Below are 144,179 nucleotides of genomic sequence, written 5' to 3'. Positions count from 1 at the left end.
AGGATGGAGGAGGATGAAGAGGAGATCTGAGGGGTGGGGAGACACTTGGAAGGCATTTGGCACAAACACCTAACATAAGAAGGGCTGCAGGTGAGCCCCACATGCCTATGTGTTGACCTAACCTGGGTTCCATCATCCCAGTCCTCTCCCAGACAGCTCCAGGTTAAAAGTCCATCAAGACACAAGAACACACTTCCAAAGTGTTGGCGTGATCTGCTTCAACTTCCTTCATCTGACCCAGGACTTCTTTGCAAATCACCTGCTCCGTGACTTCCTTCCATCTTTTCCAACCATCACACGTTCATTATTTCTATGACGGAACAAAACCTCTTGCACTGAGAGCTGAAACAACCCTTTCTGCCAAAACGCTGTGGGCCATAAAACCACAGTGGGACTCCGAGACAGTCAAGAGACATAAGCTTCAGATCACAGGACACTCAGAGCCAAGAAGCAAAGCACAGCCGTAAACCATGTGAGCCATTTGCCACTTCCACGAGCTACTGTCTGTAGGCATTTTTCTGAGAATATTAGAGGAACACAAACTCGCTTTAAAACATAATTCAGCAAAAGTCTGGACTGAAAATATGAAGACTGTTAAACAATTGCAGATGGAGAGACAGAATTCTTTGAAACGACAGAAGTACAAAGCTTTTTAATACAGCAAAACAACTCTTATCTGATAGACTATCATGAAATGTAGAAACAGCAGTGAAAAACACTAACCCACCATTCATTAACTCAATGTTCCACAAATATTTATCAAGCGTTGACTGTGTTCTAGGCACTGAGCTAGGATTCTAAAACAAGACCAAAAGAACTCTGACCGAATGTCTGCCCTCAGCTATATTGAGCTGAGCCTTTCACCACATCCCTAAGGAAGAGGGACTGGAAGCTGCAGCAGCAACCATTGGTGGCACTTGCAAGTGCCGGGCTCTGCACTGCGCATTTCCTGTGAACACCTTTCTGAAGCCGCAAGAGGTAGGCAGGTACTATTCTTATCCTCACTTCACAGATAGGTCCAGTAGTTTGCAACAAGTCACACAGAAAGAGATGAGGCGGAAAAATTATACCAGAGCCATGCCACTGACCGTGTTAACACTTTATGTAATAAGAGGTGTACAAGGGGGTGTTCTGGGGACATGGCTCGAAGCGGGGATGGAGGGAAGGAATACATGCTACCCATGGACATTTTTTCAAGGGGTTCAACTAAAATTTCAGTCTAATTAATTTCGCCTTCTGCTGTCATTCTCCATTAACCCGTTCTCTGCCATGAGCCGGTGCACAGACGTGTTCTGTCAGAGAACGTGGATGCGAAGTAGGGCAGCAAAATCTGCCACCCCAAGATGGCTCTTTGTCATGTGGACTACTTTGAATTGTAAACAATCATGGCCCAAAAGACTCAGGAAGAAATTTTACCTTCCCCTTAACTGCCTAAAAGCAAATAGACAGAAGACCTGTCTCAGGAAGGGAGCTGTCCCTATACGTAACTATAGTTAACTACAGTAGGAACTATGCGTGTAGACAGGGAGGAACCTAGCAAGCTCTGTCAAAATTCCTCTCTATGTCCCACTGTCTCTGCAGGACCCAGCAAACACTTGTTTACTAAACACATGCTCTTCCACCTTCATGTGAAGTGCCTTCCTTCCCTCTGAAGTCCCAAACCACTACCCCCAACATCCTCTTTTGTCTTTAGCTGAAGAAGGTTTTTAAGGCAAGGGTTTCAGCCATTTTGGTGAGTTACTCAATTTTCTGGGGTCTCTCCCAGGTACATGCTATTAAACTTTAATTTTCTCCTGTTAATCTGTCTCATGTCAATGTAAGTCTTAGACCAGCCAAAAGAATCTAGGAAGGCAGAGGAAACACTTCTTCCTCCCAACCCTGCTTAGACATTTAAATCAATTAATGCACCCGTTTCAGTTGCCTGGTCTCTTAGGAACACCAAGTTCCATTGCCAAAGTTAAGTACAGATGTCGGGGGAAATGCAGGAAGAATAGTACTTGGGGAAGTATTTAAAGTTTGCAGACATAAAATGATCGATTATCGACAATTTTTTTTACTGAAAAAAACACAATCAAAGGAGTGTCGTAGGGGCTCTGGATTCAGACTGCCTGGGTCTGCATCACAGCTCCTAGTTATGGGAATTTGAGATGGGCCTCAACCCTTCTAAACCTCATAGAGGCAATAATAACATGGGGTGAAAGACTCAACTGTTTGCCATTGAACTGACATTCTCTGTTTTCCCTGTAAAACACAGTGAAGGTGGCCCAAGGCACAAGAATGTTCAGGGCTAAGTACGCTGCTCCGTGACACACCCATTCACTTCTGCATCTAATAGCTGAGTCGTTTTCTTCAGCACTGGTTCCAAGCCAGCTTAGACCAGTTATACTTGTGACTATAATTACAGACTTTATTATATATGTCAATGAGTCTATGAAAGCTGAGTCTGAATACTTCACACAAGACAAATCATTTTTTTTTAATTCTATAGAATTAGGAGCTTGAGAAAAATAAAATTGTAGAAGGATTCTGCCTTAAGATTTCTTCTCACCCTAAATTTTCCCACTCCAAAGAAAGCCAAACTAAGTATCCTGAAAGATAGGGAAGCTTAAAGTCAGAAAGAAAGAAAGAAAAGAAAGAAAGAAAAGAAAGAAAAGAAAGAAAAGAAAGAAAGAAAGAAAGAAAGAAAGAAAGAAAGAAAGAAAGAAAGAAAGAAAGAAAGAAGGAAAGAAAGAAGGAAAGAAAGGAAGAAAGACACTCAAGGAAAAGACATTGACCCCTCCTACATCAACAGACTGATAAATATAAATACATTTACATGTTTAGGTTGAATTAAGTGTTTAGGGTGTGTGTATTTTGTATGATTTCCTGCCTTAATTGACCCTTTCAGTTGTCTAGCCGGAAGGTCATTCTAAAGAAGAGGATTTCTCCTGCACTTACCTCTACTCAGCTCAAAAGGGATATGGTGAGAATTAAATGGGAAAATCCAGGGGGCAATTCTGGGCACACAGAAAGCCCTCTTTAGAGCATATTAACAGTGAGGCAGGCACGCAGGCAACAGCAGCCCCAAGGGAATAACCTCAATGAGCACAAAGTAAATATTAGTTATTAAAATGAGTAGGAATAATAGTCTGGTTCTGTTAGTAATTAGTGGGACATCCACCAAGTCATTCTGCTTCTTATCAATAGTCAGTGGAGACATTTGGACTCGAACAAGTGATACTCAAGCTAATTTAGCGTGTATGCACATCACCTAGGATCTCGTGTAAACACAGGCTCTGATTGAGAGGTCTGGGTGTAGCCGGAGATGCTGTCTTAGTAACAGGCTCCCAGATGCTGTTCATGCTGCTTGCTGATCTGCAGTCCACACTTGAGTATAAAGGATCTGGAACGCAATTCTCAAACTTCAGCATGCATCAGACTCACCTGGGGGGCGTATTCAAAGACGGGCTGCTGGTGAAAACACAGAAACCCCGAGGGTTTCTGATACAACAGGTCTGGGTGGGGTGCCAGAATTTGCATTTTTCTGACAAGTCCTCAAGGGATGCTGATGCTGCTGGTCCAGAGACCAGGCTTTGAGAATTAATGCCGGAGATGATCTCTAAGCACTCTTACAGCTTGAGACAGAGATGAGAAAAGGCACTCGACCATTCAAACCAAGCAAAGTGCTATTGCTGTGTTACAGAAGAAGGAGACCAGGCAAGCTCTTGACTTCCCTAGTTACCAGAGGCCATATGTGGGATCAGAAAGATAAGGTTGCAAATCTCAGCCGCCACCGTCCCTGTGCACCTGACTCCACCTCTGAAACTGTAATTTCCCCTTCAGTCAAATGGAGGTTCTCTCTCCCACTTCCTTTTGCCTTGTTCCCATCTCCTCGCCTTCTCATCAAGAAGCCCACCAGAAAATCTTGTGATGGGGGTGGACCAGAACTTCAGCTCTCATCCCAGTGTCTTGACAAGCTCAAAGATGCAAACATCACTTAACGTGACAAGCAAACCATAACTGCTGTGCGAAAACACAGTTAGTCAGGTAAGGAGATAACGTGCGCAGAACATGCGGAGCAAATAACAGCTCTTTGTGAATCGGCATTAGCATAATTACTGAACATCGGTAATTGCGAAATTATGTTCAGTAGGATCGTTTATAATTCTGAGAGGTTTCTCCCCTGTGTTCTCCCAGCGGGGAGGTGAAGCTGGCTCACCTTGTTGGTGTTAGACACTCAAAAAAGCATCCCAAGCATAGACTTTGAATGGACTGTCATCATCAGCCAGATTCTGCCTGAAACTGCCTACCTCCACACCGTGATTTCTGCTATGTTTCTCTTTAGAATCTCATCCCCTTTTAGTTTAATGTGTCTGAAGTTGTTTGGTCAGTAAGACATGGTTATATAAGAAAAATGTAGAAGGAAGTGTCTGGATGATGGCCTACAGAAAGTGCAGTGGAAACGGGCTCACCTGTCCAGGTGGGACCTTTTTAAAATCAGGTTCAACTTGGAAGCCGCCCTGTGCTACCCAATGTAGGACACAGTATTGTTACCAAGGCTGTCGCCCCAGAATCATACCCCTGCCCCTCCCTCTAATAGAAACCAAATATTAAGTTTCAGTAGGAAGCAGCAAAGAGAAAAAAAAAAACAAGAACTGGTTGGCACCAACTAGACCCAAGACGGCAGAAGATTTGACTCCCAGCAGACCTTGAGCCTCATTATACGCTCACTGTGGTGCACCAGCATGCCAAATGACACACCCACCAGCGCCATGAGTGTTGACGACGGCCATGCCAACAACCAGAAAAGCCCGCACAAGGACTGACAGGGAGAGTTGCTTCAGTTCTAGGTCCAAACCACACTCCTGTTCTCAGATAACTCATGAATATTCCTCCCACTCCCAATTCCCCCCCTTTTCCCTCCACCTTCCTATATGTTTGGTGTTCTCTGCTCGAATTTTGAGAAGTTGATTTAAGAACTAGGTTCCCCCTTGTCCATTCTTTGGCCACTGAATAAAGCTTGTGCTGTTCCAGGCTCAGCATCATTTTTGTTACTGGCTGCTCAAATCCAATCAGAAAAAGAACCTTCCTTCCAGAGACTAGAGGTCTGGCCTGGGGCTAGGATCCCAGCACGAGTCCAATCGACCAATTCGGTAACAGTATGAGGCCCCCCATGGCTGCAAAAGGGCTAAGAGGTGAACTGGTCTTGAACAGCACCTTGCAGAGTATCACAGTGGGGGAGGGACCTTCTTAAACCCCACCCCACCCAGATGTGCATCGCGGTTGGAACCATACAAGCTGAGTGGGGAGAGTCTGTGAGGAGTGACCTTTGAGCACATTAACAGACACGAGATGTCACTCTCCTTAGCCACACTAGCCCCTGGCACTAGGACACAGGGTGGAGGAACAGAAAGCATGAGACACCCGGGAGAGGCTCCCGAGCCTCTCAAAGGAAGAGAGGAGGTGGAGCAGTCAAGGCGAGCCAGTGCTCTCAGCAGTCGGAGACTAAGTTCCTCAAATTCACAGTAGGAAGCAAACAGCAGCACACCATCCCCTCAGGCAGGAAGCCAGGAATCTCCCTCCATCTGCCTTCTCCTTCCTCTGGTTTCACCTCCCACCAGGACTTAAGCAGTATCAGCATATTTTTGCTTGCTTTGTATGCTGCTACATCCCCAGAGCCAAGAATACCTGAATTAATGAACTCAATGACTAAATCGGCAAGTCCTGACAGCTCTACCTCCAGAAAGACTTCGTGTCTGTCTGCTTTTCTCCGTTGCCAATGCGCACGCCCCAGCCCGTCATCGGCCTTTCTCACCTGGCCAACAGGATGCGCCCCCGTCTTGTGTTCCTGCCCCGACGCTTGTCATCTTTCAGCCACCTCTGTGCAGAAGCCACGTCGTTACTGACCCCCAGATCAGAGGACACACCTAACTTTAACGATCTAGACTCTTCCCAAAGTGTAGAAAATCGTGCCAGAATTCCCGTTACTGCCCCAAAGCCTCTACTAAGCTCGGCCCTGTGCTCACCAGGCAGTCTTCTTTGGACTTGACCCAGGCAAAGCCCAGTTCAATCCCACCCATTCTGGTAGACCCTTTATGACAATCTCTGCCCTAAATGTCTGTCTCGACACTGAACCTTTCTCCATCCTACACATTTCGCAGGTAGCATTTCCCACACGGTAACATAAAATGAGCTTTTCGGGGCTATCATAAAATCACGAACCCAGGCACCGTGCCCTTCTAGTCTCAAAGCAGTTGTGAAACTAGACACATATAACAAGCCTGCTTGTCAATCACTATGATTGTCAACCCCATGTTACAGGTTAAACTCACTTCTAGGGAAACGGCTTATAATGAATGGCTGAAATTCAAACCGCGGACTTCAGACTCCAGGCTCTGTCAACTTTCCATGGATCAGTTGCCCCCTTTGCCTTGTGTATGTCTTGCCTCCCCCAACAAGTCTTATTTAAACCCCTCAATGTCTAGCGAAGTGGCACATAACTAACAAAAAGTGGTTAATATTTATTATGAGCTTATAACATTCTCTACCTTTTATAAGTGGTTTACATGGGTTAGCACCTAATTCTCACAGCCAAAGATGTATATCCAATTACCATCCTAAGGTGTAAGATGGGATCTCTGAGGTTCAGGGAAATTAAATAACTTTCCCAATGTCACACAGCAGTTAAAGCAGTCTGGCTCCCGACCCTACGCATTTAGCCACTGTGCTATGCCACTTCTCTTTCTAATAGGCCCCGGGAGAATATTTGAGGGTTGATTTGCGGCCTGACACCCCAGACTGTCAGCCGAGAGAAGAGCCTTGGTGAAATCAAACATTTACACCATCCATAAAATACCTGCCTCGGAGTGACAGTTGGCAGTTGATAAGGTTTGACATTTTCAAATCAATTTCTATCGATTTCTCTCTCCTGAAAAAAAAAGGACACGAGTTTGATGGATAAAGCCAGCCCTCAGTGTGCTGGGGGATGGCGGGGAAAGTAGGCCATGAGTGGCTCAGCGGAGGATGAAGGCAGCAGGAGGGGAAAGCAGTAGCAGCTGCATGCTGTCTGCGAGAAAAAGTCTTTCTTGGCAGAGTCCAGCTCCGAGGTGTCCCAACACTGTGTCGGGTAAATAATGCAAACTCCATTTGCTGCCACGTGATGTTTTCTGTTGACAAGGCGGCGGGGGGAGCAGAAGCAATGGTATGTGCTTGGGCACAGCCATGAAGTGATGAATATGTATGTGGTCAACCCATAAAATCCCATTTTAACAAATACCATTTTGATGGATTTAACAAGTTAATCTAAGCCATTTCCACATCTCCAGTTAATGCCTGCAGGAGATGAACAGGTGGTGTTTTCTGTAAATTTTGATGAGTGGGGGAACCTCTGAAACAGATGGGTGCATAAGCCCTTGTTCCTTGGTAAACGTTATGTTGTGTCTGGGTGTCATCAACACACGCCGAGCCTGCACCACGTGTCCGGCATCGTGCTATTGCTTCCCGGGGTGGGACCCACACAGCCACACTAGGGGTGGTCCTGTCCTCACTGGGTGTTGTACGTTTGGGTGACAGCCAGGATCAGAGATGGCGGTGGGCACCTCGATGTGGCAGAGCTCAGAAGTGTGTGAGGACATGGCCTATAGAGCTGAGCCCCACGCTGGCTGGGGATGGAGAAACTGACACCTCCAGGCAGGCCGGCTGCCCTCTGCGGCCACAATTCTCTCTCACCTTCTCTGCTTTGCTGACCACTGGGGACAGCTGCTCCCATTGGCTTCTTCTCCAACTTGGGCTCTTGACACAGGTCTTACACTTCAGCTAGCAAAGTGTTTTAACCTGTTTGATTGCAATTTATCCTCCCAATAAGGAATTGTACTTTTGTCTCCGCTTTGTGACTAAGGAAAACGAAGTTCAGAGAGTTTAAGGGGTTTAATCACAAGCACATGGTTAAGAAATTCCAGACTGGTCCAGGATCTGTATGGGGTTTGCACAAGATTTGATGGGTAATGGGGAGCCACAGAACATATGAGAGTGAGGGAGCACTATGAAGGAGGGGGGTGATTTGTGCGTTCGCAGATCAATATGTCTGAGTGCTGGATGGCAGGATCGAGGGGTTCTAGACTGGACCTGACCACACCAGATAAAAGCCAGTTACAGCTGTCCAGCTTGGGAAGTCAAGTAACTGAGAACAGACCACCGGGCACACTAGCAACAACCTGGCATCTGACTGAGTACCACAGGCAGGGCTGCAGCAGGAACGTCCAGTTCACTGTGATATACACCTGTCCCCTTTCCCAGCTCAGTGTCTCCATGTCCCTGAGCTGTTCCTGTTTCCCTTTTTCCTCTTTTTCTAATCTTGCAGGGTTACTCCTGCCACGCATTCTATCACTCCAGTAAAGCATTAGCAAAAGCCATCCATCCATCCGCTGACTCCACAGAAATCAGTGAGCACCAGATTCCGGGACAGAGGAGGAGGGAAGGAGGGAGGGGACACTCTCCTGATTACAATATTTTATCCTCCAGCACTTGCCACCATCCGTCAAACTTGCTAACACGGCAAAAACCCAGGAACTGAACTGTGGGGAGAGGAGAGGAGGCTCTTGTCTCCCTCGTGACCTCCTAAAGCTCCCCCAGCGGTCTGGGATTTAGGGAGAGGTGGGATGGCAGGACGGCAGAGGCTGGAGGAGCCAGACGTAGGGGTCTGGGTCTCTGGGGTGCAGTGGGGAAGATGTGTAGGAAGGGAGTTGGGAAGCTTGCACCTGGGAAGGGATTCCAGTTTTGCTTTATTTTAATAATCACTCAGAGACACAATATATATTTTAAAGGGAGAGATTTAGAACCAGTCACGCACCGGCTTGCCATTCCAGTGAACTTTTCTCCTCACTCCAAGCAAGGGGGCAGCCTCTGTCCTGTGTGCCCCACCCAGTCCTAGGAATCGGCCTCTGCCCTTCCCCTCCAACATTCCCTGTCTTTCTCCATTCCTGTTTCCCCCGACCCACCTGGCACCCCTGACATCTCATTCCTCATATTTATTTTCTGTGATGTCAGGCCCCCCTGTGATTGGTCTCAGTATCTTCAGCATCTCATGCCTGGTAAATGCGTAAATGCTAATAAATGCTTGTCAGTATTGGCCAACAAAGGCACGCACCACAAGCTTTCTTCCCAGAGGCTGCCCTTTGAGCCAGCCGACAGGCTGCTTAGAAGGGAGACGCCAGCACCCCCTAGCCTGTGGCGTTGTATTGGGCAACGTCTAACAGGTTTCCGGCTCTCTATCCTGACCTCCCACTCTGATTCTGCTTTGAGCTTCTGGATTATGAGGCTCCAAGCAGCATCTTGACCAGAGACCTTGACTCATGGGTGCCTTTCAGGTCATTTCCTACTCAAATGGCTCTGAGCAGCACTTGTCTCCACATTTCTCGGACCTCAGGACCCACATATGTGTATACGCAACATGTATCTGCCCCATGCATACATCTAAGTGTATATACACCATGGGCACCTGCACCCACCAAATACATGTACACACACGTAGGCTAGACATGGCACACACGTATACACACTATGTATACCACATACCCACACATACACCAATGTTTACACACATCGCACACATATACATGCTATGTATACTCCACACAAGCACACCACGCATGTATATACACATACATGCATATGCATGCCATGTGCACACATGTGTGAATGTGCACCACGTACCCCACCCCACATGCATGTGTACACACCATGCACACATGCAACATGTGTGTATACACCATGTACAGGTCACGCATCCATGCCACATATATGGATACACATCATATATGCACCCACACATGGGTTTACATGGCGTGTACACTACAGACATGCAGACTCACACATATGGGCACACACACAGCATTCAATGTGACTCTAGTCCCTCCAGAGTGGGCAGTTCCGAACCAGCCCAACCAGAGGTGACTGTTTCCTTGGAAGGCCACCAGAAACCTAATTTCGGCAGTTATGTTTAAAATAAAACCCCAAACTTTCCCATTTTTTAAAGTTTTTTTTTAAACATTTTTTATTGAGTTATAGTCATTTAACAATGTTGTGTCAAACTCCAGTGTAGAGCACAATTTTTCAGTTATACATGAACATACATATATTCATTGTCACATTTTTTTTTTCACTGTGAGCTACCTCAAGATCTTGTATATATTTCCCTGTGCTATACAGGATAATCTTGCTTATCTATTCTGCATATGCCTGTCAGTATCTACAAATTTTGAACTCCCAGTCTGTCCCTTCCCACCCCCCTCCCCCTTGGCAATCACAACTTTGTATTCTATGTCTACGAGTCTGTTTCTGTTTTGTATTTATGTTCTTTTTTTTTTTTAGATTCCACATATGAGCGATCTCATATGGCATTTTTCTTTCTCTTTCTGGCTTACTTCAATTAGAATGACATTCTCCAGGGACATCCATGTCGCTGCAAATGGCATTATGTAGTCATTTTTTACGGCTGAATAGTATTCCATTGTATAAATATACCACATCTTCTTTATCCAGTCATCTGTCGATGGACATTTAAGAATATTTTTTCCCATTTTTTAAGATATAGCTGACAAGTAAAATTGTAATATATTTAAAGTGTACAATTTGAAGATTTGATATATGCATACACTGTGAAATGATATCCACGGTCAAGTTTATTAATACATCCAGCACCTCACATAGTTACTTTTTTCTTTTTCTTTTCTTTTCTTTTTTTTTTTGGTCACAGTACTTAAGATCTACCCTCTTAACAAATGGCAAGTACACAAAGCAATATTATTGCCATGCTGCACTCTAGAGCCTCGGGATTTACTCATCTTAGAACCAAAACCTTACACACTTTGGCCAACATGTCCCCGTTTCCTCCCTCCTCCAACCCTTAGCAACCACTATTTTACTCTGTTTCTATGACTTTGACTTTTCTTTTAGATTTCACATGTACATGACATCATATAGTATTTGTCTTTCTCTGTCTAGCTTATTTCACTTAGCATAATACCTCCAGGTTCATCCATGTGGTTGCAAATGAAAGGATTTCCTTCTTTTTTGTGGCTGAATAATATTCTATTGTATACAGAGGCCATACTTCCTTTATCCATTCATTCATCGACAGACACATTAGGGTGTTTCCGTATTTTGGCTATTGTGAATAATGCTGCAATGAACATGGGAGTGAGATATCTCTTCAACATAGTGATTTCATTTCCTTTGGATATATACCCAGAAATGGAATTCCTGGATCATATGGTAGGTCTATTTTTAATTTTTTGAGGCACCTCCATACTGATTTCCATAGCGGCTGCACCAATTTACATTCCCACCAGCAGCGCACAAGGGTTCCCTTTCCTTCACATCCTCACCAACACTTGTTATCTCTTGTCTTTTTGACAATAGGCATCTTAACAAGTATGATATCTCACTGTGGTTTTGATTTGCATTTCCCTGATGACTAGTGATTTTGAATATCATATATCTATTGGCCATTTGTATGTCTTCTTTGCAAAAGATAACATATTTAAGTCCTTTGCCCGTCAATGGGTTATTTGGTTTTTTGTTATTGAATTGTAAAAGTTCCTTATCTATTTCAAAATTAATCCCTTACCGGGAATATGGTTTACAAATATGCATTCTCATTCTGTAGGTTGCCTTTTCATTTTGCTGGGGGTGGGTTTTTTTTGTTGTTTTGTTTGTTTGTTTGTTTTGGACGTTCAAAAACTTTTTTGGGTTTGATGTAGTCCCACTTGTTTATTTCTGCTTTTGTTGCTTTTGCTTTTGGAGTCAGGTCCAAAAACTCATTGCAAAGGCCAATGTCAAAGAGCTTTTCCCATATGCTTTCTTCTAGGAGTTTCACCATTTCAGGTCTTACATTTAAGTCTTTAATCCATTTTGAGTTGACTTTTTTTATGGCATAAGATAAGGGTCCAATTTCATTCTTTGCATGTGCACCTAGTTTCTTCAGCACCATTTACTGAAGAGACTATCCTTTCCCCACTGTGTGTTCTTAGAGCCCTTGTTCAAAATTAGTTGACCCTATATACGTGGGTGTATTTCTGGGTTCTCTGCTTTGTTCTTCTGATCTGTCTATTTTTTATGCTAACATCATACTAAAAAATTCATTACTTATATAAATGTGGAGCTTTTTAACCCTCAGATGAAGAGGAGGGCCATATTAGGCCCCAGGGAAACAGAGGGTCTGAGTTTGGCCCACTCTGACATCTTAAATATGGCAGTGGGCAGCGGCCATAAATGGAAGGTATTCTGGGGAGGGGCACTGGGTCAGCCATTACAAGAGAGATGATCTGCTTCTCACTAGGGCTGGGGCTGAACTGCCCAAGGACCTACCAAGAAGCCAACAGAGATAACGGTTTCCACAGCACTATAGCCAGAATGATGCACAGTGGGAACACAGGGGCAGACCAAGCCCATGGACACAGGTAGGCCAAGGGCTAGATGCCAAGCAACACAAATGGATAAAATCCAGGACCCAGGGCTGGAGGCAGGATCCAGATTCTCATCCCAGAGACACTCCAGAGCCTGAGCAATTCTAGAGCAAACAGATAGGGAAGATGGGGTGGACGGAAGCTGGGGTTCATGCTCCTGGACCAGCAAGGCTAGAGGACAGAATGGCAGCCTAGCATAAAGGATCAGGGGGGAGTAGAAGGAAAGCAGCTGTGAAAAGCAGAGGCAGAAAGCACGTTCTCCACTGGTCATTCATCTATAAAACAAATATTTATTGAGCTACGACAGTCCAGGCAGTATACAATGGCAATAAACAAGCTCTTGTTGTTACGGAATCGACCAAATTATTATACTTAAAAACTGAAAGAAGGGCTATGAAAGAGAGTTGAGTTCTGCCAAGCGGCCTCTCAGGCAAGAGTTCATTTCTGAACCTGAAGTCCTCTGACTTGAATTTTTAGGGGCACCGTGTATACACCCCCATGTTTCCCTCTCACATACACCCCTGCCCAGACTTACTTTTTCCCACAGGCATACCAATCTTGTTCCTAATTTAGCCCTTAGAATAAGGCAGGTTGACAGTTCGCTATGTCAGTTCCCTAATCCCTTTTCACCACAGCAATTGAAACGGATGATTGCAATATAGCCGAGTTCCCTGTTCCACAATCTATTGTTCTCAGAGTCAGGGTAATCACTGCACAGACGGCTTAGGGGAGCTCACAGAGCCCATGCCAAGTAAACAATACTCGCTTGTCCCCACCCTGGTCTGTTCTGTTTCAACAAGCACCTATGGAGTACCGATGACAGAAGAGACCCCTGCTCCCCAGGGATGCATAGTCCAGTGGGCAAGGCAGACCCTGAGGAGCCACCTGAAGTGGGTGGGAGGTAGGGGGTGAGCCAGGGGCAGCTTCCTGGAGAAGGGGCTGCCTTAACTGAATCTTGAAGAGAGAGCAGGAGGAAGTGAATGCCTGCAGATGTGGGAGGGGAAATCATGGAACAAGGCGGGAGGCAGCAACAGCATAGTGAGCCAGGAGACGATAGGAGATGAGGTCTCCTATCATAAGGGACCTTGGGGCTAGCTTCGGGAGGACATTAGCAGCCAGGCTAAAGATCCTCAGCTGATTCAGAACATGAAGGAAAGTCACGGACGGACGTTTTGCAGGGGAGGAGGCCGTTACACGGCTGCTGCAACAGTTCCAGGAGAACTGAGGGAAGGGGTTACTTAACCCAGGGCACACTGAGTCAGGGTACCTGATGACACACCCCACAAATGTACCTTTTTAACAAGCTGTCCTTGCCACTGAGTAAGATAAAACAACCCTTCTAAAGGTGCGAGCCAATGTGCCACCTGACTGCTAACGTAGGGCTTTATCCATGCCCATAGCCAATGTGGGGCTACTCTTAAGGAAGTCCTTAAAAAGAAAGACATCAAAAATTGAAACCCCAAGCATCATAGCAAAGAACACACCTCTCTTGCAAAGCTTTCTGTATCCTGTTAAACCCCGTTACAGTGATTACTGCCACTTCAGGGCACCCAATCCACTCACTTGTACACGTTTTGTCAGCCCAACGAGAGTTTAAACAGAAAGGGGTGCAGGAAAGAACATGGGTACTAGGGTAGCTGACCCGCATTGGGCTCTGACCCTGCTACTAACCAGCCGTGGCGGTTTGGGAAAATTGTTCAACCTTGGACTTAGGTTTGGCATGACAGCTCACGTTAGTTTGCCTGAAATGTTTCAAGGTTTAGCACTGAACGTCCTGTGTCCCAGGAAACCCCTCGTCCTGGGCCCACCAGGATGGCTGATCATCCTACTGCAGTCTCCTCTTCTGTATCCTAAGTGTGTCAGTGCCTGCCTGCAGGGGTGCTGGGAGGACCTGAGGAGCTTTTGCTGTCTTCTACAGCATCAGAAACATAGAAAGTGGCCCAAACACGCCAATTCCTGTTCTGCCTTCCTTCTGTCACTCAAGTGTCCTCCCCGAGGTTGCAAATAAAAGCATCGTGTCCCATTTGGTTGGAGTAAGTGATTCTTGCTTACCAAGCACTTCCGCGGAGGTGATTCCATTTGATTCTCACAATAACCCTGCCTAGAGACAGGGGAGAAATTTTGTGCCCATTTGATAGATGGAGAAATGGAAAGTCAGATGAGTTAAATGGCTCAGTGATGGAGGCATCCCTTCCCACAACTCCTCAAGTCCCTCCCTAGGCCTTAAGGAAGGAAATTGCTACCTATGGCCCTCAGCTCCCTCGGGAGAAACAATGGCTAATGGGATGGTCAGGCTCTGGCTCTTACTGGGCCACGTCTTGCTGGTGGGTGAGGCACCATACGCCTTCCCTTCTGCCAAGTTGTTCATTGTCTCTAGAGAGTTATAGGTTTGTTTGGTGAAAACTAACTCAGATTTAAGCACAGTGACTAGGAAACAGGAAACCTAGTTAAGCCTAGTGGCTGGGCCAAACTTTTCCAGCTTCACAGCCCCCAGAGGACCCTGAACTGGGGTTCTGGGCACTTGCTCAGTCATCTCTAAGGCTGGGAATTTGTTTCTCATCTAGCTATTGATCCTTCGCCAGAGGACCCAGGCGCAGGGGGAGAGGGAGAAGTACTTGCATTCAGCCCTGACAACTGGACCCCAAAGCCGCTCAACAACAGACCCGATGACTCAGCTCCTACACAGGAGTTGAACCCACGGCAGCTGCTTCCCTTTACCCGGTGTAGCTGCAGTCTGGAAACCACAACTTGTAGGAACTCTACCAATTCTTGTTTAATCTCTCAACCCAGATAAGCAGCTTCAGAAAAAGAAAAAAACTGTTTTAGGCAACACGATCAGCCCTTTGCTGTTGTTCATTAAGGGTTTAGTACTTCTGAATTGATTTTCTTGCCGCTGCCTCTGAACACTAATTCTTGCAGCAGAAAAACAAGGCTTTGTCTGTGACATTTCCTGTCCAAGTGGCGGGTAACAACCATTCCTGGGATGCCGGTTCCCCCAGGGATGCTGCAAACCACAGGATGCCTGCAATGAGTCCTTTGTCTAGTCTAAAGAGTGATTTCTAGAGCTGCAGGAGGTCACTTCAAACAGGAGCTGCAGCTCCACCTCTCTCCTAAGTCAGCAACGCCTTCACATTCCTGCCCTGGGAAATCCAATGATCACTCCCTTTTCCTCACACTGACTTGCAGCCACAGGCTTGAAGAAGGTGCTGGTTTGTGTTTATATCACATTTGTTGCATCCAGTTTTCTCTCAAATGTTAATTCCCCAGGATTAGAAAGGACCTTAATAATCTCTTGCATTTTATGTCCTCTACAACATCCCCACCAAGTGGCCATTCTGGCTTTGTCTGAGCACCTCTGAGGACAGAAAACTCACCCTTTCCATAGAAAAGTCACAAGTCTCACAGGAAAGCTCTGAGAGGCAGAAAGCTATTCATTGCAAGGAATCAAAATCTGCCTTCCTGAAGCATCACTCTTTCAACTAGACCTTCAGTACCTCCCAGCATCTAGAAAAGATGAGATCTCTTTGTTCACAACTGAGTATCTCCACATTATCTGCACAGAGTAAACGTTCAGTGCTAAATTAATCAACAAGTTAAGTCAACAACTGAGTATCTAAGCAGGGCCATGCATTATGCTGGTATGACGCAGCACCCTCAGACAGAAATAAGTCCTGTCGATGTGGACTCTGGTAAGGGAACAGCTTACCTGGTTGTGCTCACTCTTAGTTACAGACTCGAGTCTATATAAAGCATGGCCCACCTCATCCAGGTGAGGCTGGAGGGGCCGTTTGACATTACAAAGCCAACAGAGGGACTTGTTGAGTATCTAAACCAGTGGTGGGATGAGGGCCGACCAGAGTCAGTGTTGTGAAGAGGCAGCGGTCCATCATGGTTAATGCAGACCCCGGGGCCACAAAAGCTGAGCGACACTGAGTAACTCACTCAGCACCCCTGCATTTCAGCTTCCTTATGTGTCGAGTGAGATGAGAATAATATTTTCTACCTCCTGGTGTTGTTGTGAGGATTGAGTTAACATAGAAAAGGTGCTTGGGATAAACATCAGTTGCTATTCACACTAGGGACTGCTTCAAAGACAGCTGTGAAGAATAGGCAGTGGCTTTTCCTGCTGGATTCCTGCTTCTCATCACTGAAGACCTGGGTCAGACCCACGAATTGTGTGGGTGAGGACGGCACCTTTATGGTGGGGCTCCCCAGAGTCCCCCATGGGATGTGACCGAAATAACTTGGGTTTGTGTTCCATTGTGCTATATGTGACTATTTTCTCATGTTTATTCATGAGGTAGGCCTTGCTATGCCCATTTTACAGACCAAGAAGCTGAGGCTCAAAGAGGTTAAGTATCATCCCCAGATACACGCAGCTCATCAGTGGCAGAGCTGGGATCCAGTCTTAGAGTTGCCTGCTCCAGAGCCTATGTTCTCTCTCCTATTCTGAGCTTGAAAAAAAAAATAAGGCAAGTCCTTTAAATTGCAAAGGGATAGTCCAATCAGGCACAGGCGCTCATTTCTCAGAGTCACTAAGGAGGATTTCAGGGAGCCCAGCGCCCAGCGTATACCTTCTCTCTCTGCATGTAGAAAGCATGGGAGTGATGCCCAGGGCAATGGCTCATTAGACTGGAGTGAACTGAGCGGCCCCTGCAGCCTGCCTGGGTGCCCAGCCCTGGTTCCAGGCACAGCCACACGAATGGCATTCTGAGAACGGAGGCTGGGTTCCCACAGTCACCAGCCTAAGCTCCTCGTCTACTAAATCACCACATTCAGAGCCCTGCACTTTGGCCTTGATTTGAAATAGGAGCCAGAATCCTTAGGCTCCTCGCATAAAAGTTTGGACCCTCCTTGCTCTGGCCAGTCCTCCCCCTTATCATCCTAGAACAATCTCGGGGGCTCGTTATTTACCTGGACTGTAAGCATTCTGAAAATAGAGCAATGTTCCCCCTCTTCTAACAGATGGGTCCAAAACCAGACTCACTGCTCACCACGCACCACTTGCCACCCATCCTTGCCTCATCTGCGAGGCCAGAAACATGACACAGGTAGGAGAAAAAAGACAGAGGCATGAAAACCAGCTGGGAGACCTGTGGATCGTCCAGGTGAACGATCACAATGTACCAGGAAAGGGGCAGTAGAGCTGGAGAGGAAGAAATAGCCAAGCTACTATGGCTGTGAGAATGGAAGGCAATGGCCAGCAGCATGTAGGTCACAGTCATTTTAGGGGATACTGTTGCTAGCAGCTTCTAAGATGCCCAAAAGGAGTCTAGACGCCTGGTGTTCATGCATTTGGTATTCATGTGCTCTCCCAACTCCAACATGGTCTGGACCTAGTGACTCATTTGTAAAGAATACAACGAAAGTGATGGAGTGTCATTTCTGAAATTAGTTTATAAAGACTTCCTCTTCCATCTTCCTTGCTTTTGCTCACTCACTCACCCTGATGGAAGGCAGGTACCATATTATTAGCTGGAGAGGCCCACGTGGCAAGGAACTGAGGACGGCCTCCACCTCCAGCCAGCACCCAGCAAGGAACTGAATCCCACCAACAACCATGGGAGTGAACTTGGAAGTGGATTTCCCTCCAGTGAAGAACACCAGCTGACTCTTTGACCGACGTTCCGTGGGAGACCCCGACTTGGAGGCTCCAGCTCAGCTGCTCCTCAATCCCTCTCCCCCAGAAAATGAGTCAATAGATGTTTGCTGTTTTAAGCTACTAAGTTTTGAAGTGAATTATTACACAGCTATAAACAACCAATACAGACAGAAATGAGCAAGGTATGATTTTTCAACACACAGGGAGTATGGAGTGACCAGTTAGACGTCCAGAGTGAAGGAGAGGGAAGAGCTCATGTTTTATCATGAGAAATTACATCAATGTCAATGCCATTTACTGAGTCTGAAAACCCAAATGGTGGAATAAGTTTTGAAGACAAGAAACCAAAACAAGCTTTAGCCGTGTTAAGTCTGAAATGCCTATGAGGCATGTAAGTGTACGAGTCCAGGAAGTAGTTAGATTTATGGCGTTGGAGCTCAGAAGAAAAATTTTGCCAGGAGATAACAATTTGGAAGTCATCAACCTCCTCCCTCTGAAGTCATTTGGAATAACTTTATTTTCTCACCCCCGTGGCAATTCCTGAAATATTTTAAAAGGGTTCTGCCTCCCAGGCATCTGGCTTACGCATGTCCACTTTCCTCTACTTCTTCTCAGATAATTTGGTTCTGAGTGCCCAGCCTGCCTCTGAACATCTTAGATACAATTTTTTTACCTGCTCTACTTATAATTGAATGACTGTGGGCAAGTTACCTAATTTTCAATTTCTTGTAGATTTCCTTAATTTTCTGTAAAACAGGATTATTTTGAGGGATAAACAAATAAGCCATGAAAGACGTTCAACAATGTGCCCAGCACATGATAAGTATTTCAATAAAAGTTAGTTATCTTGCATAACCACAGCAGCTAGAGCAGCGCTGTCCCTATTTGTAACATATGGCATTTTAAATTCTCTAGTAGCCAGGTTTTTAAAAGTAAAATAAACTGAAGAAATTGATTTTAATAGTCTATTTTATTTAACCCAATATGTCAAAAATAATATTTTAATATGTAATCAATATAAAAAAGTGTTAACAAAATATCTTTACATCCGTTTTTCATTCTAAATCTTTGAAACCCAGTGTGTATTTTACACTTAAAGCACATCTCATTTCAGATACAAATTTTCATCAAAAAGACTTGATCTGTGTTTTGAGCTCATGAAATGTAGTTACCAAAAAAAAAAAAAAAAAAAAAAAGATTCACATACCCAAATTGTTCCAAACACCTTTGGAAACCAATAAAGCCTTAAAGTAAAGCAAGTTCTAGATCTACGCTGTCCAGTAGGATAAATCCCTAACAACATGTTGCTATTGAAATGTGGCTAGTCCAAAATAAGAAAATGAATTTTTCATTCTACTTAATTTAAATTTAAAAAAGGATACTCAATTCAGTTTTTAGAAAACTGAAAAGGTGTCAATGGTGCTGTGTTCCTTTCTGCAGAGGAGAATCTATTTCTTTTCCTTTTCCAGATACTAGAGACCACCTTCATTCCTTGGTCCATGGTCCCTTCCTCCATTTTCAAAGCCAGCAGTAAAAGGTCAAGTCTTTTTCACATCCTATTGTTCTGACCCTTTTTCCATCCTTGCATCTCCCTCTTTGACCACAACTGGGAAAGTTCTCTGCTTTTAAGGAGTCATGTAATTCAATTCAGCTCATCTGGATAATTCCCCACTATGTTCCCCATTTCAAGATCAACTGATTAGCAACCTTAATTCCCTTTTTCCATGTGAGGTGACACAGTCACAGGTTCCTGAGATTAGGAAGTGGAAATATTTGGGAGGGGGCCTTATTATACCTGCCACAGTAGTCCTGGAGCCAAAACTGCTCATTAGAGGAGTCCCACCTCTTGCAAGAATAGGCCTGCTTTAGACCCCTGATGTGCTCAGTCATCAGCTGGGAGCAGCTCACAGGGAGGACAACCATGGCAATCTGTGAGGGACACAGATGGAGCAGGTGGAGCCTTTGGTTAGTTGCAGTCCCCGAAGCTGGAGATCTGGAAAGGTGCATCCTTGTGGCCACCACACTCTTCTGCTTTTTATTAAATTAACAAAATGATTATAATAATAATAACCCCTCCCTTTTGTAGCTCCTTCAGAAAGCTTACCAAAATTTGAAAGAAAATTCTTAGAAAGCTGGTAGAAGGGAATAAGAAAGTCCCATCAAAATGGATGGGCAGAGAAGCCCTGAAAACCCTGCCTGACCCTGAAATGACTAAGATGCCGTGCTAAACCTGAGCAGAAGGTGCAAGACAACTTTTAACACAGATAATCACAGGCAATTAAAACCACCCCTCCGAAAAAAAAAAAAAGCGAACTTAGAGATTTCAGAGATCAATAAAACACACAACAAAAGCTGGACTGTTCTCCCAAGGATCTGGTATTGATGTTGGACATCCTGCTGGAGATGATTCCAGCCACGAACATCTGGGGGCACTGTCTGTTCTCAATGACAATGTTTTAGTGGTTTCCAGTCAAGGTAGGACCAGGTGGGCAATTGTTCCCTAAGTGTTATCTCTTAGTCCTTCGAAGAGCTAAAATGATAGTAAGAGAGACTGAGCATGTGCCCAAAAGGTCCCATGGGGTGGTGGAGAGAACGAGAATCTGCAGTCACAGTCCTCAGTTCAAATCTCAACTCTGATTCTAACTCGCCGAGGGATCTTTTTTTGGCAAATGACTTTCTCTCTCTGCGCTTCCATTCTCCTCTCTGCAAGATGGAGTAAGAATATTCCCTGCATACTGGCTGGTGTGGGGTTAAATGAATCTGAGAAAACAACTAGCACAGTGCCTGACACACAGCGGTCGGTGTCTGACCAAGTCAGAGTGCAGTTACAAAGGAAGGAGGAACGTGACTAAGGAGTAAGGGCAGAGACGGAAAGACATACAGATACAACTGTGATCCCACGGTCCACTCTTGCGGTAGCCACCCTCCAAGATGCCCTCTTTGATTCCCCACCCTCCCACCTTTACCAACACTGAGCTGTGTGACCAATGGAATTCAGCAGAAATGATGATATGAGATTTCTGAAACTAGGTTATAAAAAGCTGTGTCTTCTGTCTCAGGCTCTCTCCCTTTGATCACTTGCCCTGGAGGAAGCCAGGGGCTGTATGTAAGACATTCAGGTAGCCTGTGGACAGGTCTGCATGGTAAGGAACTGAAGCCCCCTACCAACAACCGTGTGAGTGAGTTTGGAAGATGATTCTCCAGCCCCAGTCTAGTCTCAAGATGACTGCAATCTCTTGTGAGACTCTGAGTTAGAACTGCCCAGCTAAGTCATTCCCAGAGTCCTGGGGCACAGGAAATATGAATGGGATAATTTGTTACGTGGCAGATGGCCTCGTGGACTATCTAATGGCCCAGTCAAGAAGAGAAGGAAACAAGAGAGGCAGCAAAATATAGTGCACTGTGAGCATCGATCCTGATTCTAGCCCTTACCAGCCAAGCACCCTGAGGGCTCAGAGTTAGTCTCTACAAAATGATAAAGATAAGAAATCCATTTGCCATACGTTACAAGGGCCATGAAAATATTTATACCTCATTATTCTGGGATTTCAAGGTAAGAAAATAACCTGAAATGTGTGAAAGGCATTATGCATAAAGATGTTCATTTCAGCATTGTCTAATGGTTTAAAAATGAAATAATATGATTGTCCCACACTAGAGAAACAGTCAATAGCATCTCGAGTTACACACTGTATGTATTACACTGTATCTTATTTAATTGCTACAATGTCCACTTTATCCCCATAAGTAGAGATGAGGAATTAGGACTAAGAGAAGTTGAATCATTTGCCCTAGATTGTATAACTCTAGATGGTGAATCAAATAATCATTATTATGATTAGACCTCACACTTACACAAAACTTACTATGTGCTAGGCATTGTTCTGTGTTTTGCATATAATAAGTCACCTAAATTCTGATTTGTCTGTCTCCACCGTGCTCAAAATTTCATTAAAAACAACTCTGTGGGCCAGGAACTGTACTATAGATTTTAGCTGCAATACTTTATTTCTTACAATCCTAAAAGGGATGCACAATTATCTGATTCATTTAGGGATGAGGAAACTGAGGTTCAGAGAGTAAGTAAATTGGCCATTATACATATAATTCTGCCCCACTGGAGGAAAGATTTTAGTAGAATGTACATCTATGTCATCAGGGAAGAGCGTAACAAAGAGTTGGCAAGGAGGAAAATGTATGTTTATTAAGCATGAACTGATATGCCAGATGCCATTCTAAACGCTATGGGCACAGAGACAAAGTTCTTCATCTTGTGGCATAGGATTCAGAGTCTAGCAGGAGGGTGGATAATTAACACGTATGTATGTACAGATGTACATATATGTATACGTGTTTATATACGTATACATATACACACATAAATACATATATAATTAACAAACATATATACATAGAAATACGTATGTGTGTATATATATGTATACACAAATAAATATATATGTAGTCAGCTGGTGATTAGTGCAATTAAAGAAAAATGAACAGAAAGACTAAAACATGCTAGGCAGGAGACAGAGCTGTTTTGGTGCACGGGGTGACCAGAGATGGCCCCTTTTTTCACATGACATTTGAGCACAGACTGGAAGAAACTGAGGGACTGAGCCGCGCAACATGGGAAACAGCATTCCAGGCAGAGAAACAACGAATGCCGAAGCCCCGAGACAGGAGTGTGCTGGTATATCTGAGGAACAATAAGGATGCTAGTGGCACTAAAATGAAGTGAACAGGAGGGAGAAGAATGGGAGATGAGGTCAGTGGCCCAAATTATATGGGCTTCTGTAGCCCACAGCAAGATTCTAACATTTGCTATGAAGGATATGGGAGTCAATGGAAGGTCTAGGGCAGAGGAGTGACATGTTGTGACTTGGGTTGTAATAGAAAAAAAAATCACTCTGGCTGGCATGCCGAGAAAAGACTGCAGAGGAACAAGGGCGGAAGAGAGGAGACCAGGTAAGACACCATTTCAGTAAGCCAGTGACAGATTACTAAAGGCTTAGATGGAGATGATACCAGCTGAAGTAGTATGGAGTGGTGGGACTCAGATATATTTGACATGTTTTGAAGGAGAGACAACCAGATTTGTGGATGGACTGGAGCCAGGGTATAGAATAAAGACAGTCAAGGTAACCCCAAAGCAACTGAACATATCACTCACTAAAACGGAGAGAACTACGGGAAGAACAGGTTGGGAGAGGAGGAAACTACGACTTGGATTTTGGGCAAGAATGTCTGAGATGCTTATTAGGCATCCATGTGGAAATGTTGAATAGTCAATTGAATATTTGAAGCTGGAGTTCAGAAAAGGGGTCCAAGTTGGACTGATAAATTGAGAGTCATCAGCCTATAGGTGGTATTTAAAGCCACAAGACTGGGTGAGATCACTAAGTAAGAGTGTTGATAAAGAAGATGTCTAACCTTCAGAGGCAGTCTAATCTCTAGACATCAAGGAGATGAAGAAGAACCAGCCAAGGGGGCTGAGAAGGAGCTACCAGGAGGGTTGTGTCCTGGAAGTTAAGTGAAGAAAGCACTTGGAGGAGGAAAAAGTGATCAGCTGTGTCAAATGTTGCTGATAAGTAAAAGAATGGCTGGTCATGGGACTTGGAAACATGGAGGTCACTGGTGACCTTCACAAGAGTTGTATTGGTGGAGTGATGGAAATGAAGGTGTGATAGGTTCCACTTTAAGAGAGAATAAAAGGAGAGAAAGTGGGGGCACAAGGATATCCCTCAATCTCAGGCACCCACTACAGGCACAAATAGATCCACCGATGTGATTCAGGTGGGCACTTTCCCCTTCACTGTGGTGGGACAGAGGAGTGGCTTCTCATCAGCAGACACACAGAGAGGATTTCCAGAGTCAACAAGAAACTGAAGAGGAAAATGTCATAGGTACCAGGTAGGGTTCCATGCCTGCAGTGGCAGAGAGGACATGGCAGAGACAGGGAATCTATGAGACCATTCTTACGAAGGGTCCCAGTATTTCATACAGAACCAGAACGGTGGTATTTGGGACCAGGACTGAGCCAGAAATATGTCAACTCTTAATACGTTAATTCTCCATCCCCAAGGATGTGACTCAAGAAAGGGTTTCTATGGGAATGTAAATAATTTAACTTAAAGAGAAAAAATCAGTACCATGATACATGCAGCATGATTGCTCTGTGGAAAAATAAAATAAAATTCCAGGAATGGACACCAAGGAAATTGAACAAATGTGAAACAAGGTCAGTGTTAAAGCAGGTGAATCATGAGTGAGTTCTTAATTTTCTCTATTTTGTAACTTGTACTAAAGTACTTAAATTGCTCTTAAAATACAAAAAAAAAAAAAGATTTAAAGGTATGATAATCCAAGCTTTTCTCCCAGAGTTTTTATGAAGATTATAATAATGACTAATATTTGAATAGCTCACAGAGTGCTTTTCATACAACTAATCTCATTTAATCTTCACAACTAACATGCCATTTTGCAAAAGCCATTATTACTACATTTAGGAAACTGTGTTGCAATGATCTGTTTACATATCTTTTTCCAACCATAGACTGCAGTACCCCAAAGACAAGGAGCATGTCTTTTCATCCTTCTCCTTGGCAAGTAACACAGCCCATGGCATGTGACAGGAGCTCAGTAAATGTCTGAGATAATGGCTGGATGGATGGGTAGGAGGATGGATGGATAGATAATGGATGGATGGTTGGATGGATAGATAGATGGATGGATGGATGGATCAATGGATCAATGGACAGGCATCAAGGGATCAATGAGATTACCGCGTTGAACATAAGCATTTAACTGTCCCAAGATCACACAGGTAACCACCATTCCCTTCCCACAAACTAAGTATTTTTAAAACCTCATGGCTAGTGAACCCTCCTATAGCTCACACTTCTGGTGACCTCAACTCTCAGCTGTCTTCTCCGATACATATTCCCTTGAGGCTGAGTGCTTCCTCTCCCCTGCCCTAATCCCACATCACTCTCCTTTTACCTGAAACTTTTCACCCAATAAATCAGAGCCCTTTAACCCATTAAAAATGTTTCTACATTCTCAAATTCTCATGTTCTGCACTAAGTAAACTTAGTTCTCATCTGTGGACCCCATTTCCCTTTTCTGGGGAGCTTCCCATTTTTCCTCATCTCTAAGGCACCTTTCTAGGACATCTCTGGGTTAGGTTTTCTATGTGCTGTCATAGTAACATGGATTGGATCTGCAACTATGTTTATTATGCTCAATACATTTAAGCCAGGTCTACATCAACTCAAAACAAGTCAGCAGTGGACTGGTTACACATACATCAAACAGTTGATCCCTCGACTTTTATATCTGCATCACTTTCCAACTTGCTAAGAATTAGTAGCATCTAAATGCAACATGGTAAAGAAGGATGGGGAATCTGTCCTTTGATCTGAAATTTACACGTAAAATTGTTAATCATGGTTTCCTCTAGGGAGAAAAGTGGGAGTGGGTGGGACTAGTGTTAGAAAGGAATTCGATTTTTTTTTCTTGTGTATATTTTCAGGTATTGCTTGGTGCCTTCACAAGGAGTATGAAGGAACTGAAAAGCTCTCCATAAAGGAAAAAGAACGAAGATGCAGGAGTTTGGTTCGGAGAGTGACTAGGGAAAGCAAAGGAAGCAATGAAGTTTCCTGGGAGACGCGCTCAGAGCTGCAGGGCCTCACCCCGTGCCCTTGTTCTTGAAAAAGCGAATCCAGGCATGAAGCAGAGTTGTGACATCTGCGGTCCCTTTACAAAGCTAAAGAGCTGGCACAGAGCTGAGGGAAAATTGTTATTTTTATTAGTGCTGTATTTGCCTACTGTTTACATCCACACTCTAGTGTATTAGGAATTAATTTGAACTTGGAAATTATATTCATTTCCTTTGAACAGTATGCTAAATTGAAAGTTAAATTGGGTCTAAAATCTGTTCTGTCTTTAAAAAAAAAAAGCCAAGACAAATTTCAGAAAAACTGGCCAGGATTAAAATAGGAAAAGACCAAGCTGGTAATTAATTTCTCCTCCAAATTTGATAATTATTGAATTCCTGTGGATATAAGTTCCAGTTGAATTATCAACCTTGTCTGGACAGAAGGAGAATGATTTTTTTTTAAATAGCCTGTAAGTCAAGCTGGGTAAATGATGGTATACAGTGTTGGTATATTTTGGAATGGGGGGAAAGTGAGTGATATATTTGAGTGTCATTAAGGCTGTCTTGGATGAAAGATGAGGTCACTAAATCTGACAGCACGCTCATGATTTGGAAGCCAAATCACCATGGGATGTAAAATTAAGAGAGCGAGCCATGGTGTACCTAATCCATGTGTGGGATCTGACTGGTTTCACCCAGAACACAATGGCATTTGCTGAGAAATACTATGTTTAAAGATCACCAATACTGTATATTTCAAGATCATGTTTAGTTTAAGAAGAGTATGGATAAATTGAGAGAACATAGTTTTATTGAGACTACTTGACGTGAAAGAGTTTGACACTAATCTGAGTGGATTTGATTTCCTAAAGCAGAGTATTTGTTCTTTTGTCAATCCCCCGTGGATGTGGAGAATAACAGAGACAGATAAACAAGTGTTTAACATTCCTGACTAGACCAAACCTTTGTGCATTATTCAGGATGCAGCTGCTTGGAGGGAAAAATCACATACACCATCTTTCCACCCAAAGAGCAGGAACACGTGATCTAACAAATACACTCGGAGACCCCACCCCCCTTTTTATTACTGTGTTAACGATAAGTCTATCCAAGAGATTTTTATACTGGATTTAACCAAGAGACAAGGAGAGCGGCAGATATCCCCGCATTAAAAGCAAGGAATAGTGACATTAAATCGGTTACTGTGTTTAAAACAAGGACTGTTATTGGGCAGGACATGGGAGTCATTTTTCCCAGCAGTCCCATTTCCAAAAGACCTCAAACAGACTTTGGCATTATCCTCAATTGATTGGTCATACATCCAGTTGCAGAACAAAAGGACAAATGTTTATCCTACAACTTTCATCTTTTGTCTCCATGAATTAATCCTGTACTTCAGTTGTGAAAAACATAACTGTATTTTATTCTTTGGGTGCTAAAGTGTTTATATGTTTAACATAATCCTCTTTTACAGGATGGAGAGATGATTTCAAGAAACACTGATCAGGGAGCGGGGAGATGAGACAGAGAAGAAGAAAGCCTAGAAAGGGGTGTGCTGTCAGAAGCAGTTACCAACACGGGCAATTAGATCTCAAAACCACTAGGAGCTCTGGGCTACTGTGTAGATTAACACTCTTCAGTTACCCGCTCGAGGAGTGAAGGGGCTGGGAATTCAGGACAACAGCTCCCTTTAGTCACTGGCTGAAAACTTTCCAGGGAAGCTTCCGGCTACCACGCTGGAGAGCAGAACAATCATTGGCAGCGTGAGAGAGCCCCCAGAAAAAGAAATGCAGGTGTTAGCAATGAAAGTTAGGACTACATGCACAGAAATGGTAAGAGCCAGAGATATGGGTGGAACCCAAAGAGTGTTTCCTGCAGTCCTTGAGGTTAGATCCTATCCCCACTTTATAGATGAGACATTTGGAGTTCGCTCTTCAAGTAGAAAATGCTAGCCAGTATTGCCCCCTTGGAAGCATGCCAATCAGGAGCAGGCAGACAAGACTCCTTCAGAAGAGGGGAACACGGAGGGATGCAAGTTGCTGGCTGCACTGACAGCCCTGGGAGGAAGCACTGGCCGTCTATCTACTTGTCCCCAGGGTAAGCATCAACATCGGCAGGCATCAGCACACAGGACTTTGATGCAGTGGTGTCTGTGCTCCTGGGGCAGCATCAGAGATGGGTACATCACCATAAGCTAGGACAGGAAGGAAGGAAAATGACGAATACCATATGACAACCAAAAGGACCATCGTGAAGGACTAGTGAAGTGAGCTACCCCCCAAAGACTTTTGATACGATCTCATGAAAAAGGGAGGGTGTACATATTCCCTAGAATGTCTGTGACAGTGTGGAGTGACCCAACTTGTATCCATAAGTGACAGAAATTAAACATTGAAGGTGCACTGGGCTTCCAGAAATCCTTTCCCTTTCTCCCTTGAAGGTTGTACCAATAATTCAAGATGACATAGATCAATTACCAAGCTATTAAATGTCAGTTAACATCTTTGGAAACTGAATACAAAATGAACCAACCAACACTGCCTTGTTATAACCCTACTGTGTATAAAAATTAGGTTTATGTGCTTCATGAATGTATGAAAATATAATTACCAAGTTATTGCTCTTGGAGAAGTGATTAATAATCATATCATTGACTTTTCCACTGTGCTCTTGAGTTATTAAACTGGAATGTTTCTGCCCTTTTAGGAGAGGAAGAGACATGAAAGTTCACTCGCTCCACATGCACGCGCCAAGGGAAGGCGGCAGGAGTGCACAGTAAGAAGTCTGCCACCTTTATTTTGAGTACCTAAGGGAAAGCCTGGCAAATAGGTGTTTGTGAATGAATGAGGGACCTACCTTTGTGGTTGAATACAATTTCGGTCTTTAGTGTAGGATATAACATAGAACTGAGTGATCATATTCAGAAAAAAAAAAACAGATGAGTTCCCATCTTGGACCTCCCACTTATTAATTAAGCAACCGTGATCAAGTCACTTGACCTCTCTGAATATCAATTCTCTAAATTGTAAAATGGTGGGGATCTGAGCTTGGGTTCCTCCCAGCTGGGCCTTGAGATAAAGACTTGGATGCAGGTGACTTGCTGTGGCAGGTGAGGAAGTGGAGAAAGTGAGACAGAGAAGGGAAACATGCCAATGAAGGCTGTGTTGATGAGCAGGTTACAAATGGGGACCACTACATTGCAATCCCCCAGTGGAGGCGGGGGGAGCTCTGTGAAATAGGTGTTAGATGTGCCCCCAGAATCTTCACCCGTGTCAGAGAGGCTGGGGCAATTCCAACTCCATTCTTTCACAGGTTGAGGGCTATTTCTAAAACCTTCACTTCCTCTCTCAGGCTCTTTCCATGCGCGGCAGAGCAAGTTTCCATGGTGCCAGATAAAGCCTGCAGGCGCTGAGGTAAGGAGACGCTGTGCTGATGGGAATCACAGCTGCAGATGAATTCAGGCGGGCCAGGGGGCGACAGGATGGGGAATTACCAGCACCGGCTCCACGAGCAACACCTATACCACAGGACCGCCTCACAGAGAAGTTGAGAGTTGTCCATGAGAAAATGCGTCTATCTAGATAGCGCACCAACCACCAGTGCCTGGTCCATGAAAAAGTCACCTATAAATTTTCGTGGTGGTAACTGCAGTGGCTGTTCCTGTTAAACAAGGTGGTGAAAACCGCAACTCAGAGAGAGTGCTTGAATTTACAAGTCAATTCCTAATGCTGCTGCCTGTTCTGAGTCGAGGTTTTTGGCAGGTCCGTGAATTACAGTGGTGGAGAGAACATGATCACTGCCCCGCGGAGCCCTCATTCTAGGTGGGACAGCCAGACGCCTGCACGAACGTTAACTCCCTGCTCTGCCGCACATCATGTCTTTCAGTGGGCTTCACATTTCTCTACGGTATCAAAAAAAGAGGAAAACCAGCAACGCACACACATTTTATTACTAATTAAACTGAAATACAAACTACATCACCTCTACAAGATCTTGTCCCACTTACATGCCTTACAAGCACTGCTTTTGATGATTAATAGGTTTATTCTAATGTGATTCTTTTTCTTCCTTACCACTAGTCCCCATCAATAGTGTCTTTGTGTTTTTCCAGAAGTGAATGCTGAGAAGACTCAAGGGCAAGGAGTTTATCTGGGAGGTGATCTCAGGAAACGCCATAGGGAAGGGGGAAATTGGCATATGGAAAGGAGACAACCAACGTGGGGTGTATTATCGATCCAGTGGGCAACTGGGTCCTACCGGGGAACTCGGAGTCAGAGGTTATCCCCTCTGAAGGATTAGGGATCCTGAGTATTTAATACACCAACTCCCACCAGGCACTGGTTGAGAGTTGCTCCCAGAGGATGTTGAGTCTCTGGCTCTTCTGGCCTGCTGAGCTTTGCCAGAAAATGGGTTCTGGCAGAGAAAACCTCAGGTAGCTGGAAGGTGGGTCTCAGAGAAGGATTAGCTAAAAGCCCCTGAGGAAGTTCACGTCAAACAAAGCCATGAGAGGAGATTCACTCCACGGACACAAGCTATGAGGTCGGGGACGGTACCTGTCTTCTTCATCGTGGGTCCGTAGTTCCTAACACATTCCCTGGTGCATAAGCAGCATTCAATGAATCCTTTGGATGGATGGATAGAGGAATGGCATTTGAACTGAATCTTAAGGCATGAGTAGGAGTTCTGTGAGCACTCCAAGATAAGAGATAGCATATTCAAATGTACAGACTTAGGTAATAGCTTGCTCCTGGTTGGGGAAGTTCTCAGGGAAAACCATTTCTCTGGTTCAAACATACAGCTGTTTAGAAGGTGTTTCATTCTACAGAGGCACAATCTGCCTTTCTGTAACTTCCACTCTGTCATCCTAATTTTGCCCTTTGAATCACCAAAATAATTCTACCTTCTCTTTCCTATCACAGTCCTTTTGACACTTGATGACACGTATCATTTTCCCAAACTTACACACCCCTGGTTTTTTGTCAACGCCCCAGACTGAAGAGTTTCTTCCAGGTAGTATTTAACCACATGACATTAGGTTTAAGGTTCACAGATTAAGGATACAGGATGCAGTGTCGTGTAGTAACTTTGGTGTCCTTCAGATTTAACCCTACCTTCAAATTTTAACACGACTAGCTGTGTGATTTGGGGTAAGTAACTTGTCTTCCCTAAACCACACTCTCCATCTGTAGAATGAAAGTCCTAATGCTTATCTCACAGGAAGCTACAGCAGTCATTTGATGAAGTTCATTCTCTTCCTTTGAACTTACTGAACTTTTCTCAACCATGTTGCTGCTAAGCCACATCACTCTGTTCCCCACCTGTGCCCGGACATGTGAAGTTTCTATCTAGAACAAGAATGAGGCAAAAAAAAAAAAACCATGTCCCCCAGGCCACTGCACAGAGAATGTAGTCCAAAGGAGGCCACTCTGGGCCCCTCTACCTCCCCTTTCAGCAGCTCAGAGTTAAACAGCCATCCTTGCTCCTACATAAGCAGGAATAAGACTGCTCACTTGTTCACCTGCTGAGCAAAGGGACTGATTACCCAAGAAAGAGAAGTGTCGCTCACGGAAATCAATACAGATGAGGCTTTGAAAAAGGCTGGCCGGCTGCACCGGATTAGATATTGATCCCTCTTGTTTTCCCAGTTACTGCTCTGCTCGCCACCTGCGGAGGACACTTCTAATCTCCTCCTAACATCAAATGAGACAAGAAAGCTCAACCCCGAGCAGACCCAGTGCATGACGACGGCAGGACATGAAGGCATTCCCAGCACCCGTGTCCAGAAAACCATGAACACAGGGAACAGAGATACTCAGCCCACTTCCAACACTGCGTGACAACTCAGGACTGAGTGGAGGATTAACACAGGACTGACCGAACCTGGTGAGAAACCCAGGGTTGATACCTGGCCCGTGACACCCTGAGATGTTCAGAGAAAATTAGAGGGACAAGGCATTCAAGTGAATGTCTATCAAACCCCTATGAAAGAAATTTAGCACCTATAAAAAAATAGCCTGGATTAAAACCTATATAGATACAGTAAGGAAAAAATTAGAGAACACCGTTTTGCTTACTAAATTGGAAAAGGTTTTTTAAAAAATAGTAATGTTGAATGATAGCACATGTTCAAAGAAAGGGAAGGAGTGAATAACTTTTCTGGAGGACAATTTGATAATACATTTCAAAAGCTGTAAAATTAATCACATACTTTGAACCAGAAATTCCACTTCTAGGGACTGACCTGGAAAATGTAATTAAGAGTATGTGCATGGCTTTTGCTACAAGTTAAAAGGCACATGCCCTTTCCTTTTCTTTTTTTTTAGATTTTTTGGCGGGTGTGGGTGCCACATGCATATACAGAGTCGGGGCAGAGAGAAGGCTGGTTGTGAAGACCAGCAAGGTGTGGGGCACTACCACAGAAAGCCCCAGGATGCTGTGTAATGGAGGGTCCAGGCCTGCCACAGAGGAAAACCATTCTAAGGCCTAATCCAATTTTTGTACAGCAAAGGAAACCATCAACAAAACAAAAAGGCAACCTACTGAATGGGAAATGATATTTGCAAGTGATATGTCTGATAAGGGGAACTCATAAAACTCAGTATCAAAAAGAAACCCGATTTAAAAATAGGCAGGGGAACTGAATAAGCATTTTTCCAAAAAACACATACTAATGGCCTACAGGCACATGAAATATGTTCAACATCGCTAATCATCAGGGAAATGCAAATGAGAGCCACAATGAGATAACAGCTCACACCTTTCTGAATGGCTGTTATCAAAAAGACTACAAATAACAAGTGTTGGTGAGGATGTGGAAGAAAAGGAACCCTCATGCACTGTTGGTAGGGATGTAAACTGGTACAGCCATTATGAAAAACAGTATGGAAGTTCCTCAAAAAATTAAAATATAACTACCCTACAGTCCAGTAATTCCCCTCCTGAATATTTATCCAAAGAAAATGAAAACACTAATCGAAAAGATACATGCACCCCAATGTTCGTAGCAGCATTATTTACAATAGCCAAGGTATGGAAGCAATCTAAGCGTTCACCAAAAGATCAATGGATTAAGAATTTGTGGTATGTATACACAATGGAATACTACTCAGCCATAAAAAATAAAATTTTGCCACTTGCAACAATGTGCATGAACCTAGAGGGTATTATGCTGAATGAAATAAGTCAGACAGAGAGAGACAAGTACTGTATGATATCATTTTTATGTGGAATCTAAAAAATAAAACAAATGAACAAACTTAACAAAACAAAAACAGAATCTCAGATACAGAGAACAAACTAGCAGTTACCAGAGGAGAGCCAGATGAGAAGAGGGGCAAAACAGGTCAAGGGGATTAAGAGGTACAACTTCCTTAGTATAAAATAAATAAATTACAAGGATGAAATGTATAGCACAGAGAACACAGTCAATATTTTATAACAACGTTTCATGGAGTATAATCTATAAAAATACGGAATTGCTATTTGCACACTTGATATTAACAATACTGTAAGTCGATAATTTCAATTTAAAAAATTTTAAGAGAATAGTGCTGAGCATAGAGCAGATTCACAACAAGTGCCATGAGTTGATGATAACAACTACAACAACTGACACTTTTTATTTGCCAGAAATAGTTTTGTGAGGTTATCTGCCCTGCATACAACTAATATGTGGGTATTTATGCCATCAGATTCAAAATTATTTTTCTGGTCATAAAGGGTGAAACTGAGTTGTTCTCTTTCAAATGTAAATAAAACGGTTTTGGAAAAAAAAAAGAGAAAGAAAGAAAGAAAAAACACATGCATCTAGGGAAAAGATGACAGCTACGTTTGGAGAGCAAAGAAAAAGCAGAACATGGGATCCTCATTAGGCACAGTAACGAGCCTGTCTCATCACGACCCAGGATGGGTTTTCAATACAAGAAGGCACGGAAGCCAAAATAGCCGCCGATTCTCTCGTTTAAAAACAAAGTCAAGTGCCTTGAACTTTTGACCCAGCTGTTCTGTCTGCCTGTCTCCTTATCACACTCTGTCACAAAATAAAATTCACTGAAAACCTCAAACCCTGAAAAATACTTCTGAAATATCTTGCTTCCAGGACCGCTTGGGACTGCTCTGATTAGAAAATTCACTCTCATCAATCTGCTTTACTTTTATTAGCCTTGCAAGGACAGGCCCCTCTCATCTTTGCAGGCCAGTATCCTTAGGAGACATAATCACTGAGCCCATTCACGCCACATTGACTACACTCTTTAACACCTCATGCAGACATCGGGGAAGACCACGTCATAGAGAAATCTGGTACTGCAACATATGACTGTTTGCAGTTTTGTTGCCCTTTCCTTTGTGTATAGAAATGGGTCATGGACTACGTAAGATTCGTATTTATCTCTCATTAGTTATGCTCATGTACAATCAGTCCCTAATACTACCAGTGCGAGGGTTGGGTCAACAGAGTCTAAATGGGTAAGATAATCATTTTAATTGGGAAACAAAACAGGGGGTGTTCTAGCCATCTTTCTTTTTGGACTTTATTTTCAGTAACTTAACTCTGCCTTTGGGTGAGATAGACATATACCCACCAGCCACAGAATGTAAAAAAAGATAAACATTTTCTTATAAACTGATACTGTGGTTTTGTGGTCACATACAAAAGAGTCCTTATTGTATACTGTCCCTGCCGTGAAATCACAGGCAGAAGAAATAAACATCAGCTGTTCCAAATCAAAGCCATTCTTTGGGTAGCTCCTTCCCAACCTCATCTACTGATAACCATCATCATTAAAGCAAGTGATTACAATTGTTTCCTCCCTGTATCCGCGTCATTTTTCAATTTTTTTGGCTGCATCATCAAGAGATAGAACCCATTCTTTCACTCTTTGAATCTAGGTTGGCCTGGTACCCTGCATTTATCAAAGGAATGTGGGAAGGGGGCTTGGATGTCAATAGACTCTACATGGGAACCCTACATTCCTTTGGCAGTTTCTTTGAAAAGAAACAAACTGCACATGTATCTGCCATACAACCCATCAATTAATACTTCTGGGAATTTTTCCAAGAGAAGTAAAAACTTACACTCACACAGAAATCCATATGCAAATGTTCATGGAGGTTTTATTTATAATGGACAAAAATTGGAAACAACTCAGATGTCCTTCAGCGGGTCAACAGTTACCCAAACTGTGATACATCCAGACCACGGAATACTACTCAACAATAACAAAGAATAAACTATTAATTCATGCGACAACCTGGATGAATCTCTAGAGAATTATACTGAGTGCAAAAAGCCAATCTCTAAGTGTCACATAATTTATGATTCCATTTATATAACCTCCTTAAAAATGACAAAATTACAGAAATGGAGAACAGATTAGTGGTTGCCAGGGATTAAGAAAGGGATGAGGAAAGGAGCAAGTGGATGTGGGTATAAAATGGATGGATCTTTGAAAGAAACAAAAACACTAACTTGAAAAGATACAGGTATCTTGATTTTCATAGAAGCATTAATTGCCAAGATATGAAGCAACCTAACTGTTCATCAACAGATGACTGGATAAAGAAGATGTGATGTGTGTGTGTGTGTGTGTGCACACACATACATACACAATGGAATACTATTCAGCCATTAAAAAGAATGAAATTTTGCCATTTGCAGCAACATGGATGGACTTGGAGGGCATTATGCTAAGTAAAATAAGTCAGACAGAGACAGACAAATACTGTATGATATCACTTATCTGTGGAATCTGAAAAATACAACAAACTAGTGAATATAGCAAAAAAGAAGCAGGCACAGATCTAGAGAACAAACTAGTGGTTACTGGGGAGGTGGCAGTATTGGGGTGGGGGATTAAGAGGTACAAACTACTAGATATAAAATTAGCTAAAGGCACAGGGAACTATATTCAATATCTTGTAATCTACAATAAAAAATATGAAAAGGAATATATGTATGTATACGTATGACTGAAACATGCTGTACAGAAATTGACACAACATTGTAAACTGACTATGCTTCAATAAAAAATGGAAAAAATAAACTAAGGAATATATTGTACAACACAGGCAAATATAATCAATATTTAATAATAACTATAAATGGAGTATAACCTTGAAAAATTGTGAATCACTGTATCGTACACCTGTAACATATAATATTGTACATCAACTATACTTCAATTAAAAAAAAAGAAAAAAAGGATGGATCTTTGCAGTGGTGGACATGTATCAAGGTCGGTATCCTGGCTGAGGCATTATACTATAGTTTCATAAGCCACTACCATGGGAGGAAACTGAATAAAGGGCTCACAAAATCTCTCTGTGTGACTTCTTGCAACTGCATATAAATCTACAATTATCTCAAAATTAACATTTTAATTTAAAAATATAAAATAAAAGAACATGGCAGAAGTGATGCTGTGCCAAGGTCTCAAGATTTTATAGTTTCTTATTAGAACCCTATCCAGACACCACGTGGGCAGCCCTCAGGTAGCCTGCTGGCAGGTGACAGACCATGTGAGACAAGACAAACCATCCCAACAGAAGCCATCCTAGATCAGCCAGTTCCCAGCCAGGCTGGCAGGTGACTGCAGACACATGACTGAGCCCAGCAGAGACCAAAAGATATGCCCACTGGGCCCTGCATGTCTGTAAATTGTGAGCTAATTAAGTGGTTGTTGATTTTAGACACTAAAGTGTGGGGTGGTTTGTCACATAATAAAAGCTAACTCATATGAGTCAACACAGTTACATATTTGAAAACCAATTTATCTTGGAAGAGTCCTTAGAAAGTTATTTTGTTTAAAGTTAGATGTTTTGAAATCTTTTACATCTGAATTGGACATTGAATAAGCCCCATTTTCAAAATCATCTAGGCTACAATTGCAAGGGTGGTATAAGACCCTTGACCTTGCCCATAGGAATGTCCTAGGCTCACCTCACCAGGGAGCAAGGGTGGCCTTGTATTTCAGCATGGATCCTCGAAAAGATTCTCCATCTTCATTAGAGTTCATCAGTGCTGCCCCAGCCCAGTGGACAAAAACACACAGCTCTGCCCTTACAAGCTTCGAAAATCATTGCTTCCCAAATAATTGACGTCCAACTCACTGCCACTCAATTCCTTTCAAGAGCTCCGTATTTGTGGAAAAGCATCGGAAGGCTACAGCACCCATCCTGTCCTCTATGCATTCTAAGTACCATCCTTGAGTCAGGCCACACCATCAAAGAATGAAAGGACCACCATGGTTGTGGCCCTCAAAGAATTGCTTTTATTGAACTTCGCTTTGGCATCCAGCCTGGATCTGAGTCGCGCGCTCTGGATCCCTATTCTACGAGACTTAAGTAAAAGCCCCATGAAATCCAGTATTGTCTTTGATCTGATGATAGGGCTAGAAGCCTTATTCACAACGCTTTGATTATCAGGACGAACAGTCTGACTCTCCTAAGTGGCTGGTTAGTGTTTCCTCCAAGGCCCCCATGAATCATGTCACTGACAAACCTTCCCACCTGTCTGGGCAGCTCAGAGCCAAACTGAGCAGCTGGGATGCTTGTAAAACAGTGCGTGGCTCAGGTCCAGGCATCATCTTGGTGGCCCTGGAACTCGGCAGAGTTATGAGGAATCACATGAATCTATGCTTATAAATTCAGCCTTGTTCACCTGAATTTATAACCAATTTAAAATCATCCATGGGCTTCCAGGCACGAAGGAAGTGGAGGAAGAAACAGGGAAATCTGCCATGGTTAAGCCCCTCAATACATCAGGAATTGTGTATATGCAATTAATCCTCAGAACAAGTCTGAAAGATGAGTATTATCATCTGCATTATCCAGACAAGGGTTAGAGACACCGTGACACACCTAAAAGTTGCACAGCTGATTCGCAGCAAAGCCAGGAGAGGAGGCAAACTTGAATCTAAATCTGAAGCCCAAGTTCTTTCCTCTAGACAAGGGTTGGCAAACCATGACCCATAGACCCAATCCAGCCTGCCGCCTGCTTTTGTGAATAAAGTCTTATTAGAGCAAGCCATGCCCTTTTGTTCACATACTGTCTCAAATCCTCCCAGGGTCTGCTCCTGGGAGGCACCCTCAAAACAGACAAAAGCCAGAGACACTGAGATCATTCTAAACCTTGGTTAGACTTTAAAATGCTATATATGTGCAAGTAATAATTACTGCATTCCTAGCAGGGAACAAGTTCTGTGTTGGCCCCAGAAAGGGCACAGACAGGAAAGGGTCAGAGGGTGGGGGCAGGGGGAGGAACCAAACCGCAGAAATGAATGAGATATGGTCCCCATCTGGGGCAGAGCTGACAATTTAGCTGGGGACAAGGGAGCTGACCTATGGTAAGACAGGAATAAAAGAAATAGAGTAAAGAAAATGCATCAAGCCAGCCTGAGGTCTCCAGAGTTGCTTGCCTTTACGGTAAGCACCAGGGCCAGCACCAACCTCTGTTCCCTGAAGTGGAGACCCACCAAGCCTCCTGAGTCTGAAGGCAGCAAAATTTATAGTGTTTTCTCTTTCAAAAGGGACTTATGGGCAAATGGGAAGAGTATTATCATCATTCATGTCATTTTTCATGTAAAGGAAACATGAGAGGTCCCAATGCGTACAAGTCAGAGCAGAACCAGCTCTGAGTGCACGAGTCCTGCTGCTGCCCTGTGTTGCCAGGGACTTATCTGAGGGCTGAAATCAGCCAGGACCCCATTCTGCTAGGAGTTTTCTTGGCTAAGCTGAACTGTTGATTTCTGCTAAGGGAATACCAAGACACCATCCTGCCCCCAGCCAGCCAGAAGCCCAGGGAGGGGAACGTCTCCAGAAGAAAGGGTTCCCGGGGGCTCAATTCTGAACCCAGCTGAGGATGGAGGCTCAGTCCCCACCTGAGGAAGTAGGATTTTCCCAGCTCACCTCCTGACCCCACCTACCAAATCTTGAATTATACACCTCTCTACCTGCACCTACCCCACCCCACCCTCGTCTGGCCTGGCCCCTCTATTCCCAGGGGACACCTCCTAACCCCACAGAACCAGAGGGACAGAAAAATTTTGGTTTCCATAGCAACACCACCAGGTTCACAAGGCAACAAGGGCCTGCCTTTGCACTCAGCTCGGTGTAACTCTCGGTGGCCAAGGTAATTTCAAGTTAGCCGATGAGGTTAATTCGTCTGCAGCCTTCTCTGCACAGAAGCCCCCAGCATGGAAGAAAGGTGAGTCACCAGCCCAAACCACACCATCAAGCCAGGACCGAATCTAGTGGGCCTGAGTTTTTCCACTCGCACCTCAGGCAGCCTATTAAACAGTACATCATCTAATAACGAGTCCATGATCTCTGAACATCTCACAGGTGTCATCCAAGGGTGCGCGGAACTTCCAGCCTCAGCCACCATGTGCTGATACACACCACAATAAGGGCTGGGGCCCCCCAAGTCTTCTCTCTTGGGTCCTTTTAACCTGCCCCCAGGTTAGAGGGGGTGAACAGGAAGGGGAGACACAGGCACCAGCTCCAAGGAGGGAGCCAGGGAGGTAGACCTGCCTGGGCCTGGGCTGGTTGTCGGGAAACCCAGGTTCTTGTGTCCAACTCCCAGTTCAGAGGGAGTTTTGACAATCTCCTTGGTACCTGTCAGAGCCCAATCATGACAAGGCAACAGTGGTCTTCCCAAGAGGAGGGCCCTGCCCTCCCCAAGCCCTCTCACACTTGCTCAATGGTCTGTCTTATAATGAGCCAGTGCTATGGATGAACCACAGAGGCCTGTTCCCTGCTAGAGGCTTGATTGAAAGACCCATCATCTCTGGTGCTGGCCACGCACAGGGCCTCCGGAGATGCTGGCTGCTCAACTGCTCCGCAGCTAAAGTCTGTGATGCCCGCAGCAGGATGCTCAGAAAGGAAGGTGGCCTGATGCGGATTCCCGCCCACGTTCAGGCCAGCCCATGCTCACAGGTGATCAGGTCAGTTAGTGCCGGCCAGGATGAGGGGAGGGCCTTCAGCATAATTTTTAATTCACTGCACTTGGGCCACATATTAAACTGTTCACTGCGGGGCACATTCCAACATCCTCAACAGAACAAGTGGACCGACAAAGGAGCCAGGAGAGCAACTGTTCGCACTCAATTGAATGCTCAGCTCGTACCAAGCACTACCTTGAGCACTTTCTGCACCTTACATTATCTACTCCTCGCCATAACCCTGAGAAGTATTTTCCATGGGTAAGGAAACACGGTTCAGAAGAGTGAAGTGACTCACCCAGGGTCACACAGCCAGAGAGCAGTGCTGCTGGAATTGGAACGCAGAACTCTGCGACTCCAAATTCAATCTTGCTCGTTCCATCCCAAGGCTCTTAAACCTGGAAGAAAGAGTAAAAAAGCGATTTTGAAGGCAGCAGTCCATGCGTAACCACCCAACACAGCAGGTCCATCCGATTAAAGAGTCCCTATCGTTAAAGGAGACAGTGACCGGGAAAGGTGGCAGGCTTGCAGGGGCCACCCTAAACCTCAGCATCACTGAGGAAGGGTTTCTCTAATCAGAATAAGGCTGTGGACTGGAAGGTTCCGGATGGGGAGTGAGAGCAGCAGACGGTCATTTTACCTGCCGGATTTTAGCTATATACGTAGTTTCTGTTGGTTCACAACCTCGGGAGCTCTGCAGGTGAAGTCTGAAACCAGCCCGCACACACGGAGGGCAAGGAGAAACCGAAGAAAGAGGCAGCCACTGCAGACTGGCGGGTGGCAGGTCTGCTAAGCAAGGGAACTTACGAGGCTTGTCTTGGGCGCCGCAAGAGGACTAGATCTCCCCGCCCGCCTGCCAGCCCGCCACAGTCCTAAACGTTTGAACAGAGGCCTTAGCGGGTCCAGCCACGCACACCGCCCAGACGCTCTCAACACTTTCCTCTCCCAAGGCTGCGACCTTGGAAAATGGCTCCCACCATCGGCACGGTGGGCGGGACGTACGGCCCGTGGACGTGGGCGGAGAGGGGAGGGGCGAGGAGCCTCGGATGGTCCAGCTTGCCGGCCAACCGGCGGTCACGTCCTCTCCCTGACCTCCTCCAACAGCGTAGAACTCTCCGTCTGCCCACGCCTACTATGTGCGCGAAGAACAAACACCCAGTAGTGCCGGCGAGGGGGCTGGAGTCAGGGTTGGAGCTCACTTAGTCTGCAGGACCGCAGAGAAATTGGGGTCTGGACCCACCATGCCTGTTGGAAGTGAGGGGAGGAGGTGGGGGCAGGGCTAGGGGGAGGGGTGGGGAGAGGTGGGGAGGGGTGGGGAGGCTTGTCCAGCAAAGTGTGGGGGAGGGGTGGGGAGGCTTGTCCAGCAAAGCCACAGTGAAATGCAGGAGGGCATGGCCCATCAGGGTGACATGTGTAGAGATGGAGGCAAAAGAGCCGGTCTGCATAATCAGGAGATTGTGCCTTACAGGAGAGTTGGGAAAAGATGTGACCAGACTAGGCATAAGGGAAGTGAGGTTTCTGCTGTCAGAGGAGGGACATATAAATATGGAAAGGAGGGAGGCGAGGTGTTAGATCGGAACTGGAGTTAGCAACGTGAACTCATAATGTCTAATATCTGCAAATGAATGTATAACCAGGGTTTAATCATGAAGAAACACCAGACACAGGAGAAAATCTGAAGAACATTCTAGAAAGTATCTGACCTGTACTTCTCAGAAATGTCAAAGATATGAAAGACATGAAAAAACCGACGGACTATTTCAGACTGAAGTCGCTTAAAGAGATGTGACAACTAAATGCAGTGCCTGATGCTGGACCAGAAACACAAGGGTGCCTATAAAGGACATTTATTGGGGTCATTGGCAAGATTTGAATGGATCTGCTGATTGGATAGTATTACTTTATCACTGTTCATGTCATTTTTTCTATATTTCTGTTGGGGCGTTGTAAAAGTCTTTGTCTTGGGGAAATACATACTGAAGTTTTTAGAAGTAATTAACCATGCTGTTTGCAGCGCTTACTTTCAAATGGTTCAGAAAAAGTATACAGAGAGAGAAACAGAAAGAATAAGGTATATACGATAAAATGGTAACAGTTAGAGAATTGGAGTTAAAGAATGTACAGAAATCCTTTGTTCTGTCCTTGCAACTTTTCTATGAATTTTAAGTTATATATAAAAATATTTTAAAAACATTCTGTTGCATTCCATTACTGCAACCTAGCCTACACTAATAAAGTGTGTAACTGTTTCCTTCCTAGTAGAAACTGGACTGTATCATCAGCATAATTCATATTTATTATGCAAGGGATATAGAACTAAAGAAGGCAGGCATGGTCCCTGCCTTCAGGGGGTTCCCAGTGAGATACGGTAAATAGTAAAAAAAGTGTATAATTTTTATGACAATTACGGTAAGTGTTGGAGGAGGGCTTTACTACAGGGTGAGCTAATGTCATCTGGGGGTGTCAAGGAAATCTTCTCTGGAGAAAGAGGGTTTACCAGTTATAGGAAGTTATCCCAGCTAAGACAGCAAGCGCAGCTGAAATGGGAGTGTTTAAGTGTTCAATATCCTAGCATATTTGCAAGGTCCTGGACCTTCCCTAATGAAACTACTATTCTCTTGTGAAAATGTTGAGAAAACATCATGGTGCCCTCTGAGTCCATCCAAAGATTGCCACTGATGTTTGAATAATTTTGAATTCCCTGATTCTATCCTCACCGCATTATAAGGTATTATTTCTACTGCAACCAGAGGATTCTTTTGAAAACATTGACAACTCTCTGTCTCTCTCAGCTTCAAACCTTCCAGTGATTTTCCGTGTCTTTCTGTTCTCTATTGCCTCATGAATACTGGATAACAAACAACTGCAAAACCCCAGTGGAATAAAACCATGAGTATGTGGGGTTCTGCTGATTGGACTGGGCTCAGCTGTCTTGGTTGGGTTCTAGAAATACACCAAGGGGTCAGCTGCACATTGTTTGATCCCTCAACTGAGATAATTGGATTGCCTCAGGCCCTGCTCCACAGTTCCATCCGCCAGCAGGCTGGCCAAGGCAGGGGAGCCAGAGTGAATGAGCCCAATCATACAAGTGTTTCTCAAGCCTTCACTTGAATCCTGTTTGCTAACAAACCATTGGTAAAGACAAGTGACACAGCCAAGCACAGAATCATATGGGAAGGCGGTGCTAAGTTACATGACAACAGTCATGCGTGTAAGAAGGAGTGAGGAATTGGGGTTTTATCATCCCACATAGAGTAAAATCCAAGGGCCTCACCACAGCCTACATAATCTGGGCGTCTTGACCTCAAATGTCATCTTACTTTACTGATTGCTGATTTTCAGGGCTTAGCATAGATGCTGGCACATAAGTGTGCAATAAATATTTCTTCATCGAATGAATGAATGAACATTGTCTTCTTCCCTTGGTATGTGCTAATTAATTGGGCATTAATTTGTCTCTAAAAAATTCAACATGGTTATTTTCTTTACTTCTTTTTAGTTTCAGTGTATATCAAAGATATAATTATGAATTAGGCTTTATTTTAAGGTACTAATTTGATATCTTCTCCATAATGTTCCTGGAAGGGTAATAGCAGGGTGGTGCCTCCTTGCAGTAAATACTTTAGGGTTAGAGAAGGAAGACTACTAAGGGTACAGACAAATCAAAAAAAGGAGAAAGCAGATTTCCCCAAACCATGGTTACTGCAATAGTTCTGATGGAATGGCTGACTTAAGGGCTAGTGATCTCCTGGGATGTTCTGGGCCTGTCGTATGAATTTGGGGAGCCTCGCACAATTGGGTGGCATGGGTAAATTCTATACTATAACTTGTTTCTTCTGGGAGCATGTAAAAGAGTTCCTGTGGATTCTAAAGGCCAGATTGTCACGTCCACATCAGTGTTTGTTCACTCTGTATCCCCAGTGCATAGCTCAGGGGGGAAATATATCTTTGTCAAGTGAATGAACGATCCAGGTAAAATGAATAAGACAATGAGAATGGAGAGAGTACTTTTTTATTTTTTATTTTTTTAACATTTTTTATTGAGTTATAGTGATTTTACAATGTTGTGTCAATTTCCAGTGTAGAGCACAATTTTTCAGTTATATGTGAACGTACATATATTCATTGTCACATTTTATTTTCCCTGTGAGCTACCACAAGATCTTGTATATATTTCCCTGTGCTATACAGTATAATCTTGTTTATCTATTCTACATATGCCTGTCAGTATCTACAAATTTCTAACTCCCAGTCTGTTCCTTCCCACCCCCCTCCCCTTTGGCAACCACAAGTTTGTATTCTATGTCTATGAATCTGTTTCTGTTTTGTATTTATGTTCTTTATTTTTTTTTTTCAGATTCCACATATGAACGATCTCATATGGTATTTTTCTTTCTCCTTCTGGCTTACTTCACTTAGAATGACATTCTCCAGAGACATCCATGTTGCTGAAAATGGCATTATTTTGTTTTTATGGCTGAATAGTATTCCATTGTATCATTATACCACATCTTCTTTATCCAGTCATCTGTTGATGGCCATTTAGGCTGTTTCCATGTCTTGGCTATTGTAAATAGTGCTGCTATGAACATTGGGGTGCAGGTGTCTTTTTGAAGTAGGGTTCCTTCTGGATATATGCCCAGGAGTGGGATTCCTGGGTCATATGTAAGTCTATTCCTAGTCTTTTGAGGAATCTCCATAGTGTTTTCCACAGTGGCTGCACCAAACTGCATTTCCACCAGCAGTGTAGGAGGGTTCCCTTTTCTCCACAGCCTCTCCAGCATTTGTCATTTATGGACTTTTGAATGATGGCCATTCTGACTGGTGTGAGGCGATACCTCATTGTAGTTTTGATTTGCATTTCTCTGATAATTAGTGATATTGAGCATTTTTTCATGTGCCTATTGATCATTTGTATGTCTTTCTTGGAGAATTGCTTGTTTAGGTCTTCTGCCCATTCTTGGATTGGATTGTTCGTTTTTTTCTTATTAAGTCACGTGAGCTGCTAATATGTTCTGGAGATCAAGCCTTTGTCGGTTTCATCTTTTGCAAAAATTTTCTCCCATTCCGTAGGTTGTCATTTTGTTTTGCTTATGGTTTCTTTTGCTGTGCAGAAGCTTGTGAGTTTAATTAGGTCCCATTTGTTTATTCTTGCTTTTATTTCTATTGCTTGGTAGGCTGCCCTAGGAGAACATTTTTGAGATGTATGCCAGGTAATGCTTTGCCTGTATTTTCTTCTAGGAGGTTTACTGTATCTTGTCTTATGTTTAAGTGTTTTATCCATTTTGAGTTGATTTTTGTGTATGGTGTAAGGGAGTGTTCTAGCTTCATTGCTTTACATACTGCTGTCCAGTTTTCCCAACACCATTTGCTGAAGAGATGGTCTTTATTCCATTGTATATTCTTGCCTCCTTTGTCAAAGATTAGTTGACCAAAAGTTTGTGGGTTCATATCTAGGCTCTCTATTCTGTTCCATTGGTCTATATGTCTGTTTTTGTACCAATACCATGCTGTCTTGATAACTGTAGCTCTATATTATTGTCTGAAGTCTGGGAGAGTTGTTCCTCCAGCCGCTTTCTTTTTCTTCAGTAATGCTTTGGCAATTCTAGGTCTTTTGTGGTTCCATATAAATTTTATTATGGTCTGTTCTACTTCTGGGTAATTTGATAGGGATTGCATTAAATCTGTAGAGAATATTTTTTTTAATGGCAGAAGGGAAATGGCAAAACTTGGGAGCTGATTTGATGGGATATAGAGGTGGCTAATGAAGAAGTTGGTGAGGACTTCTGGGTCGTTGGAATCTGGGTGCCTAGGAGCCAAATTTGGAGAGTTCTTCAGGAGTCAGAAATGGTTTAGCTAATTCTTCTCAATGCTCTAGCCATAATCCCCAAGTCTCCCTACCTTTTCTGGGCACACCAGCCTCACTCCAGCAGCAACACCCACATCTTTGCCAGAGGTCTTCAGGCTTTTTGCCACACCAAGTGTCTACCTAGTGCCTGAAAGTTGACATCCCTCTTATGGGTATGGAGGTATAACTGTCCCAGCTCCCTCAACTTCTGAGATAAATCTGTATGTGTGTGTGTGTGTTTTGGGGTCTCTCAAAGTGTAGCCCCATGGAGTTAATCTCCAGTTGCCCAGTGTGGTTGCTGGATTAATAACTCATTCTTAATCTACTGCCTTTCCTTCCTTAGATTAACTTTCCAGCAACTTGTATTCCTTACAAGTCTCAATAAAATGCTTGCATTTGAGTCCTTGTTTCAGAATCTACTCCAGGGGAAACTCACGCTAAGACAGATGGGTTATGAGCAAAGCAAGCCTAGCACCAGAACGGAGCTCCAGCAAGACACATCTTGCAACTCGCACAGGAGAACTGGAGGGACCGGCTTCTGCCCTCCTGCCTACATCATCTAGTGTTTCCCTTTCCCACTAATCATGAGCTCATCACTGAGGATCCCAAAGTGCCCTGAATGTGCAGTGTTGCTATTTATTTCACAAGATGCAGAATCCATTTTTGTTTTATCTCTTTCCAGACAGTTGGTTTGTTTTAATGGACTGCTCTTCTGTCTGTGCATAATTCTTCTCTAAATTAAATTCTCTTCTCAGCCCCACATAATACACCCTGGGCTGTCAGCTCATTACTTTTACATCCTCCCTTGTTCTGTTTATGCAAAGGTTTAATTAACTATGAATTGCTGTGTAGGCAACAGGAAAAAGTCTACCCCCCAGGTGGCTGTATGACTCAAGCCTGTGAGGAAAGAGAAGCAATAGCATACTGTGGGAAAGGGCCAGAAGTGAGGTGAGAGCAGGAAGATGTTAATCCCCTCACTAACTACCGCATTCAGTGAGTCATTATAACTAACGATATATTAAGTCACTGCTGTGTGCTTGGCATTGTACTAGGTGTGAGAGTGGTGAATCAGAGAGATGTGAGGCTTGCCCTCACAGAGTTTACAATCTGCCAGGGAAAAGAGACAAAGAGTGTTGTAGGCATTTATTGCTGCATAACAAATTTCTCCATATGTGCTTCAAACAACAAATAAATGTTTATTATATATTATTTTCTTTTGATTGAAGTATAGTCAATTTACAATGTTGTGTTAATTTCCAGTGTACAGCATAGTGCTTCTGTTACACATGTATATATTCCTTCTCATATTCTTTTTCATTATAGGCTATTACAAAGTATTGACTATAGCTCCCTGTGCTATACAGTAGGACCTTGTTATCTATTTTGTATATAGTAGTCAGTATCTGCAAATCCCAAACTCCCAATTTATCCTTCCCAACCCCTATATATCACCTTTTGAATTCTAATATTGCAAATGGGATCACATGTGGGTCAGGCACTCAGAAGCAGCGTGGCTGGGCACTTCTGGCTGAAGGGCTCTTGGGAGATTGCAGTTCAAGTCATCTGGACTGCAGTCATCTGAAGTCTTCGCTGGCTTGATGGATCCACGTCCAAGGGGTCACTCACATGACTGTCAAGTTAGTGCTGGTTGTTCAGAGGAGACTCCAGTTACTCTTCATGTGGGCTTCTCCAGGATGCTTGAGTGTCCCCATGGCAAGGCTGCTGGCTTCCCTAAGCAGGGCAGAGTTATGCCCTTTATGATGTAACCTTGAAAGTCATGCATCATCATGTGGCCTACCTCCTATCAGTCACACAGACCCGCATGATTCAAAGTGGGAGGAGACTGCACAGTGGCACCAACTCTGGGAGTGAGCGTCACTGGGTGCCACATTGGAGGCTATCTATTACAATAAGTAAACAAAGGCGGCAATAGTTACACATTGTGATCAGTGATGTTAAGAAAATAGAGTAGTGTTGATGGCGACTGGCAGGGGACAGCAATTTACACAATGATGGTAGCCAGGGAAGGCCTCTTTCTAGTTGTGTAAACCAACGAAGTTTCCCTAGATTTTGTAACCCTCGGTGTACTCACTTATAAAAGGGGAACAATAATTATTAGCTTACAGGGTGGTGTGAGGCTCAAATGGGACCAGAAGAATAAACATTCAATTGTTATTTTAGTTTCTGGACTTCAGTGGTTACATCTCTGCTTCCAAAGGACCAATAACCTTAACTGGGGTAGGTGGGTGGTCCCCGTGCTGCCAGCTTCCGAAGGGAAGTCCTGAAAACATTTGGGCAGAGACAGAGCTACCGGGACCCAGCTGAGCTGCACAACCAGCAAAAGAGAAACTGGATTGTTCTCCAGCTTCCAGCTGAGAAAACACATTTAGCTAAAAAATATTTGTCAAGCTCTTGTGTCCTGGATGAGGCATAGATATTGGCAGGTTCGATTCATCCCTCAGGAGAAAGATATCTCTTTCATAAAATTTCAGCCCAGTTGGTGCTGGACAGAATAAACGAATTTGAGAATTCATAATTTTGGATGTGAAGGAGAGGCACGGTTGGATGTTGTCATTTTTCCACCCCCTGTCCTGGGCAGGAAATGAGAGTCAGGATCCACTCATGGAGATCCCTCTGCTTTATTTTGCCATCTGCTGTACATCTTCAAGCTTCTCTGTCCTCATTAGCAAAAGGAGGTATTTTGACCATCAGCAAAGATTAAAATTATGATGATACATGATGCTCCAGATGGTGTAAGAAATGGACAGTGTTCTACAGGACTGAAGGGAGTAAAAAATGGTTTGACCCCTGGCGGGGGAGGGGGGCAAACTGATAATCGTGTCATTAATTTAGAAGAGGTCTTTTTAAAGAGCATATCCTTTGAAGGAGCAATCCCACATGTGAAATTTAACCTGATGAAATAATTAAGGATGTGTACCAAGTCATAGGTATTTGCATGGAAATATTTCCATAATATATTCTTACATTTTAAAAGAATTTTGCAAGATAGCATACACAATATGATCCTAATTTTCTGGAAAAAACATTCCAGACACTCACAGGGTGGTGTGAGGCTCAAACAGAAGTATGATATAGATATCTATGTGCGGAAAAAGATACTAGATTTTGATCAACACAGTGGTGAGTGTTCATATTTTAATCTTGTATCAGACAATAGAGATTGTTTTTTAAGCTCCCATCAAAAATTTATAAAAACTGATCAGGTAGTAAGTCTCAATTTAACAGTCGATAAATTTCAAAGAATTGATATTATAAGTTCATAGTCTATGATAGCAAAAGAATTTTAAATCAACAAGATGACTACTGAAAAGGAAAATACCACATTGTGAATTACAAAACAATCCCATGACCCACAGGATATACAGGAAATCACATCACAAAATATTTAGAATGGAGAAGCAATGAAAATACTGCGTACCAGTCTTGTAGTATTCTACAAGCTAAAAAAGGACATCAAAAGAGAATGTGTAGGCTTAATAAATGATCAAAGAAAGAAATGAGGCTTAGACAGGTGACTGTATCTCAATATCTATTCTCCCTTGTTCCTATCATAATAAAATCTCTGGTTTCTAGCTAGGCACATGGCTGCTCAGAATGAAGACCACATTTCCTAGCCTCTCTTACACTTAGAATGGCCAGTGTTGAAGTCAATGGACTGTAAACAGGAAGTAACAAATGCAGTTTTCTGATCATGTCCTCAAAGTGGCTTCTCAACACTGCTCACCTTCCTGCTGATGGAAATATAGACATGATGGCAGTACGTTGGCTGCAGTACAGTAAATAATTTGTCTGGCCTTTGTCCTGAAAGGAGCTTCAAAAGCCTGGGGATTATTTCCTGAATGCTAGGAGCATCTCTATTATGCTGATGCTCACGACGGGACCCTAGGTAAATTCAGGATGGGGGCTGGTCACCAGAAAGACCAAGCACATGATTACAGGGTGGGACTTTAACTGCCCAACCTCTGGGGAGGGGGCAGTGGGCTGGATGTTGAGTTTAATCATGTGGCCAATGATGTCACCAACCATGTCCATGGGATGAAACCCCAGTAAAAAATCTGGCCACTGAAGCTCAGAAGAACTTCCTGTTTGGTGCCCAAACTGACATGCTGGGAAGGTGATTCTCTCTGACTCCACAGGCCTTGGGCATAGAAGCTCTGCCACAGGACGCTCCTAGACTCTCCCTGTGCGTATCCTTTTGAAACTGTAATAATAAATATTGCACTCTTGGTGAGTTGTATGGATCATCCTAGCAAATTATCATCCCTGTGTGGGGTTGTGGGAACCTCCCAGATTGCTAGCCTATTGGTCAGAAGTTCAGGTGGCCTGGGGCCCCCCTTGCAGCTGGTGTCTAAAGTAGGGGTAGTCATGGGAGAGAATGAACCCATATCCTGTGGGATCTGATGCTAACTCTGAATGGTTAGCATCAGAATTGTATTGCAGTACATGCAGTTGGGGTGGATACAGAGTAGTGAACAACTACCAGTTTTCCCAGCACTGAGGGGTTTCCCAGGACATGGGACTTTCAGTGCTAAGTCCAAGAAAGTCCCAGGCAACCCAGGGCAAATCACTCTATGTTGTGGTGCTTCTAAAGACATAAGGACAAGGACAACACCTTAAAGACTGGTGGAGCCAAAAGACAGAACGATTCTGAGTCCCTAAGGGCTTCATGGAGCAGAACCTCCACCTTGTAGACCTGAGCAGGCTACCTCTAGCATTTTGTATGACAAATAAGTACGTGTTTTGTTAAAGCCACTATTTCTGTTAAACACAGACCTATCTAATTTTGGTACCTTAAAGTGGAGTGCTGAACATAACAGAGATAAACATCCATGTGGCTTCAGAGGACTGTCTGGGTGATAGGCAGTGTTGACTTAGATATTGCAGATGTGAAAGTTAGTATTTCTTGTTATGTGGGGACTAAATATTTGGTAAAATAGTATTGCACTGCTTCAGAATATAGAACACAGGCTCAATGAGGCTATAGTGCTAGAGGAACACATATATAATACATATAGTATTTTGGCCTTAGTTACCACTTCTTGTGGCTTTCAGCAAAATCCTAAAGAAGAGATATAAATCCAAAATAAAGCTAGCCAGTGTGTTCATAGAAATGAAAGAAAATATAGTATTGACACACTCTGCCTGTGGTTTACAATCTTAAGTTGACCAGGAGCATATTTGTTTGAGGTTTTCCAGGATTGAAAATTGCTTCTTCACCCACCAAATACAGCTATTAAGAGCAATAGCTCTATAGTGCCAGATTTAGCAGGAGATAAAACCATGGCCCCAAAATGTATTCAACAGCTTCTTTTAAAAAAATGTTTTTGCCAGAAAATTGGAGCCAGCCTCAAGACAATGATTAGATGAATGATTAGATGAATGAAGTCTTTGTTTTAGGTGCAACATCATTCACTGCTACTAAGCTGAAAGACAGAGTAACGAGCAAAGCACAGAAGCAGATTCAAAACAGAACCTTCAGGTTTAAAATTGTATTTCCAAAAAAAGAGAGCTGGCCGTGGGTGTCTGACAAAGAACTGACTTGATATGTATCAGCAAGAAGTGGGTTCCAAAAGCTTTCTAGTCCACAAGGAGAACCTATTCTGAATGACCCACCTCAGATAGTGTCCAGGGAGGGTAATGAATAAGAAAGAACATCCAAAATGGTAACACTGGAGGACATCAAGGATGATGAACTAAAGAGTTCCTCCAAGAGAGGGACTCATATCGGATGGGCAACAGGGTTCGATTGATTGCTAGAGAGGATTTGCTGTTCCGTGCTTCACCTTCCCCTCTGTCCAAATGGGATTTTTATTATCATTTTCCTGATTCTACTTCATCATTGTATACTGGCTAGAAGGCAGGCAGATCATTTATCTTATACTTCTTATGTCACTGCACCATGAGCCACATTTAGACCTGATGGAGAGGTCCATGCATTACCCACAAAGCCTAGACTTTGAGTTGGATTCAATAACCATGAGGAATCTTGGAATTGTCTCCTTTGGTGTAGGGATGGTTGGAAAATGGGTACACACGGATGGTTGAGTAACAAAGGGATGGACTGTGGCTGAGACTGCTAGTTGTTCCCAGTATCCATTATCCTTTTCTCCCACAGTAACAGATCCCTTAATTTTCAGCTGGACATAAGGCTTCTCAGAATAAAAGCCAAATTTGCCAGCCTCCCTTGTGTGTCCATAAGAAGAGTTCTTGTCAATGGGATATGAGCAGAAGTGATGCATGTTAACTTCAAGGGAAGAAATCCTTTCTTATCCATGTTCTCCTCCATGCTGGCCAGAACAGAGTCATAGAGAGAAAGTATCTTGCATCAGGTAGACAAGAGGAATACCTACACACAACAAACAGAAGGACCCTGAGTCCTTAAAGCTTTTGTGAGCACAGGTACCATGTCAGCTCTGGATCTCTTACCTCCTAAATTTCCATGTGTGAGAGAAGTAAACTTTTGTCTTGTTTAAGCTGTAGTTATTCTGAGTCTCTGCTATATGCAGCCAACTCTATAATACTAATGTAAGAAATATTGAGAATACATGAATTATGCATTCATTTTTAAACATAGAAAGAAAACTCAAAAATGTAGAAATAAGCAAGTAAAAATTAGTGCAGAAATTAATGAAATGGGAAAACGGAGTTTTGACAAGAAGTTTTTGACAAAACTTGACACGGAGTTTTGACAAAAAACAAGCAAATTCTCTGAAAATAATCATTACATAGACAAACGTTTTACAAAACTGATCAAGAAAAAAGAGATAAAGCACAAATAATATTCTCACTAGATCATAATTAATATACAGCAAAAATTTGGTTTTTAATTGCAAGAGATTCTTACAAATAACTTTAAGTTGGCATAAAACATAGATGCAAGGAGAAATTTTCTATAAAAGTGTAAAATACCAAAACTGACTCAGAGAAAAAAACAGAAAATCTGAATATGCCAATAACTATTTATTAATTGAATCATTTGTCCAAATTCTTCTGCACCACCCAAAAATACTAGGCCTGGTTCTATAATCAAATTTCACCAGACATTCAAGGAACAGACCATTTTTGTATTACATAAATTCTTTCAGAGAAGAGGAAAGAAAGTTATAGGACCATTTCAAGGGACCAGATTAACCTTGATTCTAAAACAAGATATGGATAATTAATTAGCCTTACTGCACAACAACCCCAAAATCTCCATGGCTTACATAAACAAAGATGATTCTTCATTCATATTACATGTGGATCACAGGCCAGCTCAGGCCATGCTCCAGGTGGCATCTCTGGCCCATGTGTTTCTGCAATCAGGCTAAAGGAGTGTGTCCGTTGTGGAACATGCTCATGTGAGAGGCAGAGGAAAAGAGCCAGAGAGCTAGTAAATAATGGTTGTACCTCTTCAAATCTCTTGGTTTAAGCTTGGGACTGACACAGACAGGTACAAGATCAAACTTGACAAATCCAGATGGCCAACAAGCTCATGAAAAGATGCTCAACATCACTAATTGTTAGAGAAATGCAAATCAAAACAATGAGAATCACCACACACCAGTCAGAATGGCCATCATTCAAAAGTCCACAAATGATAAACACTGGAGAGGATATGGAGAAAAAAGAACCCTCCTACAGTGTTGGTGGGAATGTAAATTGGCGCAGCCACTATGGAGGACAGTATGAAAATTCCTCAAAAGACTAAAACCAGACTTTCACCATATGATTCAGCAATCCCACTCCTGGGCATATGTCCCAAGGAAAATATAATTTGAAAAGACACAGATATCCCAATGTTCACAGCAGCATTATTTACAATAGCCAAGACATGGAAACAACCCAAATGTCCATCAACAGATGACTGGATAAAGAACACGTGTTATGTATATACATATGTGTACACACACACACAAACGCACACACTCTCTAGAATACTACTCAGCCATGAAAAGAATAAAATAATGCCTTTTGCAGCAACATGAATGGACCTTCTAAATGAATTAAGTCAGAAAGAAAAATTTTAAAATACCATATAATATCGCTTATATGTGGAATCTAAAAAAAGGACACAAATGAACTTATCTACAAAACACACAAACAGGGCTTTTCATGGAACTTGTGTTAATTCCAAATTCCCATGTAAAAGCAAAAATCTAAGAATAGCCAAGGCAATTATGAAAAAAAAAGTGAGGAGAGTGGTTTACCTTCAAAGTTAGGAAAGATATGATTAAGCTATAGTAACTGGAGCCACGCAGTATTGATGCAGGAATGAAACCGTGGTTCCCTAAAATGGAATAGAGAACATCAAAGCAGGACTCCTTAAGTAGATGAATGACGTATATGAGAGCATTACGTATCTATACAGCCATTCAACAGTTTGGGAATGATCTTTTATATGAAAAAATATATATATACCTTTGTTTGATGCCACACATATTTTTTTAAATTGCAGATGGATTAGAGACCTAAATGTGAAAAATAATTTTTAGAAGAAAATGTACACTTTCTTTGTGAAAGATCTCATGGTTGGATCTTAGGAGTTTAAGAGGTAAAAAGCACAAACCCTAAAGGAAAGATTGACAAATTAAAATTAAAACCTTCTCTATGAAAATAAGACACTATCAACAAAGCGAGAAGACTAGAGAAACTGAGTACAGCTGTTTATGGTACATAGAGCCCACCACAGATTAATTCCCAGAGTATGTAAAGAACATCTACAAATCAATGAGAAAATACAGAATTTTCAAATATAATGATCCCTAGGTCAAAAGTTATAATAGCAGGTGCCCAAAATTGCAGGTGCTAATTTTTGACCGAGCTATTTCTTACTCCAGCACCTTTATATGCCAGCACAATGAAGCTCAATTTGCTAGCAGCAATAAATGCCCACATCAATCAGAAGCAGACAGAAGTTTGCGATAAGACTTGAGATGGAGTAATTTGGTGTTGCTGGAGGACAGGGTGAGACAGAAAAACCAGATACAAGAAATGGGAAAGCAACGAGAAAGGCATGGCTGAAATAAACAAACAAGTAAACTCAGACTCCAGGGAAGGATGAGAGAGAGGGCTTATTGACAGAGACACATGAGGATCAGTAAGTTCATCAGAGACAAATCCAAACCCAGGATGGGGAAACTGGCTGAGCAGCAGTGCCATAAAGGGAAATTCCAGAGTTTGAGTCAACAGTGAGGTCAACATGAACCAACAGTGGGAAGTTACCATCAAACAAGCTAAGGCCACCTTGAGCTACATATCAGGAATACGTGCTCATAGGAAAGGAGGGTAGAGCTACTGTCTTCTCCTCACTAATCAGACCACACTAGGAAATGGTGCTCCATGGCCCAGACTCCCACTATGGGGAGGACACCTTGGAAAATTGACTTTCCCATCAACAAATGGTTAAAAGCCATTCCAATTGAGCAAATATGTGTTGTAAATCTACTGTTTGTTCATCAAAGTACTAGGTGCCGGGTTTACAGTGATCATCAAGGCATGTGTAGTCTCCACCTTTAGAGACTGGGGTGTGGTAGGAAGAGACAAGTGGAGAGGGTTCCACAATGCTTCACTGGAATGCGTGCCGTTTTATGACAGAGGAATGTATAAGGTGCGAAGGGAGCAGAAGGAGAGGCACGGCATGAGTCAACTTGGACTAAGTGTTGCTGTAGTAACAAGCAGTCCCTAGAATCCAATTGCTTATAACCATAAATGTTTGGTTCTCAGTCTTACTGATGTCCATTATGAGCCAACTGTGGCTTGGCTCTACCTGCTCTTCATTCAGAACGGAGAACAAGTCTCTATGCTAATCTCATACCAGAGGGAAAAGCACAATGGCAGAACCATGCAATGGTTCTTAAAGCTTCGAATCAGAAGCAACAACCTGTTTTCTATCACATTTCCTCGGACAAAGCAGGTTACAAGGCCAGTCCTTGTGGCAGTTGGATGGAAATAAAATCCTCTTGCAAGAATGAGTCCAATGGGGAAAAGCTCAGAAGGAAGGGTCAGCAAATATTTTGAAAAATAAAATAAATTCTATCAGTATGATAAATAAATAAATTATATACATATATTCTTACATATTAATATATATTCTTATATATAATATAAGAAAAAAATGAATGCATATGTTCAGAAAAAGATACTAACATCCATGGCAGCAATATTTACAGTAGACAAAAAATGGAAAAAATTGAAATGCCCATCAAGAGAAGAATGGATCCAAAAATTATGGCATATTCCAGGAAGAGAAAGAAAAATACCATATGATATCATTCATACGTGGAATGAAAAAAAAAAAGACACAAATGACTTTATTTACAGAATAGAAACAGACTCACAGACATAGAAAACAAACTTATGGTTACTGGGGGAGAAGGGGTGGGAAGGGATAAATTGGGAGTTTGAGATGTGCACATACTAACTACTATATATAAAATAGATAAAACAACAAGTTTCTACTGTATAGCACAGGCAACTATATTCAATATCTTGTAGTAACCTATAATGAAAAAGAATATGAAAATGAATCTATGTATGTATATGTATGACACATATGCTGTACACCAGAAATTGACACAACATTGTAAACTGACTATAGTTCAATTTTAAAAAGGGAGGAAACAAAACTTGATAGGGCCTCTGGTGTTTGTTCATCTTCTGTTAGGCATATGGCATATCTGATGACAAATATTAAAGATGAATGAATTAAAACTAAAAAAAATTATGGCATACTCATATAATAGATCGTACAATGGAATGATACACAGCAAAGAAAAAAGAGTGAGGTATGCAACATAGATGAGTATAAGGAACCCAGGACAAAAGGTGAGGACAGCATGATTCCAACTATATGAAGTCTAAAAGAAGGCAACACTGACGTATGGTGATAAAGGTCAGACTAGTAGTTACTTTTGAGAAGTATCTGCTAAAAGAAATGTGACGGAGCCTTGGGAATGCTGGAGGTGTTTTATATAGTGGCTGTACACCTAAAATGGGTTCACTGAAGTGTATGTAAGTTACCCTAACTTTTAAAGAATTAAAAAAGAAAAATCTGTACCATAGACCCCCAACATGGAGAAGAGGGTCCTCTCAGTGAAGGCTTGAGGAAGTTACTTATAAACTCAGACCTTAAAAATGAGCAGAAGTCATCCAGGTGGCTCAGGGGAACACAATGCAGGTGGAGGGACACATCTACGTGAATACGGAGGAACCAGAGAAGTCGTGGCACAATCAAGATGCTAAAACACTTTCTAAAAGGCTAGCATGTCAGCTGCCCCAGGAAGGGCTGAGAGCCTTGATTGGAAAAGGCCAGTCACTGCACAGCTTGAGGGGAATGCTAAGGATTTTGGTCTTTTGTATGCAGGTGCATTGAGACATCCCCTGAATGGTTTTAAACAGGGAAAAGGCATAGTAGTGTTTTATTTTTGAAAGAATCAGTCTGCATACAGTAAAAATGAAGTTGATGCAGTTATCAGGGGGGAAAGGGAGGGGAGAGTAGATTAGGAGTTTGGGATTGGTAGATACACGCTACCATACATAAAATAGATAAACAACAAGGACCTATTGTATAGCACAGGGAACTATATTCAATTTCTTGTAATGAGCTGTAATGGAAAAGAATCTGAAAAATATATATATATGTATGTATATGTATAACTGAACCACTTTGCTGTATACAGAAACTAGCATTGTAAACTGACTACACTTCAATAATAAAATAAGAATTTAAAAAATGAATTTGAAGAGGCAAAATGGAAGCTGAGGATCCAGCTAGGTGACTGCTGCATTTGTCTCAGCTGGAAAAGAGGGCGGTCCAAAACAGAGTAAGTGTTAGTAATGGCACATGGCTTTTTATTCCATCTTCGTGCTAATTAATTACAGAGGCGAAAAGAAGACACCACATTCAAGAGACATTTAGAAGAAAGAATTGATAGGACTACCAGATGTCCCTCGGTGAACAGCAAACAGCTAAGGAACCAGGGTTTGTTCATTCTGGAGGGGAATACGCAAAGCTCCAGCCCAAACAGGAAGGGTTGCTATGTGGAAGAAGGAGAAATACTTGGATAAAACCAGAGTCTAGGGGCAAAGTCACAGGGAAGTGCTTTCCTCTGTGTGTACTGTCTAGTCAGGCTGAAGATCTCACCAGGTGTAGTAACAGGAGGTGCCAAGCAAAGGCTGGATGGTTCCCTTGCAAGGATTCTATGGAGAGGAATCAAGTGAAGGTTGGACCAGCTGACATCCAAGGTCTTGCAATGCAAAAAGTCCTGTGAACAACGGACAGTTTAATTTTCTCCTCTGAGGCGAAGTCTTCAGGTCTGGTCACTGACAATATTTGTCACAATTTACCTACTGGGATCTGGGGTCTCTGCCCAAAATATGCCCATCAGCCCAGACTACCTTAATTCCTATATTTCCATGAACTTGTAAGGCTATATTTAAGTTATCTTTTTCCATATTCATCAATCCCATGGTCTCATGGCGGTGGTCTTGTGAACTATATACCATATCAGGGATCATGCCTGACATTTTTATTTCCAGGAACCTATCATCTGGCCAGATGCTATGGAAAGGATGAGCAGACTTACTCATTTCTTTTTAAGTTGCATAGTATCCCATTGTACGTATGTATCAACATGGAACTGTCTACCCCAGTGGTTCTGAAATCATACAGGCTGAAGGGAAGCAGCACAGGGTATCACAAGAAGCTGTTACATTTATCATGTCTATTACTTTCTGGTGAGAGGTGTCAATCAAAAAGGACCATCATCTGCCTTTTGAATGAATGCTAGAAATCAACACAGACTGGTGAACAAAAACTCAGAATTTTCTTTTTTAAAAAAAATGTGAAGTAGGACTGAGCTCTTAGTTGGAAATGTAGGTTTTTAATATTTAACACCTCAGAAGGCAATGCAGGTCTCAGTTCCTCTGAATGACAGCTCCTAATGACAGCAATAAACTAAGGTGCCCCCACTGGCCAAGCAGATGCTCTGAGTTGAAAAGGAGGCCTAGACATGCCCCAGTTGCCATTGCTTCTGTGTCTTCTAATTGCTGAACGCTGCTTAAGGGCCTGAGCTATAACATACACGTGCTTTATCAGCAAAGAAATAGATGTACTACAACAGGAGCATGTAGCCTGATAAAATCAGAAAGAGGACATTATCAATATTCAAATAAAAGTAGAGAGGAGTTCTGACTGCTTCACTAAAATACTTTAAAGCAAATTCAGCATGAACTGGAGTGGAGGAAGGTGTTGAGAAGAAGAGAGAGAGAGGTAGTATCTAAAGTTAATTACTCTTGTTACTATGGTAGCAACCCAGAACAAGCAAAGTTAGACACACATTTCAAGATGAATCCCAAACAGGGCCATGTGCTTGCTTTCCTCCACCAAGTAGCTGGAAGTAGTTATTTCACAGGATGAAACTTCATTGTTAACCCACTTGACTCCAAAGACAATCTTCCTCTCTGATTGGTTCAGGGCTGTAACAGCACCAGTGCCATTTGAATCCTAACATCTCTTACCCACGTTTACACTGACCATTCTTTCAAGATGGCCAATTAGGTGGTGTCTTGGTTGGGGTCCCCCAGACGCTGACCCTCAGATAAGGATTCCGGAGCAAGTTTAGTAAATTCTCCCAGTAAGATATGGAAGCATGGAAGAGGGATCACCCGATGAGCAGTAGACATGGAAGGGGACTAATGCCAGCGATGTGGCATTGACGCAGAGTGGGACGGAGTAAAGACCCAAGTCTCTCCTTTCCTATCCTCTGATCTCCTCTCATTGGTAAAACCCAAGCTGAAGCCAGAGGGTGAGGGAGCCCAGGTAGTACAATCCATAGATTACATAGCCTCACGTGGCACAGAGCAGAAAGGAAATGTACACAATGGAGGAGGGGGAGCGGGGTGCAGGGAGAGCCAGACCTGGAGCAATCAGCCCATCCAGGCTGGTGGATAGGGCTGGGACATTCTAACCAAATTTTAGCCAGTATCCTTCAAAAAGCCAATAAATCCCTCTTTTAAAGTTTGTAAAGGAAGATGTGCTAAAAAGGAAACATTTCTCAAACCCAGCCAAGACGGAGAATCCTAATGAGCTAGAGGACAGAATTCCTGGAAGCTGACCTCTTAGCCACTGCAACGAAGCCGAGAGAGCTTTAATTAAAAGCAGTCCTTCCCAGGCTGCTGCCCAGCTTCAAGCAGTCCTTTGATGTCCAGCTGCCTCCCTGAGTCACAGAATAGTTTCCACCCACAGAGAAACAAAGCACAGATGCTGCTTCCTAGTACCTGGAGGGCTCTTGTTACCCACCCTCCCGTCCCTTTTGTGGGGGAGAAAAAGAAATATCTATGAGCAACTCGAGATTGTACACATCACCCTTTAATAGTCCCCAGATGCATTGATCATTTTCCCACTGCCCTGACCTCCTGATTTCACCCAAGGGGCATCATTAAAATAGGACCCTTTCCACACATGCTTACAGAAGCAGCACCAGTTTGGCCCAGAACAATCTTGGTCTGTCTGGTCCACAACCCTGACACCACACAGCCTCCCAGGTTGTAGAAAGGTGCAGGTGGAGGTGATATTGGGCTGCTGGGACTGTTACCACTGCTGCTATTTAAAAGCAACCTCCATGGGTACCAACCATAATGAGTTCTGCTCCGCTGAGGACTCTATCAAAAGGATCATTGTTTCTCACTGGTTCTGAGTTACCAAGAAAATACAGAAAATCAAATTAATCAAGGAAAGGGAACTTTGGCCTGAAACGTGGCAGGAATCACTGCAAAGCAGACCCCAGGGAAAAGACCTCCCCCCAGCCCCCAGCAAATGAAGTGGAACCGTTTATAACCCAACACCAGAATCCTGTCCCTTTGGCTGGTTTTTCAATCCCAAGTTTAAAAATTTTGATTTATTAAAGTTTTAAAACTTTAACCTCATAGATGAATTTCTCAGCCAACACTAAAGAATTTCTCTCATCCATCATCAGGCTTTAATGTAATGGGGCTCTTGCAAAGCACTTATGCCTCCAACTTTGTTCAAAAATAGGTGGAAAGGAATGAAAGGGAAGTCCTCAGAATTGTGTTATCTTGGAAACCAGACACATACTACACATACATGCACACAGACAGACGTATGTGTGACTAATATCCTCTGAGGCCCAGCCTTCTGCTATGAGGGGTGAGTGAAGGGGGATTATAACAAAATTAGTCTTTTCTGTCCTTCCCTGTTTGTTTCCCTTGGGAGAACTCTTATTTATTCTTCAAAACCCTATTCATAAACCACCATTCTGATTTCCTCTGAATCTGTTGCTGTACTTGTCACAGTGTTGTGACTTTTTATTCACACCTGTCTTTTCCAAACTCTGCAGGAGCTCTGATTTTGTCACCCTACGCTCCCAGAACCTAGCATAGTATCTGGCACATAGTAGATGTTAAATAAATGCTTGTTGAATTGAGTTGAATCAGGGGGGTTAGGTTCTAGTTCTAGCTCTTTATCCTTAAATAGCTTCACCTCTCAGTTAACATCTCAGTTTCTTTGGGTATAAGATGAGATCAACCATTTCCTACCCTGCTGTCTTTGTCAATACGGGGTGCTATTAAAAAAAAATACCGTAGACTGGGTGACTTAGACATTTATTTCTCACCATTCTGGAGGTTGGAGGAGTCCAAGATCAAGGTGCTGGCAGACTGAGTTTCTGGTGAGGCCTCTCCTCCTAGCTTATAGATGGCCATCTCATTGGATGCTCACATGGCCTCTCCTCAGAGCATGAACATGGAGAGAACAAAATCTGTCGTCCTCTTCTTATAAGGGCACCAAACCCATCATGAGGGCCCCACTCTGATGACCTCATCTAAACCTAAGTAACTCCCAAAGGCCCCACTCCCAAAGAGCATTACAGTGAGGGTAGAGGCTTCAACATATGAATTTTGAGAGCACATGAAATTCAGCCCTTAACACCTGCCTAATTCCTACAGCCATTATTAGGGTCAAAGAAGATGAGTTGGAATAAATGTGACTCTGAACTTGGAGCTCTGCTCAGGGGTGAAGGACAATTTCAGGGTAATTCCCAAACAATGCCAAGACCATGGTGTCTCACCACCTCACTGCCCCCTTGACCTCCGGGGCTGGAAATCAGTGACATCAATCAAGTCAAACTACACCACTTCATCTGTCATAAAATGCTACTCACAAAGTCAAGTGACTTTCATTTGATTAATGAGAAAAAGAGGAATTAATTTTTCTCCTAAATAGTTTGCAGTCATTCATTCCCTAGAATTTCCTAGCTTAATGAACCACTAATGATGAAATGATCATTTTCCCATAGGGTGTTCCATAAAACACTCATCCCAAAAAATGCTAACAGGGGGGTCCATGAAAAAATTATAAGGAATAATAAATGGATTGTGGTCCAAAAAGGTTGGAAAATATTGGGTTTAACAGAGGTCAACAAGTTTCTCTCCTGCAGGACTTCTCAGAGCATTTATTATTCAGAAAGGCATTGCTCATCTCCAAAAGTTAAGCTAAACTATACTTTCTTAGAAAGTTGGCCAAAAGTGTGGGGTTTGGGATCCTGGTATGTCTATTTCTATCAATAAAGACAAGACCAAGTATTGAATTGGGGAATGAGTGACAACTGGATCTTGAAAAACTAATTCTAATCCTCGGTAACATTTATTGAGCCAGTACCATGTACTTAGAGATTTCACATGCATCATCTCATTTAATCCTCCCAACAACCCTGTGGGTTACGGAGCATCCACTCCCACCCCCCCCCCCCACCTCCTATGGTTTTTGCTAATCTGCATCAGCATGGCTTTGCCAATTATTTCTATAGTATGTGAAACATTTTTTTTCCCTGTCTGTGACTATCGAAACCTTTTTTAAAAAGTAGCAGTAGTGGTGTCAGAACAAACCAACTTAGTTATAAATCCAGAAAGAAAGAAAAGCTATTACACTGGGATCATTGAGGCATTTGCTTCCAAGCATAACAAGAATCACACTTGTTGTAAGTCCTCAGCATCTGTGGACCTTTTGAAGGTAGGATGAATGTACTGTATTATCGTCATTCCATTATAAAACCGAGCCTTCGCTATTTTGATGGATTGTCTATTGATATAATTTCATACCATTACTTTTTCTTATTCTTTGGTACAGACAAGTGAATTTTCCTTAATCTCATATGAATTATGAATAAATTTCACCTTTTGAAAACTCTGATGTTTTTGCTTGTGCTTTATATAGTATAATGAAACTAAAAATGGACGATTTGCCAAGTAAATGCAGCTCTAAGACAAGCCCATTAGCCCCTCTCTCTTGCCTTAATTCCCAACAGATTTCATTCCCGGTTTACATAGAAATTCTGCAGCTATGGCTTTCCTATTAGTCCCTGAAAATGGAGACTGGGCAGTCAAACAACTTGCCCCGGATCATACAGTCAGCAAATGCCAGAGTCTGAGTTATCTTTCCTTTGTGTAGCTCAACTTCTCAGGAACAAGGCAAACGAGCCTTTATCAGAGCTCGAATGTGAGGTCAAGGTCAGCTCAGCCACAGGAGGATTTGGAGCTGAGACTTGAGAGTAGGACTCAAGCTGCTTTCTCCTGTCCCATCCCTGTTGGTCTCAGTGGGACCTGCAGCTGGAATCAAGTCAACAGAAGCATGAAGTGCCAGAAACCGGAGGGGAACAGAAGGTTGACTCCTACCTCTACAGTCCAGGACACCCCTCACCAGCTTTAAAATGTAGCAATCCCTCCACTGCAGCAATCTCCTGTTACTCAAAATTCTGGATAGAATTCTTTCTCTTAGTACTTAGATGGACTTCTTTCTCTCTGCCTCTACTGCAGCTGTGAGAATTTTGGGTCACATCTACATGTGAATTGGTGATAGTCATGACCTTATTCTTTTTGGTGACTTTGACAGTCCAGATCATAAAATCAGAAAGGCATTATGCATTGGGATGGAGCATTAGACACTAAAAGAAAATGTCTCTGAATATGCTTATTATCTTCAACAGAGCAAAACAGTATGTACACATGTCCCATTGAAAGTATGGGGAAAGCCGATACTGAAAATTTCTGGAGAGTTCCAGTCAGTGGAAGTTAAAGGTACAGTACCTATTTTTATACATTACCAACTCAAGATATTAAAAAAATAATAACTCATTGACATCTTTATTCAGGATGCTGTTTTTGCCTTAATTTTGAGAGTAAAATTGTATTAATTGGGGCTGGCCACCCTCTCCTGTTTTTCCCACATATTTCTCAATTGTACAGTCTCCTACCATGAGAGTATTTGGAACTATTCGCATTTGGAGAGAAACTAGTTAAACCTTTACTCATGAATAGAACCATCATTCAAGACCTAGGGTCCTCCTAGAAATTGTCCTGTAATTCTTTCTCTCCCTCACCCTCACATTCAATCAGAACTATAGATTTACCTCTGTGACATCCATCGACTCTGTCCCCCTGCTGCCATGTGCACTGTGAAGGTGTTAGTTCTTCTCTTAATTAGATCTTTTCTCCACTCCAGGTCCCAGCTTCTCTCCTGCCCCCAGAGCAGACTGCTAAAAGGCAAACCTGACCATGTCACTCTCCCACTTAAAACCCATCAGGGCTCCCCTGTGCCTACAAATGTCCGTTTAAATGTCCTTCTTAACTGGACTCCGCCTGCTCTCACTGCACCTCCACCACTCCCACACACATCCTACACCTCCGCCCTAGGGAAGTTCTTGTAGCTGTGCTACGATGCTACCTCTGCCCTAAGCACCTACCGTTCCCTCTTCCTGAGCCCCACTGCCTTCCCCTCTTGTCCCAGATGTGGTCTCCTTAAAGATATAATTCATTATCACCTAGTAGACCCTTCCCAGACCTCCTCCCACTTCAGAGTGAGTCAGGAGCTCACGGATCCAGATGCACCAATTAGTAAAAACTCGGTCAGCTGTGTGGCTTTGGGATCGTCTTTTACCTCTCTGATCCACTTGTCTTGTAAATGGATACAAGACCTATTTTATGGAATTGTAGTGAGTAACTAAAGGCTCCCTATGCACTCAACACAGAGTAGGACCTCAATAAGTTTTCCCTGAGTCTAAGTTTCAGCAGGACCCTGAGACAAACAGGATTGGAGAAAGGGGCAAACTGGATCTGTTCCCTCATTACATGATGGAGAGAGAGTACTAGAAAGACTTCCAGTAGAAAACTCATTTTACCTTTATAACATCCATGATTTCATGTCCTTTGGTCTCCCTTTATCAGAAACAGTTACATCTCAGTATCTATTTTCTCCTTTTTCTGTAGTTATAGAAACCTTGGACTCTTAGTTGGGCATTTGGCCAATCAAAATTAATATTACAATCCTTAATCTCCCTTGTAGCTAGATGTGGCCCTATGGTTAAGATGGTTAAGTTCTGGCCAATAGGATATGAGCAGAAGTGATGTATGCAACTCCCTGATCCAGTTGTAGAAAGAAGGAGGCAAGCTCTGCACTTCCTCTCCCTCTTTCTATGCAGATGTGGTGGTGGTCATGGTGGGCCACAACAGAACAGCCAGAGAGAGGCAATATCCCAGGAATGGAAGAGCAAAAAGCATAGAAGCATCTATCTCCAAGCACTGAAGGACAGAGTAGCCACACCATCTCCGAGATGGTGTTAAGAGAGATGGAGATGGTGTAAAAAGAGAAACAAACTTCTCAGTTATTAAGTCAGTCATTTTGAGTTTCTCCTAGAGCAGTTAAACTCTATCCCAGCTAAAATAATTTGAAATACATTTTTATTTGGCTTTTGACTCCACAGCCCCACCTATGTGGGGAACAAAGAGGGTCCTTTCTGCCCCATTCGCCTCTTCCAAACTACTGTAGGTTGGTATTAGGTGAGGTAATCCCCAGCTTCACATCAGTAAACCTAAAAATTATTTAAATGTCTGCAGAATTATATGCCAAAGACTTCTATTATTACCGTATCACTTTGTCAAAGTTGAGAGGCATGTAAGATTTCTCTAGAGAGGCCATCCATAATGCATTATAGAATTGTGTAGGTGTTTTATGAAATGTGTTTTATTCAAGCTAGGCTGTACAACACTAACATTATTGGGAAAAAAAAAAAGATGAGGGCCTGGTTGTCTCCTTTTAATACAGTCTTTGAACCAAAAAGTAACATCATATACATATTCAATTTAGTTTAAAATTTTATTTTACCCACTATTCATCTTGGGTGTTCAATGAAGAATACTCCCTTATTGGTCTCATATTATTTTCTGACCCTTCAGTTTCTCTCACTGCTATGCCACAAAGAACCGTCCACTGAAAAGGCATATAGGTAATTGCTTTGATCAAAATTTCATGCCAAATCTTTTAGATTCCATGTAGATCACAGCCTCAGAACAGAAACGCCTGGTACCAGAGCCCACAGATCCAGGCTTGAGAAAAGTTTCTCCAAGCAAAACATGGGGCACATTGGGAATCACCTGGGAGCTTTAAACTCTACTGTTTTCCAGGTCCCACTCCAGAACATCTGATGTAATGCTGGCCATCAAGATGTCCATGCAGAGCCTGGGGTGGGAGTCACTGATTGAATGGTTTGATGAGCTGTGGTGGAAGGGGTGCCGGACCTAGACAGAGAATCTCTGGTTTGGACTTCTGACTCTGCCGCATAGTTGGTTTGATTTTAGTTTCTTTGTGGTTTTTTTTTTTTTTTAACAGTTTTATATCCACTTACCATACAATTCCCTCATTTAAAGTGTACAATTCAATGGCTTTTACTATATTCACGGAGTTATGCATCCATCACCACATCAATTTTAGAACATTTCACTATCAAAGAAAAAAACCCTCCATTCCCTAAGCCTTCAGTTCACTGTCCCCGCCTCTCCCCATCACTCCTCAGGCCCTCGGCATCTGCTAATCTACCTTTCATGTCTACTCATTTGCCTGTTCTGGAATTGAACAATAGGTGGTCCTTGGTGGTCGGTTTCTTTCACTTCTTTCACACAATGTTTGCAAGGTTCTTCTATGTTGTAGCATGAATCTGTAGTTAGTTCTTTTTTATGGCTGAATAAGATTCCATTATATGGACCTACCAAGGTTTGTTTAGCTATTCATCAGGTGATGAGTATTTGGATTGTTTCCATTTGGGGCTATTATGAATAACCCTGCTCAGAGCATTGGTGTACCTGTTTTCGTGTGGACTTATGTTTTCATTTCCTTGGTATATACCTAGGACTGGAATTGCTGGGTCCTATGGTAACTCGATGTGGAACCTTTTGAGGAACTGCCAGATGGTTTCCCACTTCTGACAGCTCTCTGTCTCCTCATCTGTAAAATGGGGTAATAAAAGCAAAGTCACAGATTTCCTATGAAGATTAAATGACATGAAACATGGAATGTATTTAATTTACCCCAAGCATAGTGAGCATGGATGAGGTCATTAGTGAAATCCTAGTAGCTCTAATCAAGTGAAAAGCTAAAAAGACCAAAACTGGAGGAAGGAAATGCTATTTGAGCCAGTGATTTCCATCCAGGGGAGGAGAATTTGTCAGAACAATTATTATCTTCTCACTGAAGACTGATCTTTGGCAAGTTACTTATTTTTTGAGCCTTGGCTTTTTTCAAGTACAAAAGGGGTGTGATGAGGTTTACCTTACACAGTAGGAGGTGAGGCTTAAATGAGATCCGTAAATGAAGCACTTGACAGGAAGCAGGTGACCAACAAAGGTTTATTCTCACTTACTTTCTTTTCATAAGGGAAGGTTAGAACAAGGGACAGCTTGATGGCATCATGAATGACTAAGCAAGAATGAAGACAATTTCTCCAGACTTTAATTAAGGTCATGATGAAGAACTGTCACAGACTGTTGAGATTCCTGCCTTAGTTTCTGTTTCAGAGACTGAATCCTGGGCTTAGAGCCATAGGATGGGTCCCACGGAGGGAATCAGGGAATCCTTGATCTTTACCTTCCCTGGGCTCAATGCGGGGAGAGACGTCAGATGGAAGATGGTGGTAATCTAGGTCTACTGACTCCATGCTTCAATCCACAGGACTCCTTGTGGCACGGAGGTGTTTAAAACTGTAGGTAGAACTCTTTAGTGAGGCCCAAGAGAGGACCATGTCTGGTTAGAAGACTGTCCAGTAATCTGTTATACTAGAACTTCTCAAACATTAAAGGGCATACAAATCATCTAGGGAGCTTGTTACAGTGCAAATTCTGATTCAGTAGGTCTGGGTGGAGTTCAAGTTTCCGCCTTTTTAACAAGCTTTCTGGTGATGCCTATATTGCTAGTTTTTGAGGAGCGAGATGTTAAATCCTTCTTGTTTCTTCATTCTACTCGAACAAGAACAACAACAACAACAACAAAAATGACCCAGCTGTAGAAGTGCTAGGAAGAGGAAACAGAGGGATAGATTTAAAAAGAAGCAGGAATGGGCGCCCGGCCACGGCGGCGTGCAGGGCAAATGGAGTCGGTGCTTGCGGATGCGCTGCTCGCGCAGAGCCAGGACCCCTGGGCCCTGCTTGGGGCGCTGTGTCGCAGGGAGGCGTCCGCAGAGCGCGTGGAGATGCTGCGCTTTCTTCCGCAGCGACCCGAGGACCAGGAGGCGCGCGGGAGCGGTGGCACGCGAGGTCGCGGCCAGGCCCAAGTCTGTTTTGGTGGTCTGAGAAGAAAAAAGATGAGCTTCTAAAGGTTTGGGAAAACTATATTTTAATTATGGAAACTCTTGAAGGAAATCAGACACGTGCGATAAAGCCAGTTTTGCCAAAACTAAACGCTCTGTTTGAATGTGCAGCGTCAGGGGAGACGGGTGCCGGCTCTTTCAGCCGTCCTGGCACCTGTGTATTTACGGAAGAGCGTTTGAAAGTGGAAACAAAATCCTGACCAAAGAAGGCGTTACCCATTTTTTGGAGCTGTGTGAAACGGGGTCTCCCATTTTCACCAGAATTTTCTGAGTTTATTGTTGGCCCGTTGATGGATGCACTTTCAGAGAGCTCTCCGTATAGCACGTAAACATGCATTGTTATCAAGCAGCCGTGCAGTGGTACGCGTTTCATAGACAAAGGTAGTTTCTTGTTAAAGTTTATTCAGAAAACGACAAGTAGACGTTGCTGTGCTGTCCCCATTCTGTCTCTGTCTAAGGCTTTGGCAAACGTCCCAAGATGTAAAGCTCTGGGTACAGACGGCCTTCTTGCCCTCAGGGACGTCCTCCAGTGCACCATGATCACACATCAGATTCTGCTGAGAGGGGCGGCCCAGTGCTGTCTCCTTCAGACGGCCACGGATCTGGTGGATGTGGAGAAAGTGTCACTGTCAGACGTCTCAACTTTTCTCATGTCTGTGAGGCAAGAGGAGTCCTTAGGACAACGAACTTCACTGTGGACAGCGAGACAGATTGAACAAGAAAAGTGGGCATCTATGAAAAAGCAAGATGCAGACAACGATAAGAGTGATAAGGAAGAGAAAGAAAGCAGCAGAGAAAAAAAGGGAGCGGTCTCGGATTCCAAGAAGACACAAATCCAGATCTCTTTCCCTGGAAGACGATCTTCCCCTGTCAGGAGAGAGAGAAAGCGCAGTCATTCTCCATCTGCCCATTACAGAACCAAGAGCCGGAGTCCATCCGCTGCTCCAGAGAAAAAGGAAAAAACTCCAGAGGTCCCAGAACCATCAGTGAAAGTAAAAGAGCCTTCAGTACACGAGGCCACTTCTGCTAGTGACATCCTGAAAGTTCCCAAGCCTGAACCTGGACCAGAGCCTAAAGAACCTTCCGCAGAGAAAAATTCCAAAAAGGAAAAGGAAAAGGAGACGACCAGGCCAAGATCTCGGTCACGTTCCAAGTCAAGATCCCGGACACGTTCTCGTTCTCCTTCTCATACTCGACCTAGAGGGCGCCAGACATCCCGATCAAGATCATATTCACCTAGAAGGAGGCCAAGCCCAAGAAGGCGGCCATCTCCTCGAAGAAGAACTCCACCAAGACGAATGCCTCCTCCACCAAGGCATAGAAGGAGGAGATCTCCAGTGAGACGAAGGCGACGTTCATCAGCATCCGTGTCTGGGAGCAGCTCGTCTTCCTCTTCATCTCATTCCTGGTCACCATCAAAGAAGCTTCCAAAGAGGACATCCAGCCCCCGTCAAAAAAACTCGTAGGTTATCTCCTTCAGCAAGTCCTCCGAGGCGAAGGCACAGGCCATCACCGCCAGCAACTCCACCGCCAAAAGCTCGTCATTCCCCAACAGCGCAGCAGTCCAACCGTACAAGGAAAAGTCGTGTTTCTGTTTCTCCAGGGAGAGCTTCAGGTAAAGTGACAAAACATAAAGTACTGAGAAAAGAGAGTCCCCTTCACCAGGACCCAAGCCTAGAAAAGTACAGTTATCTGAAGCAGAAGAAGACGAAGGTGGCAAAATGGCTGCAGCCGATTCCGCGCAGGAGAGACGCCGGCACAGACAGAACCAGCAGTCTTCGTCTGATTCTGGCTCCTCCTCTTCCTCAGAGGACGAGCGACCCAAAAGGTCCCACGTGAAGCATGGTGAGGTAGGCAGGCGGCGGAGACATTCCCCTTCCCGCGGTGCCACTCCATCACTTTGAAAACGCCAGAAAGACTTCTCTCGTGGTAGACGGAGAAGTCCCTCCCTACCACCCGCCAGAAGGCGACGTTCTCCTTCTCCTGCTCCTCCTCGACGACGCAGGTCGCCCACCCCACCACCGCGTCGAAGGACTCCTTCACCTCCCCCGGTCGGCGCTCACCTTCCCCAAGGAGATCCAGTGCAGCGAAGATAGTCTCCTTCTCCGCCTCCAAAGAGAAGGACGGCTTCACCCCTCTCCTTCTAAACGAAGGGCATCACCGTCTCCACCACCAAGGCGTCGGGTCTCCCACTCGCCACCTCCCAGACAAAGGAGCTCCCCAGAATCTCAGGTTGGCAATGAAATTATTCTGTGTGATACTATAGTGGCTACATGTCATTATGCATTTGTCAAAGCCCACAGAACATAGAACATCAAGAGTGAACCCTAATGTGAACTATGAACTTTGGTTGATAATAATGTGCCCATGTTGGTTCATCGATTATACCAAATGTGCCACACTGATGAGGGATGTTGAGGCTAGGGGAGTATGTATGTGTCAGTGGGGAGGGCTGTGTGTGAACATTCTGTATTGTCTGCTCAATTCTGCTGTGAACCTGAAACTGCTCTTAAAGAGTAAAGTCTATTAGAAAAAAAAAAGAAGTAAATGGATTAATTTGTGATATAATCTTACAAGGACAAATTATTCATCCCTACAAACAATGAATGGCATATTTAATTAAAAACATGTATCTTTAAAAATATTACTTAGAGCCAAAGAGACCAACATCAAAGTGTACAGTGTGATTTATTTCATTTTTATCAAGTTCAGCCACCGTCAAACTGATGGATGCATGTTGTCAGAGTGTGTGTGTTTCAGTTGAAATGTGACAGAGGTGTATATTCTGTGTTAATGGATATGATTCAAACATATGGTTCATACATTGACTTTTTGGATACTGTTGAGGGTTAGGAATTTGAAAAATTTGTGAAATCAATAACATTGATACATTTCACTATATTTTTTACTGTATATAGATGTAAATACAAAAAGAAAAAGGTAAGAAAAATTACCATTGGACAGTAATGGAGAGAATGACATTTTGGTTACAACCCTCCCCTCTGACACAGCCCCTCCCCCACACACTGGGTAACTGACCAATCCAGGATGTCAGTTGCTGGCTGGGTTCTGTGTGGAATCTTGGGGTGTCCCCCGGGGCTTGTTGTGGCTGCGGGCTCCATGATAACTGGGCAGAGCCCTGAGTGGGTCAGTGCCATGGAGGGGCTGTTGTCCTCCATGGAGCTTGGCTTCGGGCTGATCCTGAGGGAGCTGAGTGCGGTCCTGGTGTCACTTCTCCCTGATGGCCTGTCTTCTCATTTCATGTTCCAGAGACTCCAGTGGGAGACAGTGTTGAGTCTCCCTGTCCTCACATCATTGATAGGTGTCTTATTTATCTACAGATTTATTCGGTCTGTTGCAAGTCATCTTTGTCAAAGATACGAAAAGCAGCTGGCAGAAAAACTGGCTGCCCAGATCAAAGAGAAGTGCCACCTCATCGACCAGCTTTATGTGGCTAAGCAGGAGTGTGCCAGGATGGAGACAACTTTAAAGAAAGCCAGGCTAGAGAAGGAGCCAGTAAATATACCCAGCCTCACTAATGCTTATGGAAAGTTGATGACGGTCAACCTGAGTTCGAGGAAGCAAATCAATTCTCTCATTCAAGAACTGGGGAAAGAGAGATCCCTGCAGTCTATTCAAGAAGAGGTGGCAGAGATGCTAAAGTGCTCAAGTTCCTGGAGGAGGTCACGAGAATCAGCACATCACAAGGGGCTTTTACCAACCAGCCAGGGGACCGAGCACCAAGCCTTGATGGTGACTTTCCCAGGAGTGGGCCCTCGTATTAAACCTGTGCTGTGCCCTCCCCTCCACTCAGGCCTCCAAGCTGCCAGGCTCCATTCACTCACTCGATCAGATCTCCACCTAAGTGGCACTGAGGCCTGTGGATGGAGGGCAGTCCCCTCCTTTGGACCAGAGTTCCTCCAACTGTACCCATAAGCACAGCAGTGAACTTTTTCATGGTCAACTTCTCCATCTAAAATGTAATTGGAGTTCCCAGAAAACACCAAGTAATGTGGGACTTTCTCAATATTCACAGAATGCTTGGATTATCTCTAATTAGCAGTGAAAGAAATGTATTTAAGAGACTGATCTTTTACTCAGTTTGAACCTTCCTTGAACCACATTTCTCAAGACAGTTCTAGTAACTATTATACATCAATTGTATAAGAGAAATGTAAATATAGGTTTCTGTATACAAATATTGCATTATAATTTAATAATATAAATATAATTTAATAATATAATTTAATAATATATTATATATAATTTAATAATTTATTAATAAATTAATATTGCATCATAATTTAATAAGTATATTTATCAGTATAGACTTTTAGTTGGCCATAGTATTTTTTCTAGAGTTAAAATCTTTAAAGTCATCAGTTTAAGCCTAAGAAATGTTTATTCCTGAGTTTTATATTTAAAAAAAAATCTTTTGAGATGATCATAGAATATGCTTAAAAGAGTTTTTATTGAATAGTTATATTCTGTTGTAACAATAGATGTATTTAAAAATAAATTTGATAAGTTTCAAAAAAAATAAAAAGCAGGAAAACTACTATATATAAACTAGATAAACAACAAGGTCCCACTGTATAGCACAGAGAACTATATTCAATAACTTGTAATAACCTATAATGAAAAAGAATATATATGTGTATAACTGAATCACTATGCTGTACACCAGAAACTAACACAACATTGTAAATCAACTATACTTTTATTTTAAAAAAGAAGGAAGAAAGGAAAAGTTGGCTGGAGCTCTAGTATTTGCTCTGGGCCCAGTAATAATGGAAGGCCTACCCCCTCCCCTTCATAGCCAACACCATGCCATGGAATCTTAAATATTTGACTGAAAAATTTAAATGCACTTGGGTGTATTAACATCAATATCTTTGTTTTAATGTTGTACTAGAATTTTGCAAAATGTTACTGCTGTATTATTCTTTCAACTCTGCATCTCTATTATTTCTTACACAGTGAATGTGGATCTATAGTTATCTCAAAATAAAAAGTTTAATTTTAAAAATCCACAATAAAAAAAAAATGAATGACTCTAATGAGATGGCAACCAATACTTTGGTAAGTCAGTCTCCAATTCTGTGCTTTCAACAAAGTTGAAAAAGGACTCAGTTGAGTTGTTGGTTAACAGATCATTAAAAGTAGCTTTGATGATTTTTTTCGAAAACATGAGGAAGAAAAAAGTGATTCACAGTTGTACTGAAGTAAAAATCAACTTTAGGTGTAATAGAAAGGAATGGGTTTGATTTTTAAATATGTAGATTTAAAAACATGTCAATCTTATTTTACAATCAGAACCACAAAAGTGTGGTGTATAATCATGGCAAAAACATTTGTTTCTAAATTTCATAACATGGTCATTTAAAAAAGAGCTGATGAAAAGGGGGAAAATCAGGGGAAAAAAAGACTAAAGGAAGTATAGAAGGAGGTGACATAAGAGAGAGTCATAGAAATAGAATAGAAAAATGAGTGAGAGAAAACAGAGTTGTCACATGATCCAGCAATCCTACTCCTGGGCATATATTCAGATAAAACTCTAATTTGAAAAGATACATGCACCCCAATGTTCATAGCAGCACTATTTACAACAGCCAAGACATGGAAGCAACCTCAGTGTCCATCAACAGATGACTGGATAAATAAGTTGTGGTATTTATATACAATGGAATATTACTCAGCCATTAAAAGGAATAAAATAATGCCATTTGCAGCAACATGGATGGATCTAGAGATTATCATATCTGAAGTAAGTCAGACAGAGAAAAACAAATACCATATTAATCACTTATATGTGGAATCTAAAATATAACACAAGTGAACTTATTTACAGAACAGACTCACTGACATAGAAAACAAATTGATGCTTACCAAAAGGGAAACGGATGGAGGAGAGATAATTTAGGAGTTTTGGATTAGCAGATACAAACTATTATATATAAAATAGATAAACAATGAGATCCTACTGTATAGCACAGGGAACTATATTCAATATCCTGTAATAAACCACAATGGAAAAGGATATGAAAAAGGGTATATGTATATGTGTGTGTGTGTGTGTGTATACGTATGTATGTGTGTGTGTGTATATATATATATATATATATATGGAATCATTATGCCATACACCAGAAGCTAACACAACATTGTAAATCAATTATACTTCAGTTTAAAAAAATACTATAGGGAAAAAAAAAAAAAAGAAAATGAGTGGGAGAGGTTTAGGGGTCTCTGAGATAAAGCCTCACTACCCTTTGAAACTCTGATTTATAGAATTAAAATGATAGATACAGAGGCAGTTAATACTGGAAAGCAGTAAACAGTGGCAAATGTTTAAAACTTGCTTGGGAGGAAGTGGATGGGAAGCCACGATTTGGAGTATTTGTCAGTTTTCCTGGTGTAAATACCCACCCTCCCAGGGCCAATTTCAGACTACCAACATAACATCACTGAACAGAGTTGAAAGACACACTCAGCCCTCATGAGTCAGTATGAACCAGCTCCAGGACACTGGTGCCTTCAGAGATCATTTTCTCCAACCACATCATTTCACAGTTGATGCAACTAAGACCAAAAGAGAAAATGTGCCTTGTCCAGATTTGCAGAGCCTACAAGTGATGGAGCTGAAATTAAAACCCAGAAAATTAAAACTTCAAGTCTTCAGACTAGTGCTTTTTCAACATGTTCCCCAACCTTCATTTTTATTGATAACCTTTATTTGAAAATACACACATTTCCAGACTCCCTTGCAGCTAGATGGTGGTCATGTAGACTCTGAGGCAATAAAATGTTAACAGATTCAAATTTTTCTAATTAAAAAATAAGTAACTAGCTTGTACACAGCTTTACTTTTTCCCCATCTTCTTGACATCTTGCCACTCAGAGGGTAAAAATTTCATAACAAAGATGGTAGATCAAGCAGTTAGATGGTATTTAGATCTTTGGCTACCTCTTCAAGCAGCTGCACCAACTCTAGGCTTCTTATTATATGAAAGAAAAGAATCTTAGGTTGGTTAAACCACCCTAAACAGTAGGGCTTCTGCTAGACAACCAACTGCAATCCCAGCTGCAGTACAACCCCTCTGTGGTCAGAGGGACAACAAATTAGAAACGTCTTCTGAGCTTTATGACCAAAATAAACATTTGTTTCCCTGTGGGAATCTATAGTTTTACATATGTGTGAGGAAGTGATTTACATTTTAACAACTCATTTTGGAACCTTAGAAGTATCGGTTCCTTTGACAGTCAACAGCTGTCTGATTGCCTGATACTCATTCCTAGAGAGACTGGACCTACTATGTTTAGTTGGAATCAGTATATTCTGTATCTTAAAAAAAAAAAACAACAACAATAAAAAAAATCAGATTCCCATTTGGAGGGCCCACTTAACTCTGCTACAACTCAAGACGAGTTTCTACAATCCAAGACGATTCTGCTACAAACACAACCAGAAAAAAGGGGGCCTGTTCTGAGTAAAGCTGACCAGGTATTTTGGTGTGTTTTAGACCAGGTGAATCTCCCAGGTTACTTCCTCAAAGATCTGATGTCTGAAGTTTGATATACTCATCATATTACTCACTGCCAATTACATCATGTGGCCTGAATAAGAAAAGATATCAAGTTTGGTTTCTGAAGGCCCCACAATTTTTTTTTTTTTTAAGAAATAACCTTTCTTAAGGGGGAGGATATGCCAGTGGTAGAGTGCCTGCTTAGCATGCAAAAGAGGTCCTGGGTTCAATCCCCAGCACCTCCATTAAAAAATAAATAAACCTCTCCCTAAAAATAATAAAAATTTAAAATTAAAAAAAAAACTTTCTTAACAGGGAAGCCTAAAATAATAAAGATACTCTATAACAATTAAAAAATTTTAAAAACCACATATTTAAAGCAAGAATTTTAAGTTGGATATTTAGTCCTTATCCTGCTTTTTGAACTATAAGACAGTATGTTTAAAATGGCACGATCTTTCTAAAGTGCAATTTGGTGACAAATATCAAGTTTTGCCAGCCGACTGCCCTCAGCGGTTCTGTTTCTAGGAATATATCAGGGGTGAGTGCAAGAACCTAGCAGCACAGGTCACAAGAGGGAAAAATCAGAAAACAACCCAAATGCCTAACAATAGAGGATTAATTAATTAATTAAAAATGATCTTGGAGAAGACTGCTTAACAACATGGGAAAATATTAACAGTAAGTGAAACAGCAAAAATATATGAACTCATTGGATAAATGTGTTATAAAAAGACATGCATAAAAATGGCTTTATGTTTTAAATAAATACACATGAGTTTTAGGGGTTTTTTTTAACCCCATCTCTTGTTACCATGTAAATTATCCTTAATGACCTTTCATATCTCATCAGACTGGCAAGAAGAAAGCTCATCACATGTGAGGATGGTATGTTGCTGAGAGGACTAGCAGACACACGGCAGAGAATGATGACCAGAATAGACCAAATCAAATGTAACAGGTCTAAGGACAAATTCCTGCCTGGGAGACCACGAGAGCCTGTCTTCTCTGCTCCAAGATGGGCGGACCCAGCTTTGAAGCTTCGTGAAGGAGTGATAATCTCCCTCCAAAGCCAGGTTCCATTTAGAAAAATTGTTTTAACTGCATTTTAAGAAGGACATGAACAAACTGGAACACGTTCTAAGGAAAAGGGCCAGGACCCACAGAGAGCTGGAAGACATGTAGTGAGGGAGACGGATGAATGAATAGGAGATGTTTAACCCAGAAAGCAGATGATAAATGAGGGGTGAAGCAGGGGACCTGGGAGACACCTTCAAACATTTGAAGGACTGTCATTCAGAAGACATTTTTTCTTCACAGTTTGGAGCTGCTTTTATTATTTTTTCATTTTTTTATTGAAATAATTGATTTATAATGTTGTTTTAGTTTCTGGTATACAGCATAGTGACTCCATATATACACACACACACACACACACACACACACACACACATATATTCTTTTTCATATTCTTTTTCATTATAGGTTATTACAAGCTATTGAATATAATTCCCTGTGCTACAAAGTAGGACCTTGTTTATCTATTCTGTATATAGTAGTCTGTATCTGCTAATCCCAAACTCCTCAATTTATCCCTCCCTGACACAACTCCCCTTTGGTAACCATCAGTTTGTTTTCTGTCTGTGTGTCGTCTTCAGTTTTGTAAGTATGTTCATTTGTGTCATCTTTTTAGATTCCACATATAAGTGATATATGATATTTGTCTTTGTCTGACTTACTTCACTTAGATAATCTCTAGGTCCACCCATGTTGCTGCAAATGGGATTATTTCATTCTTTTTTATGGCTGAGTAGCATTCCATTGTATATGTATACCACAACTCATTTAGAAGACACTTGATCTAGAGTGTAGAACTACATCTAATGGGTGGAAGTTTCAGGAAGACCAATTTTAGTTTAAAATAAAGTGGAATTTTTTAAAATTAAAATTACCCAACAATGAGATGGGCTGCCTTATAATGCAGTGACTTCTCCATCACTGAACACATTTGAGCAAAGAATAAGTAACTATTAAAGTATTTTGCAATGGAATTTCTGAATTCTATGTAAATGCAGGCTAGACTAGAAAAACGTCTATAAAAACCTCTGTATTTCCTCCCAGCTCAAAAATGTTAGGATTCTAAATTAGGCAGCCCCATGGGAATAGCAGCAAGCCCCTACTTATCAATTCATGCCCCAGATTCCCCAATTAGAGATGAATTCCTTTGGCTTCTTTTGATATTAAAATACCATTTGAGATTAAAAACTATACTTTAAATTGTTATCCGTTATGATCACCTCCATGTGAATGAGTCTACGTGGTCCTTTCCCAAGAAGAGGTTTCCATGGTGGTTGACAAGAATGATAATATGGTCCTGAGCTATGAAAGCATCCATATTTGGGGGCCACTGAGAGGGAGAGAAAAAGGATGCTCCAAGGACCAAGTTCACAATCTTGTATATCAACAAACTAACTTGGGCCTTAAAACTGTTTTAATTTCCACCCCGTGGTCCAGTGCATGTTCCGATTACTCTCTCTGTTTCTTTAATCCAAGGGTGGTTAATAAGCACCAGTCCAGGCTCTCTCCAACGACACACGAGTTGGAGAGTGCCCACTCCACAATCGCCAACCAACTGTGCCGCTGAAATTAACTTGCTCAGCTGGCCCTCCAAATAAAGCCATTTAAAGAGTGCAATGTACCATAGAAAGCAATTTGTTTCCTTAAGATTTAGTACCCCACATGAAGATTGATTTTGATTTGAAAGACAGAAGCTACTGCAAGGTGAGTAATTTTAAGTTTAACATATTCCTCCTCTCAAGGAGCCAAATGCATTAAAATTAGGTGCAAAGTGCTTCTAATTTGTCAATCACTCTTTGGATAATTCTGCTCCTGCATTACCAGGGAAATTGCCCAGAAGATCTGGCTTTTGGCTCCTTTCATCTCCACTATTCTTTTAACTCGATCATGGCTGCAGTATGCACATGGGACTCTACTCCTGGGGGCTGGGTGAGGGGGGGTCGTCCAGGGTAAAGACAGCCCCAAACCTATGTTAGATTTGTCAGGAGGTCAGAGGTGTGACAGGCCTCCTAAGTTCTGTCTCACATCAGGTTGCAGGACAGGGCGCTCAGTAAGGCAGCCGACGTGGAAGGCATCCGTCCTCCATCCAGGATCTTGCGAGCACTTGCTTGTTCCTTTTGTCCATTGACAAGCGCTCACCACCAAGAGCTGGCTCTCTGTCAGATGCTGTGCTTGGCATTGTGGCACACAGATGACCAAGGACAGACACTGCCTTGAAGGGCTCACACATCAGAGAAACAAGAAAGCCACAATTGTCCCAGGGAATGCTGTGTTGCGTTGTGTTGTAGGTGAGCACAGGACACTCTGAGTACACTGAGGAGGGTACCTCTCCCAGCTTGGGAGGGTCACACAAGGCCCCTGGGGGAAAGGAACAACCTTGAAGTGATTAAGACTGTCCAGGTGGCATGGGATACTTTCAGAAGGGTGCATGGGTATAAAGAGCATGTGGATTACAGCTGGCATTTTGGGGGTAGTTCTGGCACTTCAGGCATGCTAAGCAATTTATTGGAGTTTTCTCATTCAGTCCTCACGAGGGTACTATGTCATGGGGACTATCATTACTCGTATTATACATATGAAGAAACTGAGGCACTGAAAGGTTAAGTAATATGTACAAGGTAACCTAGCTTCTAAGTGGGGAAGTCAGGATTCAAACCCAGTAAGTCGAACACAAAGTCTGTGTAAATGTATTGCTTTCCAAAACACATGGATCATTGAGGGAACTCATAGCTGGGGAGGAGGGAAGTGGTTCCATGTGGTGGTCAAAGCACAGGCAGACCCACAGATCAGGTGGTTCTTAGAATCGGTGAGATCATGCATGAAAAGCTCCCAGCACAAGACCCAACACATAGTAAATACTCAATAAATTTTAGCGATTCTGTGGAGGAGGAGTGTTTGTAGGAAAGTGGAGGGAGATAGCGTCAGACACTTCAGCAACTCATGGAGTGTCTCATGAATCCTGCAAGGTCTGGACATTACCCTGAAGGCAGCAAGGATTCATTCTAGGTGAGGAAGAGACACGCTTAAGGTTTGGGCATAGAAAGGGGACCACATGAAAGGTAGATGTACAAAAGAGAGAGCAGAATCAGAAGGATCTTCTGCCCAGGGCAGAAACACTAGAACCAGCAGACAGAGCAGAGAGGGAAGGAGATGGCTTTCAAAAGATATTTAGGAGGTAAAACAGACTTAGAGAGAGAAAATGGCCAGGAAATGTTCCCACCATGGGGGATTAGGTGAATAGCAGTGCCATTCCTAGGACAGGAAATGTGAAGAGTGGAACATGGATTCTATTAGGATATAAGACTGAAGCAGTGTGGGATGTGTATGTGGGGGTGTCCAATAGATCTTTAGAAACATATAGAATCAAACCCAACGGATTTGCATGGAATAAAATGAAAGTGCCATCCCTATGGGACTCTTACAATCATTCAGGGTGACCCAGGCTCCTGCCCACAGAGCATGAAAGGAAGCCTCTAATGCAGCCTTATCCCTTTCACTGCTTTAGTCCTGGACCGCTTGACGGGACCCACTCTGCATGCCGCAGTGCAACCTGCTTTCAATCTTGCCAAATTCTAGTCACTTTATCTGCACCCCATCTCCTAGCCACAGGCTTTGCTTCCTCTCATTCTAAACTTCAGATCCTCTCTCTGGTCTCCCGCCTCAAGATCCCCCTGAAAAAGTCCCATAGCCTCCCCACCCAGCACCAACCCCCTATGGTTAGTGCCTTTGGGAGTCTTGACCTGGCACTTCAATAAGAATGTGAACAGGAATGGAGTAAGATGGAGAGGAGTGGAGTGTGAGGCCATCAGAGTCTGAATCCTTACCTGGAGGCAATCAGCCCCCAAATGGCCGCCCATGCCCATAGCATGTCCAGTGCCACGTCTTCCATGAAGCTAATCTCTTCAGTCTCTTGGGATGACCTTGGCCCAAGCTTGAGCATCATTCTTGCTGGACTCAGATTTGGAAACTGTAATGGTTTCTGGAGGGAAGATGCACAGAGGGAGAAAGTGAACTGATCTTTGCCGATCATTTCACTTGCTGCCTGTGCTGGGGACAAAAGAAGCTGGAGCTGCCAAGGGTGTGATCCCTCCTCGTCCTCCATGCTGTTCCAACCTCATGTCCACTTCGGGCTCTTTCCACCTTTCATCCTGTCCATATCCCAGCATCCTGGACTCCATGCATGTGGAAGTAAGGCTACCATATTGGCTATGACTCTACTGAGGGCCCACTATGCTGAGCACCACCTAGGTACTCTGCTCAGTACCACAGCGTCCCAACCAAGCCAGCACTGGCAGTCAACTGCTTCTTGTGAGCAAAGTTTAAACAATATTCCTTCCTTTCCAAGACTCTACTCGTCCAAGCCTCCTGCACACTGGCTTTGTTTGGATTGAAGGGAGGAGTTTTGTGCAGTTGAGGCAGGGAAAAGAGAAGGGCAAAGGAGGATTAGGAATGAGCCAGAGGCCCTGTGGAGAGAAGGATCAAGGCCAGAAGATAAAAGAAATGCTTCCATTGAAGAGATCATGAGACTGCTCACGGGCAGTGCAGCTTTGAGACCCAAACAACAAAGTGCAGCCCAGAGCTGGGAAAAGGATCTCTCTCTCCATTTCCTACACAAAATCCTGCACTTCCAGGCAGTCGGGGAGGGGCGGGGAGAGGTCCTGCTTCACCTGCTCCAACGCACAAGGACAAAGTTCCAGCGTGGCTGGCCCTGAGAGCCACACTGACCAGGTCTAATCTGTGGACATGTCACAATCCTAGGAAGATTCCACAAGGTGTTGCCTTCCTGTGATGGCCAAGATATGGCTATTTATGTACCCATGGGTCGGAGAACCTGGAGATGTGGTTACAAATACGGTCAATGTCCAATGAAAAAAATAAACTAATTCCATTTTATGTTTGCTATTCAGACTCTTTGGCTATTGAAGTAGGTTCCTCTCAAAAGGCTGTGAGTACTTCAGTCTTGGAAACACTTCAGCAGAGGGTGCAAGCCATAGATGAGTTGTTCCAACTCTATCAATGTGTCCTTCTGTGACTTGTCCAAGGTGGAGAAGCTAGAAAATGGCGGAACTGGGACTGGAACCCAGGTCTGCTTCAGCCAGGCCCAGTGCCCTGGTATCTTGGTGACAGGGATCAGATTACTGCCAGGAGACAGACATTAAGTGACTGCCCCCCTATCCCACCCCATACACCCAAAGAAGGATCAGCCATGCACAACTAGCACCCTGCAGCACCTAAGGCTTACTTCTAAACCTGAATAACTGATGACCACTCTGTCTTGAAAATCTGACTCACCAGTATGAACTTCAGAGTAGCCATCTGCTGTTTTTGTTCCAGAAATACTGCCAAGTATTGCACGTTGGTGAATGAATGGAAACTGGTCTAAGTGAACTGGCTCATAAGCCGATCCTTACTCTTTTTCCACGTGAAAAGCAAGAAAAAACAATTAAGAACAAGGAACCTGGGCTCACCAGCCCAGAGACTGCTAGACTAGCCCACAGATGGGTCCAGCTAGCGCTTTGTAAGAGACAACTGCACATGGTCACATTTGTTTCAGGAACAAAGCACCTGGCATTCCCTGCCAACGACCAAGGCTCCCATCCCAACCCACAGCCAAGCCTGAGAAGGCTTTGCGCCCACATGGAGCTCTTATCCCCGAACTGCTGAATCGTTTTTGAATTTGTCTAGTAATGTGCTGTCACTGGGGTCATCTTCGCAGCTGTCTTTTCCGGCGGTGCCTTTCCAAGAAGAAATCTGATCATTCCTGGCAGTAAAGTCGGTGCTCCAAGCAAGGCATGAAATGACAAACAGGCACATTTGCAGCAAACACACCCAGGTGGATTCACTGGCAGTGATGATGTTCAGGCATGTCCCCTGATAAAAATCTCATCTTCCTTTAAGCACCCAGGAAATAATATCTTTAAAATTAGGGAGGCTCATTAGAGGGGAAAGCTAGAGGGGACATGAGAGGGGCTGTCTCAGCTCTCAGCTGTGTTCCAGCTGATGCCCAAGACTGAGACAGCAGCTCTGCAAAGTGTCGCAGAGAGGAGTTTATAATCACCCAGAGGGAGGGTGGGAAGGGATAGACTGGGATTTCAAAATTGTAGAATAGACTACACTGTATAGCACAGGGAAATATACACAAAATGTTATGATAACTCACAGAGAAAAAAATGTGACAATGAGTGTGTATATGTCCATGAATAACTGAAAAATTGTGCTGAACACTGGAATTTGACACAACATTGTAAAATGATTATAAATCTATAATCACCCAGAGGGGCATCCACAACAGTGTGTATGCAGGGACTGGGCTGGGGGGTCTGGAAGCAGAGGAGGAGGGAAGCAGAGATGGTGGGAGTACTGAAGTGGGTTAGGGGCCCTCAGCAAAGAGGCCAAGTGCGCCAGGTGGTCTGTGCACGCTAATGATCGCTAAGGGGCCCATTTCTGGGGCTGGAATTGGCAAATGACCTCTCAAACAGAAAAAATATTCACAGTCAAAAAGGAGCAAGCAGATATCCATGAACGGAACCCAGACAATGGCTGGAGGGACAGAATCAAAGACCCCACCCAGGAAGGGGCACTAGCAGGGGCTGAGTATCTGAGTCCAGCCACGTGGCTGAAGCTCAGAGAGATACTCACATCCAGCAAGGAATTAAAATGCAGAAGGGAAACTGAGGCAGGAATCCAGTGCTATAGATGAGGGAAGGCTGCAGCTCAGGAGATGCCAGTAGTGTCTGGTGTAAAGTAAGTGATTAACAATGTTGCTTAAATCAGAATCTGTTGTGTATTATCCATTTTTACTAAGATAGATAGACCTACAGACAGACAGACAGATATATCAGACACAAATCTTAAGGGTCAGTGATTTTTTTACCTATGTGTACACCACTCAGTTCAAGATGTAGTACATTTCTAGATACAGTGCACTACCCCAGAAGGTTTCTTGTGCCCATTCTCAATCACAAAGGAACCATTATACTGAAGAGATGGTATATCTTCTATACCATAGATTAATTTCCTTCCTTGTTTTTGAACTTCATACAAATGGCATCATCCTGTGTGTACTCAGTGCTAGCTTTTTTCATTCAACATAACATCTGATATCCATCCGTGTCACTGCATGTAATGGTAGTTCGTTCTTTTTCATTATTGTGCAGTATTCCAATGCATGAATAATTTACAGTCTACATATCCATTCTGTGTTGATAGACATTTGGGTTTTTTTCCTAGTTTCTGGCTATTGTGAATTGTGCTGCTTTGAACGTACTCATCCTAGCCTTTGCCACTGGTATATGGTGGACACGGTACTCATTTCTCACAGGTATGTACCCAGGGCTGGAATTGTTGGCATCCATGCAGCCTTAGTGCATACAGTGTTGTGGTTGTACTTTATATCCTTGTGGCCATGTCTGTATGACACCATTGTGCCCTCTGTTATGTGATCTCAGTGGATGGACCCTTTAATCGCTCTATAACGTTCCTCTCTGTCTCTGGTAATTTTCTTTATTCTGAAGTTTACTTTATCTTATATTAATATAGCATTTCTCACCCTAGCCGAAAAAACACAATCTGTCATCGGTGACAGTTATTAGAAAAAGGCACTCTCACACATTGCAGTGGAGATATATGATAACAAAGCTTTTTAGATGACGATTTTTTTAGTATCTACTGAAAAATGTACATACATGTCCGTTGACCCAGTGACTTTAATTACAGGAATCTAGCCCTCAAATAAAAATAATTACACACGTGCAAAAAAAAAGCTGAATGTACTACAAGGATGCTGATTGCAGCATTGTTCATAACACTGAAAAAATAGAAACAACATAAATTTCCATCAATAAGGAAATGGCTCAATAGACTGTTGTATTATGGAAAAGCAACGCAGCAAGCAAAAGAATGAGGCCGGTCTCTGTACATGACCACGAAGAGATGTCCAAGACCATTTGAGAGGAAAACAAAAGTTGAAGAATGATGAGCATGGTATGATACTATTTATATTTTTAAACCACAAAACAGTTATTACACTTTCAATATCACATGTGTGTGTCTGGGTATGTATGTGTGTGCATAGTGACTACATATAGAAAAGCTTTGAAAAATAAATTCCAAATTGGGGGCAGGAATTGGGATAAGGGTCTTGAGATTAGGATGGAAGGTCAACGAGAACTTTAGCCTAATCTACGCTGTTTTATTTTTATAAGGAGAAAGTTTTTATGAAATATTGCTATATCAAAAATTAACCAATAGTACCAATATTGATTTCTTAGTTAGACAACTATACCATGATAATGTAAGATGTTAATATTAGGGGACACTGGGTGACAATTATACAGGAAGTCTCTGTATGACCTTTGCAACTTTTCTGTAAATCTAAAATGATGCCAAAACAAAACGTTAATTTAGAAAAACTCATGAAGATAATTGACTGAAATACAAAACAAAGAAAGCATAAATAAATTACAAGGTATTTGTATTATACATTACTACATAGTCATAAAATATAAGTCAATAAAATATTATTATGCCATGGAATGAACCCTGAGACATATAATCAAGAGAAAACAAAGTCAGATCTCAGACAATCCACATGGTACAATCTCAATTATGTGCAAAATTAAATAGAGTCTATGAACATGCCTGGTAATATAAATGAATAGAAAAAGCCATGCAAGTCCACATTCTAAACTAAGGGTCAGCAATTTTTTTCTGTTAGGGCCAGACAGAAGATGCTTTTGGCTGTGCAGGCCATCCTGTATTTGTCACAGCTATTCAATTCTGCCACTGTAGCCTGAAAGCAGCCACAGACAGTATGTAACTGAGAGAGTGTGGCTGTGTTCCAATAAAACTTTATTCGCATAAACAACCTGCAAAATAGATTTGGCCCGTGGGCCATAGTTTGCCCACCCTAGTCCTAAACCATTATCGGAGTAAAGAGTGAATCATTTCTTGCTAACATAGTTTACAAAACAGTTATTAATGAATTATTTTTATTTTTCTAAATATTAAAAAACAAAGTGTCCTAATCTAGTGCTCAGCACAAAGTAGTGTTCAGTAAGTTTTGCATCCTACCCCCTTCTCTAACCATCACCACCCTGCAGCTGAAATCCCGGATGCCTTCATGGTTAACTTGCCAGGTTACAATTACCTGATCCACACTACTCATGGTACCACTTGGTTTTGAGATCATGAACCACCTCAACACAGAGGGAACAGGAAAACAGCAGGTGCCACTGCACTAAATGACCACTGGCTAAATTCAGCACTAAAATGAGCTCTGGCTCCCTTACCTGCTTTCTCTTCATGGAAGGCCCAGCCAGGTACAGGAATCTTCCAGAAACCTCTGGGCCCTCTCAGGGAGAACGGCTGAGGAGTGAGCTAATCGGCAGCCTGGCTGAGTGACAGTTATGTTCGGGAATGGTTTGCAAATCGCATTCTCCTGGAGCTTGTTAGGGGGCTCATTAACAGTACAACAGTACATTACTTTCTGAAATTCTGATCTAAGCAGAAAATTAAAATTATTTGCTAAATGACCTAATAAAATTCAATAAAATGTGCTGAGAAAATGAAAACCGCAATAGATCATCCTGCAGAATTTGGCTGAAAATAATATCGCTTTCCTGTCATTGAGAGGAAGCGCCGAGCCCTCTGTGCAGCCCGGGATGGACCTGGTGCGTGAGGCAGAGCCTCAGCGGTCCCCCCTGCAGGATGACTCGCAGGCAACGAGGACGGGACCGATGCCAGCTTGGGGGGGGGGGGGTGATGACAAGGGTCCGTATTCCAGCCTGAAAGCCCAGCGCCACCTCCGCCTCCCACATGTCCAGCCCCTTAACCCACCGAGTTCAGGCCTCACCCGCCCATGCTGTAACTGCTTCAGCCACCATCCAGCTGCTCACCTTGTGCCCTGGCTACCCATTCCAACACGGCCTCCACAACTTCTGCCAGAAAGCTCCTTCCAGCATGCAAGTCTGACTTTGTCACGCTCCTTACAACATTTTCAGAAACATCCCATCGCTCAAAGGTCCAAACTCCATAGCAGTGATTCTCAAAGGGCGGCCCCTAAACCGGCAGCATCGCCTGGGCACTTGTTAGATATGCAAGTTTCCAGGCCCCACCACGACTGACCGAATCAGAAATTCTCAAGGAGGGACCCAGCAATCTGAGTTTTAACCTCTAGATGATCCTGATACACGCTCAAGTTTGAGAACCACCGCTCCCTAGTGTGGCACAAAAGAAAATCGGTGGTCTGGCCCTGTTCTTCCTGATTTCCTACCCCCTCCCTCCCCAGTCCACCTGTACACAACCATGCAGCCTTCTACCCCACCCAGAGACTACTCCCTCTGCTGGGAAGGCCTCTCCCTTCTGCTTCGTGAGCACCACCTTCAAAGAGCCAGCATTAAAATGTCCAGTTATTTTCCCATTTGAAGGGCCAGCCTTCTACCTTGCTTGCATCATTCTCCAAGGTAGCTGTTGAGCTGGTCTGAAGAGCAGCCTTCCTTGAGAGCCCCAAGGGAGGTCACTTTTATCAACCCCCACTTCGCTTTTTTCTTATCATCTGTCTGGAGACTGGCTGCCCTGCTCAACTGTGAGGAACTGGGGAAGGAGGGGAAGGGGAGAGGGGGCAAAAGAGGATTTTCTTAGAACCTCGCCCAGGGCCTGGGAGGGAGTTAGTGCTTTGCAAACGCTTGCCCAAAAAAAAGAATCTTATCGACTTGAGAGTATAAGGAAAGCCTCTCAAGATCACTCCAATTCACAAGCACAATTGGGTCTACACACTCCCACAGAGACAAAGATATCCAAAGCAGCAAGCCCCTCTCCTCTCCAGCAGAAGGGTGGCAGTTCAGCTCCAAGAGTCGCAGATGAATGATCGAGCTCACGTGTGTTTCTAGCATAAGCTAACAGTTCACTTAGCTGGAAAAGACGTGGGTACAGAGGTGTTGCCAAGCAGGAGAGGCACGAGCTGCAGCAGCTAGCAGATGCCCGGCTGGTCAGCAGCCGTCCCTTCCGGGTGTATGAAGCGTAAGTGATAGACTGATCAACCTAAGACACGTCTGCACTCATGCAGCCTAATGACAATCAAAATCAACCCCAATGGGAAACGTCTAAATCCACTAATTCTTTAAGCTCTTTCAAAAACTAAGAGCTCTCCTGGAGAACATATTTGGGACATGAACCCCCAAACCTTTGAATCGGTACTAGGCCTAAACTCTCAATTGTGAGGCCCCAAGGGATGACCTAGGGGAAGCCGTGGGGACCTAACAGCAGTCTGAGAACTGAGGAAGAAGCTTTTGAAGCCATCCACGGACTTCCCATTGATGCCCGAGAGCTCTCTACCCATATCCTCAACAAGCTGTGCTCCAGCAGTAGGAGCCCAGGCTCACCAACTTCCCAAAAGGTAACTCAAGACTCGGCGTTGGGTCCTGAATATCCTAAAATGTCACACCTTTAAGATATTTAAGGAACACCTTAAATATGACTTGACTTGGTGGCTATGGACCCAGAGATCCCTGAGCTACTGTCCAAGAGCTCAGAAAGGCCAAAGAAAATCAGATGTTCCCCAAAAATAAGGCTAACCAGGCTGTTATTTAATTACACATTATATATCTGGGGGAACATCATCTCTCAAAACATGGTGTCACAAAAAAAGAAAGTTAATTGAAGGAGGCCCATTGTGTTGAAAAGATGATCACCGATGATCTACTTTAACTTGTCTCCTTCTAGCAATGAGGAAAGCGAGGTCTGGAGAGAACAGGTGACTTGCCGCAAAACTCACAGCTACATGGAGTAGCAGGTAGCAAGAACTCAGGTCTCCTATCTCCCAGCCTGGGGCTTTTTCAACAATATACCAAGTTGCTATTCAGAATATCAGTGAGCCCATAGGAGAGCAGGTCTCAAAGTGTAGTTCCTGGACCAGCAGCTTTAATCAGCATCCCCTGGGAACCTGTTAGAAATTCAAATGTTGGGACCCAACCAGACTTGCTGAATCAGAAAGTCTGGGGCCATGACTCAACCAGTCCTCCAGGTGATTCTAATGCACTGAAGAGTTTGAGAACCACTGCCACAGGGAAACAACGCTTGCATCCCCTGATGTTTTTCTCAGTTGAACTTGAAGGGAGCACCTGGTCCTAGCATGAGATGAACAAAGCATAGACAGAGGGCATCTTGGAAGCTTAGTCCAAACTGCCCCCGCATGCAAGTCCCCTCGGTTGCATCCCTGATAGATGGCTATCCATCTTGGGGTGGATGCCGCCAGGACTAGAAATGCATCACCCTCTAAAATGCCCTTATCTTTATTGTAAAGCTCTTGGGTTAGAAGTTTCTTCCTATGGTCAACAAAGATCTGCTCCCTTAACCTCTACTCTCCTCCTATCTCATCCCTGCACCCTCCGGGAGGCCACGCCAGCCCTGCAAACATCACTTGCACCGGGGCCTCCAAGATGATTGTTCCATGGCTTCCCCAGTCCCGGGGAAGAGCAGTCACTGGTAAAAGTTGTTGGCTCTGCACAAATGGTCTCCCTTTCTGGGGGGTGGTTCTTAAAAGGAAAGTAAGGTCAAGCAAAAGGAAATAAAGAGGGAGGGGAGGAAGAAAACAAAACGGAAAGATGGAAGGAAGGAAAGAAGGAGGAAGGGAAGAAAGGAAGAAGGAAATGCTTTTGAAATACTCACTTAGTCTGGCATTTAATCCACAAAACACTATGAGAGATTCTTCTCCACCACTTTACCAGTTAAGGAGGCAAAAGTTTCACCAGGTAAAGTAAATTGACGGTGGCCATCCTCAGCATTGCCTACCCTCTCAGGAGCTCCTCCTCTCACCACTGCCAGACCACCAGTAGCTGTTTCCCATTTAGCAGCCTAGACATTTAACCACCCCTGAAGGAGAACACCACTTAGTCTGTTTGCCGAGACCTGGGGATGGTTCTCGTTGGTCTGTCTTAGATCACATGCTCCTCCCTGAACCAATCACTATGGCTGGGTGAGTGTAATGACTTGATTGGCTAGGCCAGGATCACGTGTCCTTGTCTGGCTCAGGGGGTGGGAGCAGCCTCAGCTAAATGAGTGAGGAGGGGTGCTGTTAGCAGTAGGGGAAGGAATGAATGCTGGAGAAACAGAAAAAGGTAAAGATTTCCACTACCCTTCCCTGGTGGAATAATGATCTCAACAGAAGGGATACCCATAAACACAGTGAATATCTTCTCCTTCTGCCCGGTTAAGCTCATTCTGTTTAAAAAGATATTATATATAATATATATAAGCCTTCTGCACTGAATTATTAAAGTATAATAATAATGGTTAAGATTGAGGCACAAAGGGAAGGTCTTGAGCAGTGGGACGTTTCAAACAGCACAAATTTACTGTTAGCACCCACAGCCCTGACTGCTCCGCTCCCTTCAGTTAGGTGAGTTAGGACGCACCTCTCCCAGGAGGAAGGTGGGCCTTGTGGCTCTTTCCCATCTATTCTTCCCATGGACATAATCACTCTTTGAAACTCATTGTTTTTCAGTTCTCAGATATTTCCAAGATGCTTCGTAGGTTAAAGTCCATTCACTTGTTCCTACCAGGATGCTTAACGTTGGCTCAGCTACACCTCCAGCCCAGCCAGTATGTCACAGGAGATGCCAGTAATACACCTTTCCAGCTGGTCTTGTGTTTAAGTCTTTAATTCACTGTGCTTAATTTTGCCTGGCTTCACCATTTGAAAGCCATTCCCTTCTTGCCCATTTGTTAATCAATATTTGAACTCCTCCACTTCCTCCTCTACCACACATATCCCCTTTGTAAGGGCCACCTACTTCTGGAGATATCTGATCAGGATCTTAGCAACCTGGGCCACTCTGAACAACTCCAGAGATACCAATCATGTGGAATTCCATACACACTGACGTCTTCCCTCTCTGAAATTCTTTGACATTGGTAATGATGCCATTTAGCACTTACTTACTACATGTTTCCTGCCTTATCTTTTTAAGAAAGTGAGTCCTGTCAACTTACCTTACCTATTGAGATATCTTCCACAAATGTACAGAGAGGGTGCACAGTTTCTTGGTTCGCCAGCTATATGGATGAGCAAGAGTGATGTCTGGGATAAATACTAGAGAAGGAAGAATTCCACCCATGGTGCCTAGTAGTTGTGTAACATTCTCTCAGCCTCTGTTTCCATAGCTCTGCATTGATTCCTGTCCCCCTGGTTTGTGTCAGGATTACTTAAGATCCTGTGTCAGTGGCTCTCAGTCTGGAGGACATGTCAAAGCACAAATGACCGGCCCCATGCCCAGAATGTCTGATTCAGCTGTTCTGGCATAGGGCCTGAGAATTTGCATTTACTGATGCTGCTGGTCCAAGGGCCTCACTTTAAAAAAACACTTTTAGATGATATGGTGAAGAACATGCAGAGGACACATTATGGTTCCTTTGTAAAGAGATGATGGTGACGACAATGATGATGATGATACAATGCTTACAGAGCTTCAATTTTACACCATATGCAAGTTTTCTATCAAAGTAGTTTCAAATTCAATCAGACACTGGGAATGTGGTATGCTTTCTGCATAACCACATGGAAAAAAGTTGATGTACTTAATTCTGCCACAGGGGTCAGGAACAATTTTACCTGCAGAGAATATATATGCAGGTGACTGCATCTCAGAAGATAAGAATACCTGAGTTTTAAATTTTCAAGGGATCACATTTATCAACATTTGTGTTAAGAGTTTTGCTTCCCATGAATTGTCTAAGAAATTATTTCCAACTACAAATGCAGAAATTAAAAAATAATAACACACAAAATGCTCCTTTAAAAAATCACATTTTAAAATTTCTCATTAATATTTATTGTTCATTCATTTTTGGCTCAGCTTAAAGAAAATTTATGGGAGAAAAACTCAAAATTGAGAAAGTTCTATCCTGAGATCTTGATGTTATTGATGAATTGGGGAAAGGCCCCTGGGATGTAATTTTGGTGTTGAAAGAATTTGAGCTGCCTGGGGAGTGCAGGGTTCCCTGTGGGCATGTCTGAGAACCACCAGCACAGTACAGCTATGCCAAGCCAGTACCGCAGGTTCAGCTCTGTGGACATGGCACCTTGGCAAGGCCACCACGGTGCTGGGTCAGTCTACAGCACTGCAAGGGTGAGAAACACAAAAGAGCCCAGATTCTGGAGAACTAAACCATACCCATGTAACTCACTGAGGCCAAATGTTTTATTAATCTCTACTGGGAAATGCAATTGCATTTCTGTTCCCTATTGGAAAGTTTTTTGAATGAAAAAATTATCATAAAATTATTTTTCACTGACTGAGCTCCACTATGTGCCTGATAGACCATGTTGCTAATGCATTTTCTCTCTTCTTTATAATAACTCTGCCACGTATTGGTTATCTTGTTCCACATTGAAGTGAAAAAGACAACCTACTCAGTAGGGCTGATTACAGATTAAATGAGATAATGCAAGTCAGGTGCTTAACTCAGCAGAGCACATAGCAAGTTACTTGATAAAGGCTTGTTGTGGTTCTGGTGGGTTCCAAAGTTTTGAGAAGGATTTTCTATTATTTGTATAAATAAGAGCAGATTTCCATTTTTAGCCCTATAAGAGCTCCTATTTGCCCTTCCATGGCTAGTCTCCACCCTTTGCCGCCCGCTTTAGTAACTTCTATGATTACATAGAGAGGCTCCCTTTCCCTCTGGTTACTGGTTGGGTTTGACCAATAGGGAGCACCCACAGGAACTGGGAGGGAGTGATATCAGTGAGGAAAGGGTATTTCTTTTCCCAGGTCCTTCCCTGCAGAGAGCTGAAACTGACTGTGTTGCTTGGCTGAAGTTCATACCTACTGCCGGGCATTCCTCTCCCCGCGACTCTGTCTACAGGTGTGATAACCAGTCCCTCCCTCCTTCCTCCTCTCAACTCCCATACATCCCATTTCCCCTTTCTAACCACAGAATATTGCCAGTTCCTTCTGACTTTTCTACACTTTGCCCACACCTTTGGAATGAATTCTTTTCTTAATCTCTCTTCAAATTAGCCAGTTAGACTGTGCCATTGGTTTCCCACCGAGACCTGAATTGACACTTAACACAGAATATCCCAAAATTTTTCTGCCAACAAAATCCTTAGTGTCTCGTAATTTTTTCATGGAAGCTACTAGGCCAACAGAAAACCTAACCATTGTTTACTTAATAGTTTGGTCCAAACAGTTTAAGAGGATTTTATGTCCTAACATAACTAAGTTCGTAGCTGGTTTTTTTAAATAATGCACATAAATTGACAGAAAAAATAGTATTTTTTCTTTCCTTTCTAAATAACTAAGTAATGGAAGGTGTGTGCCTGTTGAGCACTGCACAACTTCTCAAACCTTGGAATCAGATTGAATGCGACCACCTTCACTGTCAGCTCATTACACACCATATTTGGTTTTTATCACAGTGACTGAAAACCCAGCTATGCAAAGATACGATGTCATCCAAAGGGCTGTGGCATGATCTAATGTTGAAACTGTGGATTGCCTTAAACTGGTAGTTAGCATGATGTCCAGAGTATGACAAGTTTCCCTTAAAACACTTAAAATATCCCAAGGTACCCCCCACCACCGCGCCAAGTTTGCTATGTGCTCTGTGGCGTCTTGGCACAGTTTGGGAACCATGGACATAGCATCATTCTCATTCTATTGGATTCTGGTCAGCTTTTTGAGTAGGAAAGAAAGAGGAATAATTATGGCCAGCTTGAAAGGGATAGAATCTGGGAATGTGTCTCAGTAGAGGCGAAGAAAGAAAAAAAAAAGGTTGCAAACAGCTGGATCAGTATCATCAGTATAAAAGGTTGACTCCATGGCTGGTTGGCCCAATCTGTTGAATCTGACTTCTCATAATCCTCCTTCATCTGACCTTGGCTCCCAATCCTGAGAGTAACCCCTCACTGCCACTTGGAGCCAGTAAGGTCCTCTCCTCCATCTGCAGAGAAGCCCGAAATGGCTGTATCTACGTCCCTACTCTACATCTTCTATTTTCTGTGAGAAAAACCCAGCAACAGTTTGGCTTTCATATTCACTGTTCTGAACTTTATTTTTTTCTTGGTCTCTTATCTCCTCCGTTCAAAGCCAATGTCTATTACCTCTTTACAGCCAACATGGCCAGAGATGAAAGATTCCGTCATTATTTTCCCTACCTAACAAATCACAAAGCTGCTTTATCCCATTCCTTGATTGCCTCTGTCTCAAGACTCATTGTTTCTAACTATCAGAGGCACATATGAATTTCCTCTTTATGTCTTTTCTCTTCCATTCCCTGCAAATGCTTAGCCATTTATTCATTTTTATCAACACAAACATCGGTAACACTTCGGAATAATCGGCTCCACTATGATAGCTCATTTATTATTCATCGCAATAACCTTCAACTAGCTCCACATCAATAAGGTGGGAAGGGAACCAGCTCAGCCCTCCCACGGGTTGGGTGGGTGTGTGTGCTCAGGGCTGCCAATGGGAAGCCCTCTGTCCACAACACAGGCAGGATGCCCGGACCCTGCCTTGGAGTCTGTACCTCCAGGTGCTTTTGGAAAGTGGTTGAAATCAATCACATGACTTGGGGCTCATGGCAAAACTCTCAATAGATGCCCTGCTATTTCTTCTAACATGAGGCTGAAAAGAGGTGGGGGAGGGAGGTTTATGTCAAATAGCCTGAGTTTGAAACCCAGCTGTGTGTTCACTAGCAGAAGACTGTGTCCAAACGACTTAAGCTTCCTGAGTCACAGTTTCATCATCTGCAAAATGAGGCTGTTGCTACCTACCCCTGAGCCTGGTTAGCGATTAAATGAACTATGTGAAACTGCGTGATGCTGGCACGTAGGAGGCGCATTACTATCCTAGTGCCCGTGAGCCCACCCACACACTGCAGCCCGCTTGCAGGCTTGACGGTGATGGGTAGACGCCATAAGGCAGGACTTTGTGCATGTGGACTTTCAAGCCAGACATTGGGTTTATTGAGACACTTCCTCAGTTCCTGGGTCAGTGACCTTTTGCAAGTTACTTAAACCTCTCTGAGCCTCTATAAAAAGAGGCTGATGATAACCCTCCTTTTTAGAGTTTGTTACAAGGATTAAAGGTCTTAGTGCCTGGGAATTAGTAACACATGACCGGGGGCACACTACCTACACAGCAAATGCTCAGTGAGCTGGTTTTACAACCATTGTTAACATTTGCCAAAAGTCCAGGCCACACCGGTCTGGTTGTAAAAGTGGGTCACAGTCTCACCACCTGAGGTATGTCTCTTGCTTTGACTATATGCACTACCAGAGGATATTTAGGCCTTCAAGGTCTCCTCTGTATTGGAGGTGTCCCTGCGAATCGTATCCAGTCATCTCAGCTGCCACCTACCTCAGCTCTGTCTCTAGCGGCAGGGTAGGGTCTGCTAGAGACTTCCAAGGCTGGCAAAGCCACTGACATTGACCTCTACCCTTGGCTTAGATGCCACACTGTGGCAGAGCCAGGGAATATGGAAGGTACTCCACAAGGCTAAAGCCACCAGCAGAGCCCTCTCCACGCACGGCGGCGGGGAGCGGGGGAGAGGGGGACGACTCCTGTGCTCTGGCCACTGGGTCGCATGACAATATACAGGCCCCTGAAGGACCCAGCCCTTGCTCCCAGCATCTCCCAGGGCTTAGGTGAGCCCTCCCCTTTAGGGCAGCTTGCCTGGGCTCTGCTTACTCCTCCATCCCTACCTCTGTGGGGTTCTGCAACTCCCTGCCAGTGTGCCCCCCACAAAAAAAGGGTATCTGTATAAGCAGCACAGACCACCAGGGGAAGGCACTGGAGGACGTAGAGAGGAAGGAGAACATGAGATCAGGACCAGTGTGGATCACCACAGAAAGACAGGTGTTGACTCCCTTTGCAGGAGCCCTAAGCCCCTGCTCTGGCCAGCCTTGGTGGGCTAGGCAGAGGAGACCCTGGACACTTCACAGGCCACTTCCCTGATAAGGTTAATCAAATCTAGAAGGTGTTTAAAAAAAAAAAAAAGAAAGAAACCACAGCTTCCTCAGTCCTGTTGGGAGATTTGAAAGAAGGGGTGTGTATTGGTTATCTACTGCTGCATAACAAGTTACCTGAACACTCAGCAGCTCAGAATAACAAAAATGTACTATCTCCCAGCTCCTGTGGGTCAGGAAACTGCACGACACAGCTGGGTCCTCTTCCTTTGGATGAGACTATACCCAGTGGGCAGCATGATTGCAGCCTTGCAACAGGACGTGCAGAGGACCCAGTTAACGTGCGTAATTTACTGGGGTTTTTTCTTTTATCCATCACACACATAATAGATGGTAACATTCCCTACTCCACAGAGTTGTGTGTGATAAATAAACAAGGTAACTTAAGTGAAGAGCCTAGGACATCATAGGTGCTCAGTAATGGTTAATTCAATTCCCTCATCCCTAGACACAGCGGCCCGGCCAGTGAGTCCAGCTCTAAGAAAAGCCCCTAGCTGCAAGCAACCCTAAAGACGTCTATCACCCTGTGGCACAGCCTTTTTATAATGTAACCTGAGAAGTGACATCCCATCACTTTTGCCACATACTGTTTGTCAAAAGTGAGTCAGTGGGTCAGTAGGCCCGGCCTACGCCCAAGGGGAGGGAATTACACATGGGCACGAACACCAGGAGGCGGAGAGCCTCGAGTGCCCTCTTAAAGGCTGCCTCCCACAAGGATGGTCTACAGAGAGACCAGAAAATTGGAACCAATAGAAAGCTTGCTCTAGGTGGCCCCATGAAAGAGATGCAAAATCATGCAGACAAGACACCAGGAATTTTTTCTCGGGGGAGCAACAGTGACCTCTGAGACTTCTCAGAGCCCCAATAGCAGTCCCTGATCAGCCAGGCCCCTGGCCTCAGACAAAGCTGGGTTCAGACACCAGCCCTGCCACGCCCCAGCTGTGTGCTTTTGGGTATGTTACTTAACAATTCTCAGCTTTAATCTCCTCCTCCAGAAAAATGGGACTAAGAATAGAGCCTGCCTCGTTAAGATGAAATAGATGACGCTCGTGAAGAGATGGGCACAGAGCCCTGCACGGGGAAAATATTTGCTGAATAATAGTTACTAACAGGCTGTACTAGCAAGAAGTTGTTCATTCTGCCTCCCAGATACCTTCCATCACAAGAAGTCATCTGGCAGGATCCGGGTGTTGTGGCCACTGGAAAAATCTCTCTTCAAAACTTAATCCAGTGGTCCCCTGGCTCCTAAAATGAGCACCTTAAGAGACTGGCTTGTATGCATCCCCCACCTACCCAAAGGAAAATAAAAGATAGATGTCTTAGCTTGGGCTGCCATAACAAAGTGCCAGAGATTGGGTGTCTTAAACAATAGAAACTTACTTTCAGACAGTTCTGGACACTAGAAATCTGAGATCAAGGTGTTAGCAGGTTTGATTTCTTCTGAGGTCTCTCTCCTTGCTTGGCAGGTGTGTCTTCATGTGTTCAGCCCTCTGGGCATGTCTGTGTCTTAATCACTTCTTATAAAGACACCAGTCATTGGATTTGGTCCCACCTTCATGAGCCACATTTTAACTTAATCATCTCTTGAAAGGCCCTATCTCCAAACATAATCACATTCCAAAGTACTGGGAGTCAGGACTTTAACCTAGGAGTTGTGGGGGAGAGGACACAGTTCGGCCCATAACAACGGGCAAAGCATTGCCAGGTGTTGAGTCCCTAGAGATGGCAGCACCTTCTACAGACTCCCGTGAAATGCTGGCACGCCCGACTCTGCTGCATGAACGCAGAACTTGTTCACCTGCCACGGGGATCTCGCCTCCACCCTGCCACCAAGGGAGGCCCTCACTGTCAACAGCCCTGTCTGGAGTTCTCTCCCTTAGCAGTCAGCACTCACGTCAGGAACAGTGGGAGAAATGGCTGAAGAGCCTCACAAGAGGAGGCAAAAACTGTCATCCCTGCCTGATGTGACAGAGGTCTGCGTTCCTCAGTGCAGGCCTGCCCGGGGGCAGACACCACTCGGGGAGCAGTGGGTTTGGGACAGAGGTGGTTTGAATAAAGGCAGGGTACAGGGCAAGGCCCCCTGACCACCACCATCCCCGCAAGGGGCGAGGGCAGCCTCACTGTGCCCAGGATGGAGAGGTGGGATGAGCAGGCCTCACAGAACTGGGCCTCTTAGGCCATGACGATGCTCTTAGCGGTGGGGGGTAGAAATTGGACTTGATTGCTGCAGTGATTATAATTAAGCTGACCTTTGGACAGACAGCTGGAAGAGGATTTTATAATAAAGCACTGATGAGGCTGAACAAGGAGTGAAGGGCTTGGAGAGAGCCTTGAAGAGGCTGGGCAGAACTTGTGTGTGTGTATGTGTGTGTGTGTCTCTGGGAGGTAGCATTAACAGATCTGCTTCTTGCCCAAGGACATTTCTCCTGCAGAGCCAGCCTTTCAAAGAACAGAGACTGAGCTCACCTGAGATGCAGCAGAGCTGCACGGTGCTCCCCAACAAGGAACCAGATGCCTGGGACTGTCAGCCTCGCATCAGGACCTCGGGCCAGCCAAACTGAAGAGGAAGAAGAAAAACACTGTAATCATACTTACCGTGTAGCAGAGCTACTGGGCTTTAACACCCTCCAGCTCATTTTGATCCTCATAACAACCTAGGATGCAGGTATGAGCCCATTTTACAGGAAGGAAAATGAAGCACAGAAAGGTTAAGTTACTTGCCTGAACCTATACCACTAGTAAGAGGCAGTGCTGGGATCTGAACCCAGGCAGTGTGGCTTGATTGCCTGAAGATTCTACCATCTTAGCCTGTACTGCCTTCCTTGACTGAGAAACAAGAATGAGTTAGGAATCACGGCAGGCGGAGGTCAGGAAACCAGGTAGTGAATTCAACACAGCCTCCAGGGCCAAGAGTAGAAGCAGGACTTCAAATTGCCAGAGGTGGCAACTGCTGAAGAAGAGGGGCTGATGGAGGGTGAGCTAGTGTGAGGGCCCTCATCCCCCTCTGTGGCCCGTCCATAGCTGCTTCCATCTTCAAGTATATGCCCTCTCCAATGCCCTGTCCTGGCTCTGCCTTAGCCAGACTCTACTTCCTTTATTCTCAGGGCAGGGCTACTGTTTACAGCCCTGGGGCCTATGCTCTGCTCCAGAGGCTGTCATTCACATCATAGTTTATGTTAGTGCCAGTCAACTGTGCTCAGAAGAAAAAAGGAGAGCGGGGATGCAGGAGACCTCAGGAGAAGTCCATCAACCCTTGCATCAGGGGACCATTTTACCCATTTATACCACTGGGTAAAAAGCAGAGAAATCATCAGGCTTGGTTGACACTCTCTAGTGTTGTATAAAAAAAGTATTTACGTATTCATTCACCCAGCACATTTATCAAGCACATACTACATGGCAAGACACAAAAGAGACCTAACCGGCACAATTCTTACCCTCATGGAGCTTGCTAGAACTCCTCATGGAGCAGGTGAAACTGACATCAGACAATCACGTGAATAAATGCAGAATTATAACTGTAGTTAAGGGCAAAGATGGAGGGTTACATCGTAAAATGAGAGCCTGGAAGAGGGAGCTCTGACCTTGTCAGAGGAGTAAGGGAAGGCCTCTCTAAAGCAGTGACACTTGGGTCAAAGTCTGAAGAATGAAGGGGGTCAATGGAGAAAGATCCCACCAGGCAGAGGTAACGTGCTCCAAGGCTCAATGGCCAGAGGGAGTGTATTAGTTAGCTTCTGCTGTGTAACAAACCATCCCAAAACACAGAAGTTGAAAAACATACACAGTGATATTGCTCACAGGTCTATGGGTCAGTAGGGCTTGCTCATGTGCCTGCTGTCAGCTGTGGGTCATGAGGTGACTCTACTGATCTTGATTAGGCTCTCTGCCAAGTATGGGGTCAGCTGTCTGTAGACTGGTTGAGGATGACCTCAGCTGGGACAACTGGACTCCATTCTTGTTGTCTTTCATCCTGCAGCAAGCTTGCCTGGGGTCCAGCAGGACCAAGATTAGAGTGAGGCAAGAAGGGTAAGTCTTACCCAAGTGCAGGGTTAGATCCCATTTTCATTTGAAATTTCAGTGCTTTGTTCAACACAGACTTATTGCATCCATTTTGATTTTTTTCTTATTCAGATATTCTCTATTTAGATTATTGAGTGTTTTGGACACCGTTGTAAATTTTGCTCTTCACCCTCATCCCAGCCCTAAAAGAAGAATGATGCTCAGCTGCTATAAGGAGGAAGGCAATTATCTCCACCTGAACAGACCCTGGAACTTTCTAGGGGGGACAAAGTCTGAGGCAGCTCCTGAGAGGTCAGGAGGAAATAGGCAAGTGGACAAGGCAGGACTCACCATACCAGGCAAAGGGAACAGCATGTGCCAAGACTCAGAGATATGAAACAGTTGAGTCATAAACTGTGGGGTGAAAAGGTACTGCAGGGTTGATTTTGAAAAGGGAGGTAGAGACCAATTACCTCAAGTGCCAGGCTGGCCAGCTCAAACTCTGCTCTGTGTGACTGGGAGGAACAGAGTCTTTGAAGCAGGAAGAGGATATTGTCATTGGATTCAATATATTTAACAAATAGTCATCCAGTAAGCACTCTGTGTCAGGTGGTGTTCTAAGCACATTACAGATGTTAATTCATTTAATCATTACAACAACCCTAGGAAGTAGGTCCATCTAGCCTGCCTCTGGAGTCCCCATTCTTGACTACTACATTTTACTACTTCTCTACCCAGTCCTATTTTAGGCAGTTTGCTTTGGCCAAAGTAGGGATGAACAGGAAGGCAGAAATTGAGAGGGATGTGGGAGGAAATGCAGGAGACAGGTGAAGAAGTTGCTTTAGTTGTCCTGGAGGAAGATGTAAGTGACCTGAACTAGGCAGAGACATTGGTGTAAGAACTCTAGGTGTGAAATGCTTCAACCTCGTAGACAAAGGAGAAGGCCCAGGGGTGGCTCAGAGCGGGAAGGCAGACTGGGAACTAGCCTTCGGGGGATGGAGATTGGGTGGGGTCAGAGGGAGGATGGTGAATGGTGCATGAAAGATGACAGTAAAGGGGTTGCCAGATGGTCATGGCAAGGGCTTCCAAGCAAAAAAGCATTTTGCATATAATGGAAGAGCCTGGTTTGCAAGGGGCAGTGGGAAAGGAGGAGATCATTGATGCTGCCTCCTGTGAGCTTGGGAAGCACGGTCTGCAGGAGGAAGAGCCCCCTCCACTCAAGCAGGCAACAAGAGCCTTGGAGAAAAGCCCACATTATGAAGGGTAGGAGACAGAGCATCGGCAAAGCAAAGAGGGTTTTTTCCTGGAAAAGGAAGAAGGTGACCCAGTAGTGGGTCATGATGATTCATCGGAGGGTGCCCCTCAGGTGAGATAACTCTGCGGTTTGTCTCCCCCGATGTTTCTCAGCAAAATTATGTCCTGTTTGCTCCAAGGGTAACATGCATGATAGTACACACTTTATTGAATTCCCTCCTTTTCCTGGTTTACTTTCCCATTCCTTACAGAGGCTTCTGGGAATCACCTCCCAAATAAACTACTTGCACTCAAATCTTTGTTTCTGAGTCAGCTTCTAGGGGTATCTAATGAAGACGGGGACACTGGGGCCCAGAGAGGGGAAGGGATTTGCCCCTGGTCACACAGCTTCTCAGTGCAGAGCCACAACCTAAACCTAACTCCCAACTCCAAGCCCAGGAAGGCAGAGGCTAAAAGCACAAAATATAGAATCACAGAGATCTGGGTTCAGTCGCCTGTGTAGATTATGTTATTCTCTGTTCTCCTCCTCCCCTGTCAGAGAATTCAATCTCTCTCCTCATTGTCACTAATTGCAGTACTTTCTGTGGAAGAAGTAAAGTTCCCCACCCCACTGAAAGAAGGCTTGACCATAGACCTCCTTGGTCAGTGAAATGTGAGCAGAAGTGATATATGCCAATGCTGAGCAGAAACCTTTAACAGCCATGGCTGGATCCACCAGTTTTCTTGCTTCCCCCCTCCCTTCTGCCATAATTATAGCATGTCGCAAATATGAGCAGCCTACTCTTTCAGTCTGAATTCTAGAATAAAGATGGATAGAGTAGGGCACCTGGGCCATGAGTGGTGTAAGATAGAAATGAAAAAAACCTTCATTATTTTAAACCACTGACATTTGAAGTTCATTTGTTACCGCAAGGTAACAAAAGCTGACGAATACCCTCACCACATACTGGTTATATTACCTAAAGCAAATAGTGAAACCTCTATGAGCCTTAGTTTCTTCCTCTATTAAAAACAGAACTAATAATAATAATAGTATCTACGTAATGGGATTTTGTGGGAATTACATGAGGTAATTCATGAGAAGACTTAGTACAGTGTCTCGCACAGAGCTAACCAATGAATGTTAGCTTTTTTTTTTTTTTCTCTATCCCATGAAGAGATTTCCTCAGAAAGCAAGTTCTCCAGAGAAAATATATTGTTCCTGCAGGGCTCATCCCTGGCTTCCTTGTAAAAGGTACTAACTTTCCCTCCTAATGGCCCTGCTCAGAGTTTGTCGTCCTCACCACAATTTGGAGAGAAGTGCCAAGTGAGGTGCCCACGTCCCAGCAGGCCTGCACACGGGAAACACATAGAAACTTAATGAGTCCCCAGGGAGAGGTCCAGATTAGCCCTGGTTTAATACTCCAAAATGGCAGGGAGTCATTTATCCATGAGCTATGGCTTCTCCCTGTTGCTTGTGCATTACAACTTATTTATGAGGCAATTTGCACAATGTCACACCGGCTGGCCATTATGCTGCTGTCTGCTAACCACTAGGAGGGTTGCTGAACCCAGAGACAAAACGGCCCTCTCCACTGCCTCAGCTTTGCCCGTGACAATGAGCCAGTGGTTCTCCCCCAGTGTGGCACGTTTGCTCTTTGGGGAAGAGACCTCCTCCTCCATCACCAGCCCAGCATCCCAGAAGGCACCTGGGGGCTTGCGATGAAAGGCTAGTCTCTAGAAAAGGCTTCTGAGAAAGCCAGGGGTTGCAGGGAAGTTATTTTAATAAGCACTATGGAAAGAGGGTTTGCAGGTTGTCAGAGCACTGACACGTCTTCGACTACTGTCATGGGAAAATGACACAATCTTGTGAAGTGTTTTGCACATGGCTTGGCACATAGGAAACTCTCAATAAATGTTACCTATCACTGTCATGGTTACAACCTGCATCCCAGCTGGTTCCCATCACCTTGGGCATCATGCTCTACAGTACACTGGTTATTTGCTGCTACTGTGACTTCAGCCCGTGGGTAGAGAAGCTTGTGATTTGAGCTACATGGGCATCATCAACCGCACAGAAGATCTTCCTACAAGCAAGCTAGGATCTGAAATCAGACAGCTTCAGAGTCCACACATTTAGACTGGCCCAAAGCGACACAATGCTGTCTACTGCTGGCAAATCGTTAGCTTTGAGGTTTAACTTCGTATCTTTGAAGTTCTTAAGCAGAATGGCTTCTGTGTTCCAACTGCTACTGCAAATTCTGTCCCTAATTACACTGTGGCTCCATGCAACACAGGAGGCTCTGGAGGTGGGATTCTGGAACGGGAATCTGTCAGCAGAATGGGGTTGATAGATCTCTATATTTTAGGCAAGAAAAAGAATATATTTGAACTGAATGTGGCCTGACTCCAATGCCCTTTCTTCCATGTCTACGTCCTGTCTGCCATTCTCAACACATCCCACCTTCTGCAAGGATTGGCCCTCTAGGGATTTGCTCATTCTACATCACACAGCTATTGGACACAACCTTGGGTCACTGTTTCTTGTCCCTTTTTTCCCACAACATCTTCTGTGTCTGAGTGTTCCCAATTCAGTTTCCCCTATACTATTTATTATTAATAATAGCTAAAATCTATTGAGTGTTTGCCTAGTGCCCAGGTACCCTATAAGCATCTTGCACGCTTATCTCTTTAAATCTTCATGATCACCTACCTGGTAGGGTCGGTACTGTCATATTTCTTATCCAACCAGTAGGACTAGAGAGGTTAAGTAACCTGCCCATGGTCACACAGCAAATAGGAAGGAGAACCTAAGGCCTGAATCCTAGTAGTCTGATTTCAGGGTGGGAGCTTGTAGCAGATTCTGCAGGTGCCCCACCCATGTTTCCTTGAGCCTCACCATTTCAGGACACACCAACCAACTTGCACCTCTGTGGTCTACCAGCGTAAGCAAATTAAATATGTCAGGTACCACCTAGTGACAAGTGGGAGTTGGTGTATAAATACCTCAGCTCCGTCATCCTTTGAGGGGCATAGCTCTGAAGCGTGTTTCTGTTCTGGCTCCCAAAGTTCCCCAGTGGAATTAATCTTTATTTGTCCATGGTGGTAATTAGTTTGAAAATGCATCCTGTATAGGCTTCTTTTTCTTCCCTGTCTTGCTTTCAGCTGTTTCCTACCAGTGTATCCTGGAATCCAATTCCAAACAGAGCACTAGCTTTCCATCTGTGTCTCAGAGTCTGCTCAGGGAAACCCAAACTAAGACAACAATCTTTTCCCAAATCAACTCAATTCATTTCCCTTTTCCTAGGACCAAAATCCTTTCCTCATTGAAGCCATAAAATTCCTGAGAGTTTTCAGGAATTCTGTTTATTCCATCTACAATTGTCCACACAGTTAAGGGGCAGCTGATGGGTACAGGGGGTTTTATCTGCCCTGTGCAGGCACAGTGACCATTGCACAGCTTCCTGCATGACTAAAATCACCAGCGCTACAACTAGAAACGTTTTCAAATGTGCTGTCTAGCTCCTATGTGATTGAGTCATTCAAATGGACCCAAACTACAAGCGATTCCCATAATTATGACTCCCAAGTGTTCACTTTTCAGAAGCAGCTAATCTTTGTTTTACTGATGCACATCAACAAGATGATGGGTTTGCTGACAGTCCCGGTCTCTCGATAATGCAGGGGGAATTGAGGAGGACAGAACAGAATCTGATTAAACTGTGGAATTTCCACCAAGGAGGAGAAGCTGCAAGGGAGCAAGCTTGCTGCCTTCAGTGGAAACCCATCCCAAAGACCACAGGTCTTCCCAGCAGGAGAAAGACTCTAACCCCAGCAGGAAAGACCGCCCTTCATAACCCTTCTCACCTTGTACCTGTCCTGTCCGCACAACTTCTACCATCACAGGCAACCAAACCCTGAGTAAGTTACTTCATTTTTCTGAGCCTCAGTTTCCTTATGTGAGAAATGGTACTAACACTACCTACCTCATTCATTCAACAACTTCTCACTGAATGTCTACCATGTGCCAGATGTTTGTAAGGACCAAAAGGAGATAACGTATGTGCGCATATACTTGGCACATAGTAAGTGCTTGATAACCTTTAACTAAAATCATTAATTACCATTGTTACTTTATTTGATCCTCAAAACAAAACTACACTGTGGCTGCTCTTATCTCCATATTCTAGATGAATAAACCAAGGCTAAGAGAGGATCGATGAACTTGACTAGGGTTACCCAGCCAGAATTGGTACCCAGATCTTCTGATTTTAAGACCAGGGATTCTTCCAACCCTCACTGTCTTGGCGTCTCTGGACTAAAGAAAGAACACTCCCTGTGGGAGTCGAGTGTAGACCAGGGGTCGGCAAACATCTTCTGCAGAGGCCCGGGTAGCAAATACCTAAGGCTTTGTGAGCCATACAGTCTCCGCTGTACCGACTTCAGCTCTGTTGCTATAGCACACAAGCAGCTGTAACATAACGTAAACAGACGAGCATGGCTGTGTTCTGATAAGACTTTACTTACAGAAACATGCATCGGACAGGAAATCACCTGTGGTCTGTCAACCTCTGGTGTGGACAAAAAAGACTGAGTTTTGAAGCCAGAACATCCAAGGTTCGAATCCCAGCTCAGACAATGCAATGTCTCCTCAGGCCATCTAAGCCTTGCTTAGTCAGACTTCCGAGCCATTAGTAAATGAGAATCATAATATTGGCTTGGTAGGGTTTGTCAAAGGTTCAGGGTAGGGCTTTAGTGTTTAAACCCTACCACTCATTCCTCTTGCCCTCTGGGTTTCTGCTGAGGAACCAGTCACTTGAGGAGCCATTGACAGATAATGAGCAGAGTCCCAGGTTTATTAATGGCTGGGCACATGTACAATATCTGAACGTAAAGTTCTCCAGGAAAGCAGAGACCAGCCCCGAGGTCTGAGTGAGGCCGCCTACCTCCTGCCCACAAATCTAAACCTTGGGATGGGTATGCTCACATCTGGGAAGAAAGCCATGTGGCCAGGTCATCAGAGCAGACCCAGAGCCCATGCACCCCACCAGCCCATGTGGACCTGGATGGCCAGTCCCTGCTTCCCAGGGCAGGCAGAGCAGAGACCTGGCTCAGTGACAAGCAGTGACCTCACTCACTGTCAAGCTGTGGCCCAGTGCCCATTAAGCTCTGGCCAATTGGGTTGCCAACCACAGAAGGGGTGCAGAGGAGTCTGGAATCCCCCTCTGTGGCCAGGGAAGCAGTGTAGGGCATTCCTTCCACAGGGCTTGGTTTTAAGGACCCACCAAGCACCTCGCACAGAGAAGGCCCCTTGGGGTGAGTCCTTGGAAGTGAAGTCTGAAACAGGGATTCAGATACATGTGACACATCAAGGAAATGCTCCCAGGAGAAACCTGCAAGAGGGGGGAGGGAAGGAAAAGAGCCCAGAAAGGACAGGGTTCGGGGTAAAGTCTAACCTTGACCTGATCCATGGGGACCTCTAGAGCATAAATTACACTGCAGTGACCCGCCTTGGGGTTTGGAAACCTGCGATCTTTTACAGAGAGTTCTCCCCAAATGAGCACTCTTTTCTCTTCCTCCCCACCTTCCTGCATCAGGTTTCCAGGTATGATGACACACAATGACCTCTGTCACAAACAGAATAGAAGATTTCTCAAATACGGTTATATCATCACCCATATCAGCCAGTCCGATGAGAATCTGAGGAAGGGAGATCAAAGTCTTGGCTTTCACAGAAGGAAACTCTCATCCTGCCCTTATCCCAAACCTCACGATCCCCTTACAGAGTATCTAGTGGACTGTTTTGTCAACCTGAGGAAGTGTTGTCAGGTTCAGACAGGAGCGAGAGAGGATGCGTTTTGCAACCAGAAAAAAAGAAAAAAAAAAAAAAAGGGCAGAAACAAGAAAACAGATATTCTACCTGTGTTTAAGAAATATGAGTATTTATGTACAGACTAATTGAAATTAGTTCAGTCGCCATATGCACACAGTTAAAGAGGCTGGTGTTCCAGACACTGAGACTAAACAAAAGCCTCTTTCAAAACACGATGCAGTATGCAGGCTCCCAACAGAATTAAATAATCATTTCTGGTGATTTTATATTCTAATCAATTCCCTCAAGTACTCGGCAAGCACCCGCTGTGTGCCCAGCACTGTGTGCTAGTCTGGCAGACGAAGGAGAGTGAGTACGAGGTCACAGGCTGCTGGGGGACATTGATGCGTAAAGAAGCACATTGAATACAACACAGTTGGCTGTCGCAGAGGTGGGCACACGGGGAGAGGGGAGCTGTCGTTTCTGCCTGAGCAGCTCATCTCCTCCGGGGCTGCCAATGGGGAGCCGGGTCTACAAGGAGAAGCAATTCACAGGAAGAGAAAAGTGCTCCAACAGCATGGAGGCTGAAAAGTGCACGGTCCGGAAAGATGAGTAACCTGATGTGACTGAAGCATCACCAGCGCAGGAAGAGGGGAAGGAGATTATTATTATCACCAGCCAGGCCCCAGCTTGAATGTCACCTCCCCAAAGAGGCCTTGCCTGAGCATTCTACCAAAATATTCTCATTTCCTATGGCCTCACTCTGTCTTGCTTTCTTTGCAACACTTAACATTCTCTCAAGTTACCTTAATTACTGCTTTATTTGTGTGCATTCTCCCCAAACAGAACATAAATCCTTTATAAGAGCAGGGCCTTTGTCTGTCTTGTTCATTGTTGTATCTCCAGCTCTTACAACAGGGCCTAGGAGGTGCCCAAGAAATGCCAGTTTTAGAATGAATAGATGAGTAAAGCAACGAATGGGGGATTTGCAACCTGGAACACTTCAAACCAGTAGACCCACTTTATACACGATGGCTTTGTCAGTTAGAATAACACTAGCTGCTATAAGAAATAAACTCAACATTTTCAATGTCTTTGTCCAATAGAAATGTATCTCTCACTCAAAAGACCAATGCAAGCATTGCTGGTTGCAGGCAGTTACCTCTTCCTGTTAGTAGGGACAAAAGCACCTTCCATTCTGTAGCCCTGCCATCCTTCAGGGCCTCAAAGTCCTTTGTTTCATGCCAGTGGAAGCAGGAAGTTTTTGAGTTAAAGGGCTGAGAAAGGAATGTGCTAGAATTTTGCCATGAATGGAGAGAAGCCAACAGGTGCAGAGGACAGGATGCCAGAGGAGAAGAGGGAGGGTCTCAACAGTTTGCTTCCATCCTCAGCAACCCTCTGACAATAACAACAACAACAACAACAACTGACATTGATTTAGTGTTTTCTGTAGGCCAGGCAATGAGCCAAGTGCTTTATAATCATTCTTTCATTTAATCTTCAGAAAGCCTAATAGGATAGCTACTGTTATCCCCATTTTCGCAGATAAAGAAACTAAGGCTCAGAGAAGCTAAGCAACCAGCCAAGGGTGGCCCAGCAAGAGGTGGGATTTGAGGAGTTTGGTGCCAGAGCCTAAACTTTTCAGCATCTCATTCAGTGGTTTGTGCAGATAGAGGGGCTGGTGGTCAAGGCCGTCATGTGAGAGGTGTGGTCCAGTAAAGGCTGTCATCTTCAGTGATGACCTAGCCTCTTGTGTCCAGAAGGCCTTTACCTGGGGGAGGTGGAGCTCAGTTGGCTCTCACAAGGCGCCCTCTTTGTTCCACAGTTGAGCCTTGGGGTGCCATTTGGACCACAGCAGGGTTTGCTCCACTTGCCCTAACATTCCTGCTTTGCCTCTGACACATGAACATTTTTTTCTCTGCCCTCCTTCCAACAAACCGTGCTGTACTTCTAAGCCAAACAGTGTGACGTACATTCAAATTACAGTCCTCACTTATGATTATTCAGGCCTCTTAAGTAACCAATCATTGTGACTCTGAATGAGTTTAATTATCAGGGTACTTCAGTGCATAAATAACCATGCACACCCTGTTCGCCAGGCTGACAGCTCTAATTGAATCCAGCAGTCTGGTCTCATCTGGTAGAAACCACTGGAAGTTGGTCCTGACACTTCACACTGCATTGTCAGGATGACAATGGATGGATGATCGGAAGGGTTCACCCAGTGGAACTGCAAATCCCCAAGCCTGGACTCTCTGTGGAAAAACGCAAGTTCCTTCTCTTCAAAGGGCAACTTAACTAAAAGTAAAAAGAGATGGATAATTTTTTTTTTAATTCACAGAGTCTCCATTTTCAATGCTTTCAGACACAGTATTTCACTTAATCCACTCAATGACTGTAGAGGCATCATCCTCCTGCTTAGTGTTTGGAGCACAATCTATATTAGTTGAATAAATGGTGATTCATAGATGAGGAAACTGAGGCTCAGAAGCCTGTCCAAGCTGACACAGTCCATCCATGGCAAAGCCTGGCTTTTGATCTCAGATCTGCCAACTCAATTATCCGATGGAGAATCTGGGACCAACGAGGCAGCCAGCATCCCTGCCCCAGCCCATCCTCCCAGACCCTAGGTCCAACAACCTTGAACAACAGCTCTTGGGACCCAGGTCCTTCCAGCTCCATCTTCTTCCCGGGGGGCTGGGGCAAACCTGAGGACCACCCCAGAACAGAAGACAGCAGCAGTCAGTGATCAAAAGCCCAGACACTTGGGTCCTAGCACATCCCAGAGCATCTTCTCACTCTTCTCTTTGACCAAAATCTCATTCCCCTAGGCTCAGAGGGAGAGAGTCTCTCCAGCTCTCTGACTCTTCCACACCATCTAATCCAGAGTTTCCTGAACTTTTTTTGACAATCTATTAAAATCTATGAGTTGCTTCTCAGAATATTTTTAAATGCATAAAATAAAACATAATGTATTACAAAGGAAATGAAAGACAGTAAAATACAGTTATCAACGTGTTTTTAAAATGCGATATGGGAGTATACGTACTTCTTTATTTATGCATTAAACAAAAGATCTATCAGAGGATCTAATAACTTCCATAATTTCAAAGTAGGGATGAGCACGAACGATGTTTGAGGTATCTTCAATAACTACGCTGTGAAATAAAAGTAAAATGTTGGTGGTTATCATTGGTAACAAAGTGGATACTCCTACTACTAATATAGTTTGTTGTCTACATTTAATAATTGAAGGAAATGGTACAATTTTAGTGCAAAAATAAACATAATATTTTCCCATCTAAGTTCACAGACTCTCAGAATTCTAAGACCCTTCAGATGGACCCCAAGATAAGAACCTCTGCTCTAGTGGGAGCGGGTATAGCTCAGCAGTGGAGCGCACACTTAGCATGCATGAGGTCCTGGGTTCAATATTAACCTCTGTTAAATAAATAAATAAACCTAATCACCTCCCCCTACCTACCCTCAAAAAAAAAGAACATCTGCTCTAACCCCAGACTGAGTCATCCTCTTGGAAAAGGAAGGAGAGAAGAGCTTCTAAGTCAGCATCCTTGACCCAGGCTGCCCCATACCTGTGTCCACACAGGCTCCTTGAGCCTCACCATCCCAGTACCCTGCCCACATTTGTCCACCGAGGCTATTTCCTAGAATCTTGGCTTCCAACCTGACATTAGTTTTATTCTTTCTTTTATCACTTCTATTCTTATTAACTTTTCTCTTTATTTGTGCAAAACCACACCTCCCACTTCTTTCCAGCATCCAGCTCACACCACCTCTCTTTCTAGAATCTTTACTTAGGGACTCACAGCGCATATTACACTTTACACAATCACAATACACATTGGCAAGAGGATGCCAGCCCCTACTCATTTACAACAGGCACCCCGAGTCCCAAGCTGGAGCAGCCCTTACTGCACAGTATCCATCACTCCCCCAACTGGAGGAGAACCAATTACTGCTTTGGAATCACTCTGTAATATACTATGAAGACCAGCCCCTTCTGCCTGAACTGACCTTACAGTGTGGTAAGAAGCACAGACTCTGTGTGAACATCAGTGTAATGTTCACATAGGACAGTGACAGATTCAGCTCTGCTGGGCAGGAGTATGTTTTCATGCACTGACTTCAAGACGCTTCAAAATGAAAGGAAGCCACAAGGCAGTGTGTTGGAGAATTGACTATTTTATTCACTTTTTTATTGTCAGTTTACAATGTGTGTCAATTTCTGGTTTTAAATAGTTCAGTCATACATATACATACATAAATTCATTTTCATATTCTTTCTCATTATAAGTCACTACAAGATGTTGAATATAGTTCCCTGTGCTATACAGTAGAAACCTGTTTATCTACCATATATACCAGGGAGAATTGACTATCAATCAATAGGCCAAATGTGTGCAAAAGAGGAAACAGAGACACTTCTAATCCCTGAAGGCACGCCTCTCCCACCCCAACCCCAGCCTCCAATTGCCTCTGTAGGGAAGTGCCCTGCTCTCTTGTCCAAGTTCTGTCCTCTGAAGTGTAGACTGAAAGCTTTGGAAATTATCTGAGCAAATGTTTGAGGGTTTTCCAATCCAGTCCCCTTTGCAATTTGCATTTAGGATTGAGCACCGAGTGGCGTTGATTGGATCTGCTCATGAGTTCTCTTGGCTTTTGCAATTTGTAATCAAAGAAACAGTGAAGAGCCACACCTCTTGTTCCTGGTATTTCCAGATGGGCATGCGCAGTCACCAGTGCCTGGTGGTGGGGAGGGTGGTGTTTGTTTTGCAGGCATCCCAAGTTTTACATACAATTGTTGATTCTTAACTAGGGAACTGTTACAACCATCAGAACTTCATAATGATGGGCCAGAGGGAGACAAGACCTCACATGGCTGTGTGCAGTGTATCTAGACCCACCTAATAAAAACAGCTAACATTTACATAGTGTACAGACAATGTTCTACGTGCCTGACATGTAGTTTCCCCTATAATCCCAACAACAACACTTTGAGATAAGTGCCATTTTATCCTCATTCGACAGATAAGGAAATGGGTTCAGGAAAGGGAAGTAACTCACTTAAGTTCACACAGCTCATATACAGCAGAGCTGGGAGGTAAACTCAGGAGCTCTGGTTCTAGCCTGTGTGCTCACAACCACATTGATGTATAACATGATAGAAGAAACCCTTCAGTTAAGAGTCAAAGCACCCAAGCTTTAGCCCTAACTCTGCCAGGAGTTAAAGCATTTAAGCTGTATCCTTGGTTCTGCCACACACTTGCTGTGTGACCAAGGTTAGGTCACTTGCCCTCTCTGAGCACCACCCAGGCTTATTGTACCAAAGAGTAGAACCCTCATCCTATAGCCTAAGGTAGGGAACAGGTGTTAACAGGCTGTGAGAGCCTTGCTGAAGGTCAGGAGGGATGTAGGGGAAACGACGGGATGCTGAGATCTGTGGCATTGTGGGAAGCAGAGAAAAATACTGATCCAAAAAGAGGTTTTTTTAAAAAGCAGGATACTGACAAACCTCTCTGAAACTTACCCAATGAAATACAAGTGCACCTTAGCCCCATCTTATCTTGATGCAAGTAGAGAGAAGTGGGATGAGAATAGCCGTATTGCCACTTGCCAATTAGACCCAAGTACCCTAGAGGGTTCACCAAACCTTGGTGCACCCTCCTTGAAAAATGATGCCGGTTACTAAGCAGAGAGCTGGAGCTGTGGGGCTTCTGGTGCACAGCAATTTGCGTCTGGGGTGGGTCATCAGGCCCCAGGATGCAAGAAGGAGCACCCAGAAATGAGATGAAACTGCTGCTATCATAGGACCAAGATGCAGGAAAAGATAAAGGAAAACAGCCTGGCTACATCTCTCCCAACTGACTAGTCCTTTGGGGAAAAAATATGCTGGATGCCTATCTCATTCCTTACACCGAAATAGAATCCAGACGAGTTAAAGATGTAAACATAAAAGGGATATGCCGAAGAATACCATAAGGACATTTAGGTAAATAGTTTTATAGTTCCAGAATGGTGAGGGCAACTTTTTAAACATCAAGTCAAGAATAGAAACCAAACAGGGAAGACTGACAGATGGTACTACATAAAAATATAAACCTTCTGTTTGACCAATAAATAAACTTGGAAAAATATTTTCAACATATGTTACAGACAAAAGGTTACCATTATTCATAGAGACAGAGAACTTTACCAAAAAGGAAAAGGGAAAGGGGAAAAAAATGAACATCACCAAAAGAAAAACAAGTTGGCATATGACCTAGAAATTCCATGTGTAGGTATATACCCAAGAGATATGAAAACATACGGCCACACAAAAACTTGTACATGAATGCTCATAGCAGGATTATTTAGAATAGCCAAAAAGCAGAAAAAACCCAAATGTCTGCAAATAAAATGTGACATATGCATACAATGGAATATTTTTCAGCAATAGAATGGAAAAAAGTACTGTTACTACATGGATGCAACATGCATGAACCTTGAAAACATCCTAAGTTTAAAAAGCCAATGACAAAAGACCGCATCTTGTATCATTTCACGTATATGAAATGTCCAGAACAGGCAAATCAATAGAGATAGAAAGTAGGTCTGTGATTGCGTGAGGCTCAGGGGATCAGGGAAAACGGAGAGTGACTGCTAACTGGGGTACAGGGTTTCTTTGGGGGGGATGAGGAAAATATTCTAATAATCAAGTTTGATTGTGGCTATGGTTACACAATTCTCTGAATATACTAAAACCCATCAAGTTGTATTCTTTAAATGGGTAGATTATATAGTATGTGAATTATATCTCAACAAAGCTATTATATATTTTTTTAAATCAATGTTCTTAATGACAGGATCAAATTTTGATTCAAAGTAAAAAGATATTAAACTAGAAGAATGGGGGTGAAAGTTTTATTCCACAGTGAAAAACCAGATACTTGGAACCTTTGAGTATTTAACAGCATGTGTCATCAAAAATACATACTACAAAAACTGTTATAAACACAAGAAGAACTTGAAGAACTCTGTTCTTATCCTATGACAGATCAAGGGCATGAGAAATAAGTGGCTCTGTACAGGACCTGGTTAATCAAATTGACAAGATCCAATTGATAAGTTTCAAACCCTACATCCTTTAAAAAAAAAAAAGCAAATTCTTTTTAAGTACCCATGAAGCACCTACAGAAGTGAACTCAATGAAAACCTTAGTAAATTCACAACAGTAGAAATAGAACATAGCACATTTTTCAAATACAAGACATAAAGCCTAATAATAAAAACCTAACACAGAAGTTGACACACACACACACACACACAAAGAAAATCAAATCACTAAGAAATAAATTACCTTTTGTTTATTAAATTACATCATTAATAAATTACAACTTTTGTTTCAAACAGAAACCAAAACTGAAATTGCACTAGACTGTATGCTCTACAGGTTCTGAGACCTGGTTACTCCTCTCAAGTGCTTTGCAAACCATACTTTTCCACAGAAGCACACTTAGATAGATGCTAGACTTCCTTCCCACTAGATGTGGTTGGCTCCAGTCGGTGGTAAAATTAACCTTCGTTCTTGTACATTTCACTGTGCCTTTTTTAAATTACTTCTTTACTTATATCCATTCATTTCTAAACTATCATAAAACCTATTTCTATATTTATTTATCTCAAAGTTTATTTTCATTCCTTCTGTTTAGTAATTCTAGTATTAAAGGCAATGCATTTTCCACTGACAGTAGCTTTGGTTGCTTCCTAGAAGATAAACATTAAAAAATTTTTTTCCTGATTAGCATAGTTTTTGTATAGTTAAAGTATAGTTTTTGTAAATAAAAAGGTAAACATTCAGTAATGCATGACTTTGTTTTCTGTCATTCCACCCCCTACCACACCACTCACTCCTTTAAGTAATGTTACAAGGTGAATATTCCTACAAATTTGTTCTAGGCTATTAATAGGAATATATATGTGTATAATAATAATAATCTCTCTTTAACTGAAATGGAATCATACTTTCACACTTGACATAAAATTACTTTCACTTAACCATATAAATGGCAACTTTCCATGTTAGTACGTACAGGCTTCTCTCAGTGGTGATATATGGATGTAATTCTATGTATTTAACAAATCTGCTATTGACTGATGTTCTGGTTGTTTCCAATTCTTATTACAAATACTGCTGCAATGAACAGTCTTAATCATGCATCTTTGCACACCTGTACAAGTATTGCTACTATAAGATTTGTCATTTTCTCATCATTATTTCCAGGTACCAAACAAGTTTGCCTAGGACTACAAACAATGTTGTCTCGGACCACAAACCCCATTTAAAAAATAGCATGATAAAAGAAACAACGAATGCCTACTGAAAATGGTTTCAGGACAAGTGGCAATGCAAGACCCTCAAGAGAGCTACAAATAGAGACCTGAAGGGAGAAAACCATAGGAGGATTTGGAGTTTTATAAACGTGCAAAACCAAAGTTGTAGGCTTTTTAAAACTTTGGGGCACCACAGTCTGACTTGTCCCTACTGACTCTCGTCCGTCAGTGCAGGTAAAGATTCACATGCTCACTGCTTTGACTGTTCTGCCAGCCCAATGTGGCTGCACAGAACGAACCACGCACTGGAGACGCAAATTCTAAGATCAAAGCAAGTGAGGAAGACATCTGCTGGGGCGCTCTTCCCACTCTCACTGCTGCCAAGGGAGACTGAGCCCACCTGGAGTAGGGAGCAGAACAGGGAGCCCACACAGCCAAGAAATCCTCACCAGAGGGGCCAAGAGGAATAACTGAAGACAATAGGAATTAATTCACTTGAAAACAGAAAAAAAAATGAGCTATTTTTTTAAAAAGCTCCAAGAGCTCATATTTCCAAAAGTATGTTAATAATAAAACAGATAAACCAGGATACTATCAGGCTGAGTAAAGTCTACGCTGGTGCAGAAGAAGAAATACCAGAGGGGTGCAAGGCAAGGCGTGGTGAGAGGTAAGCAGGAAAGGCAGACAGGTGCCCGATCCGGGAGAGTCCTGCCCGTCACGCTAAAGAGAGTGGGCTTCATCCAGGGGGCATTCGGGACTGGTTTGCGCCTTTCTAAACAGAGGAGTAGCATGATGACCTTTTACTCCTAGAGCCCTTGGATGGAGGAAGGGAAATTTGAGGCAGAAAAAACAGAGACTTTAGCAATGCCCTAAATGAGAAGGAGGAGGATTGACCCAGACAGTAGCAGTAGAAGTGGGAACCTGGTTCTTAGTGAAAGAAACAGAAAGGGAGGGATTATAAAGATCATACCCAGTTTTACAGTTGGGTAAACATTTTCTCATCTATAAAAGGAGGATAATAATCAAATCAGGTGAGTGTTAAGATTATACAAATTGGGTTGGCTTTGGAGTTAACTTACATCCCACCTTTGTTGCAGGAAAGATTTAATGCCACTTAAATCAAGGTAACAGATGTGGAAACACTGTAAGAGCCTCCGATGAATGTGAGACCTGACCAGAGAGTGTTAGCACTGACACCTTCCTGAACACCTGTGGGTGCAGAGACCGAGTTGGTGGTGCTGTGCAGGGCAGGCAGAGGGACAGACGGGGTGACGTGGCCCAGCAGGTGACTATGTGTGACCTTGGGGCCTGGAAGAAAGGTCAAGGTTTACAAAACAAGTCAGCAGGGTGAGCTCAGTGGGTCTGGAGGCAGGGCACTCACTGTGAGCCAGACACTACTCCAGATCTACTGTACCTGTTTATCTCACTTAATCCTGGGAGCAAACTTGCAAGGAAATGGTTATTAAAAAAAAAAAAAAGACTTTAAAGATGAGAAAATTTGAGGCTTTCAGAGGTTAATTAGCTTCCTCAGTGGGAATCTGAGGGACTCACGCTGGCTTCTCTGCTCCTTCCCAATGATGCATAACACTCTGTGTCTGAAAGGGCAGAGCTGCGGTTCAACAGAAATATGACCACGGCAGCTCTGCCCAGCTGCAGCGCAGGCAGGGGCGGAAGGCTGCCTGGGGCGGGTGGGCCTGGCTAGCAGGTGGGGCTTCTCCTCCTCTCTGTGCTTGTTCATTCTCTTTCCTTCAGCAACAAGGGGCCCCTTATTCCTCTCTTCCCTGGCGGGACCCTGCTGGCAGCTCTCATGCTCTCCTCGGTGGTCCTCCCTGGTCTCCTTGCTAAGTGATGCTGACCCCACTCCCCTTCCCGGGGGTCTCGCTCAGCTGCAGGTCATAGCTCGGTGTTACAGCTGCAGTGAGACTGCTCCACTAAGGCTACAACTCCCTCACTTGGCTGCAAAACAAGGGTATTGGATTGTTAATTACTTGCAAGTGGGTTAGGTCGGACTTTGGAGTCGGCATGACTCACTGTCCCTGCAACAACAACTCCAAGGGAAAAAGATACTGCTGAACCGCTCAGCAGCTGAGATGCTGCCACCTCTCTGGTACCTAACTCCGCTTAGTCCTAAACTTGGCATTTCTGGCTGCCCCAGGAGTGGTCCTGTTGGGTAGATTCTGCTAGGCCCCCTCCATCCCCCTACTCACCTCCGGGCTGGCTCTCAGAGATCAAGCATAGCTTGGCTCTGTATCAGGACCCCTCATACTAACCTGGCCCAGGCTTTATTCTGCTTCTACCAAGTCCTGCAGTGCCCACCCAAATTCTCCATACACCCATGTATGCACACACCTAACATGAGACTGGCTGTCCTGAGTGACCACCAGTTACCAGGAGTGGGGAACTTTAGGGACAGATCTTGAGTGGTCAGTTCTACCCAGGACAGCAGGAGGAATAAAAGAAGTCAGACTCTGTAGGTTCAAACACTGGGGGTGGCAAGTGTAAACCTCCGTCTGCACTGAAGTGAGGGTCATGGAAACAAAGAGGAGGGGGAGGGAAAGAGCCAGGTCAGAGCAGGGAAGGAGGTCAGGGAGGCAGGGCAGAGGCCAGCAATCTCACTGATGCTTTGAGCGCAGCAGGTGCAGGATGCCTGGGAGTCCTGCCAGCAGAAAGAGCAAAGCCAGGTTTGGGGCCACAGTCAGGGCGTGCCAAGGACAGGGCACAGCCGCTGCATCATGATGTCTGAGTGCACCCATGTCTCTCTCCCGAGGCTAGGACGGCCACCTCAGTCCCAGGACTGACCACAGGGGAGTACTGGAGCAGGGATCAGTCCTGGAAGAGCAGGACTCAGAAGCAAAGGGTCTAGAGTCCCAGGAGCAATGCTCAACATGGCACACGCTCAGCGCCCACCCAATGTAGCGACGCTGCGCTTCAGAGAGGCAACAGGCCTGGCCCCCAGTCCGGGTCGCTCACTTGGCCCCCTGGCCCTCACAGTCAAATGTTCTGATCTTCAGGCACCACCAGAGACCTCCAGGACCGGCGCTCAGCCACGGTCTTAGAAATCCGCCTTGGGTTGGCTCTATCGGAGGAAGGGGTTCTGGGCAACCTGTCCCCTGCCAGGGGTTCCAAGCCTCCAGTCCTAAATGAGTACACGCTCCAGAATATTTGCTGAACAAATAAACAGGCGAAGGGACAGAAGAGCCTGTAAGGGGAAAGAGGCAACAATCACAAAGAAAATGGGGATTTTTTTTTTTTTTTGAGTTCCTACTGTGTGATTAGCATTATATCCACACAGCAGCCAGGGCTGAGTGAAAGGGGGAGTGTCTTTCTAAAACCCAAACCTGATTGGGCCTGCTTAAAATTCTTCAATGACTCGCTATTGTAATCAGAGTAAAATCTAAATGCCTTAAGGACACTTACAGGGTCTTCTGGGATTTGGCCCTTGCCTGCCTTTCCAGTCTGTCTTCTGGCCAGACCCAGCCACACCTCCTACCGCCCGGTCCTGCCCGCCCTGCCCTCTGCATCCCAGTCTACTGGGCATTAGACTGACCTTCATACTGTCCTGCCATGGCTTTTGCATTTAATGCACCTTGTTACACCCACATGTCACCCCAGCTGCTGGCAGAGAATCTGGCACATACCAAGAGCTCCATGCACACTGAATGAACGGACGCGTGCCACGCTGGGCCATCACAACTCCGTGCTAGCCTTCAACAGATCTCCAGACCTCAGGAGGGCGCAGCTCAACAGTACAGCTGCCAAACCACACATAGGATGGTGAGAGAAGGTGCACGGGCCAGGATGGACAGACCCATTGGAGACAGGTTTGGGCTGAAAAGAACAACCCACGGGAGCCTTGCTGCTGGAGGGCTGGCGGCTGCTGATGGTCCTGGGGAGAGAGGCTGCCCTTTCAGGGTCCCGCCGCGTCGTCTTCTCCTCTTTAGGAGGCCCAGCAAACACAGCCAGGAAGAGAAGCCTTTCACTCGGGCCTTCTCCATAAGTCTTCATTATGAGTTAAGTCACCATCAACAGCTAAGATTCCGGGCCAGTGAAGCAGGGTTTCCGTTAGGCGACCACTTGTAACTTGTAAAAGCGCTTTTAATTGCCATTACTGCAGCGTGACTTTGCCAGGTCTCTACCGTCAGGCCTGGGAAGCGGCAGCAGCGCAGCGCCATCTGGTGGCCCTTTTGAGAACACCACAGGGTTGCTTCAGCCCCCTTCGCCTGTCTCCGTGTGTACAGCACAGTTTCCAAGAAGTTACGGCTTTGGATATCTTAATAAGGACATCGGCCCTGCTATGTAACAATTTGATCCGCTGCTCACTCTTAGATTAAAAAAAAAATAAGATCCATCCCCCAAAGCAGTATGGATTCAATGATCTTTGTGTATTTAGAAAACTCAAGAGATTCCTGTAGTAAATCCACCTTTGTGGAGCTAACTGATACCCAATACCCAGATGCAAATTAGAGAAAGACTACACGTTCCAGGTCTTCATTCTCTCCCTATGGAGGCACACCTTTCCTGCTCATAAAAGGGAATGTGGTAGCTGTCTGTCTTGCTGCTTACAGTCTAGACGGAATGTCAGGCCGAAGTCGAGTGATTACCGAAACAACAGTGCTAGGAAGGGGGACACAGGTGCCGTGAGCCAGTGTGATGGGGCAGGAAGTGTGATGTAACCCAGGGGGTCAAATAAGTCTTCCCCTGAGATGCTTAAGCCAAACGTGAAAGCCTGAATTTCTTCCAGGAAACTCAGAGAGGATGAGAGCTTTTGGTGCATTACATCTACAAGCCTGAGGGAGGTGACAGCTGAGAACAACAGGATTTGAACTGACCCCAGTTCTGGGGGTGTTTTATCTGGTTCCGTTTCACTCTCCCGCCACCACCACCTAACACACACATACACACACGCACAGGCACATGTCTGCATGCACATACACGTGCACAATTGATTGATTTCTCATCTCTTTGTGCTGAAGAAGAATTAAATTATGTGCAGACAAGAACTGCAGTCAGATGGAGGCCTGCTCAGGCGGGGAAGGGCTGAAAGTCTCCTTAAAAGAAAACCTTATCTCCGAGGCTCATACAAGTTAAGTCTGTAGAACAGCAGCTGAGACAGCCCCAGGGCAGTGAGTCTCCAGCCAGAGTCCCTCAAGGAAGGGAAGATGGGGGTACAGCTCAACGCAGTTGGGGACTTCACAGGTGCAGAAATGCAGGGACCTTCAAGCTCAGGTCCTCCTGATGTTGGACAGAGGATAACGAAATACATGTGTGTCTTAGAATCAGACAGACGTGTGTTCTAACCCCTACTCCAGCATGATTTGCTGAATTGACCTCTCTGAGGCATTTGATCATTTGAAAAATGAAATTAAGAATCTCTCTACTGCAAGGAGGCACATACTCTGTTCTGGTCCCCTAGGCTGGGCTCCTGTCCCTGAAAAATCCCTCCTTTCTCTTGCCCTACATGACAGGAAATTGGTTCACTAAATATTATTGGTTCTTTTTGGAAAAAGAAAATTCAAGATTTTTAACTTGTATTAATGTCATAAAGAGCAGATTTCTTAAAAACACGTTGTCCCTACTGTTATAAATAAATCATTGAATAAATAAACTAGTGGAAAGCTACAGCCCTCCCTTGCAAAAGAATATCAGTTAATAAATGTAGAAGGAATGGTGGAAATAGAAAATCACCAGGAGGCAAACTCCACAGTAATAATTGTCACAAGCAAGTACCATCAATAGTACAATGAGAAATGGTATTTGCATAACTTCAAAGTATCTCCTCTGGAAGGTACTTCTTAAATACAAACAGGAAAATAGTAACTTTGTGGTGAAGAAACGTAGCAGACACAAGTAGTAAGACATTTCAGTATCAGTGGTGTGATGTCCTGAGAAGGGCACAACATGACGTCTGTGTTGCACATGTTTCAGTGTGTGTGAATGTATAGGGGGAACATAGACAAATCATCTGTGTATCACATTATGTATAAAAGATTACATATTGTATATGAAAACATTACATATTACATTTAATTATGTATCATTTAGAGAGAGTCCTAGAAAGAAGGTGGTTGACTCAAAATGTAAGAAAAGTTTAAATTTTGATCATAGTTCCACCAAAAACAAATGAAAGTGACCATTTTCCCATACTGACAAATATTATCTCTCAGTATTTTTCCATTTATTTTTCAATACAACGGGCAAAAGAAGAACTTTTGAATTTTAGCCTATCAGAATGTCACTCCAAGGCCTCTGGCCATACTGCAAGGGAGCCATGGGCGCCTTGAGTGAAGTTCAGTCTCACTGCTCGATGGCCAAGTTACTGAGGCTCTGCGGTAGCCTCCCCAGGATGGTCCCCAGTGATCCCTGGCTCCTGTGTGCAAATGGATTCCCCTCCCTCTTTGCATCATGGTGGGTCTGTGTGTCCTATAGACTGTGGCAGAAGTGATGGTGTGTGGTTTCTGAGGCTTGTTTTCCCTGGGATGACAGCTCTGGTGGAAGCCAACTGCCCTGTTAAACTGACCCTCTGGCCCCCTGCGGAGGAGGCCTCATTAGTATTGCATGACAAGGAACTGAGGTCTCCTGCCGAGAGCCATGTGAGTGCGCCATCTTGAAAGCAGTGTACCCACCCCAGTCAAGTATTCAGATGGTTGCAGCCCAGGCCAACATCTTGATTGCAACCTCATGAGAGACCCTAAATTAGAACTACCCAACTAAGCCACTCCCAGATTCCTGAGCTCAGAAACCACCTGGGATAATAAATGTTTCTTACTTTAAGCCTCTAAGCTCTGGAGTCATTTGTTATGCAGCGAGAGATAACTGATTATACTCTCTGGGCCTCACTTTCCTCATCTGTGGCTAGGAATAATCATCATAATAATGCCCATATCAGAGAGCAGTAGCTGAAAGCTTCTGCCACCTGTCTGGCCCACAAGCACTAGTGTCTGCTCACCTCTCTCGTTGGGAGGCCCTTGTCACAGGCTGTCAGGCCTGACTAAACAGAGAGGAATGTTTTGAGTTGCAATGCCTTTGACCTTTTCACTTAAAATCCGTGTCAAATCAGCTTCTAATTCATTTCCAGACCCATTATTCTGAGAAGGAAGCAGGGAGTGAATTTGTTGCAATGTATTCCCTGCCCTCTGATTTCATGAAATTACAAAAGCAAGGGGTCCAGTTGCTCTGGTCTTCGGAGAGATGCCAAACCCCTCTCTGAGTGATCAGGGAGCAGCTGCTGGGGACCCTGGCCAGTGACGACCTAGCGTGGAAGACTGAGGAGGGAAACTGGCCTTAGTATAGATGCCAGTACAGGAAACACACCTTAGTTTCCAAGCAACATGGACACACATGCCAAAGATAAATTGCTTCTCTTTTCTCATCTGATGGGGGTTCCTGGCAAATGGAGTGGCCCAGTGGTAGTGAGGATGGGCAGAGGGACGCCAGGAGCCATGCAAACCCCAAGGATGCTGGTCCCCAAGCATCCAGCTCAGTGGACTGATCTAGGGACATAGGAGCAACTGACGGCTCCTCTCTCCCTTAGTAGCCCACACTCTGCCAAGCCAGGCCAGCTTGAGGCCTCACTGGAGCACCCTTGGAAGCCCAAGCACCTCCTGCTTCCCTCCCACAGGTCAAGTTCCACCTGGACTGTAACTGGCGCTGCTTTCCAGTCTGCCATCTGGTGGCCATAGTTAGCAATTGCAGCTTTCCCACAGGACAGCCACCTTCAAGGGCACGGGGACGTCTCCCTCCACCTGTTTTAGTAACTATTCCTCCTCTTCTAAAAGAGTGACCAGGCTCTGTTTAGTCTTCCATGCCAAAGAGCTTTGGTGGATTTCCAGGGAAGGAATCAGAATGTTCTAAATAGATACCATTCTGAGTCTTAAAATTATTCCTCAGCCCAGCTGCCAGCCAGAGCCTAAGTTAGAGCCTTTCTCTCGCCTCCAGTCAAGCTCCCTACTCCCCCAGAACTCTTTTCCTGGAAGCTGGAGTGGCCTCTGTACCTATATTTGTTCTGTTCTGAATAATTTGTCCAGAGTCATTAATCCCAAGTCTCTCCATCCAGCCCAGAGAGCTCCTGGCACAAATTCTCCAGGTCTTTCGCCAAATCCAGGGAGACAGAGCAATGTGCCTAAGTGCATGTAAATAGTAAAAGCTGGAATCTGATCAACCAACTGGAGAAGACCTGACTCCTGAATCCTGCGGTCTCAGGAGGTGGGGGGTGGGGAGCCCCAGGTGGAAGTTGTGGATGTGGCCGGCACAGAGGCTGGGACATGTCCTGGAGAAAAGCTGGGTGAGGTCCAGCCAAACTTCAAGTAACTGGCTGACGTTAGGCGTGGGAACTGGGTATGGAGCCAAAATGTGAAGGTAGGGGACTGATGGCACCTAAAACTGAGGACCAGAGCCTCAGGCGAACAAGTCCAGCCTGGAGGAATCTGGAGGTGGCGTGGATTGAGAGCAGCTGCTGTTCACACGGTCCCAGCACAGCCTGGCCGAGAGAAGCAGCCCCACACAGAACACGTGCCAGCCCCCCGTGCACAGAAGGCCACGGGCCCCTTGTCATTCTGGAAAGAGAGGAAACTCCCCTCGGGCTCCGAGATCTGGGACGTACTCACTCCTTCCCTCATTCATTCCTGGGTCCGGCATTTTTTAGGTCAACCAGGCAGAGGCACCAGAATGGTCGCAGAGAGCTCAGAAGCCACACTCCAGGGAAGGCAAGGAGGAACGAACTGAGGGGCCTGCTGCGGGTGTGGCGACGCCCAGGTACAACCCATTCACTATGGTCCCGGGAACAACGCAACAGAGGCAGATTTGCGACGTGGAATGAAACAGCGGGCGCTGCTCTCACCCTGCTGGCGTTTTGAGAACCGCACACAATGTATTTGATTGAAAGTCTCTTTTAGAAGCTTAATTTTCTTAACATTAAAGAATTACATCAATAATGGCCCCATTTTGGCTTCTCTGTGATTATGTCCTTTGTGCTAGTTTGCTGTTGAGTAACAAAACTTTCTAAAAATCACAATCTATGTCATCTGTACCAAAGAAAATCCAGGGAGAAGGGAGAGGAAGAGAAAGAAATTATCATAGGATGAACACCTACTATGCGCCGGGCACTGTTCTACTGGCATTACATCCGTTGTCTTAGGTCAACCTCACCACAACCCCAAAAGGAACATGAGGTTATAATCCTCATTTGATAAATCAGGAATTTGAAGCTCAGAGAGGGAAAGAGATGTCTTCAGGGTCACACAAAAGAGCAGAGCCTGGACTGGAACTCTCTGGTCTGCTGGATTCCAAACCCATCCTCCTCCATTGCTTTCTTTGCTGATTTCCTACACTCAGAGCCCCCGTCCAATAATAGGACCACTTGGTGCCAAGGGCCCTCCTCTGGCAGGAAGCTCCACTGTTTTCAGGTGGTTCATGGAGCTGATGGGAAAGAGCTCCTTGTCTACCCAGCTGGGCCCCTCAGGTGGTGCTGGACCTCTGAATAGCCCCTGGGATGGGAGGGCAAGGCCCAGATCTCCTGTTCACAGAGGGTCAGGGAATTAGCCTGAGAGGCAGATTATTAATGTGCAGGGTCCTCAATTTGGGACCAGGAGTAGGGTGACTGCGATAGGGTTTAAATCCTAGAAAAAAATTAAGTGGTGTCCCAGGACCGAATGGCCAAAAATCGGAGGCAAGAATCTCAGCTTCCATGTGCATCTCTGCTAAGCTCTAGCTGGGAGACTTTGGTAAGCCACTCTTCTGAGCCAGAATTCCCTCATCAATAAAATGAAACCAATGCTATCTTCTCAAGGGTTGGAGTGATTAAATAGGAGGTGGTACAGAAAACTTTCTGGAGATTTTCCTACACAGTGTCCACAGAGGGGGCCAATGTTCGAAAGCTCTATGCTGGGGCCACTGGTTGGCATGGGAAAGCAGAGGAGGAACTCAGTGCTCAGTGTCCTGGGTGAGGTTTTCCTGTGTCCTGTATGAAGAGGTGTCCTTGAGTCATAGCTCAGTTGTGTGGTCACAGATACCCAAACTTCAGGTATAACAACAACTTAGATCAATTGAATCAGAACACTTGAGGGTGGGACCCAGGCATGAGTATCTTTTAAAGCTCCCCAGGTAACTGCAATATGCATCCAAGGTTAAGCTGCCCACTGAACACCCTCCCCCAGGAGGCCTACCTTAGAGAGGCAGGTTCCTTACAGCACCTAGCCGGGCCCAGCCAGGCACAACGACGCCCTCGCCTGCATTGATTGGGAAACCTAATTGCCTTAAGGTTCTGTGCAGAGCCAGCCGGGACTTAATCATTCCACTCACATCACAATATTTACTCCAAATAGTCATTACCACCTGGAAGGGGCTTGCAGGTAGTGAGAGAAGAGGCAGTGGGGGAGGCAGCAGAGTTCAGCGTATCCTGTAAGGGAAGCAGGCTGTTTGCAGAGGCTGCTGTCCCTGTCATCCAGTTCTCATCTATCCCCCCCACCCCACCCCCACGCCCCCAGAGATTTCTCGAGTTAAGTGTTTGCACTTTAATGCTCTGAGGCCTGAATCATCCAATTCTGCATGGCGCAGGTGCTGGGGCTTAGGAACATACGGTAAATGATTTGCATAAAGTGAGCGATTTGCATGGAGTGGAAAATTTGCATGCAGTAAATAGCTAAGGGGAGGATAAAATTATGGCCCAGAAATGGCCTAAAAAATGTGTTAATTTGAAGCCCCAGTGTAATCTGAGTGCTCCTCTGAAAAGTGTCTACCTTCAAAGAGAGAGCTACCCAGTTCCATGGCAAATCACGATGAGAATAAAAATGAGGGGACACAGGACGCATGGGACCATGGGTGTCCCAGAGGCCATGCACCTGACCCTTCCGCACCACCATTCCCCCTCAGCTCAGTACCAACGGTGCACTTGGTTCACACCCAGACGCGGCTCGGAAGAGGTGCTTCTCCACTTGACTGTGAACTCACAGAGGGCAGGTGATGGACCCAGTATACAGCAAAGGTCTCAGCACTGTACTAGCTGGGGAGGTTTTTAGCAGCAGTTAACAGAAACCTCAACTAACAAGGGCTTAAACCATAAGAACATCTGTTGATCTTAACAAGATATTCAGAAGTAGATCGGGGGAGGGGCAATTCAACAATGTCATCAGGAACCTAGGCTCCTGGAATCCTCCCATCCGCCGTCCTTGAGCCTTCACTCGTGATATTAGCGTGGCTGCCTCACAGCCAGCCGTCACATCCTCATAGGACAATGCACAAAGCAGGAAGCAAGAAGGCTCACAGCTAAAGGGCTGCTCTGTCTTGTCAGAGACATTAAGTTTCCCAGAAGCCCCAGCAAACATCCCTTTTATCTCATTCTCCAGCGCTGAATCACATGCCCACTGCTGGACCAATCACTATTGAAAAGTAAGTGGGTGGGTGCTCGGCACACTGCTGCCTGAGCAAAATCAAGATTCTGTTAGCAGGGAAGAATCAGAGAGAGGCTGTTGGGTAGAAAACCAATGATATCTAAGATGACAATAAATGTTAATGAAGAGATGGAGCAGCTGCTTATGGGATCAAAGTAGGATCGTCTCTCTACCTCTAAGTCAAAATCCAAATCTTGGACTCTTATCACTACATAAAACAGGAATACAAATCAGTAGGAAGCATGGGGAAGAAAAGGTTGTAGGACTAAGTTCCATCACTTACCCATCAGTAGCATGAGAGTCAAGAAAAGGAGAGCCAACCACAGGATTTCAATAAGAGAGAGTGAGTCTGTTCTAGCATGAACTTTTGCCCATTAACCAAGATAATCATGACAATGTTGATAAATAACATTTACAAAGCACTTACTACATGGCAAGTATTCTTTCTAGACCACTAATTTTCTTTTTTAATCTTTCCAGTTGCCTTCAATTTTCTTCCTAGACTTTGGTAGATTTCCTTTCAAACTAGAAAAACAATTCTCATCATTGTGACAAGCGAACTAATACAGAGGTCTATAAATAAATAGCCAACAATATGCCCCTCTCCATCAAAATAACTAACGTGAAGCTTAGCAGATCACTATGTTTTCACTTCTGTGAAAAAATTCTCTCTACTTTGGGGGTCATGCCTCTACAGTTGGGTTATCTTTGATCATCCTGCCAGTCTTGGGAGAAGACTCACCCAACCCTCCAGGTTCTTTTCGATTTCAATAATACTTGCCCATGTTCCTTTCTTATTCCCATGATACCTCTTCTTTGACCTCCTTGAAATTCCTTGGTTCCTGGACCCCTGCTAACTTTCTCCAAGTCATTATTACCAAATTACCACTTCATCTTCTTCCCTTTTCAGCCTGGACCCCTTTGAGGAACCCTTCCTCCACTCTTGCCAATGCTTCCACATCTACCCCTGTAGATCCCCGACCTTCAATGCATGAAACTATCATCTTTCTCCATACACCCTCCCAGACAGCCAAGTGTAACTGAAGGAAATTATACACCCTTCAGTTTGTTGCCTCTGAGAACCAGATTTCCAACATCCCTGAAGCCACTGGAATTGCCATTGCCGCCATGACACAAAAAATTAGAGACATGCACATTTCCAACACACTTACAATGTTGGGCACTGACTTAGATAACAACAATTTCCAGAGAACTAAAACACTAAAATAATTTGTTATTTCCACAGATATTGATTAAGAGTCTAATTGACTATGACTGCAGCAAAAAGTAAGATGCAAGTGAATTATGCACAAAGTAAGCCAGAATTCCTGTAATCACCCACCTGTTGTCTCTCCCTGTTATAAAAGTGTAGTGGGATTAAGTGAGAGAGACACTATAGGAATAGTACTGAGTCTACTCTAATTTAAGTAAATCCATTCATACATTGATTTTTAAAATATTATTAATCAAACTCAAATGTTGCTGGGCCGATTTTCCAGCCTCTGGCCAGTGTCACATCAGAAAAAAAAAAATATATATATATATATATATTATATTATATTATATAAATACATATAAACACATGTATATATATGGTTCTGATTCCCAAGGCATTGAAAGACAAATGAATCTTTCTGGAAGTTTTCTTGGAAAAATGGAGATGAGAATTTTACTCACATTGCACAGAAAAGCTGCTTTAAAGTCCCTATTTCCCTATTCCAGGTGGATGGGATATTTGCATATATGACAGAATTAATGTTCACAATCCCCATTGCCTCTTCCTGGACATAAGGGAAGTCTATTTCTCAGTCTCCCTCGCAGTTAAGGCCATGGGACTGGCTTTAGTAAATGGAATGTAAGTAGATGTGACCTATGTCACTTGCAAGCCGGTAGGAGTAAGAGCTGGTATGCCTCCCACACACTTCTTAGTTTCTTTTCTCATTACAGGGAACTTGAAAATCATGTGTTGAATTGAGGGTATCTCAGAGCCTGGATCCCTGAATCTCCAGATGACAGAGTGCACACACAGGCTCCATTTGGACTTCACAAGAGGAAAAAAAAAAACTTCGTCTTGTTAAAACATTTCTAGATTTGAGGACTGATTTGTTACACGGCATAACCTGTCCTAGCATGATTAATACAGCTGCAGATGTAGATTCTCATATAATCCCAAGCAAAAAAACTAAAACTCTTTCTAGCATCAAAAAGTCCAGAGTCCTTAGAAGACTCAGTTTTCAGTACCCTTTGCAGTCTCCCCAGAGCTCAGCAGAGTGAGTTTCAATCCAATCTCCTCCAGCAATTTATTGCACTAAGCCTCCCTATGTTTCTGTTTCCCTGTATATTAACTGGAAATAATAATAGTGCCTGCTCTGTAGGATTGCTGGGAGGACTAAAGAGATAAGACATAGCAATTTTACTTTTAGGAAATTATTCTACAGATAAACTCACACCTGTACGCAGAGAAGTACATACAAGGATTTTTCACTGTCCTGTTTTCTGTAAGAGCAAAGGACTGTGAACAACCTGAATACCCTTCAAAAGGGAGATGGTTAATAAGTTATGACACAGCTACAAAATGGAATACCATGGAGCTTTAAAATAAACACATAAAATAGATCTCTTGGGGCTAAAATGAAAAAAAAATTGCCAAGATATATTGTTACATGTAAAAATCGAGGAGCAGTACAAAATGTATGAAATGCAACCATCTGTTTTTATCTAAAGGACAGGCCCATATATGGTGGTTCGTGGATTTAAAAAATTCTAAAATGATACACAAGAAACAGTACTTGCTTCTAAGGAGGGAAACAGAGTCTGGGGTGGGAGGGGGACTTACATTTTATTACATATCTTCTTACACTATTTTAACTCTACATTTATTATTTTTAATAAGTGATCATGTAAATAAAAGTGCTTAGCACACGGTGCCAATGAGTGTTAAGTATCACTGTTTTTGATGATGTTATTGTAATGGATTAATATTGATTTCTTTTGGCTAACATGGCATTTGAGGGGTTCCTGCCTCTGGCTCCCTTGAAAGGTCTGGCACCTACCGCCTTGCCTTCTTCCCTTTTCTCCAAGGAGAATGAGAAACAGGAAACTGGAGACCAAAGTCCTATTTTTGGTCTTCTCTGGAAGGAACAATTCCACCTGGACATGTCTGCATGCCAACACAGCCCCAGCTGCCTCTCAGGAAAGATATGAGGTTCAGCTGAAGGTGCTGGGAACGTGGCAAGATTACTCCAGCAGATGGAAGCCTGCTGCTGCACCCCGGGAGATGGCTCTTGGAGAAACGCGAGTCCTTGAAATGTAGCCACGACACCAGAGTTTGCAGTCGAAGGTGACTTCCATTGCTGCTGCTCTATGTTCTGCCACCTGGGACTGGCACAAGCCGGGGAGGCTCAGTGAGAGCATTTCCCACAGTATAGCCACCCTGCCAGCCTGGCAGGACCCAGCAGGGAGGCTGAATAATGGCACACACACCCCCCCCAAATATGTCCAGGTCCTAATCCCTGGAACCTATGAATGTTAACTTCTAGGACAAAAGGGACTTCTCAGATGTAGTTAAGGCTCTAGAGATGGGGAGATTCTCCTGGGTTATCTGAGTGGGCACAATGTAATCACAAAGGTCCTTTTGAGAGGGACATAGGAGGCTCAGAGTCAGGGGAGAAAGCCATGTGAGAACGGAAGCAGAGAGAGATTTAATGCTACGCTGCTGGCTTTGAAAATGGAGGAAGGAACCGTGAGCCAAGGAATGGAACTCTAGAAGCTGAAAAAAGTGAGGAAATATATATTCCCCAGAGCCTCCTGAAGGAATATAATCCTGCCAACACCTTGGTTTCAGGCCAGTAAAATCCATTTCAGACTTCTGACCTCCACAACTGTAAGTACTCCATAAATGTGGGTTGCTTAAAGCCACCAGGCTTATGGTAATTTGTTACAGCAGCCACAGGAAACTAATATGGTCAGAGTCCCTTCTCATTGTCTTGCTCCTCAGCTCTATTTAAATACCTTCCCCTTTCAACTGCCTTCCCAGGCAATCCTGACCCTCATTGCTCCAAGATGGCTGCCATAGCTCCAGACCTCACACCCTCTCAGCTTCAAGTCTCACAGAAGATTCTCCTTGGTTAAACGATGCTGCCTGCCCACTCTCCAGATCTACTGGATGTACGAGGAAGGATTTCTCTCAAACTGTGGGGACCCTTGACTTTGTGGTGAGAAGAGCAACACAAGTTTGCATACCATGGCAGTAAAGAAGCCAGACTGCCTGTTACTGCTGTGAGACCCTGGGCAAGTTACTTGACCTCCCTATGCCTCTGCTGATAACCTTTAAAATAGGGACAATAATAGCACTTAGTTCTAGGGTTGCTGTGAGGTTTAGATGAGTCAGTAAACACAAAGCACTTAGAACAGGGCCTAGGACATAGAAAGAGCTATAAAAGGACTTTATTATGATCCACCCAGAGGAAATCAGGCATCCTGAACAAGCGGGACTAGATGCTCAGCAGACAAAAATTGATGACTATCCACCATGGGGGCAGGAGATTCTCGGTTCTGGGTAAGACAATATGTATTTGTCTATTTCTAAAGCTCAAATGCTGGCTTTCTAGGACCCATAGCTCGGTACTGGGGTGCAATGAAGAATAAGAGCTCCTGGCCCAGCATGACTGCAAGTAATGGGGTGAGAGAGGGTAGATGGAGGAAGGAGCAGGAGATGGAAAGAAAGACTGAGTCTGGAGAGAGGTAGGTCTGAGGTTCTCAGTCAGAGCCTTCACCATACATTCACAAGGTTGATGTTAACTGGATGTTGGATACAGAGAGAGGAGGCACACACTGGTCCTGTCTCAAGGAGCCGAGGGGGGTGGATGACAGAGACTCAGAAACATAAAACGATAATGCAGTCAATCATTGTGAACATAAGTGCATTTACAAAGGGCTGGGACAGCACAGAGGAAGGGCTAGCTCACTGCCCCTTTAATCCTGGAAGGCTTTGGAGAGGAGGCACTATGTATGCTGGGTATTAAAAGATGCCTGGGCAATCCTTGCGCAGAGCAGGCGAAGAGGGCATCCCAGGCAGAGAGGACATGGGCAAAGACACAGAGGTGTGAGCATAGTTACTATGAGAAAAAGGACACTTAGACCCTGGTCTTGCCACTGGGTTGATGTCAGTGAATCCTAGCCAAGAGCTACGTTGAGTTAGCAGTCTGAACAAATCAACATACAGGTTCCTTTCCCAGACCCAAGGCTCTACAGGATCTGGCTTCTGCCTTCTCTGATCCACCCTAATATTACGGAAATGACAGGCCAGCCAAGAAACAAGCACACTCTGAGGGTTGGAGTACTCAGACTTATTATGCCGGCGGGCTCAGAGGGGCTTCTGCTCCGAAGCTCTGAGCACCTCTAAGACGTGTGCGTGAGGTTTTATAGGGTTAATTACAAGCTTGGGGTATTCGGCCAATAGGCATGGAACAGTTTTAGCAGCATCATTATCACAAAAGTAGAGGCAGGGAGGCAGCAAACCAACATTTCAAGGCCAGATATGTCTCTTTGAAAATCCAGCTGGCTAGCAAAAAAAACACAAACAGGGAATCAGCAAACCAACACTAATTAACTTAGATTTACGAGTTAGCCCAGCAGAACTCAGATCAGTAATCCGACACTTGTTACACTTAGATTTGTGAGTTAGCTTGTTAGCCCAGCCCGGCTTTTCCTTCACACTAAGACCATTCTCCCTCTCATTGGCCTTCTGTTCGTCAAGCTCTCTAAGCTCAGTCCTGCCTGATTAACTCTCTGCCAGGAAGAGCCAACACCAGAAGATGGGGCCTGTCTCCCAGTCTCTGTGGGACGGTGGGACCAAGCCCAGAAGAGCTTCACATGAACCAAACCCCTGACCCTGCAGAGCCCCCATTCATTCTCCCCTACCCCTTCATTCTCTGTTTAAAACACCCAGTCACCTCTGTACAAATCAAAGTTGAGCTCAGTTCACAATGGACTCTTCTCTATTGCAATAGTATGTTACTGATTAAAATCGGTCTTTACCGCTTTAACTAGTGTCCCAATTTGTTTACTTTGACACAGGCACTGAGCGAAGAGTTTCCCATTACAACACCTCATCCGATTCTCACAAAACTCTGTAAGGTGAAGTCTGTTCTTACAGATTGGGAGACTGAGGGTCAAGGAAGTCATTTGCTGAAGCGCACAGAGCTGGTGTGAGGTAAAGACTGTGGTCCTACTGTAGCCCTGTCACAGAAAAGAAAGTGTGAACGAAAATACTGCAATGTGAGTGAAAATACTGCAACCATATCAGTAAACAAAAAATGCTGACACCAAGTCATCAGTGGCTGCCGCCGCCCCCTAGTGGGAACAGGCCTGCAGCCCAGCCTCTGCAGCCACTCACAATGGTGCACCCTGAGCGGACTCAGAATAAGAAAGGACAGGATACTGGCCCTAGATAGCTAGCTAGGTGCTGGTCAAAGGAATGAATTCGGTGAGCCCAAATGTTTGCTTCCTCCCATACATAGAAAAACACTGAATTTAACTTGAGATGCCTGGTTTTCTTTAGATAACAAGTAATCTTTTATTGTTCCAACTACCTGGTCTTTGTAGTAAAGCTCCTATATATCCTAGCTCCTCCCCTAGCTCTTCAGAGCAGTCCCTCAGAACCATCTGAGAGGCTGTCATCCCGGCTGGAGTCCTCCCACCAAATAAAACATAACTGTTAACTTTTAGGCCGTGCATTTATTTCAGTCAACAAAAGGAATCATTTGAATCAGAAAACAACATTCAAATCCAGAAGGTTATGTGGCTGCAGGTTCAAAGCAGAGACTGGAGAGGCTCACAGGTGTGGGAGCCGCCAGCCCCCCATCCATCAGCAGGAGGAGACGACGCTGGCTTCCAGGACTGAGGTCTGCAGGGAGCCGAGCTCTGGGCTTCAGCGCTCGCGTCCCGTTTTCCTGAGATCATCGCAGAAACTCGGCTCCTCTGCCTCTCAAGTCATCGATTCCGACCCTGGCATCCAGCCAGCGAAGTGATTTCATGGCACCCTAGGGCTCCTACGTGAAACCAGGTTTAGGCGGCAGGATGAAGAGCTTCTTAGCTTCTTGCTATTATCTAGAAGGAATTTGCTTTGCCTCTTTTCTGTGAGATTAGAAGTGCATTCCAAAACTCCCGTGAGAGCTACTGGGCCAAGACTGGGCATGAACAATGCTGGTGGGTCCAGTCCCTGCTTTAAATAGAATCACAGCCCTGGGATAATCTGACTGCTTAAAAACAGTGTTTAGAAAGGAGCTCTGTACTTGAATCTGAAGACTCAGGTTGCAGTCTTGAATGTATCACATGATCCTCCTGCGACTCAGTTTCCATAACTCGAAAAAGGTATCAGTATCTCCAGCAGCACCTGCCTTGACTGCTTGATGTATCCACACCCTGTGACACCACAGCGGTCAGTCCAAGGTCAAGAGTGTCCATCCTTAACACCCCAGGAGCCTTTTCACAAGCCAAACAGAACCCAATAGCTGAGGGTCAGCCTGCTCTTTCCCCAAGAAACAGCAGTGTGTTGTACTGAAAGATCCATTTGTCAACTGAAATAAATGCGCAGCCTAAAAGTTGAGAGTTCTGTTTTATTTGGCAGGAGGACTCAAGCCGGGATGACAGCCTCTCAGATCGCTCTAAGGGACTGCTCCAAAGAGGTAGAGGAGGAGCTAGGATATATAGGAGCTTTACCACAAAGACCAGGTAGTTGGAACAATGAAAGATTACTTGTTATCTAAAGAAAACCAGGCATCTCAAGTTAAAGAATTTAGTGCTTTTCTATGTATGGGAGGAAGCAAACATTTGGGATCATTGAATTCATTCCTTTGACAAGCACCTAGCTATCTAGGGCCAGTATCTTGTCCTTTCTTATTCTGAGTCCCCTCAGAGTGCACCATTGTGAGTGGCTGCAGAGGTGAGGCTGCAGGCTTGTCTTCACAGCGGCTGATGACTTGATGGCTTCAGCATTCTTTGTTTACTGATATGGTTCACGGTATTTTTCGTTCACACGTTTTTTAAATAGTTTAATTTCTATGCATTTTAGCTTTGGAGAATAAATTCAAGTTTGAGAGATTCTTTTTTTTAATTTTGTTTTTCATTTTGGGGGGAGGTAATTAGGTTTATTTATTTATTTTCATGGAGGTACTGGGGATTGAACCCAGGACCTCATGCATGCTAAGCATGCACTCTACTTATTTATTTATTTTCATGGAGGTACTGGGGATTGAACCCAGGACCTCATGCATGCTAAGCATGCACTCTATTTATTTATTTATTTTCATGGAGGTACTGGGGATTGAACCCAGGACCTCATGCATGCTAAGCATGCGCTCTACTACAGAGCTGTACCCTCCCCACTGGGAGAGTCACTTTTTTAATGCAGATTGACTTTGAGTAGGAAAGAACTGAAACAGTTCTGGGGTGGGGCCTCCCATCTTAATGACCATATTTGCATATCAATGGCCTCTCACTTCATTTTCGGTCTTGGCCACCCTCCTAGCTTAGATGGCTCAAGATGTAAGGGAAAGATGGGAAGAAATGCTGGTCGTTCTTCCTTTTCAAAAAATTTAAACATAAGAACTGCTTTGAAATAAAAATTTCCCCATGGACTTTTGAAGTCAGACTAAGTAGATAAAATAGATAATATTTTATCAAATTTATCAAGACTGTAAGTGTGGAATGAATTATTTTACGTTTGCGTGGGCCTTTGGACTTCTCGTTGGGCTCCCTACAGGCCAGTCAAGCATCCCTAGATATTTACTGAGGGCCAGTGTCAGGGAGCAGAATTTGCCTCCCCAATATATGTCTCTCTTGCATATTAATTATTTTAAACTGGGTATTTTCTATGAACCAGCAGACAAGGAAGAAACTAAAAAAACAAAGTAGAATTGACCCTTTTGTAAGAAATATTTACATTCATAGGGGAAATCTCCATTTGTAAGGGTTGGACCAGGAAGGAGAAGTTGACCAAACTCTAGAAGCTCATAAATCAAGAAGGCAATGACTTAAATCTGCATAACAACCATACCCTTGTTTAGTGTGTTTTTCTTGGTAACCTTCCATAACAGAATCTCCACCCTCAATCTCCTCTTTTGTCTTTAGTTGAGGATGGTAATTAAGGTGGGGCTTCAGCCACTTTGAAAGTCACTCAGTTCTTCTGGGTCTCTCCTATGTATATGTGTTATTACAATTGTCTTATTTTCTCCTGTTAGATTTTTAATCTGTGTCATGTCAACTGAATTCTTAGACCAGCCAGAAGAACTTAAAAGTGTAGTCCCTGACAGTTGGTGGAGTCAGCAGGATTCAACTTTACTGGCTGGACATGACTTGCCCCAAGGCTGCTGCAGATAAAAGATGCTGGGACAGCGGACAAAAACCAGCAGAAGGTAAGAATTCTAAAATTAGATTAGCAGGTGTAAATATTTGGGGAGCTAGTTCCTGGGACTTAGCAACTGTTGGTTGGTCAGTTTGGTAGAGTACCTGTATTGATCCTTTTCCTCCCAGAGTAGTTACTGTTTTTCTTTCTCTGTCTTTTGTGTCGTTTGTCAAAAAGGGGGAAAACAGTGGTCTGATTAGAGTTTCCTTTCATTTTGTTCTGTGTCTTAAGAGCTTGGCTGTATGACTAGGGAGAATATTCTCTGCTTTCCACCATCTGGTAGGTGTGCGGCATGGATGTGGCAGTTGTAAATCCGGAGATTCCAAGCAAGTGTAGCCGGTTGGTCAGAAGCACAGGTAACAAACAATCTGGGCTGGTGACTGGTGTCTCTTTATCCGGCTGTACCAGCTCTCAGGGGAGTTTGACATAAGGGGTCCCAGTTCATAAGGGGCCATTGTGGTCTCAACCTTTGTTGCTTTGTTAGTGCTGTCACTGCACCATCCTTATTGTTGGGCCAACTGACTTCCTTCAAAGCCCCAATGACACCCAGATAAAGTACATTCTTTACTGGGTGTGTTTCCCCTAACAAACTAATAGCCCTAGATAATGCTCAGGCTGGCTTGTCTCAGCCCACCTTATTAGAGTCATAAACCCCACTGCCCTTCACGGACCCTAAACTTCTTACCTCACCTGCAACCAATCAGAGGCTTGTGCACAAGCCGATCAGGCACCTTGTGACCCGATCTTATAAAACACCCCAACAACCGGCCCTCGGTGCTCACACAGGCACCTCTTGTCTGTGTGGCCCTAGAGCAGCGTAACTATCGAGCTTTCCCCTTGTCCTTCACCCCCGGCGCTCATGCAGGCACCCCTCGCCTTGTGGCCCACTGTTGTCTCTGACAGCCTACCCTAATAGACCCCTTTCTGTTCCCACACTTTCTCTCTGGTAAATTCTTTTACCAGCCCGCGTGTCACTGGCTCACCGACCAGCCACCCTGTGTGTCCCACCACACCGATCACCTGGGAAGTAAAGGCCTTCGCTTTCATAGAACCTCCGGGACCTCGAGAGGCCTGCATCCTTTGCACGCTCCTGTGAGACGCCCCTTTCACCTATGGTTAAGCCACAAAGAGGCTCATAGGTTTGCACGCTATTAAGATCCTACCATCGATGGCCAAACTTTGGATCCTTGAATTGGAAAAACTTCTAAATTGGTAAATTTTTAGACAGCTCTCGTCATCAACAGCTGTTTTACTGGTACCTATGGAGAGACTAAATTAAAAGGTGGGTACAAAGAAACAAAACACCTAACCTTAAAAACTCCCCTTAATGTAAAAAGAAAAGCTGAGGAAAACTTAGCAGAATTTTGATCTCAGCCTCCCCTCCTGGGCCTTACAGATGCTAATTAAAACATTATGTTAATTAGCAACAGAATGGGAAGAAGCCGAGGGGAAGGTCAGGGATTCTTCCCAGTAAGGTGGAAATTTTTTAAAGGGTCATTAAGAAATAAAGCAAATATTGAAAGACGCAGGACAAATAAGAATCAGAAGGAAAGGTAAGAGTCATGGAACTCATCCCAGCAGGGTGGAAATCTTTCTGTGGTTATTAAGAAATCAAAAGAATAAAATGGACTTTAATGGGTTAAACAAAAGTTTTAATGCAGCACTCCCTAAGGTTGAGTGGGCCAAAGAAGCCCTGAGCTGGTCCCCCAATATTAAAGGGCCCCAAACAAGTCCACCCAATTTGCTCCAGTTTGAGGAAATTTAAATAGCTGGAAGGTAAAAACTACAATGAGAAGCCTTAACAGCAATTGCTTGGGGGCAAGTTAGGCTAATTAATCAAGTTTAAGATTAACAAAAGAACCACCTATAGGAATAGGTAAAATGGCTGGGGGATGGAGAGAGGTTTTGAGGATTTGTTGATAAGAGAATCCCACGAGCTGTGGTAGCAAAACCCAGAACCCTGACTCAGGCTACAACTAGACTGAGAATCATAACTGTGCAAGGGTTGATCGGACGATAAAGGTTGGCATGTTTGAGCAGCTGTTACACGAAGAGGTGATGCAGCATTGCCTGCGTGTTTTACGGGAATGGATGTCATGTCTGGCCAGTAACGCTTCCCTTACCCAGTATTGTAAAGACCGAGACTTCCCGATGGGGTCCTAGTGGAGGTGATGGTTAGACATGTAAGATTTGATGGAACTAAGAGTCTGTAGGAAAATTGGTGTATTTGAATTGTGAATGAAAAATACTGCAAACCATAACAGTAAACAAAGAATGCTGAAGCCATCAAGTCATCAGTGGCTGCCGACACCCCCCAGTGAGGACAAGCCTGCAGCCCAGCCTCTGCAGCCATTCACAATGATGCACTCTGAGGGGACTCAGAATAAGAAAGGACAAGATACTGGCCCTAGATAGCTAGGTGCTTGTCAAAGGAATGAATTCAATGATCCCAAATGTTTGCTTCCTCCCATACATAGAAAAGCACTAAATTCTTTAACTTGAGATGCCTGGTTTTCTTTAGATAACAAGTAATCTTTTATTGTTCCAACTACCTGGTCTTTGTGGCAAAGCTCCTATATATCCTAGCTCCTCCTCTACCTCTTTGGAGCAGTCCCTTAGAGCGATCTGAGAGGCTGTCATCACGGCTCGGGTCCTCCCGCCAAATAAAACAGAACTCTTAGCTTTTAGGCTGCGTGTTTATTTCAGAATGGTGGCTATGTCTCTTTTGCCTTGATTGTATTGTGGGGATGAACACCGTGTCCCACTGGTGAATGTCTGCCCTGCTTAGTATTGTAAAACAGGGCATATAAATCTGCCCCTCCGGCAGTGTTAACTGAACTTGCTCAGGGGAGCCAGTAGGGTTGCCTGAGCCCACACAGTGTGCAGAGGAAGCTGGGGACTGATATTCTGGGACTGATGGGAGCCATAGTCGAAGCTGTTTGGCCCTAAGGTGAATTGGTCTGGGGCTGAATAACGCGCTCCAAAAGAGGACCTTTGTTAAATGCCTTTCTGTTCAACTTTCTGTGCAGACTTTTCAAAGACATGATGCATTGAACCCTGAGGTTCTAGAACACAGAAATCTTTGAATTTCCATGTTAGTTGGAAATCTTCTCCCTGCTATATAGAAGAAAATTAAAGGAAATGTAGTTGGAGGGGAAGTTGGCCTTTTGATACCATTTAGACAGCTGCCGTTCTCTGGGGAACTGAAAACAGCGGTCTTTTTCTTGCAAATCTCTACAAAATGACAGCCTCTTTAAGATTATTTGTCAAGGGCAAAATACAGTTTACCCTTGAACACAGGGGTTAGAGGTGCCAGCCTCCTGCACAGTCAAAATTCCACATGTAACTTCTGACTCCTCCAAAAACTTAACTACCAATAGCCAACTCTTGACCAGAAGCCTTATCGATAACATAAACAGCCAATTAACAGGTATATTGTATGTTGTATGTGCCATATATTGTATTCTTACGGTAAAGTAAGCTAGAGAAAAGAAAATGTCATAAGGAAAAGAGAAAATACATTACTGTAAGTTTATGTTGTCTGTTTACAAGATGAATTGTCTGCTTGTCAGTACTTACATCAATATTGTCTTATATGATTAAAAAAAAACTGTAGGTGTTACACATATTACTAACACTAGATGTTAAAAATGAAAAGATAATGTGAAAAAGAAATTCACATTTATTTCCAGATATAACGATTCATGCATTGATAATCAAGAAGCAGCAATATGATTGCTTTATGGTAGCCTAGCCTGTACATTAATAAATGAATCATTATAAAATTTTATGGCATACAGTATTATAGTTACATTCATAATACAGCACTAGAAACATCCTTACTTTTTTTAAAATGGGAAGTCACTGGATGTCTAGATCATTTTCAAATAAGATAAAAGACTGAAACATTAATTGCCAAACAAATCTAAGTTTACCTACTTCTGTCTTATTACAGAAAAACCTAAGGATGTTTGGGTTTATTAGTAAACACTGAAAAAAATTATGCTGTGAGGAAATGTATGTTTCTAGAAATGTATTCACAAGTTTGCCAATCAAAAAGTACTGGTAGAACAAACAGTTCACTTCTTCTTAGTTTTCACTAGAAATTAAGGTTTCTGAGGGTTAAGAATTCTAGTTAGTATATGTAATTTAAGCTACTATAAATTAATAAGGAAAACATCTCTGTATGCAAGGAATATACTTAAATACATTTTTTTTAGTGGAAAAACATTTTCTTAAGGAAACAGAAAGTAATTTTGCCCTAAAGGGGGGCATATAAAAAAGAGAAAGCATAGGACAAAATCTGAATGTAAAAGAGGGATTTATAAAAGGTTTGTGGAAAGGAACCCTGAAAAAAGAATATTGTGCATGGTCAGGACTGGCTAAGATTAGAATGAATCTGAGTGAATGAATTTTAATATCAAAAATAAGCTGGTATAAAACTAGAATTTGGTTTTCTCTCTCTGTTAAGAAGACAAAGTTCTAATGGACTATTGTTCTGCTTTTGAAAACATATTATAAAAGTTCTTTACTTTTTAAGTAATCTGTTATAACTGTGTATTTGCCTTTGAAATATTTTATTATCACTTTGGTTAAGTGAATAGCTAAGTAACACAGTGACCTATGATTTTACTTGACAGAGTGTTTTAAAACCCTTTGATATTTTTGACAAACTTCTCCAAATCAAATTCTTTTTTTATTTATGTATTTATTTATTTATTTTTAATTTTGGGGGGAGGTAATTGGGTTTTTATTTCAAATCAAATCAAGTCCTTCTGCCCTCTAGCTAACTTGGGGATTTTTCAGAGGGCCCTTAAAACACCTCAAAGAGAGATATTAAACTAAGTAGGCTTACTTGGCATGTTAACTTACATGGGAAGCATTGTCAAATAAGTGATGATAAATCTTCTTAGGTTACTGTGTGGAAGAATATTATTAATATTTGTTCTATAAATTATATGAAATTCCTAAAAATCTGATATGTCCTGGTATAATGTTATCAGTCATAATTCTACTTATCATCTTAAAATGTTACGCACCATAGAAATAATCAAATCTCCCTGTCAATTGCATTATAATGAATCAGATCTTTAACCATGCCTTTTTAAGTCATGTCATTTTTAGCCAGTGATTGTTTTGCTCTGATGCTTTTAGAAAGATGCTTCATATTCAGTAAGATTCACAGAAAGACTTTTTGACAAATACAGGTTTCTGATAACTTCCAGATCATACCACTGAACTGGGTAAGAAATTACAGAACTCTGATGGAAAATCTGATGGCTTTATAAAACTGCTAACAAAAGGTAATGATCAACAAGAATTAATTACATGTGATTGAATGAAATGATGAATATGATTATAATTTTTATGACTTTTGTCTGAAATATTACTGGTTTTTTTGTCTTTGTCTTCCAGATATAAGGAAATCTTTCCTCGTGTGCTGTTACTTACAGCAATTTGGTAAATGATGCCTTTATAAGCAGAATTGAAATATTTATCTTTTTTCCCTACCCAATCCCTCTAGAATTTAGGAGCATTTAGTGAGTATTCTTATTTTCATGGCAATATAGTTATTTATGTAAGTTCACTAAGAATCTGTTCTCTTTGTAACAGGACACAATTGGAAACATGGATTATATTACCAAGGCTTTGACTGCAATGTCATATTTGAAAATGTGCATAGAATCAGATATAAGCAGTCAGCTTTAAGGAACTAAGATTGATTTTACTGAGCATTAAGCTTCTTGGAATAATTGCTTGCTACCTTGTTTACTTGCTTTTGTTTTTTACCCCCTGTAAACTGGACTGGATTCTGAATTCTTCTACTTTCCTCAAATATTTGGCTACAACTCTCCAAACTAACATTTCCAATTTTCTCCCACTTTTGACTTGGATTCATTGAGAACTAAAGCTGCCCTCTTTCTGAAATCCTTCAAACTGAAGCTGACCAACTTGATGTAAACTTGAGAGATCACCACCACAGACCATGGGTAGACCATCTTCATGCCTGTTGCTGTTTAAGCCACTTGAAAAGTTTACCTGAACACCTGATGGCATCAGCAGAGACATTTCAAACTGCAAAAGATGCTTCAACCCTGACATTTAGAAATCTTCTCGATTGGCAGCTCTCAGGACTCAGACGCTGGGTTTCTAATTTGCTCCAACTATTAACCTTTGTTTTCCTTTTGTCTCTAAAGCAATGCTTCTTATTAAGTATCTGATTGCTTGCACCTTATAGGCCTAACTTGGAGAGCCCACCTGCATCACCACCTCCTGAAATGAATAACTGAACTGACCCATGTCAGGACTAAGAGACTAATTCAATGAAATATAAAGCAATCTATAAACTCAATTTCTGGATTATGAAACTTCTTGAAGAAGTTTCAAAGGCAGGCCTGTAAGGGAGGAAAATCTTTTCCCTGCAAAATATCTCTTTGGCATGCAGATTATTTTGAGCTGAAAACACTCAAGGCCCAAAAGACTCAGGAAGAAGGTTTGACATTTCCTCTAACTGCCTAAAAGAATTTAGAGAGGGCCTGTTTCTGGAATAGACTATCACCAGAGATATCCGCAAAGAATACAGGCTAGATGTGGTGGGAGAAACTGGGCAGGGCCTAGAGATTAGAGTCCACTCTGGTCCCCTTGTCTCTGCAGGGCCCAGCAAACACTTGTTGACCAAACATTAATTTTTCCATACCCATGTGAGTTGCCTTCCTCCTCTTTGAGGTCCTAAACCACTACCCCCAACATCCTCTTTTGTCTTTAACTGAAAATGGTATTTAAGGTGAGGGCTTTGGCCATTTTGGTGAGTTACTCTGTTTTTCTGGGTCTCTCCCATGTGTACAAATTATTAAACTTTGTTATTCCCCAGTTAATCTGTCTCATGTCAATCTAATTCTTAGACCAGCCAGAAGGACCTAGAAGGGGAGAGGAAAACTCCCTCCTCTACACCAGGCACTGTGCCACACATGCTATGAAGGAGAAGAAAACAGATATGATTGTTGTCCTTCAGAGCCTGGTAGTACGGGAGATACATCTTAAGGAAGCATTGAATGACTGCAGAAATATAATCAGCAATGAATGCTAAGGGGGGAAAATAGAGTACTCTGAGACTGTGTAACAGGGGGGCTTCCCTGAGGAAAGGGACTAATGAGCAAAGATGTAAAGGAGGAACACATGTGAGGAAAACACACATGTGCACATCTTGGGGAGCAGGAGAGGAGAGGAGGGTTGTTTGGAGTTTAAGAGACTGGAAAGGGGAGAGTGTGGCTGCAGAGCTGAGAGCAAGGGGAAGACTGGTGCACAAGGATGAGGTAGGTAGAAGCCAAGTGCCTTCATAAAGATTTTGGTCTTTTTTGAAAGGGCAGTGAGTATCCATTGAAAGATTCTAAGTGGAGGGATTGTGTGATCAAAGTTACATTTTTAAAAGGCACTCTAGCTGCTCATGGAAATCAGAGTCAGAAGGATAGCCTGTGTAGAAGCCTGAAGACCAGTGGGGAGGCTATCGTACAATAGTGGCTTGGACCAAGCTGGTGGTAGAGAAGATAGAGAAATCAGATGGATTTGACAGGTACTTACAATGTCAAAACAGCAGGAGTTGGCACTGGACTGGCTATAGGAGGAGGGGAAAGAGAAGCCAGTATGAAGGATGATGTCCAAGTTCCTGGCTCATGTGACTGAATGGGTGGTGACATCATTCATGGAGATGGGGGACACCAGAGAAGGGCCACACTTTGGGAGGGGGCTGGTGCAGGAACTGAAGAATTCAGTGCTGAACATGCTAAATATGAGGGACTTTTGAGACAGCTTTGAGATGAAACAAAGAGTGTTTGGAGAGGTGGTCTGGGCTGGAGATGGACATGTGAGAGCACTCTAAGCCTTGGGCTGGGCTTGGATAAGATAACACCAGAAGAGTGGAAAGACAAGAGGGGCTTTGGGCAACTCCAACATTCTTGCTCATAATACTGTCTCCACCACATGCTTTGGCCCTTGGCCCAGGAAGTTCTTCCACATGCCATTTGTAGTATATTTGAACCTCACTGCTCATGTGCTTTTTCCCTTTTCCAATCCAAACCTTTCATCAACGTGTCATCTCTGCAGTTTGCATTCTTGCCAAGGATGTATGATTTGAATCTAATTATGAAACAGACAAATACAGATCATGGGAAAATATACAAGACAAGTAGCCTGGCCCCTTCAAAAGTGTCAATGTCACAAAAGACCAAAAAATCAGACAAGATAAATCAAAGGGACGATTCTAGAATGTAGATTAAAGATGATGAGAAAAACATGACAATCAAAT

General features: G+C 43.7%; 1 protein-coding gene across 1 annotated transcript; it reads left to right on the top strand.

The window, feature by feature from the left end:
• The first annotated feature begins 68,597 nt into the window (after window positions 1-68,597).
• LOC102512147 (serine/arginine repetitive matrix protein 1-like) lies at window positions 68,598-69,666 on the top strand. Its single transcript, XM_032462326.1, has one exon. It carries the CDS (start codon window positions 68,679-68,681, stop codon window positions 69,606-69,608), a length of 930 nt encoding a protein of 309 aa, XP_032318217.1. The 5' UTR covers window positions 68,598-68,678; the 3' UTR covers window positions 69,609-69,666.
• The last annotated feature ends 74,513 nt before the right edge of the window (window positions 69,667-144,179 follow it).

This window comes from Camelus ferus, chromosome 19 (genome assembly GCF_009834535.1).
Source record: "Camelus ferus isolate YT-003-E chromosome 19, BCGSAC_Cfer_1.0, whole genome shotgun sequence".
Taxonomy (NCBI): Eukaryota; Metazoa; Chordata; class Mammalia; order Artiodactyla; family Camelidae; genus Camelus; species Camelus ferus.
This window is presented reverse-complemented; position numbering and strand designations above follow the sequence as displayed.

Excerpts from the sequence above, each read along its gene's own strand:
- LOC102512147 (XM_032462326.1), top strand. The coding sequence starts at position 68,679 with ATGATCACACATCAGATTCTGCTGAGAGGGGCGGCCCAGTGCTGTCTC.